We start from the raw sequence: 134,230 nt of genomic DNA on the forward strand, positions 1-134,230 counted from the left end.
ACTCTGGTATGAAAAGAAAAAGTAATCTGTAAAATGAAGCAAAGAGGGTTTACATCATTTGCTGTTCTTGCATTTGAAGCTTGCTAAAAGGCAGTGCAGCCATCTCTGTTGTTCTTGTAAAGATGCATTTTTTCATTTAGTAGCTCAGTCTTGTTTCTACAGCCTCCTGGGATGGAGAGGTCACAGTGCTGTATAAATGAAAGCTGAGTAATTGAGATGGTTTCAATATTTTTTCATTTTACTAGAAAGTTTAATGTTTACTTAATGCCCTGTGAATGCTCAGGAGAATACATTTGTGTTTAAGAATTCAGAACCTACTGAAGGCTTCAAACAACTCCTGGTCACTTGTGGGGTCTCACAGCACTGCTAAGAGTCATTAAAGTGCTCCTGGAGGAGGAACAAAACTATAATTTCTGCTAGAACTAAGACAATGCTAACTCACCTATGAAGTCAGGGTAGAGAATAGTAATGTCAGTGTGAAAGTGATGTCTGCAGATGGGAAATCTTGGGATATATTCTTCCAATGAATAAGTCCAAGAATAATGGCTAGATAGGGCTTGGATTGCCCGACCGTGGGTGTTTAGGAGGTTAATGTTGCACAGTTGTAGGGGAGCAATTATGTTCCTGAGAAAGAAGACATTTCCTAATCCTTGTGATACATGGCTGCCAAAGGCCCCAGAATGTCATTTTAGGCAGTGCACTCAAATAAGGGTTTGTGTGAGAGATTTATGGTGGATGTTGTCCAGCAGCAAAAGGTTATTTTTGACTTGTATAAAACAAATCCTGTGAAAAGCTGATGCTGGTGGGAAGGGACTGACTTGGGCTGCATGTGGTTGCAAGCATGGCCCTGTTGGAGAAACACTGCAGAGGCTGAGGTTGTGTGTTTGAGTAGCAGGCTGGAGGGATGGGTCCTTCGTTGGATACAAGAAGCTTTTGGAAAGAGATGCCAGGGTGGGTTTCCTTGCTGAAGGCCAGAGTCCTCTGATGCCCTTGGTGTTGGCTTGCTTCTTGGCAATGATGGTATTTATAGCAGGTTTTTGGAAGCTCCTAACCAGGGATAATTCAAAGTGCAGAGGAAAGTTGGAGAGCACAAGACAAATGTCCTGCTATTATACACATCAACAAGATCTCTGGGCTCTGTTCCAGCTACAGACTAGTGTGGACATCTAGAAATTAACAAAAGGTACCTTGAACCCACACTGGGAGCAGTGAAAGCACCATCACAGTCTGTGGGGGAATTGGGGCTTGGGACCTCTGCCATGGTCCCAACTCTGAGACCATTCCTGAGTAACAAGTGAGCAGTTTGGTTTGTTTTCCATGGTGGGTCTGACTGTGCGTCACAAGATTAATTTTTCTTAACAGCTTTTTACAACAGTTTGTCTTCCTAGAATAGGTGGAACTTTGGAAAACACTGTCCAAATTTCTTCAGCATGTGAATATTTTGATTTTGAATTAGTTGTTTTTAGGCAGACCCAAAGGGCCACTTGCCTGGGTGGCTCTAGCTCAGCTTGGTTTATTTTTCGTGTACTAATTATTCCTATGAGATTCAGTTTGTGATTTCTGTTCAGCTGTTTAGGTGTCTTGGTTGTGAAGAGAAAGTAACATGTCATTGAAGTAAATTAGGATGTGAAAACTGTATGTCCTGAAGTGTTTGATTACTGCTTGCAGAAGCCTTTGGAAGCAATGTGGTTGTGGCTGGAAGCTGGGCAGTGTGTGCCTGCTGCTGTCCTCAGTACTGCCTCCAGCAGGAGCTTGGGAAGGAACTGGAGGTCCTACAGCAGGAAGGGGCACGGATGGGTCCTCATGTTTCTTCTTCACTCTCTCCTACCCCCCTTGTAAGAAAACAGATCTTTTGTCTGGGAAGCTTGTAAGTCCAGAATGCTCCAACCATTCAAAGATACTGACATCTGCTGTTAAAAAAATCTACCTCTTGTCCCGTGGTGAAGCTGAGGCTGCAGAAAAGTGATGGCAGGAATGGCCAGGGACCAGAGGGAAGTGGTGCAAGGCCTCAGCAGATGGAAAGGAGGCACTGGGTGTAGGCTACACTTGGACCCCTGATCCAACAGGATTTGTTTCTGCAGGAGATGATGGTGGACAGGTGGATGCTTCAGCCTGGGCTGTGTGGTAGGGCTAGAAATTAGCTGTTGAGGAAACCTGGGGAATAAGGTGGCAAAGGGAATGAATGATTAGCAGAGCTGAGTGACAGATGTGCTGTGTTGTTTATTGCTGTGAAACTTTGAGCTTGGTTGTCTTTCTCCACAAACTGTTTCTTGACAGCGGAGTGCCAGGTGGCACCTCCAGCCTGTACTTTGCCAGAGATGGTAAAGCTCTGAGGAGGAGAGGGTGGGGAAGGGGTTCCCAGTGGCTCTGCAAAATGATTAATCTTGTCAGATGACAACCCAAGCAATACCTAGTCCAAAGGATTGGGAGCTGCTTGAATAAATTATGAATCACAAATTATTTATTTGGGAGTTTTCTCTGAAGAGAAGTCTAGATGAGTATAATTTGAGGGGGAGGCACAAGCTGTGCTGGAAGGCACGAAGGACCCACACATCTAGTGAGGAATGATAAAGTGGAATGAATTTCTGTGGGTTTTGAAGGCCAGAAAGGATCACAGCCATGTCTTGTGTGGCTTATCCCACCACTCAGACTTCAATAGCCCTAAAGCATGTCAGAACCTGCCTGATGACCTCTGCATCAAGACCCCATCCAGACCCCCAGGCTGGCCATACTTGCAGCTCTTCTGTGGCTCATCGAGGACTCCTCTAGGTCTTCTGGTGTCTGTTCCACTCTGATGTCTCTCCAGGGATGGGTTTCAAACCTGCAGCTGCCTGGCAATTTCCATGCATTGGATGTCAGCTCAACCCCCCCAGCTCTGCTGGGGTCAGGAGCATCGTGGAGGCTCCCACAAAGCAAGTTCACATTTGCTCAGGTTAGCAGGGCTGTGGTGGGAGCAGATGGCACAAGTGGGGCACATGTTCAGCATTTTGTATTGGAATGAGACGTTCCTCTGAGTCCAACAGTATAGTTATTTAGCTCAAGGGCCTCATCCAGCATCCTAAACAAAGGGGTGCTGTTTTCTTTGGGACGTGATGCCTCAAGAGGACAAGCCCTCCATGCAGGCAATTGCAGGAGCTTGCCCTAATTATCCATTTCTCCCCTTTCCTCTCCCACACACTTCAGCAGTTCCCACTGGGTAAGGAATACCAATTTATTCATAATGACTTCTGCTTGATGTGGCTGTTTCCATGGCCTTTATCATATCTCTGTGCTTCCAGAACATCAGCTCTGTCACACCTGTAATTTATTCTTGCGCTGTAACGTAGCTCTTGGAAAGATGCCCAGGTTTGACTTCAAGCAACAATGAATTCACAAGGTCCCTAGGCAAGTTGCTTCAATAGTAAGTTATCTTTGCTGGCTTAATTTGCTCAGCATCTTTTTTTTCAGCTTGGTATATTTCATTGCATCTCCTTCTGCTAGGTTATGGACTGTGATCAGACACTTCCCAACCTGGTACTTGCAGATGAGGAACCACTTACCTCATAGTCCCATTTTGGATAAACTGAGTAGTCTGAGGTATCTGCTGCCATCATGAAAAGGCAAAATGTACAGAATTTAAATAATTCTTGTCTCACTCTTCTCAAAATCCTGGTGTTTGGGACTGGTAACACATGGAAGTGAATCTCCCTTCCCCTCTGTTTCCTGGCAAAAAATTATCTGAGAGGCACATTACCTGATCAGTTCCTGTTTTACAGTTGCATTGAAGATGCTCTGGAAGTCAGTGAGCCTGTTTAACCTGGTCCTGCTTCCAAGGTTTCTCTTTTAAAAAAGGAAATTTCTTCTCTCTGTGTCTTGTGGGTCAGCCACAACTTAGATGGGAAAAAAATACACATCTGTGGTGGTTTTGCCTTGTTTAAGGAACTTGGCAAGATCCCATTTCCCTGCATGGCAGAGGATGCTGAGTGCAGAAAGTGATTAAATGTTTGTCTAGCAAGCAGCACAGTGTGTTTGGCTGCCTGGAGGAAAAGCAGGCTTGTGGGACTTGAGCTAAGATCATTCATTTTTTGATCCTGAACTAATCTAACTGAAAAAATGAAATACAAAATGAGAGCAATTCTGCAGCCTCTGCAACTCTGTCTGTAATTGGCAAGCCCAGGCAAGAGGCCCTAGGTGTTAAAAGAAGTCCCTGAGGAAAAAACAAACAGAAAGTGCTTTCCTATGTAGGCTCAGAGGGCACCAAGATCTTGAGACAAAGCTGATCCATGGGGCAGGGGCCTGGGCTTGGCTCCTCTGGGGAGGCCACAGGGGAGGCTCCAGTCCCTGAATCCCTCCTGAGCATAACAAGGGGCACAGTGGGTCAGGTGTGCTGCCTCCCTCCTGTGATGAGGACCTTTCTAGATGTTTCCTTTCACTAAAAGGCACCCCTAAGGAGTTTCCCTTCCCTGCTGTGCTCCTTGGTGCCACCTCTCTACTGCCGTGGGGAAATGGGGAAATGTCTTTCTACCTGTGAGCACAGGAAGTGCCGAGGAGCCTCATCAGTATTCCGGGCAGGTCGGCTTCCATGGTTAACTTGTCAGCTTCCTCCTCCTCCCCCATTTATCTCTGGTACTCACCTGCTGCCAGTTTGATCAAAAGAAAAAAACAGGGGGGAGATGAGGAGGTTCTCCTTGCCCAGGAAAAGGGGGTGTGAACCCCCTGGTTGGGAGTCCTGTCAGCAAATACTGTGTGTGAGGATTAAGAGCAGCCCCTGGGCAGGCTGGCTGGCCAGGAAATGCCAGGCCCAGAGGAGAGCCCCGTGCCACTGTGTAGTACCGGTGGTAACCGACGGCACAGGAATAAACATGTGGCTAAATTGCTTGTAAATCTTACCCCGATGATGGTGTCTGTTGGGTTCCAGCTCAAGCCAAGTGCCATCAGCTGAAGTAAGAAAAAAGCAGTAGGATGCTCACTTCCCATGGGGAGCAGCTGATGGTTGTGGGTTGAGCCTTCCTGAAGGTGACTTTCTACCCAGAGGTGGTGACTTTCAAATCTCCTCTCCTCCAGGAGGGACTGCTTTGCGCTGAAGTTGAAGAAAGCATCTCCAGCTTCTGAAATAATGGGAAAGCTTTGGGATCTGTGGAAGAGGCTAAAGGAAGGATAAATGCAGCTACTGCTGCTGCCTCCTGCTAATGCAGTGCCAGCAGTGCTTCAGCTGGTCGCTGAGGAGGAATGATGATGTAGATAGTCGATTCTGACCAAGTGGGATTTATCAGAGTCAGCCTGCTGCCATCCATCAGCAATGGAGAAAAATTATGCTCTGCGCTGGGAGAGGAATTTGCAAACCCTGGTACAAAATGAGTAATAAGGGTAAATCAATTGGAGAAGCATCGTGCTTATTCTGGGAATGGCAGAGTGAGCAGCGCGGCGTTTAGTTCAATTGGCAGTGTTAGGGAAAATGCTGCATTTCCTATGTAGGCATTGAGTGGTATTTCCTTTATTTTTAGAAATAGTCTTGGCTTTTGTGACCATGCTTCATTTTGGTGTTGCAACAGTATTATTGGGAAGAGAAATGGTGGCAGGGATGCCGGGTTTCTTCTGAAGCACTGTCCCCGTGTTTCTCCAGGTCTTGGTGGTAGTTAGGACCCCAAGTCCTGCCCCATGTACCACAGCCTGGCTGGGTCACTCCTGGGCGAGGTCTCTGCATGCAGCCCTGTTGGGAGCCTCCTGTGCACACTTTTGAGCCATCCCCTTGGGGACATGCTCCTCTTACCATGTGAGACTGTCTTTTTTTCTCTCTTCACCTTCAGCACATTTTTTATCCTTGTGGTTCCTGAAAGAAGCCCAGAAGTGTCAGAGCCCTCTAACAGACACCTCCCTGAGGACTGTGCAACTAGCAGGTACTTGTGGGGACTTGGGGAGCTTCTCAAAGCAGGACCACCTCTCCCAGGGCTGTATTACAAGTGCCTTTAGATTGAATTGGAGAAGTCAAGCCTTCTCCTTTGCTTCTCCTGATGCTGCTGTCAGCCCATGGTCTGGTGTAATTTCCCTCTGCCCCTTGGCTTTGGTCTCCAGTGACACAGGAGATTTAAACAGCACAGGGAAGATGCTCTTCCTCTTCCATGCTTGTGGGAGATGATAGATTAAAATAATTGTTGATGTTCCCTCCCCTAACAGAGAACTGTAATTAAATGTCTCTTCCCTTAATGTCTCCTGTGGTAATTTGAGACAACTTATTAAAGGCTCAATGACTGTTGCTGCAGCATTAGTGCTGCCTCCTCGTGCCCAGCACCCCGAGCAAGGTCAGGGGTCTGTTGTGTGAGGTGCTGGGCTAATATGCAGCAAGATGTGACTCTTGTTTTCATGACCCCGTCCTCAGTAGATGTGCTGGGATTTGATAACCCCCAAAGGAGGCTGCTTTTTTTCTGAGGCATTCCTTGAAAAATAGGCATGAGAGGAATACCCTATGTCTCTGTGATCGCTTTAAAAAAGGAAGGGTAAGCTGTTGAAAGTGTCACACCTGCCTTTGCCAGTCCATGCTTGGGCATGTCCATGTGGTAGAGGAGAAGAAAAGTAGCTTTGTTCAGTGAAACAGTGTTGCTCAGTAGGAAATTTCCTACACAAAAATATCTCTAGTAAGGGCAGCAGCACAAGAGATGAAGTATCAACATGAAGCTTCAGCTGTGCAAAGGAAAATGTATTACAGCTCTGAGGAGAAAATGAAAATAAATTACCATGTTTTAACATGCACACTTTGCTAGGTCTTTCACCACCCAGTCAGACTTCCTCTCCTTTCTTCCTTTTTCTTTCAAACTGTTTTTCCTTCAAACTGTTCCATGTGTATGAGTTCAAATGACTGGGCTGGTTTTTTTTAATGTTTACTTCATGCACTTACACTAATTGAAATGCTAGTTATATTGAATGTGTCTAAAAATGCCCTGGCCTCACTGTATCCCAGCAAATGTCACAAGGAAAGGACGTTTAATTATAGCCTGTTTCAGGAAAAAGAAAATAATAAAAATTAAATTAATACTAATATCTCTTTGAAAAATATGATAAATGTTAAAGTAGGTGAGGAAGCATGAACAATCATCTGCAGCAATTGTATCCTGCAAAAACAGGATACTGCATTTGCAAATTCATGGAAAATTAAGAGCCATTAGCATCTCGAGTACTTTGCAGAGGAGATGTAGTAGAAGTTGGAGCTATTGCCCTGCCCTGCTGGCAGTGCCCTGGGTGGCTCACCCCACACTGTGAGATCCAGGTGGTGCCTGCCCTGGGCTTGGCCGGCTGGAGCCTTCCTCCTGATGGAGCCCCTGGTCAGGTAAAAGGTAGGTCAGCTGCCATGGTGTTGTCCTCTGTGGGGAAGCCAGGGCTTGGTGGAGCTGCTGTGAAGATGGTGCTGGGCTGGGCAACTGGGGCAGCATCAGAGGGTCAGCCAGGGATGCAGGAGATCTTAAACCCCTGTGAGAGGTGAGGCTGCAGGTTATGTGTGGCTCTTAGCCCCCTGGGACACAAATTCCACCCTTTTACAAGCGCTGAAGCAATAAAATGTACTGAAACAGCCAACCCAGGATGCCTGTCAGCCTTCAGATGCATTTATACAGGAGCTGATATGTAGTCAAAGTGGGAGGACTTTTACTGCCATTAGCAGATGTTGGTGGCTGCCACTCTACAAACCTGCTCAACTGTAAATCAGCTTGTCTACCTCAGCAGGGTTATTTTTTCTTTCTCTATTTTTTCCTGTGCTCAGAACAGCATCGAATTTTTCTCCATCCCCCTCTCCCTCCTCCATCTTCTCGTGCCTCTGCCAAGACATAAAAATTCCCAGTTTCCAAACACGAATGTCCAGCTTGTAGAAAACCCTGGGGGTTGTGGTGGTGAAATCCTGGCACAGGTTATGTAGAGACATGGTAGATGCCTCATCCCTGGAAATATTCAGGGTCAGGCTGGACAGGGCTCTGAGCAACCTGATCTAGTTGAAGTTGTTCCTGCTCACTGCAGGGGGGTTGGACTAGAGAACCTTTGAAGGGCCCTTCCAACACAAACCGTTTAATGATTCTGGGAATTGATGATACTATACATTAAAAAATATTCCTACCAGCTGAAGAAAGGCATTATCTGCTTGTTTCTGGCTGCAAACTCTTACTGTTCCCAAAACTGCTCTGCAGCTTGGAGAACCAGAGCTGCCATCTCCCCTTTTTCTGGATGAACCTGGTGAAGGGTTTCCTGTTTCTCTTACAAGTCTGATCCCTTCTATTAATCCCTTCAGAGCCATGAGGAGGGTGCAATTGCCCTCCAGCTCCCAGTACATCTGTATGCTGGGCTGGGACTGTAGGCATTGCTTCCCATGAGGTAGATAAGCTGGAGATCCCAGACCGAGCCAAATTGCTTTGGGCTCAGAGGAGTTTTTTCACAATAATTTTTTCCTTCTGAAACACTTAAACTCGTAACACTCAAGCTGTGGTTTGTTATCAGTTGTTTCCATAGTTATTATGCTCGGACTGGCAGATAGACTTTTAGACAGGAGAACACATGGTTACTGGTTTGTAATCTTTAATTATGCTATTTCTGGACTCTAAGAACAATGTTCCAAAATCAATATATATTTTCCCAGCATAAGCAGGCCTATGCCAGCCTTGGCCTGTGAATCTGGCTTCCCTCAGTACTTTCAGAAACATTAGCTTAGGATTGTTGGGGTTTTTTTAAAATTTTTATTCTGTCTCCTTTTCATTTTACTTTAGAGGCATCACTTTCTGCATTGGCTTCATGTGCTACTGGGAATTTGGCTTCTGTTTGGGATTTTCCCCCCTTCTTTAGTTCTGCTTCTCTTTATTTTTCTCTTTCCACAAGCTCCTGTCCTACTGTATGAATTTTCATTCAGTAAAGTAAGAAGAATCCCACCCTGGTTTCAGATGACATTGACCAACTAGCTCATGTGTAAATACGTGTTTTATAAAGTCTCTCTTTTCATCTGATGGAGAAAAATACCCAGTTCTAGGATACAACTCATGTCTTCCAAGCTAGATGTCTAAAGTAGCTGAGATGAACTGCATCCCAGATGTGCCCGTTCTCTTCCCTTAACCCATGAGGGACTCTGGACAGGCAGTGCAGATGCAGGTTTCCATACTGGACATCCTGAAAGCTGGGAGAGATGAACCCAGACCCTGAAGATTAAGAGGTTTTCAGCCCTGGGATAGGAACCTGTGACTTGAAACAAACTGATATTTTGTTTTACTGTGACATCTAGCTTGCCTCTATCTATGACAGGAATTATTTTCCTACTATGATAGCCAAGTTCAGCAATTAGCATTTTCTTTTCAACCCTTTTATTGAAACTCTATCTTCCCACTCACAGAAATGTTCGATTTATAAGACACGTAATACACATTCATGCTGACGTTTCACTTGCTGGATGCCTTGGCTCCTTGAGAAGTCTCCACGAGCTGTTCCCTCCTCATCTTTGTATCAAGGCCGTCTGATCCCTGCAGGGATGGACCTTCGGGGTTTCTTTCAAGTTATGTTTCTGTGTGTCCTTACCATGTTCTTGTAAGTGCAGCAGAGCTGCAGAAGCCTACAAGTACTTCCATACTGGATGGAAAACCTTTTTTACAAATACACTGGGCTTTGAAAATCTTTTATTGGGTTTTGCAATTGTGGCTCTGCATCCCTGGTCCCTGGGGCTAGGATTCTCTTGCTTGGTCCACTGTGGTTTTCCAGCCAGGTTTTGCAGTTGTGATCTAGACCAATGGTGAATCCTTACTGGGCTCTCTTAGCAGGCTCTTTTCCAGCTTTGTCTCTGACAGCCCTGACAACCTAGCCTTAAAGTAGGCATTTCACTAGGCTGTGGGTTTGATGTAAAGCTCCCATCTCAGACCTCAAAAGCTTCTGTCTTTAGATGAAAGTGATATCCCTCCATTTTCTTTTGTAAGACTGCAGTGTTGTTCTATTTCTCTTCTAGTGTTGCCTAATAACCAGCTTTTCCTACTTAGCTGCAGACTATTGAGCAAGACTAATCTTTTTTGACTGTGAAAAATTATATTTGTTTTAGAGCTATGCTTTGCTTGTCTTCCTTTTGAGCATGTCTTCATAAAAAGAAAATCTTGTATGAGCCTTTTTTGATGGTATTTCTGGTGCTAGGCACCTTCCTGTCTCTTATTTTCCAAATTCTCACAGACAAGAGAAGAGTGTTATAATCCATTATGTAATTTCATACCTTGTTTCCCCATTTAATACTCCTGTCAGTTTTACCCACTTGATGTCCTGTGCTCTCAAAGCTCCATGTTGTCAGTGGGTAACTTTGCTATGAAAAAGACAAGAGATTACTCTTTTTTTGAGCACAAGCAGTGATTTAAGCAAGTCCCATTGCCTTGATCTTGCCTAGAGCATCGAGCTTTGCAGCCCTAATACATCAGTGATGCAAATCCTGCCTGCAAATCCAGTCTGACTTTCCTCTGTCTGGTCCCAAGCTGCACCATGGGACTAAGGCAATGCTGTTTGGGAAAGGAGATGAGCCTGTGGCATCCTCATGAGAAGACTGAAAGATTGGTCTAGACTCAAGAACCTCAGACCTGATTCTGCATTTTCAGAACTACAGGCGCACTCTTGTTTTGAAACACCCCCTTCTCAGCAAACCCGTTCTTACCTGGACTACTGAAGCAACACACCTTGCAAGGCTGCTGGATGGTTTACCTCATAGATGATTTCTGTGAGCTGCCCTGATGGGACTACAATGATTCAAGCCTTCAACGGGATCCTCTGCTATGCAGAAACCTGAGATGACACATGAAGCTTTCAGAAACAGGTACAGTGTAATTCCAGAGCCACTAAGGAGCATTTTGTGTACGTGCTGTTCCCCTGCCTGATTGCCCGTCGTGGGTTATGATGCTTTTTCTTCCCCTCCCCTGTTATGTGCAGTGAAAAAACGGATTGTTCTGAGCATTGGAACAGATAGATGCAGCCCTCCTAATCCACAGGAAAGAGATGCTGTAGTATTTATTAGTCTGTAAATAAGGATGCCTGGAGAGGAAAAAACAAGAGGTCTGAAATACAAATATGGAAAACAACCCAATATATATACATATATATATATATATATATACATGTATATACACCTCACAAACTGGCAAAGAGAAGCAAACTGGCGTGTCCACGGTCTGGAAATGGGCTGCTACAGTGAAAGCAAGGGGAGCATTATCACCTAAGCCCTCACAAAAACTGCACATCAACATTTTCTGAGCCGAGCCACTATAAAAAAGGCACCTCTGCATTCCATTTCTTAATTAATTTGTATAAAAGAAAAAAATCCAACCAACCTCAACCCACACATGCCAAGCCCCTGACAAATATCCAGCCAAATCCAGTCTGTGTTGCAGTGGAGACCATTGCTAATTTTTCTGTGGGATGACTTGTTGCCAAACTGTTATCTTGATGCTTTTAACTTGGGCTAGAAATGTCCTGCAGTTCCTTACCCTCTCAGGGGGTGAGGAGGAGCTCTCCCCCCCTTCCATGATTGATTTTTTCACATCCTGGGAAATGGAAGAGAAGGTGGCAGTTAAGGGGAAAACAATAATTCCTTGTGAGGGAGACAAGGTCACAAATGCATCAGTGGCCTCACATTTGTCAGCAACAAATCTGAATTTGTTGTTGGCTGCATGTTGGATTAATGATGAGTCTTGTGCTGCATGAGCAGTGTGGGTGATGTGAGGGGTTCCTGGCCAGGGTTTAGTGAAAGAAATTATTGTGATAAACGGAATACGAAGAGTATCTGTTCACTGTTGTATGGTGAAACACTGGAAATGAAGGGACATCCAACAGGATCACTGTAGTTTTTAGCAAGCACTGGAGGAAGAGCACGTGGTGACTCTGTGAGTAGAGGTGCTGGCTTGGGAGGGAAAAGCTGCAGGTCCAGGCACAGATGTGCAGAGGGGCACATGGATGGATTTTGCATTGAAGCTCAGGCACCCACTGTTTCCAGGTTGTCCTCTGCTTCCAGTTTCTAAATCTAACCTCACCCCAACTGCTTGTGCCCTCAGGGACTGGTGGGGAAAACAGTTGTGGAGGGAAACAGAGGTGCAGAGATTGGGGATCAATCTTGGTGAGGGAGCTGATGCTCCTTCCCTGAGAAAAAGCACAGGTTAGACCAGTGCTGGGGGCTGTAAACATCAGAGGCTGGACTCAGCTGGCTTTGTGGGAACCAAGGGAGGGCTTGTGACTAAGGAGAGAGCAGGAAGAAAACAACAGACAAAGGTAAAGCAGGAATGAAAGGGATAAAAAGAGGAAAGACAGACCAGAGAGCAAGGCAGAAGGAAGATTCTCTCTCCTGCAGTCCCTCTGGTGCAGCTCTTCCCTGGCTGCACGGCCATGCTCTCCAGCTGGGCTCTCCAGCCACAGGTGCCAGGGTAGACAGGGCTGCCAAGGTGCCTTCTCTTGGCAGTGACTCGGCTGCTTGAGCAAACACAGCATTTCAGAGGGGTAAAACAGAAAATGAGAACACCACATGGGTCTGGGGGTTTTTTTGGAGTCAAGTTGCAGGCCCAGCCTGGAGACCTTGGGGCTGGCAGGTGGCTGGCTCCCGGTGAGAGCGTGGTGCTCCAAAGAGCATCTCAGGCCTTGGCAAGCACAGAGCTCCAGGTCTAGCTTAGTACATTGACCCATTGCTCTGAATTTAAGCATCTCAAGTTGCAACCCCCTGGGGCAGATAACCCTCCACTGCTACTAGCAGCAGCACTAGCCAGGGCAGGCAGGAGCCAGCCAGCTGACCAGTGGCATTAATCTCCTTGCAAAGGGAGCCTCTGGGGACCTGTACAAAACAACCCCAGCCAAGAGACTTTCAGCTGTGACTTGAGATGCAGCCAGATGCATCAGCCACTGTTGCTAACTAGAGTGACTCCATGACCTGGATCTTGCATCTGGGAAAGAAAAACCCCTTGTACCAGTACAGGTTGGAGACTGACCTGCTGGAGAGCAGTGCAGGGGAAAAGGACCTGGGGGTCCTGGTGGACAGGAGGATGACCATGAGCCAGCAGTGTGTCCTTGTGGCCAAGAAGTCCAACGGCATCCTGGGGTGCATCAGAAAGGGTGTGATTAGTAGGGCAAGAGAGAGGTACTTCTCCCCCTCTGCTCTGCCCCAGTGAAGCTGCAGCTGGAGTATTGTTCCAAAAGGACAGGGAACTGCCTGAAGAGTCCAGCAAAGAGCCACAAAGATCATTAAAGGACTGAAACATCTCTCTTACGAGGAAAGGCCAAGGGAGCTGGGTCTTTAACTTGGAGAAGAGGAGACTGAGGGATGACCTCATTCATGTTTATAAATATGTAAGGGGTGAGTGTCAGGAGGACAGAGCCAGGCTTTTCTCAGTGATGGCCAATGACAGGACCAGGGGCAATGGGTGCAAGCTGGAGCATAGGAGGTTCCACGTAAATGTGAGGAAACATTTTTTCATTGTGAGGGTGACAGAACATAGGAACAGGCTGCCCAGAGAGGTTATGGAGCCTCCTTCTCTGGAGACATTCAAAACCCACCTGAATGTGCTCCTGTGTGGCTTACTCTAGAGGATCCTGCTCTGGCAGGGGGGTTGGTCTAGACGATCTTTCAAGGTCCCTTCCAGCCCCTGCGATTCTGTGATTTTGTGAGTGGTGCTGCACGGGGAGAGTGATGCATGGTGGTCTGCAGGTCCCCAGCACACCAGGGACAGCCAGAGGCAGCAAGGTCTCCTGTTACCAGCTCCTGGACAGCTTGGCAGTCTGCAGGTAAGTCTCCTGCCAAACCATGATCTACAGCCCATTGCAATGCACGCAGTACAGAGTGCTGCTGGCTGGAGTTGGCCTTCACAGGGAATACAAAAAGGGTATTTTAAAGGAAATTCTCCCCTTGTTCATCCAGCACATCCTTTGGGTACAGAGAATGAATGTACCTATAGAATAGGTAGAGTTCTATAGGTACACCTATAGCAGGTGAAGTGAAGGAGTGGGGGACAGGGTCTCTGACTTGTTTTGTAAGAACATGACATCAGTTTTACACAGTAAGACAATTCTGTGCAAACAGCAAGTGCTGCATCTGCAGTGACACATCATCAGGTACTCTTTGCTTATTTGGGTTCTGCAAACATTGCCTGCAGTGGAAGAGAATAAAGACAGTAGGTAGGAAAGGAAAATTGGATTATTTTTATCTGGGAGCCTGAAATGCATAGGAGAGATACTGGATTTCTCTCCACCCCCTTGTATCCATACACAATTTTATCTAAGCCACCATTTCCTTTCATGCATCTGTAGAGTATTTGTAACTTCTGGAGTTCCCTTTCCCTCTGCATGTGTAACACAAATCTTAAATGATTTTAAGCAAGATGGCCTGTTAGTGAAATGATAAAGCAGTGCTTGAGCTGACTACCTTTCATTTGGGTGTCTTTCACTTCTCAGTTCTGGACCACCAGCCAACTGTGACTTGGGTTCCAGATATGCAGCTAGAGACAGCAAGCTATTGCAGGCAGCTTCCTCTGCCCTCGCGCTGCAGCTCTCAGAGCAGATGGACCCAATAAATGCATTTAATAACTCCACACATTAGGGTGCAGTGATCCAAGGAGGTCTATTCTTCAGGCCAGGCAGGAATCCCTTGCCTGCCATTACTGTCTGCAACCCTGGAAGTGATTGTGCAGGATTTTAACCGGGACGGCTGTGTTGCTGCGCTGTGTGCGATCTCGGATAACTCACAAGGAGGAATCAATCCCAGTAGCCTAATTCGTAGGCATGGTTAACTGAGGCTGTGAAAGTTCCCTTGGTTTTGAAGCTACTGTGCTGTGAGCTTGTAGAGGGAAGTTTCAATTCTCCCTGTCTAACCAGGCAATGCTGGGTTTTGTTCATTCTGAGGCTGGGGGATGATTTTGTTTTCTTTAATACAAGCTTTATCTCCTTGATTTTGAGAAATAGTAACTGGAAATAAAAAATGATCGTAGCAAAAGGTGGCAGACCTTTTATTCCTCTGAGATTTGGGTAGTGCTGGAATTGGTGAAGGACAGAGGTGCCATGAAAGTCAAGGGCAGAGGGCTCTTGCAATGGCAGGGGCAAGCTCAAGGTGTCACAGAGTGGCTTGAGTGGGAGGAGGTGGTAAAGGAGGGCTGTGACATTACCTAAGAGTCACTGCATGATATTTGGAAAGCAAAGGGTGTACCTGGCTCCCAGGCCAAAGAGGAGGCAGGTAGAGCTGCCTGAGGACAGAAAAACAGCCATCCTACTCCCCTATTTTTGATGGAGGGGAACAAAGCATGTGCTGAAGCCTTGCAGGCTGGAAGGCAGCATCTTATATTTAAGACCAGAAGTAACTTCATTAGAACCGTTATATTTAGCCTGTCCTGTAAAGACTCTTATTTCTATGGAATACTACATGGAAACTGTTACTATGTACAACACACTAGAAAAATGTGGTTTCTATCCCACAGAGCTCACAACCTGCCTCTGCAAACTAACTTTGCTGACAAAGGTTAAATGGCAAAAGGTAGAATATTTGAATCTGTGAATTATGAAGCACAAGGATGGTGAAAGGGGAGGAGCAGGTCTAGCTGGGAGGCCGACCTTCCTGTGCTGATGTGGTCACACTTCTGAGGTGGTGAAGGCTCCCATGGGCACCAAGGAGCAAAGCTGGACCAGGGCCCCTGCAGAGGATGGTAATTTTACTCAGAAAAGAAGGAGACCTGGAGAAAAGGTGAAGGTGACCAGCTCTGCCCAAGCTTTGATGACATTTTCAGATGTGGACTGAGACTAAATCCCAGCCTGCCTGGATATTAGCAGCTGTCAAACATGGGAACAGGTTGCCCAGAGAGGATATAGCATCTCCATGCCTGGAGATATACAAAGCCTGACTGACCAGTCTACTCAGCTAACCCTGTTCTGGGTGGACAGATGGTCTCCAGAGGTCCCTGCCAGCCCCAGCCACCCTGATCTCACAAATCACCCAGTCCCTTTGTTCCTCTTTCTCCCTCCTCCTGCTTGGAGACACAACTAGGGTGTTGTAACCCTGCAGTAAAGCTTGAGGGGAGTGTCCTGAGCCCCTGAAACACCAAGGAGAGTGACAACAGGCTGGCCCAGGGTGTGCTGGGCCGTCAGAGGGTTAACAATTGTGAGAAGCTTATGCCTTTGAAACTGGCACTGAAACTCATCTCTCACGGTCTCTGCTCCCCGGAGAAGGTGTGCAGCTGCCACTTCCCCTCACACCCCAGCCCTGCACCCTGGGGATGCCCCACAGCCCCCTCCCAGCTGCCTGGCCTCCACCCAAACCTCAGGCCCTGTCTCCCCAAAGGTAGTCTGAAAGTGTTAGAAGGGCCCATGGGATGAGCTTCAGGCTGGGGCAGAGCCAGCCCTCAGTGACCTGTCCCACAGGCTCTGTGCATCCTTGAGTTAGTGGAGGCACTGAAGCATCCCTCCATCCAAAACCCCATACTCTGGGGTAGAGGGAAGAACCTGATGAAGGGAGGACCCTCCGGACTCTTCCCACCCTGGGGAAAGGAGTTTGCTGGGAGAAACCACAAGCCCTTTAGAGATCTTTTGCAGGGAGGACACTGGGGAAGTCCATGTTCTGGACTGAAGTAGCTGCTTTCCACCCACTGGTGCTTTGGGACCGTGATGTGACTCCAGGCTTTGTGCAGAAAGCAAGGGCTGGAAGACCACCTTTGGTGAGGGCTTGGCAGGTGCTGCTGCGTATCACACCTCGACAGGGAGAGGGCTCTGGGTGGCTTGCTTTTAAAAAGCAAGCAAGCATCACCTGGACAAATGCCAGACAGCTGTGAGTCAAAGCAGCTCCCCAGTCTGCTCACTGGAGGAAGGCTGGGCAGGCTGGCAGCCTTCCTCACTTCCCATGGGAGCTGTGTCTGGTTCCCAGCAGCCTCTGTGTAGCAGGGATGCAGGCTGCTCTTGTGTCTCTGATGGGGGGGGCTTTTGGGAAGCCTTCAGCCTTGATGGGGTCAAGGAGGGAGATGTGTGACTCCCAGACTGGTTTCTGGGAACAGGGGTCCATGCTTTGGTGAGGTAAATATTGTTCCAATTGCTCGACCAAGGCAGGAGCAGGCTGAAGGAGGCATTGCTGCTGCTTTGGCAGCACATCACTGCTCAGTCCAGGCAGTGAGAGGGGAGAAGCCATTCAAGGTGTCAAATGATAGCAAGGAGCTAAGAAAAACTGCAGGGAAATTATTAACCTCGGCTATAAATACTCTGTTAAATTGCTGTAAACTGCAAGCAGTCAGAGCTTAAGACGCTGCAAACAAGCGGTCATTTGTTCAACTACCAAGCAGGGCTCCTAAGCCACGATTAACATGAAAATGCTCCACCTCAAGAAGCCAGAGTTGCATCCTATCGTTTTTCTATTCAGAGCAATATTACAAGGCAGGAATGTGTCTCAGCAGCTTTTTAACATTTTCTATAATAAAAGCAGGTGTTTTCAGGTTGTGTTAGAAAGAGCAGCTGCCTGGTTGTGTTGTGCCCAGCAGAATGTGAGTACTGGGGAGGGAATTGCCTCTGCTAGCAGCATACCTACAGAGGAGGTGGTTTCAGAGCTTACTAGCTGAAAGGAAGAGACCTGAACAATTGATTGCACTTTGTTTTCCATCTGGGCCACCATGGTACTCGGCCCCTGATGAAAAGTGAGCCAGAGGAGGAAAGCCAGGCTCAGAGAGGCTCAGGGCTTTGTTCATTGTGTAAGTGGAGCTGTGCACATGGCAGAGCAGCAGCACATTAAGCTGTCCCTGCCGATATGCGCAACCAGCAGCGCGAGATGCCAGGGATTTCTCAGCTGGTAACCTCAAATCTGGATGACTGATTTTGTTACCCCTCTCAAAAATCCTGTCTTTTTTTCAAGTCTCCCCTAAAATCAATCAAGTTTGGTCGTTGGTACATGGAACATGCTACAGACCAGTACAATTCTCTGCTTGCTTTAGCTTACTACCTTGAGATTTCTATTTCCCTGCTGTAGGCTGTGGTCACCTACCTAGTAATTAGAAGGTGGATCTTCAAAGCATGGACATTAAACAGAAGCCTCCTCAGATTCTGTTTCTTACTGTATGTTTATCCAGTCTACAACTAGATTTGCACAATGAGTAGGATGCCTGCTTGGCACATTTTGTACCGAGAAGCACCTTTTCTGAGTGGAACCTTCTTCAATTGATTTCCAGCAAGTATCCGAATGCACCCAGATTTGAGGAGGTCTTGATTTATGCCTGTTGACACTCGGTTAGCTGGCAGCTCCAGGCTTTGTGTGGAGAAGCATCTCATCCTGAAAATGATTGTTTTAATTTCATTCTCACAGTAAAGGTAGAGGATATAAGAAACAGAAGTCTTAATGGCTCACAATAAAATATGGAATAGCAACTACCCACTACATTTGTTATTGTCTCTTTCTTCTGTAAATCAATATAATTGAATTTCTCCTAACTTCTCCAGTATTGTATGCAGCCATGTGTAATCACAGGGGACATTGCACAAAGATGAATAAGCACAACGCAATTTCAAAGGAGCAAAGCACCCAGTAGCCTCTCTGTGAGATTTATTCTGCATCACAGTCACATTCTCCTGAGCTGGCCTGGCTCTGTTCTGGAGGAAGACTTCTTTCCCTGCAGGAGCTGGAACTTTCTGCGATGTGTAGAAGTAGCATGTGGACTTACCACTGCCAGGACTGTCCCAGTCTCAGGAGTGGACAAAACCCTCTGCTGAAGAGCCTTTTCAGTGTCAGTGAATTGATTCCCAATGGAAGTCTGTCTCTGCCTCAGTTTCCCCACCTGTGGGACTTCATCAGCTACCTGGCTTCTCACCTGACTTTATTAATATCTTATTCTTTGCCCAGGATTATTGATTTTTTCTTGTGGTTGGTTGGTTGTTGTTTTGTCTTGTTTTGTTTTTAACTGAGAAAAAACAGGTGCTAAGGTTCCTGCTACGCAGCTGGAACATCTACCTGCCCCTTTCCCCCTGCCCTCTCCCCAGGGCATGGCCTGTGTGACAACACCCACAGTGCTTCCCCTCCCTGCCTGCCAGGGAGCTTTCCAGAAGGGTGGCTGCTATCCCGTTTTACAGAGGGGGAAACGGAGGCACAGGGCTAGGCATCTTGTGTGGGATCACCTGGAGGAAAAGGTGGTGCTGGAAGTAGAGACTGTGTTTCCTGAGCTCGCACCTCTGTCACTTGCCACTCTGTCACTTGCCACTTGGGTGCCTTTTATCCCCGTTAGTGCTGGCTGGAGGCAGGAGAGGTGCAGAGTATCCTGGGGAGCATGGCTTCTCCAGGCTGCTGGAAGCCCTTGGGGCAGGACCAGGCTGCCTTCTCAAGAAGCCAGGCTTTGTGCTCCATCGCATGCCTTTGTAATTGCTTAAAAGCTCCTGAGGGACCACAGGGGAAAAAGCAAATAGCATCTTGCATGCTGGGAATTCCCCAAACGGGGTCCAAAGCTATGAGCTAAAATCCTCGCCCTTCGCTTTCCTTGCTGTCTGCCCAGCAAGGCTGCTGGTCCTCGCCGGCTCCTGGCCCCAAAGGCAGCCAGCTCATCTCTTCCTGTCAGGACAGTGCACATTGCCCTTTGTAGCAGGACAACAGCAGCTAGAGACTGAACCAGCTTTCGATCCTGAGCTGGTCTTTGCTGAGGCGCAGGGCAAATCCGTCTGGATTTGGAGCATTGGCTCTGGAGCGCTGTAAACCGTTCAGACCAGCCCTGATGCAGAGCCCGTAGCTGAGCTTCATCTTTAATCACAGCCATGGCAGCAACGGGACCTTTGCACTTGGCAAGCCTGGCTGGGGCCTTCAGGGACCTGCCCTGGCTGCGGGGTCGGGCTCTCAGGGCAGCCAAGGTCGCTGGGCTGCAGGAGAGGCAGCTGCTCCAGCAGGGATGGGGCAGTCACAGCTCAAGCTTTGCAGAGCATCGGCAGAGAAGCCAGCCCTGCGTTGTATGGGGCTGCAGTCACTCTAGCTCTTTGCAGAGGGGTTAACCACAGTCCCAGAGTATCTGGAGGCAGGCGACACTGTTTCCTCCAGATATCGCTGCGTACTGAAATGGGCACAGGCTCTGGCTGGAATGGATTACAGCCAGCATCCGTGAAGAGGTTTTCCCAGGGATCCAATCCCCAGCCAGTGCAGAAGGGCTTTACTCACTCTGCATACATACCTGGGTTGAGGGCATGGACTCTTCTGGCTCACTGCAAAGCAGCCTGGTAAGCTTATCAGTCATTAACCTCCTCCCTCATCACCAAGAAACCCCCTAAAAATCCCAAACCACCATAAAAATGTGTTGGCAGAAGAGGAGCGAGTCATGCAGTGGTATTTGGAAAACACAATCTTGTTTTCAAAATAGATTAATGATGGGTTTGGTGCCGGGGAGTCTGCCCTCCCCAGCCCCCCCTTAGAAAAGCATTACAGGCAGGTCTGCAGTCCAGCAGTAGAACTTCCTAAAAAATAAATAAAAGACTGACTAATAATAACAGAGCCACCACTATTACTACTAATAGCGCTCTTCTGGCTGGCAGTGCTTGCGCTTTTACGAGACCTCTCTGAATGAGAGGAGCTGGGGACAGGGAGGTCACCAGCCCAATTAACCAGGCTCCACCCTGGCAGGGGCAGGGGCATTGCCTGATGGAAACTTAATGGCGAGGTTAAATGGCTGCCCCACCAGATCCTAATGCAGTCTGCACTGCCCCGAGTGGGAGCTCGTTTGACATTTTCCCTTGCGCCTTACTGGAGTTTGGGCTCTGGTCTTGCCCTGCAGAGCTGCACTGGCTGCAGGTATGATGAGATGCAAGAGGTGCTTGTGAGAATCATATCAGAAAAAGCCCCTTGGATATGTCCCCAGCAGCCCTTCCCCTAAGAGTTGTACTTGGGGTAAGGGGAGCAGAGGAGATGATGGGGACATTTATCTGGCAGAAATTCACGTTGAGAGGTAACTAGTGCATGCACCCAGAGCACTTTGCCTGGGTATAGCCCAGTTTAATTATCCTGGTAAAACCCCACCAGCACAGATCCAGCCCCTTCCCAAAACATTCCTGGCTGCCCCAGCAATGTTTTATTCTGCAGCACAGCCCGAGCACAGGCGCTGCTTGGGGGGACTGAGGCGGTGTCTTGCTGTGACGGATTTAGCGGCGGTTCTCAGGGACGCAGGGCAGAGCAGGGCTGTGGCAGCAGCCCGGGGCTGGGGGATTGCAGTCACATGCTGCTACTGCAGGGATGGAGGAGAATTAGTAAAATTTGCTGCAGGATTCCCACACCCTTGCAGCACAGACTGGCACTGCATCCCGGGGGCCTCTGATTCAGCTCTTTCTCCCCTTGGTCTTGACTGCCAGCACTACAGTTTTATCAGATACTGTGGACTATAAGGTGATTTTCCTAAAAGCTGCAATTCGGAGCAATTTCCCCCCCACCCAATGCTATTTTTTAATGAAATCAATACACATTGTTTGTAAGCTATAAGCTTTCAAGCTAGGAATTGTATCAACATTATTCAAAGCCTTTTCATTTTGCTGTGCTTGTCAACTTACATGTTGATTATGGTATTTTGCCAAAATAGCATCAACTTGTTAATCCATAGGAAGATATTTAGGTATATTAACAAGAAAGATTGGAGTCTGTCATCAGGATTTACCTGCATCTCAGCAGAGATGTTGTTGCATATACTTTGTTTTTCCTATCTGTTGCTTGCATGCGTGTGTGGCGACGGCACAGCCTCCTTCCAGGCACAGTCAGACTGCACCATGCGCTGTTTGCTGAAATGAAAGCCAAGGTGTGAGCCTGCAGAGTTGTGTTCTGCCTGTGCCAAGTTTCCCTGTGCTCTGCTGTGCCAAAGCATCGCGATCAAAGCTGTAACCTGTCAGCATCCCCTCGCCCAGGGAAGCCCACCTGGGTCACTGCAGCAAGGCTGGGCTACGACAGCTGCTAAGAGCTCTCCCAGCTTCTCCTTTCTGAGCTCGTTTTGAAACTGTAATTTTGCAGTTGCCTTAGCACAGAGATGGGTATTGAACTTCTCTCCTTTTTTTCATAGGCAGAAGGTGGGAGGGTAAATGAGCTTTGGTTAATAGCTCTATTGATGAGACAGTCCCAACTCACCCATGAAGTTCACTGCTCGTTAAGGCGAACAGGCTGCAGCTACACAATCAGCAGTGCCCCACAGAGCAAGCAGCAGCACTGCAGCTCTCATCACCCACACCAACTATCTTTTTTGCGCAAGGATCATTCCAACCGTTTGCCTTTGAAGCAGAAGCTTTGTTGTTAGCAAGGAAATCTGAGGAGATGCTGTCAGGTTACGGGCTCAATGAGGTGATGAGTGACTGGGTGAGTGGATTGACTTGCAGCATATGGTCTGCATCTCCCACAGGTCCTTTGGGCTTGTTTACATGAGCCATTTTGGCTTCATCCACATGAGGAGATAGCAGTACATCCTTTCTCTTCCTGGGCAGACCCAAAACTGTGTAAGTGGTGGTGGGAGAAAGTGGGGCTGGAGAAAGGGGACAGACGAGACAGAAGCTATTAGAGATAAAACGGCCCATGTTTCTGTTTTGCCAGCTTCATTGTGGTGGTTGGAGCAGTGGCTTTTTACCCTTCTCTTGCCAAAAAATAACTGCACTGGCAAATCTCCCAGTGCTGATGCAGTTGTATCACTTGAAAAGGACTTTGCTGGCATCAGTTGCTCTCTCTCAAGAGCCAGTCTGAGGTATTCCAGCTGAAGGACGTTGCACTAAGCTGCATTTCTCTAAGGGTGTTTGCTGGGAGAAGTGACCTGTAGCTGGGGAAGGTGGAGATGCTCAGAAAGGAAAACATATCCTTTAAAAAACATGAATCCACCACGTGCTAATTTATATGTATTTCTGTTACCAGAACTCCTCTGCCTGCTTTTTGAACCCTTGCAGTTACCATGAGCCAGGCAAGTGCGAGCAGGAAAGAAGGAGTAATTTTATTTTCATGAGAATGCCTATGCCACAGTGACCAAGGGAGGAGCTCCAGGAGGTCCTGTGGTGGTGGTTTGAAGCTTGATTGCCTCTATCTGACCCCCCAGCCTCTGCTGGACATTACTGCTTGTGTAACAGTGAATGGGAGTCCCTGTCTTGGTTGTGAACTGTCCCACTGGCAGCAGTGGGCCAGCAGGGAAAAAACAGAGGTGGTTACATGCCCATGTCGAGGTGTCCCATTTGAGGTACGTGACACACACGTTTTGCTGTGCTGTGCTCTTGTTCAGTACACAGGAAAAGTTTCCCCAATAAGAAAGTTCCAGTGGCACATGTCCTTCTGCTGTCCTGCCTTCTGTTCCCACAGAGGGCCAGGGAGCTGCAGGAGCAGATCTGTGATCTGAGCTAAATGATGACTATATGAGTGAGATTGTGTGCTCTTATTATCACTCTGTCCTCCTCTGATTTTGAACTTGTTTGACCAAATTAGACAAAATTTTAGGGACCCCATAAGTATCAAGCTCCTTCAGTTCCATGAATGCATAGACCTGTTACCAGGCCTAGGACAGGAAAGGGGCAGCAACTCATATTTCCTTGGTATCTGGGAAGAATCCAGCCTCACCTTTAAGGTTTGTAGACCTCTTTGTTTGTAGAAAACAAAACTTTATTTTGCTGTGCACAGTATTACTTGTTTCTTTGATGGATTGCAATTGTCTGTTTTACTGTATGAAGATCCTAAGTAGGCTCCATGATGCCAAGACTCAGGGTTTGTTTAAAGCCTGAAGCCAGGACAGCCTCTCTGACGTCCATGTTGGCTCTTGTCCTTGCACGGCACATTGGGAGGTGAGGGAATAGCAGAGCAGCTGCTCTTCAGATGTCCCCTCTGGACAAGTCTTTCCAGAGAGTCCTTGCAGTACTCCAAAGATGCTAACCAGGGCTGATGACCTGCAACATGAACACTCAGGTGGCACAGACCAAGATGTCCCTGGCGTTCATCAGGGTCGGTTTGGTTGCCTATGCCAAAGTTTCAGAGAGACCCGTGCCTGATCTTGGACTTGTTTGTGCCAGCTTCTGTGGTAGGTAAGTCTGTTGGACAGAAAGGTAACAACATTGTGGATATATCTAGGGAAGGATCCAAATGAAGTTGAATTTGGATGATAACAGGTTGATAGAGAAGGAGGTGATGACAGACTGTAATTGTGGGAGCTTAAGACATGGGTTCATGCCAAGGTACTGATACCTCAGGATTGTTCTCAAAGCCTGAGTTTACATGCTGCCTCTACAAACCAGCATCTGCACTGGCACAGTTTTGCTGGTGCTGATGGTGCTCAGCAGGTATTTCAGGGCTGTGATACTGGACCGAGGCAGAGCAGAGCAGAGTCTCATGCAGACACGTGTACTTCTGGCACCCAGTGGACGTGCCTCTGAGGCTTACAGGGCTGGCACCAGTGTTGCAGGATCATCTGGTTGCTGAATCACAGAGACGGGATTGGAAGGGACTTTTGAAATTTGTCTCAGTGATACCAACAGCTCTATCAGCAGTAGAATAGGATGGATCATCCTTTCTTCATGGCCAAGTGATCACAGGATGTTCTGAGGCCCTGTGTTACCGGTTTTATGAAAAAAACCCTGTGCCAAACTCACAGAATCACACAGAGCCAGAGCATCACCATGGTTGGAAAAGACCTTCAAGATCATCATGTCCAACCATCAACCTAATACTGACAAGTTCTTAACTAAACCATATCCCAACTCTTAAATCCTCCAGGGATGGTGACTCCACCACTGCCCTGGACAGCCTGTTCCAATGCCTGATAACACTTTCAGTGAAGAAATTCTTCCTAACATCCAACCTCAACCTTCCCTGGAGCAACTTGAGGCAATTATCTCTTGTCCTATGACTTGTAACTTCAATGAACAGACTGATCCCCACCTCTTTACAACATCCTTTAAGGTAGTTGCAGAAAGGGGTAAGATTTCCCCTCAGCCTCCTTTTCTCTAGGCTAAACAACCTGAGCTCCCTCAGCCACTCCTCCTAAAACGTGCTCCAAACCCTTTATCAGATTTGTTGCTCTTCTTTGGACACTCTCTAGTAGCTCAGTGACCTTTCTGTAGTGGGGGGCCCAAAACTGCACACAGTACTCGAGGTGCAGCCTCACCAGTGCCAAGTACTGGGGTAAGACCACCTCCCTGGTCCTGCTGGTCACACTATTCCTTATACAGGCCAGGATGTCATTGGCCCCCTTGGCCACCTGATCATACTGCTGGCTCATGTTCAGCCAGCTGTCAGTCAAAACCCCCAGGTCTCTCTCTGCTGGGCAGCTCTCCAGCTGCTCCTCCCCAAGCCTGTAGTGCTGCTGGGGCTTGTTGTGCATGAAGTGCAGGATGTGACATCTGGCCTTATTGAAACTCATGCCATTGGCTGTGGCCCATTGATCAAGCCTGTCTAGATACCTCTGTAGAGCCTCCCTAGCCTCAGGCAGATCAACACTTCCACCCAGCTTAGTGTCATCTGCAAATTTACTCAGGGTGCACTCAATCCCCTCATCTAGATCACTGATAAAGATGTCAATTGTTAATGTTGTTAACTCTCTGGACTGAGCTCTCTACAGACTTCAGATACTATTTCTGATCTCGTTCAGTCATCAATGTGTAGCACCAAGGAAGTGCTTCTGCTTGGAGCAAAGCCTGATCACCATGAGCTGGAATGGTCCAGAGCATGTGTGTGCTACATGGGTGGAGTGTAACCATATGTACCTGAGCACGCTTCTGCAGGCTCGGAAGATCCAACTCATTTTTCTCCTTGCTACAGGATACAGACAAAGGAGAGAGGGGCCAAGTCCACACCCTCTGGATCGTGGAGAAACTTCTTGGCAGATGAGCAGTGGAGGAGGCACTCATATGGAAGTACCATCTCTGAGCTCTGGGCAACAGAGCGAAGGGGAGGGAGAAGTGGGGAGCTCTTCCCCTGTGGTCTCAGGGAACCAAACACAAGGACTCTCCCTGAGTATGCTGGTGTGGGCAGTCCCCTGGGCATGGGCTTGTACCCTGCCCCAGGGCTTCATCCGGGCAAAAAGGCCTTATTCCTTTTTAGATGCTGAAATTAAAAAACAAAACCCCTAAAAACGAAAGGTCTTTTTTTTTAATACAGGAACTTTAAAGTACGGGAAAAATCCTCCGTTCAAAAAGACAAATCCAGACACAAGCCCCAGAGTGGGAGTTACAGTAGCAACTATTTTCCTTTAGCAACCTGCCTGGCAGAATTCACTTTGCTGCAGTGTAACATCACAGCACACAGTACATTGGCACAAATGACGTATTTAGGTGGAAATATAACTTGTAGTTTGAATATATTTTAAATTCATCCTTTGTTTTCATGCCAGGGGTTTTCTCATATATAAAAAATATATTATGTATGTATACATATGTGTGTGTGTATATATGTATAATGCTTTCCTTAACAGAAGTAGAAAAAAACCTCAGCTAGATGGTAGAGGGAGGTGTATGTACCTTCACTAAATTAGAAAAGCCCATTACATAGAGATAAAGGACATTCTCCCAGAGCAAACTATCAGACTTTGCTAATGCTGAAAGGATGCTACCAACTTCAGCAGCACACTACTTTTACGCCAAGTAATTAAAATGTCTCAATTTTTCTAGTATGTTCCCCAGGTAAATCTGAGGAAATGCTCTGTATAATCAGTTTTTTTACTCTCATGTAAAATTAGCTTTTTTGTTTCCCTTCTAGTTCTGGGTGGCTCTTCTGTAGAGTTAGAAGGAAGTTCAAGAAGAAACTGCAATGATTTACCCAGAAAAGCATTCAGTAGAGAAAAAAAAAAAAGGTGAGATGTAGTATGTGAAATTGTCTGTATTTTCTACCACTTTTCCAACATCAGGCTGAAAATGTCATATGAAATTCACTAACATCTTAAAAGGAAAAATACCCCACAACTCGAAGATTTTATTGTCTTTGTTCAGACTCTGGTCACAGAACTGAGTGTTTGCACCACTCATGCTAATAATTTTCCCTGACACAAAACCCACACAGAACAATGTTGGCAGTTTTTTCGTCTCTGGCCTTTTGTGGTGAGCATTGTGTTTGCCTCTGCAGCACATTTTTCCATTTGTTTTCATGTACTTTCATAACTCCTTCAAAATAAAAACTTTTGAAGGATAACTTAGAACAAAGCCCTACTTAATTTAACAGTATTTTTCATATTGCAAGTAATATGCACAGCTCATCTACTGATGCTGTCCTGTGGCTTGAAAGGTGTTTGTTGTATTATCTCACATAGATAATTCCGTAGGCACTGGTGAACATCGCTTTGAAACAGTCAATAAAATAAGGTGAAAACCTAATTTATCTTTGTTTTCACACATTTTGGAATGCTGATAGAAAACTCAAGTAGCAACGCCAAGTATTGTATATGTGAATTTTACCCTAAAGAGTCATCTCTGCCCAGCTCCACGGAGCCCCTAGAAGCGGTTATGAGACAGATGTTTTTCTCATTCATTAGATGGCACCAGCTGGCATGAATCTCCATGCAGAAAAATGTCGGGATTGATGTAGATATGAGAGTACTTTGTGGTCGGGACTCTGACCTTACACCTGATGTTGTTGTTCATGTGCACTGCAGGGCTGCAGAGCAAACCCTCAGGGTGTGAGCTGAAAAAATGTCACAAAGCCAACGGGCACAACAGCACATAGCTGTTAGCCACCAGGAGAAGGCTGAATTCCTGGTCCCACTGAAGTCGGGAGGAGTTTTCTCATCCACTTCAGTGTGTTTCACTCTGACTGTCTGGTTCTTTGGCCCCAAAACACACCTTTTTTATCTCTTGAGCAATAAGAGAGTTCCTGCAGCTGTCGGTAGTAATAAGTCTCTTCAAGTCAGTCGCTGGGAAGCAACTTCAGTCATTGTACACACAAAGCCAGCGTAGTGCGGGGATGTCAAAAAGCGACTGTGGCCGGCACCTGCAGACAGGCTGAAAAAGTCAGTTCTCATTGACTTTGGAGCAGCAGTTCTGTATTGACTTCCAAAGAGCTTTCCCTGCATGAGAACCGTGCAGTTTAGCCTGGAAAATGCTAGAGCCAGCTAAAAGGAAAGTGCAATTTTAGCTGCTGATTATAGATGAGTGTCTGTAGGGATCCCCCTTCTTTCCCTCTCCAGCTCAGAGGAGTTGCTGGGACTGGAAAGCAACCAGCACATGGAGTGGGACACGAGCTTCAACTTCCAGTATCTTTTCAAGGTGGCCAGTTGTAACACTTCATAAAGAGGTGCCACAAGATGTGGGGCTTTTAATATTTTTTTTAAAAGGTGAACTTTATTTTCCTTGGAACAGCTGAGTGTGGCAGCTTTTTAAGGAAATTAAGCCCAGAATTTTTTTCTGCATTTTTGAATGATAACTAAACTAGTGTTGCTGGCAGCAAGAGGGCTGCTACTGAGTCAGAGGACAGCAAAGGTTCCTGTGCTTGCCAGCAAAACTCCCCTGGGCTCAGTCTGGCTTGGTAAGAAGAGTTCCAAATGGTCCCATGTACTCCTCTGTGTGTGTATGTATGAGTATATATGTATTATCAGGTGTGTATATATACTTACATGTAGACAGAAGTTTTTAAAAATGTAAAACTAAAGTCAAGAAAATAAGCCACCTATCAGATATCAAAGGGCTCATTACAAATATTCTTGATTTTAAAATATCAATATGATTTAAAAAATGTTTTCTGTGAGGTCAAGATTCAGAAGTAGCCTGTTAATTTGTTAGGAGGATGGATGGGCTGGAGGGGAGGTGAAGTTATTAGAAGTATCAACAACAGGCATTGCAGCAAGCAGCTAGAGAATGGATTGAATTTTATGCTCGGTTCATGGTTTGCTGGAGGGTTTTCACTGGTGCTGTGATGAAAACCTGCCTCACTGCCCATATTTTCCATGTGGGCCTGAAAAAGCTTTATCAGTGTTTCTTGTCAATAGGGATGAATTCTGGTCTGAGCACAGGGAATTTTTTCTAGCACATGATGTAGTAGGGAAGAGAAGGTTAGTTTATTAGCTTTGTGAACTTTGGCCCTTTTACATGTAGTAATTAAAGTTGTTTGATGGTAGTTTGAGGATAGTATTAGGATCATTTGTCAGTCAGACTTCCAGTTAATTAACCAGTCAACCCGCTCACATTGGAAGGGGCTTGTGGATGATTATGAGTCACCCACTTGGGTAACTGATATTTGTTTATTTTTAGGCAGACTACGAGGCACCCAGACGTTACGGCAATGGGTTCCAGATCAGTACTTTAAATATATGAAATATACTGGTGATTTGGACCTTGCAGATGAGAGAAGTGTCTGCTTGCTCACAACCTCTCCCTTTGTAGATGATGAGGTCAGGCTCATCACATGAAGACAAATTCCTTATCCTAAGTATAGTTAAGGCTCATTCCTGAAATATACAGAAAGCATTATTTTGGGATAGATCTGTATGTGCTCTTGCAGCCCTTGGTTGGCCCTATATTCCTAAGTGAAAAAGTTGGTCTTCTGTTCACAAGAATATAAATAAGTATGGTGCTACATTAATAACTTCAAAATTTGTTTTTTGCCTTTGTCCTTTACTCTTGAAATGTGTGCTGCTGGGTCCACAAAAGCATGAGAGATTGGCAAATCCAGGCGCAGAAAGTGCAGTGGGCTTTTGGAACAGAGGTGAGGCTCTTTGGGACTGTTGAAACAAGTTTCCTGTCTTCACAGGTGATCACACTATATAATCCCTTTAATTAAAAGATTTAGCTCCATTTCATACTGAATTAAACTGTTGCCCTTTGCCACCCCAGAGCCACACTTCTCGCTGCCACCTTAAACACATTCGTGGCCAACTCAGGCCCACTTGTTCTTGCACCAGTGCTTATTTTGCTTCATTAGCTTTTGGTACAGGGCATGTTCCAATTTGTTTTGTCAGGAGAAGGAGGAAAACTTTCCTTGTCCACGTTTCTATATGGGAAATTTGGAAACATAAGGAGGTCTTTGCCTAACTGGGAGTCTTCCAGGGGCCAATGCCTCCTCCTCAAATGGAGTAAGGACTTTCCCTAATTTCATCTTCCTTTCCTCAAGTTTTGCCTTCTTCATCCTTTCCCCTTCCACATGTTTCTCCCACTGTCTCGTTTTGTTTCCTTTGGCATGTGGCACATGCATTCTCTGTCACTTCCATCCCCATTTTGTTCCCTTTCCTCCCTGCCATTGTTTTGACACCCAGACTGACTCCTTCACCCGCAGTGCTTTGGGCTCCCCTTCGGGCTCAGGTCGGGCTCCCCCTCCTCCTGGCCAGGCATTGCTCCATCAAGGGCCAGGCACAGCTTCACAGTGGTGGCTGAGGTCTTCTTATGCTGGCAGCTCAGGCCAGTGCCCAGCCTTCAGCAGGGGAGAAATGTCACCCATCATGGCTCTTCTCCTCCATTTCAGTGAAAGCTTGGTGCTGGGGGCCTTGGCTCACCCTACTTTGTTTATCTCTTTGGGTCTTCCCTGGTGTTGTCATGGTGTGTCTCCCATGGGTGGCCTCAAGCCTCAAGGAGGGACCAGCAACCATGTGGCTCTCCAGCTCAGCCAGGAACCTTTGCTGTAGGTGGGCAATGAGGGGCATCTGGGAGGGGGGCTGAGAGACAAACCGCCACTGGCCCTGGGTATGACACCCACCTGTCTTCTACCCGTGGAAGGGCAACAGTGGAGATGAAGGTGACACAGTTTCCATTGCTTGTTATTTGCTTTTGGTTTTGGGGAAAGTGTGGGGTAGGGGGACATAAAGGTCACTGATTCCCCTGCAGAAGTGACTTTGGGCCATGGAGGGTGACAAGGAGACAGCCATGGTGAAATGCAATCCTGGTGATTTGCTTGTATTGCTGGATGCCTTGAGTCCCACACGTTTACCTGTGAATGTGAGATAAGGAGCATTACTAAAACTGTGTAAATAATCATTTGCCCATTCTTACTCTAAGGCCCGATACACTGGAAAAAAAATATTCTGGGAACAAGGTATCCTTCTGGAAAAGTGTCATTTTTGTAAGAATTGCATTAAGCAAAGAGTTGACTTAATTTAGAATTCCCCTTTTGTGGATTTATGTCTTAATATTGTTATTTTAACTTTTTTTTTTTTTTAATAGTGTACTTTGTATAAGCATTCACTTCATTTGCAATGGCTTTATTTCATTATTACAAAGCTGATCTCTGTATTTCTTGGTATTTGTTTTAGCATGGTAATTACACTGGGGCAGTCTTCCCTTCGGTTTCCAGACAGAAACCCCTACGTTTTCATTTCCCTGAAATGGGATCTTTGAAGATTTTTCCTTGAAATAGTTTTGCTGTATATATTTTGTGTTGGGTCACTTCTGCAATGAAATTTAATGAGCTTTCCTTGTAATAGTTTCCAGTGCAATAGTACTGCAGCATGAGTCCTGTGATTTTGGTACATGCAGTGAGGAGAGTAGATTTTCACATGAACTCTTTCTATGATGTAGTTGCTATAAGATTTGGGACACAATTTTTGGCAATTAGAGTGAAATTACATGGGAAGCCTTTGTGCATGAGTTCAGACCCTGAGACACCTTCTTGCAGCAGTTTTATCCCAGTTGTTGGTGTTGGGGGGAATTACATTAAGCAGGTTTAATACTGGATGATTGGAAGAGGATTTTCCACAAGCTATGGAGGCCTGGCAGCAGCAGAGCCAGTTTGTCCTCATCCCTTCTGGCTCTTGGCTCCAGCCAACGGCACAGATCTTATGCTATTGCAAACACGCAATTAAATCACCACTGTATTTAATAAACAACTTAAAAATATCAGATGTAGCAAAACAAACATGGAGATGACAGAATCAGTTTTGTTTTTAGAGATGGCAGAGAACGGAACGTCCTTTTCTTGGAAACACTACACGTCCAGGAGGAAAGCTGCTCCTTTCTTGCAATGTGTCTCAGCTTCTCCAGACATTGTTTTCAAAGTCTCAGGTGATTTGGTAGAGTTAGGTTAATGGTTGGAAGAGTTAGGCTGTAGTTGGGCTCAATGATCTTAAAGGTCTGTTCCAACCAGAATTATTCTGTTATGTGTGTAACTATGGCCCGTGGAAACCAATGTGCCAACATTTGCAGCAGCATGGGCTCCCCAGCTCTCCCAGGATGTTTGTTTTATCTGCCACACAAATAAAAACCACTCCTGGAATTCTTGCATACGAGGGCTAAAAAGATTTGGTTAGAACATGGGAAATAAGACATTTGGGTATAGAAAAAGAAGTGCTTTTACTGACTTAGAAGCAGCTGTTCCTTTTGAAAAGCAGTGGCAAAAATCTTGCCTGTGCTTTGTCTTAAAATCTGTTACTTTAAGCTGATGACCAAGAAGTCAGTAGCTTCCATGCTTTCTGCTTCAACAGCTGCAGCTAAGGCCTGGGTTTGCCTGGCTGATGTGTGAGGAAGGAAGACCAGCCTCCACTTCAGGTCTCAGGCTGTGTTGTTGTTTGAGTAGTTTGAAAACATACTCATGACCTCTTAGTTAATAAAGGAATGGATCAAACCTCACCTCAACATCCTGAACATCTCAAATACAGCACAGTATTAAATCATTTTTCCAAAGTAACCTTCCAACATCAAGCTGCAGATGAGTCCTTTATGTCAGTGTCCTAAAATACCTGAAGTTCTCAGAGAGTTGCCCGATTGTTGTTCGCTTTGAGTTGGCACTCATTTCTGAGCAGTCTTGGAGGCTTTCGTGCTGATTGCCCTGTTGCTCACATTTCATGCTTATCTACTGGGCCTTGAAGAGCTACCATGGGGCTGTCTGTCCCCATTTGTTGGTGTGCTGGTAGAAATGCTGGTGCCGGGTGAGAATCTCGCAGATGAGATCCTCAGGGTTCATTTGGCATACAGCATGGATGCAGTAACTCTGGAAAGCTGCCTTCATTTGCATGGGTGCTGTACCCCAGTGGGTGTTTCAACAGCAGAGAATTTACAGGATGCCTCACTGTATTTCTTGTTGCTCCTTATTCTTTCTACATCTGTGTCTAGCAGCTTTCTTTGGGGTACAGATTTTCTCTGCTGGAGTCATCCTCCAGGAAAGCTTTACAGTCCTCTCACCCTGGCTTAGCAATTAAATGTCTTGTAGTCTGGGAGGGTCCCGAGGTCTGCAAGATAGAGCTGATCCTCCTGAGTGGACTAGAAAACCAGATGGATTAGATGACCTCTCAAGGCACCTTCAATCCCTTTCTTCTGTCATCACACTCCTCAAAGAGATCCTGGTAATGGGACTAAGGGCTGCATGAGGGGTTAGAAGCAGAGACTTGAAATGGGTATTTCCAAGGAAGGACAAGAAATGACCCTGAGGACTAAAATAGACTGGTGTTCTTCCGTGTTTGTAGTTAAACTCCCACTTGTCATCTCTCTGGGCTTGGGGAGAATCTAGAGAGACTAGTACAATTCAGCCTCTAGATTTAATCTACATACATTAATTTTCATTAATTAATATTTAATTCTTGGGCTCTATACATTAAAAAAACCTATTAAGATTAGGTTCTAGTTCAGTAATGATTTCGTTTTCTCAAGGACTACTGCTTTTATTCTTGGGCCAGTGTGCAAAAAGCACTGGCTACCTATGTTCCTCAGCTGTAAGAGCCTTTTATCTCCTGAAGTTTCTATTGAAGCAACCCCTGGGTCATTAAAAAAAACTGGCTGTCCAAAAGTAAAAGTGAAGACCAGACTTATTCAGCTTCTGAAAGTTTAGAGGAAGTGGGGGCAAATATCTGTTTAGCTCTGTTTCAGTTTTGTTGGCATGAAGTTCAGATGTCTAAGCTGTCTTGGAGTTTAAAATGTCAGTCCTTCAGGTGACTTCATGCAGGTGGGTCCCTGTGTGGTGCAGAAAGCCTGTCCTTTCTTTTCTCCTGTTCCTTCTGCCCCACCACACCCAGCAGCACCCTCAGCTGTCAGCTCCTTCACCTGCGTCCTGGGCTCAGGTCTGAAAAGGATCCTCCTGCCAACCCAGGGAGGTGTTTTTATCCTCCTTCCTTCACAGGGAAGTAAAGAGAGCAGCAGCAAGAGAACAATGAAAACCAAATCTTTTCATTAGGGCCTGGGCAAATAGTTGACTCTCTGGTGTCTCCAAACAATTTTTGTTTAATAAAATGCAGCTGAGGAGGCTTTCTCAGGTGACTCTCTTTATTTCACTCTGTACTTCAAGGTCACTATTTTAACAACTTATTTTTTCCTCACATTTTTACTTTCACAGTAAGTATTTCTGCTGGTATGGCCAAGGTGGGACTGGTCCCATTCAAATGCAGGGAGAGGAATTGACAGCTGGGACCTTCAGCCTGTCACAGTGAGGCAGAATGAACAAAATGCCACAAATATACACATGAGGCACAGGTGGTGGGAGTTTCCTCAGGTGGTGCTGCTGCACCCACCGTGCAGAGAGAGCACAAGGGCAGCAAAGGGCAGGTCTGTACATGAGGAAGGGGAAAACCACAATATTGAATATCTCTCTATAGCTAAAACATAACCCAAAGAAGTACCTTGGCTTTTGAAATTAAAATTCACTGGATACCTGAAATTTGTGTGTGTGTGGAGGCACTCCAGCCCTAAAGCCAACAGTGTGATGCTAAGACTGTGCCCCTGGATGTCCCCAGAGGGACAGCAGGTGACAGGATCCAACCCACCTCCAAGGCATCGGAAGCCTCGAGCTCTTGCAAATCAAGGTAAGTAAACCCTGTCGCTCTGGAATGTCTCTCCCATCCCCCTTATGCTGGGCCAAGGCTCTGCAGCAGTGCAGCCACAACAGCAGCAGCCCCATGGCTCAGTCCCTCTCCAGGGGCTGGGAGAGATGGGGCTGGTTTCTGTCCTGAATTACTGCCTGGAGCCCTGTGCTGGGAGCAGCACTGCAGAGGGGCTGCTGCTGCCATGCTGGCAGAGGGAGGGTCTGCCTGCCCACTCTCTGGCCATGGCAGCTGCCAGCAGCAGCCTGTTTACTTCCCCAGGGCCCTGGAAACCCTCCCCTGGCATTTCTGGGATAGACGTTTGCCAATGCACTGCACTCAGTGCTCATCCCTCCACTCATGGGGAAGAATGAGGGCTGGGGATGGCCTCAGAGCAATAACTCCACAGGCTCCCTGCCCAAGCCCCTGTGAAAGAATGGAAGCAGGATAAATGTGGTGTTTACTCCTCTCCCAGCACTGGCCATGGGGGCTCTGCTGCAGCCCAGCCTGGCACAAGGAGAGCTTGTCCTACAGGAGGTGACCACTCTCTGGGAGCTTGCATGCTGCAGTGGATTAGAGTGTGACGGCTGAATCAGCTTCCCAGCAGGGCTGTGCCCACCCTCCCTGGCTTCCCTACACCGGGGACAGGAGCTGAGGACACAGAGGAGCTCCTGAACTGCAGCAGTTGTGACAATCCGTTACATGACATTAAAGCAGGACTGATTTCAGTTTAATAAAGCAGGGTGAAAATGTGGAAATCAACACCTTTAAGGTATTTGGGGTTACACAGGCGTGAACTCAGTCCCTCACACAAGAGTTTTTTGAAAAATACAAGTAATGAAAGTATTAAAAATACATGGAATTGATTGGAGCAAAAGACCTATTGTCACAGGCTCAGGGTTTTGTTAAATTCGTGTGGCAAATTAGAAGGTCATTATTAAAGGATAAAATGATGAGTGACTGGGGTTTCTGCTAATTTGAGGTCTGCAGTGGGCACTAGGTGAGGAGAACAGATCTCTGGGGATACTGTTACTATTAATGCTGCCTTGTCCAGGCTGTTCTCAAATTCCAGAAATCACTAAATTACCAAGATAGGTGTCTTCTATTTAATCTCAGAAAAATTGTGTAGCCAGGGAAAGTGAAATAAAGGATCAGGTTGAAATCTTCATTTCCACCCGGCTGGGCTTCTACATCTTATTTTCTTTCTTCCCTCTCCTTGTTTCCTCTTCTCTCCTCTGTCTGCTTGTGCCCTGATTTCAAAGTCTGGATTAGGCAGCTAAGATTGTCTATTTATTAGAGTACTGGGAGGGTGCCCAGGAAGGCTGAGCAGTGCCCTGAACTGCTGAATGCTGGTGCAAATAATCCCAGAGGAAATTATATGAGCGTGTGCTGTGCCCTTTCTTTCATGAGAGATGGAGAAGTATCAGCACCACAACAGCTGCTCTGTTTTCTCTCTCCACGTCTCTTCCCTCTCATTCTCCCTTTGTGTGCTCTTGATTTTTTTTTCCTCTGGTGGAAAAAAAGAAAATAACATCTGCTCTGGCCCATTTAAAATAACCTTTTCACTTTTTTTTTGCAAAAAATGGACAGTTGTTGTCACCTCTAGTAACATACAAGTGCCAGCCAAGGAGTGGCTTTCCCTGATAGCAGGTCATTCTGTAAGCAGGAAAAATAATGAAGCCTGTTTTCTGCAAATCCATGTTCTTGTCACATAAAGGACAGTATTGACTTTTAAGTTAACTGTACTCAGATGTGCTGTTATCTCTGCATAAAGCATAAATAATATCATGCTTTGCACCTTCCATGTTCTTCAGCCTCTCTGCCTCTCCTCAGCTGCTCTGCTGCATTTAGCTGGCTGGCTTTCCTCCTCCTTTCCATCTTGCTTGTACACTGCAGCTGCCATGTCCTTCTGCTGCTGCAGGTTCCTCTTGAGATCGTCTTGTCATTTTCTCCTCCTTTTTAACCCATCACTTTCCCTGATGTGACTGTTCTTCTCTTCGCAGGACCATATGAGCTGCCTTGTACCTGTAAATAAGGGAAGGGCTGTGGCCAAGCAGTAACAACTCCCAGTACCCTGAGGAGCACCAGGGGAAGCAGGGCAATGCCTGACCCCACTCCTCCACAACCAGTGCTCAATCAAGGTCTCTCCCATCCCCATTAACCACCACAGGACCTCCAGAATGAGCCATGCTCCAGAGATGGGGCCATCATTGGTCCTCCACTATTGACCATTTATCCACTGTCCATAGTCCAGGAAGGGAATCTTTTTCCTGCTGCCTGCTGTTGCACTACAGGGACTACAGCTCTTTCACACAGCTCTAGACAGCACAGGGTTCATCCCAGCTCTTGGTCTGGGGATGGCACAGTAGCTGTAATGTCGGTACTAGGGCCTGTGTGGCACAGCAATCACAGGTGGAAGAACTAAGTTACAGCTACTCCTCCCTGGCACTCAATCAGCCCTTTGCACTGTGCAGTGCACTTCCTCAGTGGCTGCTATCTCCCATTATACATTTTTAATTGATTAATTTTTCATCCTTATCCTAAGGTTGCACGTTCATGGCAGTAATTGTCAGCACCCCGTGCTCATTTCATGCAAAGCTATATTTAGACATTTCCCAGATGACATACCCCTAATGTCCAATATCCTTTTACAGCTCATGTTAAGTCAGACTTCAGACCTTTAGACTAGGATTTGGTTGGTCCTCGCCCAGACCATAAACCATGCTGCTCAGGAGAAGCTTGTCAGTCCCACTGGTGTGGCTGCAGTTACACAGCTACACGAGGTTTGAGATCAACTTGGGAAGGTCCAAACCACATTCTCTGCTTCCTGGCCACTGTTTTTTATAAATCGTGTAAGAATTGAATGAAGTCTGAAGAACTTTAGTTTCTGTATTAAATTCTGTTGAGACTGGCTGGGAGAGAAGTTGGGGGGAGGAATCAGCATTGCCCAGAGCTGATCTCATAAGCCTTATTTCTATAGAAAATTGGGATAAAAGATAATGGGAAAGGGAATAAGGAGTGTTAAAAATAACACCGTTACTTGGTCCTTTGCATATCCAATGCTTTTAATATATCCTCTCTTTTCCAATACATCAAGGATGATACACAGGGCTGAGATGCTCTGTCTGAAGCCTTGGACTTCTTTTACCAAGTTGAAGTTGAGTTAGCACCTCTGAGCCTCTGGAGTTGTCTCTTGCATCAGAAACAACACAGCTTGTTATCATCCTTGAACTCTGCTCCTGTCAGTCGTTGTGCTAGGTGATGCTAAGTGACACGTGGACGAAAACAGGATCTCTTCCAGAATATGTGAAAAGGTAGATTTGACATAAGATCAAATCAATAAGAGGAAGATGGATGAGCATTCATTACCTATATTTATTGAGGAGACTGTTTTAAGAGAAGGGAAAGTTTACCTTAGGACATTTGTTCCCCTCCCTTTTGTGGTACAGCTGCTTGTCAGTCAGCTCTTTGGCTGCCACAGTTGAAAGCGTGTGTTTCAAGGTGAACTGTTGCTTATTTCAGTTTGCCTTAAAATGTTGCTTGGCAAACCGAGGTAGTTCAGGAGATGATGGATGAGCAATGAGAGAAGCACGCAGCAGGGACAGGCTGGACAGCTGGGATGACTTCAGCCACAGTCAAGAGCTGATCCTATCACTTAAAGGGCAGGACTGGGTTGAAAAGAAAAGGGATGCTAAGGGAGAAAGGATGAATAAGGGAGAGAGAGAGACAGTTTCAAAGGCTGGGAGACAGGCTGTGATACAGTAGTCACCATAGTGATGATGAGGGAGGGAGGCAGGGGACAGGGCAAAAACAAAGTCAGTCAATAGTAAAAACATTCAAGGTTCAAAAGACAGCCTGCTGGCTTTGTGCATGTCTGGGGGGTCCTGAAAACGGGGCAGGCATCAGCTGCCTTCTCCATGCCTTTCTGCTGCTATTGGTTTTAGTTTGCTAAAGGTATATTTAAAGTTATTATTGGACTATCACATAACAGTGACAGCACCGTTCTAGCTAAAGGATGTTCTGTTTTGATACAAGTGACTCTCGGCTAAGCTTGACTAACTTTGTGGGAAGATTGATATGGAAAAAAATTCCCTCTGGCCTCCTTCCTGTCTTTCACTAGTGCCTTTTAATTGTTAGTGCATTTGTTCGCTGTGAAGGGAGGATTGCCCTACTGATGGGGTAATCAGAACACAGATACACATCAGCCACAGCAGGATCTGCAGAACTGTGGAAGACCACTTGGTCCCAAACTACAATGAGGACAGTAGAATGACAATGTGAACCACAAAACCCACGATGCTGAAATGCCAGTTATTGAAAACAGTCCAAAGGAGGCACTGAAAAGAGGAGACATCCTTGCATATACATTATCACTTTAGAAGGGGCTGCAGCAACTTAAGATGTGATTGTTCCTGCAGCTGCTTGAGTTCATCACGTCTCTGCCCGAGGTTACCATTGCCACAGCAGTTCACCTGACCAGTTTAGTTCTTGCACTGAAGCAGATCACTAATGAACAGTTTTCATCCCAGGAGTTGCAGCTGGAGGACAAGGAGCTAATTCCTTACACTGACACATTTACATATGCAAGAGGCCATTTGACCAAGGCTTTATGTCCACCCCTTCCCGTGGCATAGACGTCTTACTGCACACCACCAGGCAGTGCCTTTCTCCTTTCAACATTCAAATTGGTGCTAGATGTCTGAAGCTTTGTCTTATTGTGTTAGTGTTTGTTGTTGTTTGTTTCTGAGTCAGCTGCTGGAGATGACACAAGAGGCAGGGGCTGGAGCACTTGACAAAGAGATCTGTTCACCTCCTGCCTATCAGCAGAGCATCCAGGCATAGCTGGAACTATGCTGGAAGAGAAGACCCTGCAGACCTTTTGAAGCTTTTCTCTGATGCATTAAATAATTAGAGATTCTTGAGGAAGGAGAAATGAGAAGGATAACTCTGTTCCAGATATTTTAGCACGTATCTCTGAGTCTCAGCATCCCAGGCCATCCCTAATAATTAAGCTAGTCATGCCTAGTCTTGTTGTGTCTTTGTTCCCTCAAAACTTTATTCCAGACAGCTGGGTTTCTTTGAATTGTGGGAAAAGAGACCTATGAGCTTAAGAGATAAAAATCAGTCCTAGTCCAGTTATTACTGGAATACACCAAGGACATAAAAATTCAACACTGGTATATTGTGATATTGCTATCACTTTGCAGGCTTCAGGATTTGCTGTATTTACTCAGACCCTTTTATTTGCAAGTGTGTTTCTTCATGCTTTGTGGAAAAATAATCTGTGGGATGTTTTCTTTCCTCAGAAAGTAGGTGAATTTGGTATTTTGAAACCTATTTTCCTTGACCTTCTTTGATGAGGAAAGGCCTTTGACCATGACATGAGAAGTTTAGGGATTTTGTGACTTTTGCCTAATGTTTTAAGGGTGTAAAGTGGACTGAGTCTCTGGATTTACTTCACATTCAATAAATATCCTCACCAGATTGCTCCTTCCATTTCATTTGGATTGTAAAACCAAGTCTTGTCTTGCAGGAAAGAGAGTGTCAAGCCTAACTATCCTGCTTCCTTTGATCACTTAAGGGTGGGTGCAAGGAAGATGAAGACAGGCTTTTCTCAGTGGTTCCCAGTGTCAGAATGAGAGGCAATGGGTAGAAGTTGGAACATATTTAAATATGAGGAAAAACTTCACGGTGGGGGTGACAGAGCACTGGAACAGGCTGCCCAGGGAGGTTGCGGAGCCTCCATCTCTGGAGATATTCAAAACCCACCTGGATGCAGTCCTGAGTAACATACCATAGGTTATCCTACTTCAGTGGGAGAGCTGGACTAGATGATCTCTAGAGGTCCCTTCCAACTCTAGCAATTCTGTGATTCTGTGATTCTTAAGCAGACTGGAGCACACATTGAAGTTATTAACTCTTGGACCCTGCAGTTCTAGGCAATTTTCAGGTTTCCTGGGCCCTCCTGTATGTACTTATAAGTATGCACATTCTGTGAAGTGCACTGTGTGGTGGACTCCTGAAATTGTGAACCAGAATCACAGACCAACATAATGACTCTTATTTCTGCATGTATTTTTATGGCATTTCAAGATTTCGTGTTATATGGCCCCTGTGGTGTTCAAGCACCATCAAGAGCTAAGATCATACCATGGCAGTCTTCAATAACCTGCCTTTGGGGTTCTTCTGTCCAAGGTTTCACAGTGGTACCCTGGTGTGGGGCACAGGGCTAGAGGTGAGAGGGAGAGAAAGGGAAAGGGGAATTGTACAAGCAGTAGAGAGGAGAAACAGAAATTAACGTGATTAAAAGATGGCTTGTCCTTGGTGTGAAGGCATTGACAGTGTAGAAAGAGAACAGTAGTTAGATGGAAAATCCAGACATAGAGGTTACATTGAGGCCATCAGAGAGAATGTGATGAGAACCCTGAGCAATGGAGAGTGAAGTTAAAATGGGAAAAGCCTGAGAAACAGAAATGAAGGGGGCCTACAGAAAAGCTGGGGAGGGACTTTTTACAAGGGATTGTAGTGAAAGGACAAGGGGTAATAGATTAAAACTGGAAGAGGGGAGATTTAGGTTAGACATTAGGAAGAAATACTTCAGTGTGAGGGTGGTGAGACACTGGAACAGATTGTCCAGGGAAGTTGTGGATGCCCCATCCTTGGAAGTGTTCAAGGCCAGGTTGGATGGGGCTCTGAGCAACGTGATCTAGTGGGAGGTGTCCCTGCCCATGCAGGGGGGTTGGAACTAGATGATCTTTAAGGTGTCTTCCAACCCAAAACATTTTATGATTCTATGCAGACAGGTCCATTTTAGGGGAATGCCCATAAATCTGTGTGATAACCCCCATCAGTGCATGGAAAGGCATTCAGGCTGCTCAGCCTCCCTCTTCTGCTGTCAATAAACAGCAGTGAGGCTGTGATGGCAGAAGAGGTGCTCTCTCCTCCAGAGTACAAGGCTTTGTGGCACCATGAGCAGATAGTCCATTAGGTCAAGCGGTAGAAGTCTGTGAAGTGGATCTAGAGAGTCTCCTTTCTGAGCATAAGAATATGAATTATTCTAGATGATACATTAAAAAAAGACTTTTTGCTCTCCTTTTCCTCAGCCCAAATGAGAAATCTATGTGTACAAATGACATGTAGAAGTAACAATAAGGTTGAAGTTCATGTGATTCAGAAATTCAGTTGACTCAGAAAAAATAGACAGAATAAAGACTGCACGATGATGCAGTCCTTAGTGGGATACTATTCTTTGCAGAGGACTTGAGTTTTTTCAGTACACAAGATGGAACCCCTGGTAATTTTGTTTTATCTGCAGTATTTAATGTGTGGTCCCCTACATATTTTATTATGTGTTATTCAGGCTTGTTTTAAAAGCCATCTGTTTCTTCCTAAGCAAGGATGCCATATATTTCTTTTTCTCTGGCACATCCTTCTTTTCTGTCCTTTGAATCCCATCTGTATAACTCTTTTAGCCAGTAAAAAGGATTTTAAAAGAGAGTTTGAGGGATGGGTGCTCTTGGCTTTGGAGGTTTTGAGAGTTAACATGGAAAACCTTGACTCCTCTTTTTGTCAGTGATATGATAGTGCAAGCCCTAAAATTTTCTCTAGTGCTCATCACTGCTGTCCTTGAGGGGTTCATAAACCCTCAATACATCTTCACATCAACCTGGCAAGGGTTTCATTTAGCTCAGTTGTTTTGGGGAAAAGTTATGTAGGGTTTTAGAAATACATTTAATTATCCATCTTACAACTTTGATTATAGGATGCATCTGTCCAAGAAGAGATCTTGCCAGCAGTGTGCTCGTAGCATTCTGGATAACACCCTCTGATCAGAAGACTGCAAGTATCACTCCTGGATTATTTTTCTTTTGCAGGCCACATGCTTTTCCTTTCTTATTCAAGGTATTGGAAGCACAGCATGGTAAACTCTCTTTGCAATCCTTGATTCCTTACCAGCCAAGTGTGCAAATACCCCATTTTCACCTACTTTTTAGAGGACTTGGTTTGTGTAGCTCCAAATACCTCTTTAAAGTGAAATAAAGTTCTGTAAAGATGGAGTCTCTCTTGCTGCACACTTAACATCTAAAGCCCAACAGAGTGATCTGTTACTTGGAGAGGCAGTGGATCCGGTGGAAAAAACGTGATCTCATCACTAAAGGCTTCAGAATTAATATTCATAAGCAGAGCAGAAAGGGTATTAGTCAAACTGAAGTTGCATACACAGGCTTAAATGTAGTACTTCCTCCATTATCCCATCACATTGTTCTAACTAGATTTCAATATAAATGCTGGAACTAGAAATGAAATGACCAGTACTCTTAGCAGAACTGATATTGATTCACTGCAAAATACATTAGTTGTGACCAATAAAGTCAGATTATTTCACTGGACTTACTTTGGGTTTACTCTAGTGTAACCCAGAATAGACTGTGTTTTAGAAGGTATGGAAAAAAGTTACACTTTAAATAAATAAATCTCCCCTATTTCAATTTTTATTAGCTTCTGTTTCTCTTGTGCCTTTCCATTTTTATATTTGTCATATATTGGAGCTTGGCTGGGTGAAAGCTTTAGTCTTCATTGTGTTACAGAGTTTTTATAAAGAGAAGATGATGTTTTTAAAAGAGCCAGGACAATACATGTAATTGTTTCTAGTGAACTTACTCTTGGCTCAATTTAGCCTTTAGAGTGACAAATAATTTTATCCAAGAGCATAGTGAATCTATATGGTATTGCCAAATTGAATAGTTTAAAAATTACGAGCCAGATCTTTAAAAAAATATTATGACATGGACTTCTAATTACGATGTTTAAGAGCGAACATATGTTCAACACATTTAGCTTAGGGTTCTGATTCCTGAGCCTTTGCAGTGTGCTCAGGTTATATTTTAAAGCTTTCTATCTACAACCATGAAAGTAAGAAAATTACTGCCTTTTTGTTTAGGTGAAACAAAAATGAGAGTTTCTCACACAATCACATTGCTCCAAGAGCTGGTACTTTGAGGAAAAATCCTCAAATATCAAAACCAGATGATAAAAATAGTGAGAATTGGCAATTTGTACGTCCTCAAAGGTGTCCAAGTTTTAGATATGCCCTTCTTACAAAAAAAAAGAACTTCCTGAAGTATATAAAAGATGCAAAGCTATACTTCAGTGATGATACCATTAGAAATAATTTCTCCTTTTCCAGGAAAGATGCAGATTGTCACCTTCTCTCTACAACTGCAGAAATGGGAGGCCCAGCTAAAGAAAAAAAAGTTCTGGTCTCAGCTGAGTTGGCAGTCTGTCACCACAGTATGGATTGGGAGTAACTCCAGGAAAGTTAGTGCAAATACCACAGCTTTCCACTTTGGATCCAAGATCAGAATGTTTCCTGATTCCTCAGAGAAACTGGAGGAGGGAGGGATACTGGGTTTTTGTTTTATGACTGTGTGTTATGTTCAACAGCCCAGGAGAGGTTTGGGGGCTCCTTCTGCTCTGGATTATGTTGGTTTAATTCTGCAGTGATTACTCAAGGACAAATTAGCATACCTCAGATAAGACTGAGGCCAAAGAAGAATTTAGCTTTTTGCAAATTTTAGTTCAGTACAAAAATAGCGTTAGGTTTTGTGCATTTGAACTCACCTCTGTCTGCAACAGGGGAGCATTTAAATCAGGACATGGAAGCAATTTTTTTAATGGCTAGAGCAGACACTGAAGACTGAACTAAGGAAAGGGGTACAGGATCACATATGAGCTCTTACCTCTCTGTGATATGAATCTAGGAAGAATAAAAAGTGAAGAACCCAGGAACTGCTGTGGTGTGACCCAGTTAATGGTGAAGTTCCATTGTCCCATCTCCCTAGGGATCCCAAGAATTCAGCTATTGCACTTGAGGCTGGACATGGCAGCCCCCTCTCCACAAACCCAGCAACATTTGTCTGCTATTATGAAAGTGAGAGGGTTGCACTCAGAACATTCTGGGCTGGCTTTGGCTACATCTGCTAAAATTACAGGAGGGCCTGGGTCTGCATGCAGTTTGACAACAGGTTCTCTTCTATTATTATCAGTTTTCATGAACAATTTATTTTAATTTATTTTATTTTATTTTATTTTATTTTATTTTATTTTATTTTATTTTAGTGCATTTACATGCACATCTCTATTTGCTTTGCAGAGTCCTTGTTTTCCACACTGGCAGCAGACTACCACCTGTGTCCTGTAAGCTGACCAGATGATCTCTCCATACATCTGCTGCTGCTCCAAGTGTCCTTTACAGAGTTGCAGCCTGAGCAGCTCTCCAGAGTTTTTGTCATGCGGGCAGAAGTGTTGCCACTCTTTTGTCCATTTTTCAGCAGGAAGAGGCCTGTGACTGATACACCATCCCATGGATACAGCAGGTGACCACTGCCAACAGCAGAAGCTCCCTCATTTCTTGTGTAAAACTTCAAGCTAGTTTGGCCAGACACACTCCTTTCCAATCCTCTGAAGGGTCCAAAGGAATTTTTCTAATACTTCTAGCTCAGACCTTTGCAGGGTCTGAGCTAGTATTCCACCATTTCTACAACAGGTCTTTCAGCCCCTGGAGGAGCAGGAGGGCCTTTTTCTATGGTTGGCATGGCTTGTGTGTGGGTTGGTGCCAAGATAACTTGTCTGTTATCCCTCCAGTATCAAAACAGCAGCCTCTACAGCATAATAGTTGAAGATGATATCCGATAGTTGAAGACCCATTGCCCAACAGGTCTGTTTGGCTTTCTCTTGCTGCTTGGACCTTGCTGTGGGTCTGCACCTGCAGTTTGAATAATCCTGCATGATTAATTGACTCAAAGTAGTTACCTTACCAGGGTAGGTCTCCTCCAAATGCCACACCTGAAAGATCCACAACTTGTTATAGCTATCTGGCAGCTGAATGGCATTGGCCTTCTTCAGACTTTGTCTGAGGCCTCCTCCTTCCTCATCCCTGCACTAACAGTTCTGCCACCCTACATCTCTCAGGTTCATTGGAAGCCAACTCTCCTTTTTCCTTCTCAGTTTTTCTCCCCAGTCTATGTGCTCCTGCATCATTACTCCTTCACGTTAATCATTGGAGCTGGGTTCTTTCTAGCACTCTTTAATTACTGTCTAGCTTACATATAACCCCTCATACTGCAATCATAGAGATAGTAAAGATTATGCAAATGCTGATTAGGATGTAACGTGGCTTGCAGAGCATTCATCTTAACTGGTGAGATGGGAGAAGAAAGGAAGTTGGATTCTTACAGGCTAGACTGACAGCATTTAGATTTTATTTTTTTAACTTGAAAACTGAACATCTTTGATACAGATACTAAGCAAGGAAAATACCTGAATAGACTCAGGCTTCCCTGAAGATACATTTAAATTAGATACCTGCTCTTGGGTCTCGCCTGTGCAACACATGGGTGTTGTTGAAACAGTCCGTTGTTTACATTGCAAGACAGCCACTCTCATCCTGATACCACTTGGAGCACTTTCTGTCACTTTCTCCACATGCACAGGGCAGAAACCTCCCCAGACCTTGTGATAAAAAATTATAGGCGAAAGGGTAATTATCCTAAATAGCAGCCAGTGAGCATTCTGATCTTCTGTCCACTCCTAATGCTGAAGACTCAAGTGGATAAGTAGAATCCAGCTAAGAGATAACTTCAGACGAAGAGCTGGGTAATTTTTATCTTTTTTTTGAGTTACCACATTATCATGAGGAAAGATGAATGGGACTTGGGAAACAGTGAATCTGAATTACCATTTACTGTGCAAGGTGAGAAAATTGCTAAGAATAGTGGGAAAAAAATGTTGCATAACAAGAGGCAGACCAACAAGGAACAACAAGCTTTATGGTAAAAAACAGAGAGAGAGAAGGACATGATACTGTCATAGAAGGGGGCACATGTCTTGGATCTAGCACTCGTGGATCTAATAGAGGGCTGGTTAAGACAGAGGCTGGCAGGCAATTGTTAATGCTATGGAGAAAGGCACAAAACTCTGTAAGAACTAGGTCTAGAATGGCACATCCTTCAGCAGCACAACAGTATTTCTGTCATAAATGCAGGGCAAGATCCATGCAATTTAATGAAGGGAATCAGGGGCAGCTTCACTGCGATCAGCTATAGCTCCCAAGGGAACAGTGGTGACAAGGGAAGTGCTGTTTTCCTCTAGGCTTCTAGAACAACGGTTCCTCAGCTGATGATGGCTCCTGACTGGATTCTTTCCAGGAATCTGCTGGCATTACCACGTAGCAAACACAGAGGTTCCATCTTGCGGTCATCTCTCGGGTAATGAAGCCAGGTAGGTCTGCCTGGGTCAGGCTCTGTGTGAAGTCAGGACAGTGTATTTCAGGGTTTGGAAAAACATCTTTGCAGACAGCTTACTTATAAAAAAAGAACACCCAGAGGCTCAAACACCCTTCAAAAATGCTCTGAAAACTCACTTTAGAATTTGCTAGAGTAGTGTCAATAAAAGGGGGAAAGAAAGCCTCTCAGTGGGAGCTACTGGAAAGAGATCTGTTCTGATGGCACTGGAGGCTAAGGCACACAGCTGAGCTGGAAGCCAGGAAAAGTGATGAGACTCAATGACCACCTCCCAGTCACCTCAAATGCTCAAATTGTTCCCAAGCCTGATTCACACAGGTTGATTTGTGTTCCCATGACTACATGCAGAAATGGTGAAAGTAAAAATAGTTACATCACCCTGAAGAAGCAGCTACTATTGATTATTGTTAAGAGCCAATAACAATTTCTAAAATAATTAACAATTCTCAGCATTGAAAGTATTCTTGTCTAGTCTTTCTGCCAATATTAGGTGAGGCTTTTTCTTCTTAAAAGCTGAGATGCTGAGATTCTTGATGGAGAAAGGATCCTGAGGATTTTTCAGGGGTAGATGTATCATTCAGAAAATGAGGGCACCTGGCAAGATCAATACAGCTGTTACATTCATGTCAGCCATTTACTTTGCCAGGTATTCAACAAAATCCTTGGGATTGTTAATTACACTCTAGTATAATAACTGATATTTTATGTCTGGGGAAAACTTCTGGCCCAAATCCTTGCTCCTGATAAAGCTGCTTTGAGCTGCTCAAAAGGCACAAAGCAGCCTTTAAGATGCTTGTATTGGTTATATTCAGACTCAGCTGTCTCAGGGAAATCTCCATATGGTAGAGAGCTGGTCTTGCTGAGTCTGCACTCTTCCCATCACGGCTCTGATTTTGGAGCCATACTGAGAGACAGACGTCCAGCTGAAGCCTGGCTGTGCTCTAGTAATCCCCTGCTGTGGAACTGTGTCATCCCTCTTTTTCCAGGTACAGCTTAGAGTTCACATGAACCACTTTTCCAGGCCTCTTTGGAAATCACTGACATGCACTCAAAAACTCCATTTGACTCCACAGTTAATTTGGCACAGGCACAATGGCAGCCTTGATGGCAGGGCAGCCTGGGGACCTCAATGGATTTTTGATAGTCTCAACAAGAGAGTAAGTAGGCCCTAGGATTATTGAGATGCATTTGTGATATGCCATACTAATATTTGTCAGTTGTGAAGCAGGTCTATAAACTGGCTTGGGAATTACAATCAGCTTGGAAGAAAGGAAAAATGTCACACAGCATACTCATAAAGGCATATATAACTAACTTCTGGAAGACTTGGGGAATGTGTCACCTCAAATGCTTGTCATTTAGACAGCCATCACTTTCTAGGAATTTCAAGCAGAAAAACACCACTTGGGCAGGGGAATTATTTTTATTTTCTTTAAGCAAGCAGGCTATCACATTAGACATTATTGCTCAGTAGCAGTTGAAATAAACCTCAGGGAATCTTTATCTCATGCAGAGGAAGCAGGAGATGAATGTGTATTCCCATGACACAGTTCCTCTTGTGCTGTGCTTCAGCAATAAAAAGGAATATCAATTTAATAATTTTATTATTCTGTTAATAAGCACCTTCAATCCAAAGCACAGGACGAGGAAGCTGCAAGTCAAGAAGCTGCCTCAGTGCCAGAAATGCAGAAACTGGGTCTTGCTAAGGCCAGCTCAGACCCACAATAGGTATCGATCAGGAACGAAACAGAACCACCTTCTGCAGAAACGGTGGAGAGGGCATGCGCAGCGCACAGGGATCACAGAGCTCAGCATTAGCATTATGTACAGAAGCAATGCCAAACTGCACCTGAAACAGCAGGGCTACTAGGGATGCACTGTATCATTACCAATTACAATAGTTCAGCTCAATGACGGTTAATTGCAATAAGCCAATTCAACCCAGAAACAATTGTTTGCTGCTCTCTTCCTCCCTCTCTCTCAGGTTTACTTTCAGCATTAAAAATAACCTGTTGATGCCGCTTATGGGAAGATAGGACTGGAAATGATTCCTCTCTAAAACAACACGAAGGCTGTTTCGTTTAGGAGGTCTCATAGAACACCTTTCCTGCAGCCCCCATTGATTGAGGTTATAAAAATGCTTTTCAGTATCAGGTAATCAACTTAAGAGCTGCAGTAAAAGACCGAAACTCCCAAGCACAGTATCACAGAAGACTATAACCAGTACCTCTGCAACAAGCTATTTACCAAATAAATCTACCAGAAGATTTTGAGAAAGTGGCAAGGGGAAAAAAAGGTAAAACAGTCCTTTGCCAGGCTCACCTGAGGGAAAAGGTTTCGTTTTGACCCAAATCTGGCAATCAATTCAACTGTATGACTGTGAACAAGATGCACCACAAACCACCTGATGATTTAATGTGATCAGTGTCCTTTCTACATCCTGTCTCTGACTGGTTTCCAGTGCTTCAGAGGCAATTGAAAAAACCCTCACAAGCCAAATGCAGATGGGGTAGAGGACCAGAAGCCCTGAAGCTTGGGAGTGGTTGAAATACACTGCCAAAGGTCAGCGGCTCAGTCCCCTTTAAATCCCCCTTAGAGACAGTGAAGTATTGTGCCCTGGTTTAAAATAATTTACATGCTTGTGCCTAGAGTACTATTTGTTCACTCCTGGAATGGTTAGAAAGCTTTCTAGTCTAAAAGTCTTTAAGACCAATTTGTAACCATACATTCTCATGCTAGTATAATTCGGTAATTAAAATAGTTTTCCTTCCTAGATATTTACTGTTCTAATGTATTTACAGTGAATCATCATGCTGTTTTGGCTTTGTTTGGCTAGCTAAGGCAGCCAAACTTGCTTCCTTGCAGCTCCCATTCAATACTACAGATACTCTGCTCCCTGCCACCCCAGTATTCCTCTTTGGCACCTGTGGTGACTTGAGTCAACCTTTTCTGATCATAAGTCACCAGAACTGGACATAATTTTCCAAACAAGGTTCTTTAGCTGTGCAGTGAAAAGCCATATTAATACTTCCCTATCTCTACTAAAAATACCCCCCTTTTTGCACCATAGATTCTCGTAAGCCTTTTCCACAGCTATTCCCACTGGCAGCTCAGAGTAATTTTCTCATGGAGGAATTCACCCGCACAGGAAGGTCAGATGAGGAGTCCTAAGGCTACCAGCATCACCACCTTTCTCTTTTCACTGGTGAGTGTTTTAGGCACAGGGTATGACTCCTGACCTTGAACAAATCCTTGCTATGACAACTTTCCTTTGCCAGCTTCTTTTAAATATATCTGGGTAAAAAATATTCTTTGGGTTCTGCAGTCCTGTCAGCCTCAGGAATTTCCTCTGTTTCTCTAAGTTTGGTGTTCTGTGATGCCAAGCAAAGATGTCTCTTGCAGTTTAACATAAACTGGATTAGTTGGTGATTGCTCAGTTCAAGATTAGTTTCAATACTACGGCTTTCTACAAGGTCCTTGCCACCTATTAATACTAAGCCTAGAACAGGATCCTCTTTCATGGACTCACTCCCTGTTTGCTTGAGGAACTGAGTTTCTGCAACACTCGAGAACATTGAAGCCCTATCATTTCCCAGTGGTATTTTCCCGTCTGTATCAGAGCAATTATAGTTTCCCATAATAACATGGTATTCTCTGTTCTATATCTTCCCCATAGTTTTTGGAGATAACTATTCCTGTCCAAGCTTGTTATAGATCACCACCTCAGTGGGTTTCCTTTTTAATTCTTTGCTCTCATGTTATTTTCCAATGTAATGACCTATTGTGTTATTTCTTCAAACCACTTTAAAATACAGTTACTCCATGGCCTTCACCGTTATTGCTGTTACCAACAGCCACCCCTCCAACAACTATATTCTATGCACTACTGCCAAGCAGAGGTGTGCAGCACATAGCAGCAGCATCGAGACACAGCGTTCCAGGCCCCAGTGAAAACATTGCTTATAACAGGAAATTCCAAACCAGTTAAAGGCAAGACATCGGTGACACATCTCGCCATACTAATTTTATTAGAAATCTTTAAAGTCTTGGAGTCGTGATATTAGCATAGGTGTTGGAACTACAGGCACTGACTTTTAAAAATTTTTTATTTTTTTTTTTTTCCTAGGGCAGAAGAGGACACACACACAACAGCAAAAAGAGCTGGAAAGAAGGAAATTGCAAGGTTGTCTGTCGTAGAAACTTATTTGCAGCCCCGCTGCTGGAGAAATCCAGGCTTGGTGCACGCCAATCCAGAGCTAAGCAATCTTGAGTAAGTGATGGGAATATTTAAGACCTCGGTCTCAGATGGTCTTTCTGATAGCAGGTTCACGGCATCGCTTCAAAAGGCGCAGTTTTCTTGACAGGGATGAGGGGGGTGGGGGGAAGAAAGGAAAGCAGAGAAGCGGGATGAGGAAAAAACCAGCACACAAGGCGGGAATTAGCAGAGCCAGCCAAGCTTCATATTTTAAGGGGCTTGTGAGGACACATCTGGAGCTGGAGACGTTTGGTTTTGCAGGGCAGGTTGGCGTGGGCGGTACAGAGATCCGAGGGATGAGGACGGACGCGGGTCAGGATGGATTTCGGGACGCGCGGAGATGCTGTAAGCGGCAACTATGACGCAAAGCCTGTCCGCTCAGGATCACGCATCCAACTGTTCCTCCCTAGCGATCCCTCGATAAACAACGTCTAAAAAGGACGGTGACCTCATTCCAGTGAAATTAGCCAAACACCACACATTTCTCCGTGTTCAGCTCCACGCATTCCTCAGAGCTTCCAGCTCTCCCGGCTCCCTGACCTACCAGCCCCACCGCTTCACCCGCAGCTCTAAAGCCCCCCTGGGCGGCAACTCCTCCAACCCACCCCAGCCCCGGGCTGATCCCCCCGGCTCCGGCTGAGACCCCCCGAAGCTCTCTGAGCCCCTCCCGCGCCACAGCCGGGATCTGCCCTGATCAGGACACCCCGCGATAAGCGCAGCCCGATTCAGTCATTTATTGAACCTGGCCGACCAAAGCGGCAGGTTCTATCGGGGGCCAGCGTCCCCCCTTCCCCCGCAGCACGGCCGCCCCCCGCAGCTCCGCAGCCCGGGAGGGAACACCCCGGCCGGTGACTCGGGGTTGCCCCCACGCCGGCCGCTCCCGCCGGCTCTGGCCCCTCCGAGGCGATTTGCCTCCCCGGGGGGTGAGCGGCTCCGGCGCCCTGCTCTTTTCCAGACTCTTCTCCCCCTCCCCTCCCTCCTCCCGCGGTTTTTCGTCCCTCTCCTTTTCCTCAGCGGCATTTTTGTTGGTTTTTAAATAAAAGCTATTGTTCTGTTTTAAACAGAGGCCATTGTTGTGCGAGACGACCCTTCGAGCGGGGTTGCTCGCACCTCCTTCGGGGCGGAGAGGGAAAAGCAAGCGGCTCCCAGCCCCTCTCTCCCGACTCCCCGCGCCCTGCCGCCCTCCCCAGCGCCCTTCCCCTCCTCGGCGCTCCCGCCCTTCCCTCCGTGCCCCAAAGGCCGGGCGCGGCAGCAACGCCCGCCCCCAGGCCGAGCCCCCGCTGCGGCGGGACCAGCCTCGGCGCGGCTCCCCCAGCACCATCCCCCGCCCCGAGCGGGACGCGCCGTTCCCCCACAGCCCACCCCGCGGCCCCCGCTCGGTCTGCAGCCGTGCCAGCAGGCGGGACGGGCTCTGCCTGCCGGGCGGGCGAGGAACGCGGGGCCCCTTCCCCCCGGCTTGTGCCCGGGGCTGGTGGCGGGAGGCGGGGGGGGCGGGTAACGGCGGCATCAGGTGCAGCCCGGGGGCCGGGCCTGCCTGGCCACCCTGCCCCGGCGGCCGCCTGCGCGCTGAGCGTCTTGGCCGGTCCCGCCCCTCGGTGTGTGTGAGGAGGAGCCGTGAGAGCAGCGGGCTTCGCCGGGGATTTCCAGCCTGAGCGGGCGGGAGAGGAAGTGTGGGGCGGGGGGAGACGGCGCAGAACAGCAGGGACTTTCCGTCGGGCTGGCGGTCGCCTTTGCCGGGCTCCAGCTGCCTCCCGCCGCCCCGCTCCCCTCGCACGCTCGCAGGTAGGGCGGCCGCGGGGCTCGGCGTGCCCCGGGCAGCGGCGGGGGGGGAGGGGGAGCGGGAGCAGCACTTCGCTGCCGCCGTGGCGGCGGCTCCGGCTCAGGGCTCCGGCACCGGCCGGGCTCGTCTGCCCGCAGACGGGCTGCCGAGGCACAGGGAAGGGGCTGGGCAGGCGGCCAGAGCCTGGGGGGGCGAGGAGGTGCTGCCGCGGAGCCGGCGGGGGGCGAGGCGGCTGCTCGGCGCTGATACCAGGCATCTGCTAGCAGGCGGGGGCCGAGCGCGCTTCGCCCGCAGCCTGTTGCCGGGACCTCGGCGGCGGCTGGTGCCCGGGGATAGATCAGCCTTCGGTGGGGGCTGCGTGGACTCCGCTTGCCCAGACGCTCTCACCCTCCAAGGGCTTTGCAGGTGCTCCCTTTTCACTTATTTCTGCCTCTCTCTACGCCCCCCCACCCCCCTCCTCTCCGTCCCCTCGCACGTTCTCCCCCCTCTGCCCCGGCGTGTGTGTGTGTGTGTGTGTGCGTGCCGGGGAGGGATGGGGAGGCCGGCAGGAGCGGAGCCGTGCGGCGGCAGCGCTTGCGGCGTTGGATGTGTCGTTTGAATGCAGAAGCCTCGCTCCGCTGCTGGCTCCCTCCGTATGCAGCGCGGGGGGCGGGCCGACGGCCTTTAAAGGGGCACTGCCGGCAGCCGCCGCGCCGGTGCCGAGCGCCGGGCCCCCCGCAGCTCCCCGCCCGCCCAGCCTGCCCTGCCTGCCCTGCTGCTGCGGCGGCGGCTCCGGCTCCCCGGCCATGGGGACCGCGGCGGTGGCCGCCGGGGAGAATCCTTCGCCGTCGGTGCGGAGCTGCCCCTGGTCGGTGCGGAAGGAGTTATATTTTCATCGAGTCTGTCTGCCTAGCACGGCCCTGCGCTAGGAGCCCGTCTGCCTGGCGTGAGCTGAGAGAAAAGTGTTTTTTGTTTCCACGCCATTCATTTTGTGCGCTGTTTCGCAGCGTTCTCGTTTTAGTGCGTTTAGAGTCGTTACCGCGCTGTAGGTTAGAGAAAATACCGAGTGTTTAAAAGTTTATACTGAGTCATTCCTCTGCAGATGAACCTATGACTGACTCATAATCTGAGAACCGCAGTGGCTTGTAAAATAGGAAGGTAAGGCATTTACGTCTCGATTTATGTGTATTTTCAAGTGTGGAAGATCTGAATTGTCTGCGGAAAATCAAGAGAAATGGTGTTAGTGCGAAGAGGCAGAATGTAATGTTTTGCTGATCTGAGCTTGTGTGTAAGACGAAGGGCTGTGTGCACCTCTGTGTGGATCTTTACCAGGCACTAGGACGTTTTTCATGTTTTTCTGTTTCTGTGGTAGTAAAATGTGGGAAGTTCCAATGGCACAATTTTAAATTTGCTGTTTCCTTGGGTTGGTGACTTCTCTAGCTCGTCAAGGTCTGACTGAGCCTGTGTATTGTAATTAATGCAGTTTTTATTTCTTCAGTAGAACTGGGTGTTTTTCCTTGCAGGTTTTGTCCCATACAGTGCATGTTAGCATTATAACCTGAACTTGCATTCATAGACCAAAAAGGAGGTTAGTGTTTGATATGAAGATGTGCTAGTGGTATTTAGCTTAGAAAATGTAATCAGTATACTTAGAAATAGCTGGTAAAAATCCATATTTAAAACAGCTACTGATTTGCATAGAAGCCTGCATTTAAAGGCTATGCTGATTGATAGGGTTGGAATCAAAGAGTTCATAACATACACCATATGTTATCCTTTAAAATGAGCCATTTGGCCGAAAGTGTCTATAAATGGATTAATATAGATGTAAATGTGATTTATTGTGATTAGGGAGAGGTGTTTTTTTGTTTGTTTTAAGACGAGAAATACTTAACATTTGAACTGCATCAGAGATTTTTATGGCTGGACTGGGAAACCCCTTGTCATAAAGCTTGATAACGGAAACGTTGATGTATCATGAGTTTGGGCATTGCAAGCAGACAGCACTGTGAGGCTATAGAAGTTGCTTTGTTCCAGTGTGAAAATAGTAGGTGTTTTACTGAAATACAGCTTGATAAGAAGCTTTCAATAATAGCTGCACCTAGAATATAGAAACGTAAAGTGCATTCAGTCGCACAGCAAATTAATTCTGGGTGCTAATTAACTCAGTTTTCATCCTTTCCTGAAGTCCTTCTGCAATTAAGTTTCATGATACCAATTTTGAGAAGCTATTCTTGTATGGATTCAGAGAATTTGATCATCATGTCAGCATATTTACTGTTCCTTGGAAGACTGGAAGATGGCAGAGGTTAGCATCAATCACAACACATTCTTAATTCTAGGTCCATGCTAATACACCTTGCCTTCTAAATAATTTCAAGATACTGTGTTGTTGTAGTTCTTTTTACTGTTCTTGTCCATGATGGAGAGTTTTAAGTGAGAGAAGAGGAACATGTATTTTCAATACTGAAGGCCAGTTGTTCTATTAGTAGATATAGCAATGCTGAAAATAAGAAAAGCCAGATACCTTGATTTCTAACTTCTCTGGTTAAAACTCTGGAACATAAATACATCGATAAGTAGATGATCATAGTTCTGCTGATGAAGAGCCAGTTTAAAAATAGCAATGACTTAAATCTTCTCCAGTATCCTAAACTGACTTTGTATTAAAAAATATTGCAAGAATAACCTGTTTTGATCTCTGATATCTTAGATGATGCAAGAACTAGTTTGCATTAGTTTTTTTATTATAATAGTGTTTCTTAATTGAAGGTGCTGAATCTTAATGATGTCTGAAGACTGCTCATTACATGTTGGTTTCAGATGTCTGTGCTCTTCTGCACAGTTCCTTTAAAGAATTGCCAAGACTTCTTTTTTTTTTTTTTCATGCCTGTGGGTGGGTACTTTCTGAATGTGATGCTTGTATTTGAAACCTCCTGGCATTTTTGGCATATGGCTCAGGAACACCAAAAGTGGTGTGAGAGAGTAAAATTGGAGATTTCAAGATGCGGTATGGGGAAAGAAAAAAGCCAAAGGAGGGAGATTTGTGTGGTTTTTCTGCAACAGAATAATGGTGTGATTGTCACACGGGAGATAGTGTTCTAGTCACTCTACGTTTTACCTTTTTCATCCGTGGTGATGAAGTGGTGATATGGAAACTACAGCAATGAAGGGCTTGCAAAGATAATATAACTGGTCTCCCAACTGCCTGCTGGAAGCCCAGACCCTCATAAATGGATAGTTTAAAGTCAGTATATGTTTGTTTTGAGAAATAGCAAACACTTCAGTTTTTTATGCCTTTTTTTTTTTTTTTAGGTAGGAACAGAAAGAACTAGAGAATTGGGAGGAAAGGGGGGCAACTTAATATGAAGATCAATAGGTATCTGCAAAGTAGGAAGGGCTATTCTCTTCTAATGGCAAATAGGAGAAAAGGAAATAAAGACAGAAAAAGCCCCTAGAAAATCAGTATGGAAACTATACTGTAGAAAGATCTTAAAACTTAGGAAGAAAATAAGGAAAAATATTATTTGGTATTGGGAATTGTTTTATATGTATATAACTATACATAGAGAGAGTCTTTGAGGGTGTTTTTTGTTTTCTTCCTGGAGATCTTTTTTGTTTGAGCACGGACAGAAAAATATTGTTGCCACTGTGACTTCAATTGATACTGACTGTTGGTTTTGTAACTAGTTTAACAGGGTGAGTGTCTCTAAAATTATATACAACAACTGTAGGTCACTAATCCTCTCCGCCCCCAAAAAATGTTAAGCCTTTGATTTCCATGCTGCTGTTGTTCCCTGCTGCTTTACTCTGCAGGTGTAAAGTGTGATTTTAGTATAATTCCAAGTTCTGCAGTTCATCTAGTCAAGGGAAATGAAGTCTCGACATGTTTGTGGATGCAGAAGTTCAGTATTGGTTATGTGTGATGGCTGCCATCCCTGGCTCCCTCCTTGTGCTGAAAATTGGGATGTTGTATGCTTTGACATAATTTTTTTTTTTTTACATGAATGAATTTTTGCAAATTGCAGGCATTAGAACTTCAATGGGCATAGCAGGAACTCTTTAAGTCAGAATATTTCATAGTTCCAATGCTACTTTATATAGTTTCATAAAATGAACATTTATGAAATAGATTTCTCTGATGTATAGGGGAAACATTCTGTAGATTGTTTAGAATTATAAAACTTGCTGATAATTCTCTAGCATAATTTAAATACTCTGAAGTTAATAGATCCTTGCACATGGAATTTACGTAGAGAATGCTTCAGTCAAAAATATTAGGGAAAGATGAAAACTTATGAAACTTCTATTTTACCTGCTTTAAAGATGACTGTGTCGAAGCTCATAATTAGAAACGTTTAATTTTTGGAGTAACACTGAACTTTTGTCTGATTTTTGTGATTCCTGCATTAATACAAAAGTCATCTTTTTGTAAATAAAGTAAGATATGCCCATTCAAAACAAGCTCAAAAGGCCATGACTCTTTACAGCTTTCTTAGGCATCCAGCAAAAAGAGTTACTTTGATTTGGTCTGTCTCAAAGTGTGTTGCAGATGCCACTGTGAGATAAGAAGTGCCTTCCTGGCTGCCACTTCATTCCTTCAAACTTTGACATCTATCAAGAAAGACAAGATGGTCCATTGAACATAACCAGTTTAACATCTAGGGGACCTGGAGGCTGTTGGGTTTTTTTTGTTTTGTTTTTCATTCCTGTAGATGCAGGTACTGGAAGTCATTCAGCTAGGACTGATCCAACAAGGGGCTTTGATGTTGCAGTGCTGAGTGATGTGACATCATGCTCAAGTCCCAGGAGCAGAAGGGGGATTCCAGTCCAAGTTTCCTACTTCCCTGGGGAGTGTTCTCATCATCAAGCCACAGGCCACTTAAGAGTAGTGTCACTTCCTCCTCTTGAAACTCTTCTGCTATGCCAGGAATCATCAAAAGTCTGTGTCCCTGAGAAACAGAGCAGGAGGAGGCATGATGTCTCAGACAAGTGGTTAGGACAGTTGCCAGGATGGAGAAAGACATGAGAGTCTGCTGATGCTTCTTCCACTGCTGTTTTGTTTATTGTTTTCTGGTGCATTTGAAATTGATGTTGAGATGCTTGCTGAGGCCATCACCCTTGTTGAGACAGATGTTTCCTTAAGCATAGATGATGGGCTGGAGAAGAGTTCTGATACGTGGGTGCTGCTACAGTTAGGTGGTAGCTGACTAAGAATTCTGAGAATAACTTTGATACAGCTAGTGGCTTATGTGAGTCTGGCTCCATACACAGATGATTTTCCTGATCTCCAATAAAATAGGAATAGTGGTGCTTTCCCACCATCTGAGGACATAAAAATCATGAGGTGCTGAGACCCAGCAGGGCAGTTCAAGCTTCATCTGTTGATAAATTAAATGAATTGTAAGTGCTGTGTTGAGACATCCTGCCCTGCCTCCTCTGCAGTGCTGTACCACTCTGCACCATCAGCCTCGTGGGACAGGAAACAGTATTTGCTTCATGCTCTTCCCGTGTTGCACACAGCTAACATGCAGTGCTGTGTGAAGCTCAGTCTACATGACAGAGTTTGTTGGTGGTCTCTGTTCTTGTACTTGTTCCCAACTTTATGCTTTGGATGTTCTAGAAAAGTAACAGGTTTTTCTTACCTGTGAAATGTGCCTAAAATAACTTCAGAACAGCTCGGAAACCAATGTGAATGGATTGTGTTTTGTATGCTCATCCATATACTCGAGAGAGATAGATAATTAGAACAATTATTAGAGGTTTTTATAAAGGGGGTGTTGTGTACTGTACCTGTTTGACTGTGCCCTCTCTCTGTCTTTTCACAGAGAGGAACCTTTTGAGAATAGGCTTCCTTGAGTGTTGTGGCTTCTGTTTATTTAATGACTTGCAGATGCAAGTCAATTTTACATAGGAAGTGTAGCTTTATAATTTTAATTTAACTTGTTTCAGTCTCCTTTAAACCATCCCAAGTGACTCCTCTTCCTGTGTTTTATACCCTGCAGCTGTTAACGGAACACTCTTGTCTATGCTGTGCTTCTCTTCCATCTTAAGTTGTTTGGCCAAACAATAGAAATGCTTTTAATTTCTCAAGCTGGTTCTTCTGATTATTGGAAGTGGGTTATTGTGAACTGTTTTTGGTCAGATCTTTTGTAATTGTAAGTTATTAAGGGATGGCATTTATTCCAAGGTGGTTTCATCCTTGCACTTGAGCATTTTGCTCCTGCCCTTAACTTCCATTTACATCACTTTTCCCTTGAAATACTCTTTTTCCATGCTTGTACTTACTTTCATGCTTCTGGCTAGTACTTTTTTTCTGCAAATCCACTTTTGTTTGACCTCTCTGTAGCCACCTGCTTCTTTGCTTCCCTACTCACCCCACCTCCCACTCCAGGTGAGTTAACAGGTTCCTCTGTTCCAGGTCACTAAAGACAGTCCACAGTGTACCTGACTATTGTCTGAAGTACATGTGTTTAAATCTACACTTGCTCTCTTCATTACATCCTTTTCACTGTCCTCTTTCCTATTCAGCACAACATCCATTGACAGAGGAGCATTGTGCTTTTGACTGGGAATGTTTTTATTGTTATGACTGTTGTGGTTGAACCTGATTACCAGTTAGTTCTACATTCAATAGGTGCCAAAGGTAAAGTGCTTGTGGTTGTAAAATGACACATTCTCAAAATGCTACCATTTGGCTGACAGTTTGAATAGAAGGCAGTTGGATACCTAAATAAATGAAAGCTTCTGGTTTGTGTATGTGTATCTCTTAGCACTTTGGGAACCCTTTGATGCAGTGGTATTTTCATTGCCTTCCAAAACTCAACATTTTGGGGAAGGTGGGGAAAAGGATTAGAGTTAGCATCGTTGGAAGTTAGTATTATGTAGTACTACTTGAAGTAAGTGGTATGTTCTCTGTTTTCCATCAGAAGTTGAATCATGTTTCTATCTACAGAGCCTGAGCATGCTGTATTTCAGATTAGTAAATATGTCTTACTGCTTACCCATGGCATCGATACGTAATGGAAATACCAGTGGATCCTGTGTTGTAGTTCTGCTTGTAGATACAGCTGTTGTATTGCTTACACTGTTTGCAGGGTGGGTTGTTTTTTTTGTGTGTCTGGGTTATGACAAGGTATTTTGACACTTTTTTCGAGCATATGCTGAAGAATGCTCTTGGCAGTCTCTAGGAAGATTTAACAAGTTTATTGCTATTTGTGTTGAACTTGATCAGCTATTTTTTTAAATACCTAGGCCCATAAATTTCCTTTATTCCTCTTTCATTCTTACAAATTCCTGAAAACTTTGCTTTCATTTTGAAAATGATTATTTAGACACACAACTTTCAGTATTTTGGCCAGTAAGGTTTTGAGGGAGTTTTGGAGGATTTTACTCTGTTTGTTGTTTGTGTGTGGATTTTTGATGGGATTTTTTTGTTTGATTGATTTTTGTTGAGTTTTTAATAGAGATTTAGGACAAGCAAAGAAATATCTACCCACTGCATTCTGAGTATTTTTGCTGAAAATAGATGAGGAAGAAATGTAGAATTCTCCTGCTTGTGTAAATAAAGGTGTCAGTATGATGATAACATTTCACAGAATTATTTGCTAAGACTTCTTTTTTTTTTTTTTAAATGATCTCTCAGTGTATTAGTTGACTGTTCTGAATTAGGGCAGATAGACTTTGAAAGTCCTTTGAACTATACATAAAAAGCTGTTATTCTAGAACAAGAGGGTCCATATGCTGAGTTAAATGGAAAAATTCAAAGAAGCTGAACCTTTACTTGCAATTTCTGGTTTATATAAAGAACAAGGAGAACAAAATGCAGTGAGGAAAAAAATGGTACTTCTTATAGATCCATTTCATACATGACAGAAGTTGTGTTTGTTTGCATGAGAAAATGTTAATGAGATCAATAGTGGAAGTTGCTAGCAGCCATCATGCTACATTCTTTATTGTTGCTTATGATAATTTGCTATCAATCTCCCATTGTAGCTGAGGTACAACCTGAGGTGTTGGAATGCTTAACTGCATCTTACAGGTGTAGTTAGTGACTTCTGTTGCTATGGTTAAGGTCCAGGTTTGTCAATATTTCTTACACTTCAGAGGTACTGACATCTCTGTTTTGTTTGCAGAGGGAATGTTTAAACAGGCTTAAGGTAGCTGTAGTTTTAAACTGGCATTGTTTCTTCACAGTTACTGTTAAAAAAAACCCAAAATAATGCATTTCTGCCTAAAATCTTATATTCTGGTTAAACAAACCTACTGTTGTACTTAATAAATCTGTATGGGAGTGTAACGTCTGTGGGGAGAAGAGGACTGTCTGATTGTTGTCTATGGAGAAATTATTTGGCTTCTGTTGTGGTTAATCAGTTTTTATAGAGTATTAAATAGGCTATGTGTTAAAGTATCAGATGTTAACACCTCCAAAATGAAATGTTTGACATGTTAAAGGAGGAGAAGAATTGCTGAGCTCTCCATTAGATGGTGCTGCTGGGATTGAAATATTTATATATCTAATGGAAGCAGGTTACTGCCTACAGCTGTTTTCATGGCTGTATTTTTTTCTTTTTTAATTGTAAAAGGTCTTTTCTTTATTAAAATATTTTCCAAAATCAGGAATACTTGCTAATATAGGGATTGTTGGTTTTTTTCTTCAGTTTAAAATGGATAGATGCGATACTAAATAGGCTTTCTCCATGAGAAGGAGGTATGGAAGAAATAAATAATACACTTTTTGCATGGGTGATTTAGATTTTAGCATCTGCCTCTGCTGTAGCTCTCATCTGTTGACTCTGTCTTATATTCATGACCTACTGTCACATAGACGGGGATACTGCTGTATTAACAAAATTTGGTGTCAAGAAATGGCTTGATTTAAAAATCCAGAAATTCATTAGACTGACCATTATAGCAATAACACCCTTATGAATCTAGTATCTGAGTTCCTGTCTTCTTGTTAACCCCTGTCAATGAGCATTTCTTTTTAAAGAGCAGTGTTTTATCTTAATGATAGTATTATTTTGCCTGAGCCCTGACTGACTAGTGATTTTAGAATAACTTAAGGGAACAAAGATGAAGCCTACACACAGAGGCACCAAATACCGTATCAAAAGTTGTAGATGATCCCAGGTGGTCTGAAGATGTTGCTCCAAATGTTTGCAATCTTCCATGTGGCCAAACTCTTTAGCTGCCAGTCCTGTAGTTGGCTTTCTAACTTTGGCCAGGCTAAGTGTGATTGCCATGGGCTGTTAGTTCCCCAAAATCTAGCAGGTTGAAGTAATAGAGAGAAGATTCTCTTTAATCTCAATCATCCATTTTGGAAAAACTTAGTAGGAAAAGTTATCAGTTATGTGGTGACTGGAAAAATGGACAAGGTGTTGTGTGAGAGAACTTGGCAGTTAGTGTTTAAACAGTTTGCTAATAATAATATTCAGCTTTCTAATAATAAGCCGTAAAGGACCAATTAAAAGATAGTGGTAATGATGTCATCCAGCCATATGACTTCACATCAAATATGAACTTGCTGTTCCTCAGTTATGTGATCAGCTTGCTGAGTGAGGCCAAAGCCAAAGGTCGAAATGGATCAGACAGAATTGTGCTTGGTCACTTTGAATGGAAAGTCTTGATTCCTACATTGCAATAGGGTAGTGTATAGACAGAAGGGTGACAGTATTTTGGGCTCTACTAATAGATACTTAAATCTTGCTTCTTGCCTCCTACCTTGACATTGAGCTGGTTAGGAGACTACCTTTGTGTTTACAGGCTAAGACTTGGCAATTAACAGGATTTATCATTGTATTTTGCTGTGCTTAGATTCCTGATTGAAGAATAGCTATGGACAAAATGGCATCAACAGCATGTCCCACAGGAATGTTGATCAGAGAGGGCATAATAAGGACAGCCAGGGAAGAAATGACAATGTATTGTTGTGCATTAAGGATGTGTGTGTTAATTTTTTTGGTGATGGTAACAAGAGGATGTCTAGGGAGTGATAAGAGCAGTATTGTGATAGCCCCACCAAAAATGAATGTGGTACTGAAACTTATTTCTGTTTTAAAAAAAAATACTAAATAAAAAAATAATTGAGCATGAGATTTGGCCTAAGTGAAGGATTGTATCTTTTGAGAAAGCTACATAGGAAAGCTCTTGATAGTAAATATGGATGCTTGTTTTGATCCAGTGTTGACCAAGAGAGGAAGTAGCTTGGTTTTTTGTTTGTTTGGGTTGTTTTTTTGTTTGTTTGTTTTTTTACTACCACAGGCATAGTAGATACCAAGGAAGACGTGGGATTGCCATATAAAGATGTACAAATATCTTAATGACTGTAGTTAGTCACCAGAGTTTAAGCATCAGAGCCTATGCCTGAGTATTGCATACAATAAGTAAAGTAGAAACAAGAGCATTTTGAGAATGTTTTAATAACACACGTTTCTCTATTCCCTGTTAGAGCTTCCTGAGCCCATACAATAACTGCTTTTGGATCTTTGTTCTTCTCACTTCTACTCATTTTCCTGTAAATAAAGATGTTTTTAAGAAACCTTTAATGTCTTCAAAAGTGACTTTAGTGATACCATTTCCTTATGCCCTCTGATGGAACCACCATATGTATCCACATGTTCACTGCACGAGTAAAGAGGCGAGTGTGTAATGGCTGTAAATTAGTACAGAGGAGTTCAGCTTCCATTGTTCTAAGCTAATGTAAGATGTTAATCTGTTTTCAATAAGTAGGATGAGACTAAGTGTTGACTGGATCATTATTTCTGCAGATACTCAAAGTGGTCAGTCCTTTTTGTGACTGTACTGCAGCTTTGCTATGACTGTGGCAAACTAGTGAAATAGTCGAAACTAACTCACTTTGGAAAACCAGGCAGGATGAGGATTGATGTCTGGCTGATGAGGATATTGTTAACTGATAAAACTGACTTACAACCAACGAAGCAGAAGTGCATAGGGGAAATAGATCTTGGAACATTACAAATTTTAAATCAGTTCTACTGTTGCCTGCAGTTTGCCTAAATATAGTTGTTTCTGGTGGTTTTCTAAATACAGAAGACTTCAGGGTTGTCTCCAGTCCGTACTCAGACTTGTGGATAAGTTGGACTAGAGGTACAAAGTCTGGGAAGTCATTGTGTCAGTAGAGAACTCTTAAGTGTTCTTAAGCAGTGATACAGGGGCCTTTATCTTATTATGTCCACAAGCAAAGGAATGAAGTATCCATTACAGAAAAAAGGAGTCCTTCAGGTGTTGTTCTGTCTACCTTCATCCTCTCCTTTTTTTCCGTTAAACAGAGGACTAGATCAGAGTCTGGACTATAGACTAGAACACAACAGTTTGTGGCTGCTGCAAGGATTTCTTTTTTAAATTCATCCTTTGGTCTAGTTTTTTGTCTTTGTTTTGGTGTGTGTGTTTTTTTTTTCCTCCGTTTTTTCTAGACTTGCATTATGCTTTTTGTGTTCTGTATTACTGTACTGCAGTCCTTCCCTGAACCACATGGAGATACAATATTAGACAAGAACTACTGGAGCCGCTATAACATTATATTCCTTTCTGAATTGAGGAAATTTCTTTCATGGTGTGACCTTAGCTTACGGCAGTACCTCCAAGTGTTCTGATCTCTAGGGTCATCTTGCAAAACAGAAGATTAAACTTGCTCCATCATGATTTCCAGATGTCTAATGCTCTAGTAAAAGCTGAGCTTACCCTTGTGATTTGAAGTGCAGCAACTGCCTTAGGTGGAAGACCTAAGGCAGACCACAAAACCAGTATTGTTCTGGCTGTGGTTTTTTGATAAGGCTTGCAGGGTGTGCAGCCTGCCAGTTCATGGAGGATGAGGAGTGGTATTCAATATGTGGATAAAGATGAAGAAGTCCGTGTAAGTATAGTGCTGTCAAGTCTGACAGGAAAAGTCTAGTTGGTGGTGAGTGTTTAGCTGTCCTGGGGAACTTAAAAAGCTGTGCTACTGTCTTCTTTCTTAGTAAACTGATGGACACCAGTGGGTCCTCAAGATGGTTCCCAGAGATTACTTAGGTCATTTGGGCTTCTAAGCTATTTTTTTTAAATTTTAAATTTGTTCAGAATTTTCTCCCTGGCTGCTTTGTGCACTGTTAGGAGAGTTGTATTACACTGTCATGGGAACAGAATTGTATTTCTTATTACTAGAACAAATGTGGTTTCAAATTCCAACTTACGGAAAAGTGTGTAACTAAAAAATGGACTCAATCTCAAGTATCATTAAAATATTTTATTAGGAGCAACTGAAGTATAAGTTATAATCTGAACAATCTGTATTTGTAAATTAATTAGATTTTTAGCAGAATAAGGGGAGTCATATTTGAGCAGTGAAATGTTTTGAATTTACTCTAACTTTATTTTTGAGCTGCCTGTTTGTAAATACAATCTTTAAGCTGTTACCAGCCCTCTGAAAACGGAGGTGAAGTTCTTTCAGAGTGGTATCATAGTATCATTCTGGCTGGAAAAGACCTTCAAGATTGTCAAGTCCAACCACTACCCTAACTCTGCCATGACCACCACTAAACCCTGTCCCCTGGCTCCACATCTGTCTTTTTTAGATACCTCCAGGGATGATGGCTCAACCACATCCTTGGACAGCCTGGATCACCAAGTCCAACTCCTGCCCCAGAACAGGACAACCCCAAAGTTCACACCATGTCCCTGAGGGTGTTGTCCAAATGCTTCTTGAATACTGTCAGATTCAGTGCCATTACTGCTTCTCTGGGAATCCTATTCCAGTGCTTCACCACCCAGTGCTCTTGCATTCAAGCTACTTCACTCTGTTGGAGTAAACTGGATTTTATACTATAGTTGTATTGCAGAATATTTTCATTGACTAAAGAAGGAAGGAACACCTCTTAGTTTGTTACTGAATGTAAGGATTCTTGGCTCTCTTTATAGCTTTTATTATACAGTAAAGTGAAAATGGAAGAATAAAGATGGTATCATGCTTTCTTGTAAAACCATTCCAGCTCTTTCACTAGTGCTAATTTTTTACAAGATAAAGCTGGTAGCTTAGACTACTTCAGTTCTCAGTATCACAGTTCAGAAGTGGTGACGATGTGCTAGCCAATACCATTTGCTGATACTGTTAAAACTACCTGTGTTTTCAGCGTTCATGTTTCCTTCTTTTTGTATCAGAGTGTAAATCTTTCCTGTGCTGAATAGGTTGAAGTACAGTAGCTAGTAAAATTAGACCTGTGTTGTGAAATGGAGCATGCATCTCAGTTTCTTTTCTTGGTTTTGGTTTAGCTTAGCAGAGGTATCTTTACATCTGCAGTTTCTGGAAATTTAAGAACACTGTGAACCTCTGGCCAGTAAAAATTTTCCCATTATGTAAAACATTCTTGCAGATTAGCTTGACTTGCTAAGTGGTGGCAGTGACTTCCTCCATGAAGTAAGCGGACTTTTGCAATGAATTTTCTAGTGAACTAATAAATCTCAGCACAGCTTTTTGTTTGTATATATTTTGGTATGGTTTCATGCAGCCTTAACTTATTATTTCTTCTTTCTGCCTTCAGGCTCATGAGAATTGTTTCTGTATATTAATAGGAGATGCTTGAAACAGACTTTGTTTCCCAGCAGGAAAGTTTGAGTGCTTAGGCTTTAAGTGAATCAAGACCAGCTCTCAGCAGTGGGAGGCAATATATTAATCCATTGGAAGCACAGGCTGCAGTCTTCTGTGTCACTGTGATTTGTGTACAATTTTTTTTAAAATGTAAACAGGTAGGCAGCAGTAATTCTGCTCTGTATATATTTTTGTAATATGTACATTTAGAAACCTCATGATAGTTGTGTGAGTTGGGGTTTTTTGTTGGGTTTTTCTCTTTTTGGTAGAAGCAGTATTTGTATCATTGCATGAAACTGTAAAGTACCTTCTCCTTTGTGTTTTCACATCTTGTAAGTTGATGGTATTAATTTTATAAATAATCTTCAGTGCTTTGACTTCCTTTAGTTATGAATGAGGATGATACCTCAAAAGTCAAACAGGTCTCATTCTTATTTATGTAAGTAAACCCTCTTACAGACTTGGTCTTTCTTGTTTTGTGTCTTCCACACAATCAGAATGGATTATTTAGCAAGTTCTTCTGCACTTTCTGCCTGATGGAATTAAGTTGCCTGATAGTATATGAAGGCTTGTTTATTTAAACGTTTTATCAATCTGTTGTATTTGCAGGGAAGGTAAGCAAATTACTATCTCCATCTGAGGGAAAGATTTTTTTTATCTCAAATAGCTTAAAAATATGATTAGAACTCATAAGTCGTAGCCAGCTTCCTCAGTCAGCCACAGCTTAATTTGGGAAACTCTGTTACACCTTTTGTTGTAAGAGGAGAAAACATCCTCAGTCTTTTAGAACAGGACATTAAATGTGTTTGAGGTTGTGCCTTCCTTCCTTGTTCCACTCTGCTTTTTCTGGAGTTTGAAAGAAATTATGCTGTTACAAAAAAGGTTAGTTGCCCTCTTTGCCTTCAGTTTAAGCTGTAAATTAGGAATGATTAAAAAGTGAAACAGGCTCCTTTCAACTCCTTGACATGAATGTAGGAAATTCCTCAGTCCATCAGGTGAGCAGCAGGGGTTGTGTCTTTGGAGAGTAGGTGATGTTTTGGGACTACTTTGTGGCTTGTTCCTGAAAGCAAGGGCAGCTTTGTAAAGGTGGAAGGTAGAAACAGGCTTTTTCAAAATTCTGCGTGGAAAAGGAGTAAAAATAAGCTTTTTGCTACAATAACACTAGACAATATATTAAGCACTATAACTAAGAACTTCTTGTGAGTAATTATGTGAATTAATGCTGCTGTTTATACACAGAATTTTATGTTCTTGTCACAGTTCTTTTTGTATGTTCATGTGACAGTATAACAAGTCCTTCCTAAGTTGTGATCTAGATATAGCGCCTGAAGGGTGCAGGAGGAGGAAGTAGTCGTCTTGAATGATCAGATACTGCTTTGGCCTTTTCTCTTTCTGCCCTCTCACCAAGAATACATGGGGCCTTGCGCAACATGTGAAGCAGAAGTGCTATGTTTCTGCAAGATATTCTTCCTTGGCTCCATCTTGTAACTTAGTGCTAGGTGTTTTTTATTCCTGAGAGATGCTGCATGCATCCTTGTTAGTGTGTGAATCCCAGCTAGAGAGCAGCTAGGCTGCATGTGGCTGTCTTCAAGTGATTCTCTGTGTCCTGAAGCAAAACAGGTTAAAAAGTGTAATTAAAGTGCTAGTTTTAGACTAACTGTAGAAACTAAAAAATATGTAAAAATCTTATTTTACCATTTATGTTCTGTGTTTTAGGGGAAAGTGATATTTATGGTCTTCTTTTCCCCAACTTTACCAAGATATAATTAAGTTTTTGTGTTACTTGTTTCTGGTTGTAAGGTAAGATCAATTGAGATCAGAAAAATGTACAGAAGTGCTCTAAGTCATGCAGAAAGTCTCTGGTAGCTCTTCTGACTGTCTCTTTTAAAGCCCATTTTCAAATCCATTATCATATTTTTAAAATTGGTTTGTCGTGTTTGGTCTACAAACCAGAGAAGAGATTTGAAACTTAAGATGACCCTTTAGTGCTAAATAAAGTATTATTAGTAAAGACAAGCATAAAATGAGCTGAAAATTTGTTTGGGAGCCTAAACTGAGTATGTCTTGTGTGTTACAGAAATTTCAGTTTTAACTAAACCATGTTAGGGAAGAGAAAAAATTTGTAATGCTGCTGTTTTAGTGCATGGAAGCTCAGGAGCCCCTTTGAAAAGTAAGCAAAGGACTTGTGCAAAGCTGTTAGAAATTAATCTTTCTCCCATTTGTGAGTGGGGGACTGGGTAGGAGAAGTGTATCTGAGGGTCTGTACCTATGTTGCCTGTTATGTTTTCTTCAAAATACCAACATAAATCTTGTTGAAATGCACCACTAAAACCAACCAGCCTTTTCACTGCTGTGAGCCAAAGCCAAAAAGGATGCATCCTCCTCTAAACTCTTCCATTTTCTTTCTTCCCCATGGAACATGCTCTGAGTACTGGCTACTGCCACCCCTCCTGGGGGGCTTCGGCTGAAGAGATGCTACAGAGAGCCTGGAGCTTCCTATGTCATTGTCAGCACGCGTTCAGCCCTGTGAGGGGCTCCAGTGATGCCAAACCAGAGAAGACTGGACTGAGTCCTCCCCCAAGGAGGCCGTGGATCACAAGGAATAATAGGTTGCTGATGTTAGGCAGCTGGGCTGCTGTGGACTGAAAGATCTGGCCTTGAGCCTGGCTCTGCAGGATGCAGAGGGAAGAAGGGGTGGAAAGCAGTGATGAGCCTATTGTTGCAAATGAGCCAACAACTGACTGATTGACACTGAGCGCTCATTGTTGCTCCCTTTGCTCCTCTTTGCTCTTAAATGCAGCTGTGGAGAACGAACAAGGGAGGGCGGGAGGGGAGGAAAAAAGCAAAGCCAAGTATAAATTAGATTTCCAGCATCCAAAGAGGCAATGGGCATAAATTTAAAAACCCATACAATTCCATCTGAACTGAAGAACATTTTTTTGGAAGTGTTTGAGCACCGTTACAGGAAACAGGCTTCCCAGACAGGCTGTAGCATCGCTCTCTGTGGAGCTACTCAATAGGCCATGGGATGCCAGTCTGGGCAGCTGGCTCTAGCTGACCCTGCTTGAGCAGGGCGATTTGACTAAATGATCTCAAGATGTCTCTTCCAACCTTAAATGTTCCGTGAAAGTTTCTTTAATATTCAGGTGTATTCTTGAAGTGCTGTTGTGGAACACTTGGGAAATAATTACAAATGCCCCTGCTGGGCATTTGTCTCATAAATGCAGCTGCTGTGTAATCATGGCTGTTTTAATTGTATAGGGAAAGCTTCCAAGTGTTAAAATAGTTAATTGACTAAACTCCTTGATTTAAGCAGCAAAAGCAAAAAAAAATCCCAGCAGCAGCACCCACCCAAAAACTCCATAAAAACTGCAGACCACTCCAAACCTTAAGACTTTTTTTTGTTTGTTTTTTTAATCCCTTAAAATATTAGTGACTATGAAAATAAAAAGTAGCTTAAATACAACTTACAAACAGAGAAATCACTAAATAAAAGAAACAATTTAAAAATTAGAAAAATAAATTCCCCCAATTTCCTTTAGTTTTGCCACAAAGTAAAATAAAAAATTATCCTGTGAAAAATGAAGGCAAAGAAATGCGGGAACATGAGAAGAGGAACTGCAGAGAGAATCCTAGAGATCTCAACCAACAATGTAGCTTTTTCCTTTAAATTGACATCTGATAAGACATGAGATGATTTCAACAAACTTTACTGCAATTGTGTTTATTCTCCTGGCTCTTTCAGCCCTCCCCTGTCCATTTTGTCTAGCCCTCAGAAAGACTGCAGTGCAGGGAATTACTAGGAGAGAAAATCAGGCTATAGTGGCTTCTCTTGCTGCGTTGTCTGCATTTTGGAGCAGGAGGTGATGGACAGCTGCCTTCAGGTTCTGAAGTCATGGATCTGACTGCTTGCAAAACGAGGTCGTGGATAAGGTTTCATTAAGTGTCCCCAGAGTGTGCATGGCATTAAGTTCATTGATGCAATGGTTTGTCTTTTCTTTGATGTGAAATACTCACAGTTTCTGCTTAATACTTTGCTTTTAATCCTCTGTGCTCAGTGGAGAATAAGGTAAGGTACTTTTTGTTGCCTAACATAAAGGGTAATAGAAATAATTTCTGCATGTTGTAGCATGCAACAATAACTGCATCCTACTGAAAGTAAAAGTTTGATTACTTGTTTTATTACTTGTAACACATTGAAATTCATTGTAATAAATTCCCTGAATTGTCTAGTTTATTAAAGTTGGCAATCAGTTATTTGTACTTCATGTGTATTAAAATATCTTTTGAGTCAGTTTTCACTTAGATTATCCAATGTAATAAAGAATTATTTTCTAGAACAGTTTTCTGGGAATGTTCCTCTTTTGATGTTAATCTTATGAGTTAAAAACTCAATCCTTTCAATGTCTTATCCATGTCTTTGGATGTTCTTTTTAATGGCAGAATTTTAAGGGTATAGCACTGTCATAATGCTGCTTTTCAGCTGTGAACTGCACTCATTCCGATAGAATGAAACTTTGGAGGTGCCTGAATTCTTTGTGGATTGGAAGAGGTTGGTTGGTGTGTTGGGAGAGAAAGGAGAGGCTGGAAGCATGAAACTCCCTGCACTAAGTTAAGCTTTTTAGCAAAGAATATGGACAGTGACCGAGGCAATTGTAATTGGTGTCTGAACTCAGGATGGAGGCATAAAAAAGATTGAAAACTTAAATTTCTTGCTGAGTTACTATATAAGTGTTTAGTACAGAGACTTGTACTTTACTCATGACATTTGTAAGAATGATGGGCTAATTTGCAATTGATAACGCCGTTTTGGTGAGGAAAGTGTTGTACGGTTGCAGATCTCCTTTTTGTATGAGTAAGAGTTAATTCCTGTAGTTTTCTGTAAATCTCAGTGCTGGGCTATTTTTCCAGCTACTGTGTTTCTAGAATGAGCCAGATCTGTCTTTCTTGGCCAGTGTGTTTCTTTTGTCAGATTCTGTGACTTCTCGTTAGCTTGTTACTTAATATGATTTTGATCCAAAATAGCATGGCTGCTACTTTGTTAGTAGCAGTAGTCTTTCCACCTTCTCAGGACCAAGTTGCATTACAGAATATGACAAAGATCAAAACATCAGAAAGCCTAAAGAAAGGCTCATTTATAGCTGCGGAAGTTTGTGGCATTTCTCCTGACTGGGTTATGGTGGTTTCGTGTTACAGATTCACTTGCTTTATATATGATAACAGGAATGAGAGCCCAGCACTGTTAGTGGCAGGTATGCAGTTCTGTGAATGAACTTCCATAACTAGCTCTGGGTAACTGCTGAGGCGGATCCATCTTTGCAACATTCTGTTCAGGATCACAGCTGGGAACAGGCTACCAAGGTGGACCTTTGGGGCTGGTCTGCTTAGTGTCATCTGGGAATATCATGGCTTTGGCACTGTGGGATAGCTGCTCAGATTTGTTAGAGTTCACTGGCACTGTTGGACTCTGTGGTAGGTGGATGCAAATTTCATTGACAAGAGCTGAGAAACTGAAGTTCTTGCAAAAGTGTGGTTTGACTGTAATCAGCATTCAGGAATGATAGAGATTGGTGGACATTTGTATTAATTATGATTTCGGACTCTCTTCCTCTTTTTCTCTGTGCTTGTAAAAATTTCAGGATCAGACAGGCTTCCTGAAATTGGGTTGCTTTCTTCTGATGATCTTGTGTGAATACTGTCATAGGTTTTCATACATATCATATGGGTATGGTGTTTCCAAATGAAAATTAACAGACTGTTACCAAGAAAATGACACTGCTCTGAAGATTTTGTACAGTTTGTAATGGCACATGATGTGTCTGGATGGAGCAGTTTGTATGTGCATGAAGGCAGGAAAAATAAGCGGTGGTTTTTACTTTGTGCGTGTCCTTCTATTATCTTGTTTTGTTGAGAGTCCTTTGTAAACAGTAGTGGAGGAGAGGAAAACAAAGGGTAAGAATCATATATTGGTAAATTACCTATATTGTTCTTTGTTATATTAAAAATCTGATAAAAAATAATATTAGTTTAATACTTCCTCAGTTTCATTAAAGTAACTTTACAGATGCTGAGAAGCCCGTTTTTGAATGGAGGTAACATCAATTTGTTTAGGGTAAATAAGAAAGAAACAGAGGAGACTATAGCAAAGCTCCCCTTAGTGACAAGAATAAAGAGAACCCTAACAGAGCATTGAGGAAGCCCATTCTCCTTCCTCCTCAAATTGCTGATCAAATGAAATTCAAATAAAACAAAAGAAATGTAAGCAAGCAAAAAGTCTTCCAAATTTGGGGAAGGGGAAGGGTATTTGTCTGAAGACAAGAAGTATACAGATTGAATCAAGAAAACTCTTGCACAGACTCTGGAAATCAAGAGCTTTTTTAGACTAACAGTTCTGATGACTTCTGAAGCGGCTCTAACTCCTTCATATGCTGCAAGTATCTCCTTTTGCATCCCTACTGCAACAATGGTACTCAAATCAAGAGCTGGGACATTCGGCTTGAAAGAAAACAGAGAGGTAAAATTGAACCTGCTACTGCTGTTACCAACATGGACCGTTCTTTCACTTTAGGAGTTGTACTACTAGGATTTGTACTGTAACTGTACACATACAGTGCCCCCATAAAGAACAGTATCATAACCCCTAAGACCACTAGGCTGGTAATTATACGGTTGATTATGGGTACAGTTCTGTTGATAAACCATGAAACAATCACAAGAGCAGCTACAAAGAGCAGTATGCCCTTGGCTGTATACCACATGTACAGTTGCATGTTGGGCAAAAGGTCCAGTAGATTCATTGCAGAAAGTGTCTGTTCAGTTTTAAACCCATCATGAAATTCAGCAGAGCTGTTGCCCATTGCTATCTGAGGGATTCCTCCCATCAGAGATGGAATTTTGAACACTCCCAATTAATGAAAATGTATAATCTGGGCTTAAAATCGAACCCCACGTTGGGCGCAAATAAATTGTTGTCACGGTTTGAGTTGGGTTTGACAACAATGCTCTCGATCCCCTCCCACCCAGGTAGGGAAGGAGAGAGAGAAAAAGAGAGAGACTTGGCTGGATTTAAGACTAAACTACCCAGCTTTAGTTAAACACTAATGATACAAGAAAATATATACAATCGTATACAAATATGTTCAGATATGTGCAAAAGCCTCTTGCCTCGTCCCACCCCCAGCAACTCCCACAGCATCTGGGAACAGTCCTGAAAAATCCTGGACTGCTACTGAAGAAAGCAGAGAGTGATGAGGGTCAAAAGAGCTTGAGCCTGGGGGTCAGTGGTGATGGATGGACAGAGCCCTCCCCGGATGCCGGCCATAGATGGAAGAGAAGGGAGGAAGAAGAAGGAAGGAAGTTGTCTTCTGTGATCTCTGAGCTTACGTAGATATATGGAATAGAATATCTCTGGCCAATTTTGCTGTCTGTCTAATTCAGCCTCCTATGGAGGCATTATAGATCTCCCTGTAGTGTCTGAGCTGGCAGAGTAAAGATGTGACCTTGAAGACCCAGCAGTTAGAAAACATTCCTCTCTTATCAGCCTTAGTTAGAACACACTGTGACTAGTTAAAAGAAAGCTTGCTGAAGAAAAAAAAAAATCAGTAAAAGGAAAATTAGCTTCATCCTGGCTTAAACCAGGACAATATTACTGTTCTCTTCAGCTGTCTGTCAAGGAGAATTGTTATGTGAGGAGTATATAGTTTCCAGACGGATATGGAGTTTACCTGGTAGCAGATGGCAAGTAAAGAAGTTAGAAGTGAGTGAGTAATGCGGACAAGAACTATTAAGGATTTCCACCTTTGTGCTGTTCTGACAGCAGCTGTGGTACTGATGAGGTATTTAAATGGAAGAGGGTCTTGTAACCTGTTCTTAAGGTGAACCTGTTCTAAAGAGTAGATGCTAAGAAAATACATATATCTTATGGAATCGTGTTACTGTTAGTTTGGAGACTCACCTTTTATCTTCTGCCTGTAGCTCTACTTGCATGTTGCTTGAAACTGTATTCACATTTATGTCAAATTCTTCAGTTCCACTACCACTACTTTGTGTTGCTGTGATATGGTAAAATTCTTTCTTGATGCTTTTGTTTCGAATATAACTTTTTGGCTCTGGGAAAAATCTCAGTTTTGTCAAGCATGAAAATTCAAATAGTGTTGGATAAATTTTGAAGGAGAGAGATTTATTTGGAATTACAGATCAACGTAGTTTCTCTCATAGGTTTCTTCTGTCTTTTTTTTTTTTTCGTGTGTATGGCTGAACTGATCTGTACTCAGACTTCATGAACTTGCTAGTTAATGGTTAGGGGACAGATTGCTACTACACTTGTTAAGGAGTTTGTGATTTAATTCTTTTCTCCTTCTAAAACATGGATATTTGTGTAGAGGAGCGCATTTTTCCTGAGCAGTCTTCTTACTGCATTGAAATAGGGGGATAGCTCTTATCTGGAGTATTTTTCTACTTACCTGCCATATCGGACTTCAATGGAAATCTCCCTTTTGGCTTTGTTTTTCATTCAGCATCTAGTCATAGTATTTCCTCCTTACATTGAAAATGTAAGACAACTTTTTGTGAGTTTGAGCATTTATTTTGATTATTTTTGTCTGAATTTCCATGTTCAGTACTTTGTTTCCATTGCACTGCTGTTAGGATGGAAGATAGATGCCAGGAATACATATTGCAAAATCCTGTGTTACTGATTCTTATGCTGTGCTTCAAGTTAAAACTTGGATGTGGTAATGGAGGGCTTGGTTGAAAATACTGATCAAAACTCAGCAGATGAGGTAAAAGGGGGATACGTAAAGGGTAACATGAGTACGAAACATTTGTATTAATAGATAAGAGCTATTACTTGCATATTATATTCAACTTAGGCTACTTAAAAAAAAAAATCTGGAGATGATTTTAAAAAAAATTTGGTGATGACATATCATCCAAGATTTAAAATTTTCATGTGGGAAGAGAAAGAAAATTGTGATGGTCCTCATTCAGCTGAATTTAAGATGCTGTAGATTTGCCTTAATTACACCTGTTGTTGGTCCTCTGTCCTCTGTAAGAGCACTAATGAAATCCATTACTTCAGTGAGACACTGAAGCTGTTTGGATTAATAACAAAATATAACCTTGTTCCAAAATGGGATAACCTTCACTTATTTGCAGACTGCTATGCTGCTGATAATTGTGATTAGTGAATCTCTGGTGCAGTCAATACTCGGGAGAATAAATTACTAAAATTCATATAAAGAAAAAAATAAAGTGTGAGTTTACATATATCTAGTTTAATTATTTCCCCCTCCCCCCCCGAATAATTGTCTTGAAAAGTAGAAGATTAAAAAACCCAAAAAAACAAAGGAAAAAACCTTTTTTGACCCTGTGTGATTAACCTACAGGACTCACTGATCTGAGATAACACTAGGTATTTTCTGCTGTAGGCCTCAAAATAATTGCTTCTGGGGTCAGCAGAGGTATAGAGGAAACAGGAATCATGCTTAAAAAAAGGTAGCTCTCAAAGCATCTGGTTTCCCTCCCCACCCTTTTTTTTTTTTCTTCCAAGTTGCTAGAAAACTTTCAGCTATGTCTATTGAGAGCAAATATTCCTAGGCTGGAACAAATGGTGACAGAATGTCTGTGCTGTAGACTGAACCCATCACTAGTGTGTTCTAGAGGCTGGAAAAGAATCCCAGGACCTGGATTGTGCTTGACTTCACAGATGTATGTGACAGAATTTTTTATCTGTTTTGGGACTATGTTGTAGGAAGTGCATTTGTGTATGTTCTTAATTTGATTCAAATTGACACTTTTTTGGGATCTCCTAAAGACAGCAATACAAGAGCTTCCAGAACTATGTGGAAGTTAGAAGAAATGATTCTTCACAGCAGCACTTATGATGTGAAGGTGGTAGTTCTTCTTCATATATATAGAGAAGGGTACCTTGACCTCTCTAGCTGTTTTGTCTATAATACTATACCTAATGTTTTCAGATGCTGAAATTGCTTCACATAGATCATAAAACATTGGGCTGCAGCTTAGTTGAAAAGTATTATGAAAAAAAAAACAAACAACTCTTATGAGACTAAGAAGGGCAGGGGGGTCATTCTTTTCATCCAGACTTCTAGGAGGATTTAGACTAGAATAGTCTGAAAATAATAATTCCCCTTGAAGTAGAACACTTCAGGCCAGGGGTGCTATAAAAGTAAGCAATACTGTGGTTATTTTACAGTTTAGGGGAAAACAAAGCCGTAAAGTCTTAAAATCATGTAGCCATTCTGTGGGATTGTTGAAAAAAAATTCCAAGCTACTGCTGTAGTATTGGAAGCTTCATTGCCTAGATACGTTATTTGCAAGAAGTGGGGAATAAGCAGTGTCTGCCCTCTGAATAGTCATTAGTGGTGCAATATCCTTAAACTCTAATCTTAGGATCAGGCCCCTCGCTCTAACACTGAGTGTCCTATGCATACTTTTAAATCTGGCTCCAATTAGAAGTTATCCTTTGCATTCTGCATTTCTAGACTGCCTACATAGATCTTTATTATGCAAGCAAATAGTCTTTATCAGCATAAGTTCTCCAAGGAATTTCTATGTATTCTCATTTAGTTTCTAGCGCAACACCTGGAGGCTTTCAGGTTTGAACTTTCCAAAGTAAAAGTGCATGATTAAATGTTTGTTTGTCATTAATACATTAAACAAAATCTATCTATTCAGTATTTATTTGGTACAGGTGAACATGATTTCACTAATGTTAACTAGAGGAGCCCTCTGACTTTAACCATGCAAAAAGAGTTTTCAACTAAAACTGTCAACTTTATATTCCAAATCTGAAGACAGAAGTCTTTCCAAGGCCTTGTGGGAGGTATGGAAAGCACCAGTTTTTAACAGATCTCACAAGCAGCAGCAGTACTGTACAATTTTACCATAAGCTTCTTTGAAAGGTTGCTATCTCTTGTGTTAAACTTTTTTTTCCTGTGTAACAATGATAACATTTGCTTTGCTGTACTGATGTGAAATTTAGTCAGAAAAAATTGTAAAGTAGTCTTAGGATCTTTACATGAAGTATGTTGTAGAAGGACAGCATGCTCATCCAGTTTTGTTAATTCTCAAGATCAGTGCAAGAGAGAAACATTCAAAGGGACCTGTTTGGCTTTTTTTGTCCGTAGTAGTATCCTGTCTGATAAGATGCTGTAGAGATGGCTTGTTCTCAAGATGTCAACAGTATCTATTGATCTCAAACCTTCAGAATAACAGTAGTGGGAAAAAGTAATTCTTCCTTTCCTGTTTTTATAGTATGCAGTGGTCAACTGGATAAAATGGAAGAGAGGGAAGTGTTTTATGTGGGTGAGTCAGCTTCCATAGGAGACAGATTTTTTTTCTTGAGCTTTGGATGTAGGCTTAGAAAACTTAACTTTGGCTAAAGTGGAAAGAATTTCTTGTGGAAGTGAGATACTGTGATCTTAGTTTTCTGGAATAGCCATTTCTAGTTCCACAGTACATAATTTCAACAGGTATTACCTCTGCTTAGATTTCAAGGCTGGATTCATCAAGAGTCAGCACAAATGCATTCTGCCAAAAAACTGGCAATGCAGAAAGTTAAGTATTTGTCATGCAAATGTCAGCAGAGTAGACTGTGATCTGAAGAATATGTTGCTGTTCTGCTAGACTTTTGAAATGTCATTAGATTTGAAACTGAGACTCTTCGGTTAACAGAATGGAAAATAATAGCATCCATTTATGAGTCTCAGTTTAAAAAGAAAAAGACAATTGACAAATTTAAGACAGCAAGACGACTTTTATTCCTGTTTGGTGATTTCAGAGATGAACAGGCTTGTGGTGCCTTAAGCTGATACAACTGAAAAGCAAGTTGTTTCTGATAAATGATGCAGCAGTTCTTTCTTGAAGGCACAGTTTTGGGGGAAAAAGGGACTTGTTTAGGTGGGTTGGGAATGAGATGTCTTTTTCTGGGATTGTATACTTTGGCCAAAATGATTTGGACATGCCATCTACCTTATCCCCTATTGATCCTTGTCAGGATTTGTTGTGGGTGGTCAAGTTTACTGTTTCCTGATCATTGCAGAAATAAGTGGGAAACACAGTGAAAGACTTCTCTGCTGTGCAAGAGAGGTAAAGGAAGTGGACAAAATCTGGACTGATGGAAATAGCTTTCCATAAAAACATGGTATTCAGAATGCAAATATAAACTGGTTTTGCTAGTTCTTTCTTCAAAGCATATGAAAACAATTTTGTAAAAGGAAACTACCTTTAACTTGAAATATTATGATTGTCATGGCATTTCCCAGAATATTTGGTCTGAATATTTTTTCTGATGTGGTGGATTAGAAGTTTCCCTTTGTGAAAAGAGCCAGAAGTTACAAAAACAAACAAACAAACAAAAAAACCCAGTGTTGATCCACTTCCTCCACATGGAACTGGCATATGTGTCTCAATCATGGACTTCCCTGAACACTAGAGGAAGAGGTTGAAATGCACTTTGTCCTTAGATAATCTGATAGTCTTTTGATCTTTCCTGTTCTTTAAATGCTTCTACTAAAAACCTCCTATAGAAATAGGGATCACAGCTGGGGGTTAATTTTATAGGTGAAATGCAATAACCTTGTGTGTTTTCTCTTTTCTCTCCTGTATCCATGAATGAGAATCCAAACTGGAATTCAAAATGCAGAAGAAAGTACACAGGGCAAGCTTGGACAGCTTGTCTCTTATCTGTTGTATTGTGACCCAGGCTTTCAAAGCTTAAGAGGTCTTTTGATTTCTAAAAGAGGCTTTTGATTTCTTGCACTTCAAATGACTGTACTGTGTTTTGGTAGCCCACTGAGATTACAAAGTAATTATTGAGAGCTGTAGACAGCAAGTGTAAGTCAAAATAGGAACACTTTGTTATTGCTACTGCCTGAGGCTGAACCTTAGAGACATTTTGCCAGCCCGTATGTCATGATTCAAAAGAATGCTGTTAATGTTCAGAAAAATAATAATTGAACATAGTGTTGTGTAAAAATCAGTGTTCCTAAATTTCACTGAGTTACTTTTCTGTTTTTGTTTGGGTTTTTTTTAGTGGTTAATGTTTAATCCCTTTTAAAGTTTTTCCTCTCATCAATGCAGTATATGTTAGGCTGAAAGTTATTTCTATTCAACATATTATTAAAAGTATAAGTCCCTGGGCTCTTGGATACTCCAAAATAAATTAATACTACATTATCATTTAAAATATTTCTATTCTTATCTCTTGATACTGATGTAATTACTTTGCACATCTATCCAATGCTTTCTTTTCTGTTTAGAATCCAAAAATTTATTACACACAGGAGGAAGTATATATTATAACTGTTCCCATGAAAGTGTAGCTCAGCAGGCTTGCTAAATCAAGTTCCATGTACTGGGATACCAGTTTGTTTAATTCTGCAAGACACTTCACATGAATGTGTAGACTCTTCATTGAAAGAAATAAAGCCAGGCAAAGTGTTTAAGAGAATAAAACAGTGTAAAACTTAATTTACCATTGATTTTCTGCAGTTTAGTCATCTTGTAAAGTAGAACATGGGAAATACACTACCTTTGTGATTCATGTGATGTGCATGGTGGTTGTTTCACAAGAATATCAAAATACGATATTTGGTTATACTTCTTATTTTCTAGTTCAGATAGCAAAATAAAGAATAGCATGTCCCATCCAAGCAAAAATACTTCTGCTTTTTGTTCAATAATTTTTACAGAATACAGGTCTTAAGTATTATGGTGTAATCTGGCTCAGTTACTTAAGAACATAGCAGTTTGTATTGGAACAGGCCTTTTTTCTACTTCAGAATATCACACCGTCATTGCTATAATAAAAACTCTTCACAGAGGAGCGTTAAGGACTGGAGCAGGTTGCCTGGAGGGGTTGCAGTATCTTCATTTTTGCAGTTTATTAAAATTCAGCCTCGGACAACCTGTTCTGACTATGAGGTTGGCCTTGCTCTGAGCAGAAGGTTGTCCTAGATAAACTCCAGAGATGCCTTCTAACCTCAGTGCGTCTGTGATACTGCACTAATAAGTGATTGTGAAGAGCTCATGGATGACAGAAGCTTCTTGTGCAGAGAATACTCTGTGTCTTCTGACTTGTTTTCAGATGCTTCTGTCCTATTTGCTTATATCCAAGTAGTGGTTTATCCTACTGATCTTCATCTGTTCAACTCTGTGTATGATCTCAAGGTCTCCTTTACAGTTGGTTTGCATTAGTTTACACAAAGAAGATGGATGCTTATGGAGCTACCGGGTGAAGTTTAAAGTAGGTAAAATACATTATTTATTTTAACACAAGGAAAACCAAGTTTTAAATATCAATGCTTTTATATTTGTATAGGAATTAGACTTAGTATTTGAATGTTTTGCATAAAAGAGGTTAAGGAATGATCTCATCTTTTCACTGTGTAAAGTGTAAAGCATTGTTGACCAGCAGCCTTTCCCTGTCCTCCCCTATCCTCTTCAGAATTTCCACTTGAAGTACTAGAAATACCTTGGCAGTGGGTGATTGATCCTTTATATATTGTAAAGAAACCATCAACATGCTTCAGGCATGACAAGTGCACGAAGGAAAACCCAAATCAGTAGTGTTCCCACACAAACAAAAGTAGGGAAAATGCAAAATTGATGGATGGTCCTCTGCTTCAAACCTGCCACTCCAGTGCTACTTCAGTCATTGCCTAGATATTTTTTGGGTCATATTTAAATTTTATTTAGCTGTTGTTCTTCTGTTTCCCTGTCCAGACTCAACAGTGGGTTTACCAGAATGCCAGGCTGAGGGGTGGCTGAATGAGAGAACAGCCCCTGCAGCAAGACACCCTCATGCTTAAAAGCTCTAGAGTCACGGTTCCCATGGCAGTCTCCCTGCTTAGCTTTATTTTTTTTTGACATGGGTGCATTGAATAATACATTGCCACCAATATATTGCTTTCAGCTTGCATTATTGTTTTAACAATAATGTTTTAACAGTCATCAAGGTATAGCCTGCATATATGTTAGGTATTATTTAGTCACACAGAAGCAGAAGCACAGCTGAGTCAGAAGACTTGTCTAAAACACAGTGAAAGAAAGATGTACATTCTTTTCAGTAAGTATGTGCTAGGAATTTATTAGAAGCTATAAAATGCTGAAATACAAGACAAGGGAAAAGTTCAGATGGTTTTAAATAATTGAATTTTAAGATACAGATTTCTGTGTGGTAACTTGAAGCAGTGATTCTTGGCGATGGAAAAGCACATGGGCTGGGAAGACTGAAGAGCTAGAAATACCACAGAAGTTACCTTATTTGGCTCTCTGAGCGTATGCTGTAAAGTACAGAAGAAAATCCTTTGAAGAATGAAACTGGTGAACTCTGGTTTCCTACCAATCTGTGTGTTACATCCCTTTTTTACCCCTAGTTCCCCAATTGAGGACAATTAAAATGAATTGAGGACAATTAAAATAAAATTAAAAAAATACCTCCTGCTCACACTTTGCCATTGTGATATTGGAGGGTAAGACCATGGAGTTTGCCTGAACAAGAGGGAGCAGGTGGTCTTGGCTGGTTTGGATGTACTTCTGTACTGATAGACCATGCAGATGGGGTGATGATTGAGGTTGCACTTTTACAGCCTCTTGCCTGCTAGGACACAGCAGTAAGTTTCTCTTTCTATTCCCCACATAGCTCCTAATTTTCCTGAAACCTTTGTCAAGTTGGTTCCCATGTGTTTTTGAAAGGCTGGGTGAAGAGACAGCACAATCACAAGCCCTATCTTATTAAAAGCTAGACTAAAAAAAACCATACCCTGTGCTACCAAAGAAATTACCTAGTTAGGATGAGACAAGTTTGTGTAGTTTTACACTTTTTAGATAAAAACAAACTTTTTTGAAGAGGAAAGCTTGAATCATCTAATGGGTCATTTTTCTACTGTCATCTTTATCTCCCTGTCCAAATTCAAGTTTCTCTTTCAGACCTTAATTCAGATAGTGTGCGTGCAGTGCTGTTTTAGTAACTTCTGTCCTTGGTGCAAATTGTAATTTGATCAAAAAGCTTTTCTGTCCAAAGTAGTAACCAAATTAAGTTGTATAGAAACATAGAATGGTTTGGGTCCTTGGAGATCATCTAGTTCCAACAACCCCTGCACGGGCAGAGACACCTCTCACTAGACCAGGTTGCTCAACCTGTCCTCGAATACTTCCAGGGATGAGGCATCCACAGCTTCCCTGGGCAACCTGTTCCAGTGTCTCACCACCCTCACAGGACATAATTTATTCCTAATGTCTAGCCTAAATCTACTCTCTTCCAGTTTCAAGCCATTACTTCTTGTGCTATCACTACACGCTCTTGTCCCTCCTCAACTTTCAGGTCTCCCTGCTGTAGGGTCTCCTGCAGCCTTCTCTTTTCCAGGCTGAACAACCCTAGCTCTCTCAGCCTGTCTTCACAGGAGGGGTGTTCCAGCCCTCTCATCATCTTCATGGCCCTCCTCTGGACTCACTCCAACAGCTCTATGTCCTTCCTGTGTTGGGGGCTCCAGAACTGAACACAGTACTCCAGGAGGGGTCTCACAAGAGCTGAGCAGAGAGGGAGAATCGCCTCTCTTGACCTGCTTCTTTTGATGCAGCCCAGGACACTGTTGGCTTTCTGGGCTGCAGGTGTGTATCACTGGCTCAGGTTGAGCTTCTCATCAACCAACATCCCCAAGTCCTTCTTCTCAGGACTGCTCTCAGTCAGTTCTCTGCCCAGCCTGTGTTTGTGCTGACCCTGACCTGGGTGCCAGACCTTGCACTTAGCCTTATTGAGCTTCGTGAGGCTGGCATGGGCCCACCTCTAAAGCCTGCCAGGGTCCTTCTGGATGACCTCCCTTCCCTCCAACTTGTCAACCACACCACACAGCTTGGTGTTGTCAGCAAGTTTGCTTCCTTGCAAACTTGTGTCTTCTGTTACCCTCCGGTAGTGTAACAAAAACACTTATTTCAAATAACTTACTGACATTTTAAATTTTAAAACTTTGGCAAAGCTTATTTGCTTTGTATTGTCAATATATCGGAACTGTCTTCATGCAGAGCTTACTCTGTGCTAAGTCCCATACTTTCTTTTGCCATCAGTTTTTGGGGGATCTTTTAGATTACATGATACTTAATTTTTTCCCCTGTTTTTTAATGCAAATTTAGAATTTTTATGGACACTTTATTGTATTTCTGTGTTGCAAATTGGTTTCATTCCCAAAGGGCAAATAAAAATATATGTAGTATAATACAGAACACTAATGCAGGATGTTTGTCCTCTCTGGTGAGAACAAGTGTCCTTGCTTGAACAAGCAAAGAGCAAAGTGCTTGTTGCTTGGGAACTCCCGTGCTTTCGAATTCTTGGAACGTCTTTGTCGGTAAATTCGCTTTTGCTTCCAGTTTCTAACCCTCTGTACTGATTTTAGTATGAGTTAAAGTTACCGCAATTTGTTGTTATTTAACTACAGTATGTGCAGCCTGAAGTATTAACTGAGATCCAGCCTTGGATACTTGAGTACCACTTGTGTAACAAGAGTAGTGACAAAAACGGTGCTCAATGAGACGTGATGGACTGTAGCAAGTTGTGTCACCCATCTGGTGACCACAACAGTCTCTGCAGAAGTGTGAACATAAGCACATGCTAGCAGCAGCAGAGGTGGTGGAAATAATGTAATCAACACTGGACAGAACCGACGGCAGTGACTGTGCCTCTTTTTGTCTGCTTATCTGCGCAGAAAGGTGATTGTCCAAGATGTAATGGTTTTAAGAGATCGAAAAGTAATATTCTTCTACTGTGGTGATTTTTCCCAGGGATAAGAAACTGGAGCTTAAGAAACAACTGGTGGTGAATTAGAAGTTAAGATTTAGCTTGCTGAACTGAGAACTAGAGTGTTGGCAGCTTGCCATGCCTTTAGGAATTGGAGGCCCCCACCAGAACTAGCCTGTCTTGCCTATACTAGCCACTTCCTCTCCCTGCCCTCTAGGAGTGTGTTCTCTTCACTGCTCTAGTGTCTTCCTGAGGTGTAACTTCAAAACTGCTTCTCGTTGGCAGTTTAAAACATGATTACAGGGACATAATCAGAGTCCTACTGTTTAAGGTTCCTGAAAAGGAAAACATGACATTGCAGATGACACTCTGTAGTGGTATGTAAAACATAATAGAAAGCTGTTTGCAAAAGGGTGGCAGTTGAAATGTTTGTATTATCTGCACTTGTGTTCACCACTAATCCCATATGCAGGTGTACGAGGGTATAACTTGTGCATGAGGACATAGGTCTGTGCATACAGTTTTTTGACTTGTGTATGCTGTTTGATAGACATCATGTCTCCCCACCCTCTTTTTAAATGCAGCTCTTTCATGATAAGAAAAGAGGTTTTGGTATTCCTTTAAGCTCCATTCTCTGTTGCATTTTATTGCAGTACTTCATGAATGGCTTCCTGGTTTTGCTGCACAGGAAAATTCTCACTGTTCAGAGTATTGTGGAAGAGAATTGGTCACTAATCTGGCTACTCTGCTGCTGTGCTGGTTTAGCTTTTATGATCTGACACAACTCTTCATAAGAGGCACACGAATCTGACAGTTAGGTGTATTGCATAGTAAATGTTATTTGTCAGTATGCTTTCTGGTTGTTTTCTGTGACAAGATATCCAATATGTCAGCTCCAAAAGTGTAGTCCTCTGGAGCCTTGTGCAGTTTGTTTTGGTATTAAACCTCTTGCCAGCTGACAGTCTGGCCCCTGAGCGGTTTCATATCTCTATGAAACTCTCACCTGTTGTCAATTTGACATTCAGTACTCTTTCTCAGTAAATCTTGACTATTCTCCTTCTCACCACTGCCTGTCTCTCTGTGACTAATTATTTGGTTTCTATGAAGAAATCATGCTATTGGAAGACCTCACATCTGTAATAATCTTTGGCTTCTTTTTGTTTGGAAGAAACATAATAGGGAAACACAGATGTTGAGTAGTTCAGGAGCTTTGTGGTCTCTTGACCAGTTCTCCTGTCACCGTCTCTCTTAGTGCCTTTTTTCCTGAATTTCTTCAGTGGGTCAGAATCAGGTTATGCCTTGTTTTATTCTAGCATTTTAAGGAAAAGCACGTTCCCTGTGTTCTTACCAGTCAACATGCTTGAAGTCGGCTTTTGACTTCAAGAGTTGACAGAATGGTAGAGGTCTTGAATATGAAAATTAAAAAAAAGTAGTTGTATAGGTAAAGAGGTATTAGTATCTATCTACAAATGATAAATCTGAGAACTGAAAACCTTTACAGAATTCCTGAATGACAGGCTCCAAATGGAGCTTTTCCGTGGTCACACACAAGGAGCAAATCCATAGATAGCTAAGTAGTTTAACTAGTCTGGATCTTTATGGGGTTGCATTTTTTCCCTGTCTTGCCTAGTCTTTCTCTTTTACTACTGCAACAAAGTGCCAGGTCCTAAGCTGATGACTGGCTTCCCCTCTGTCCAGCCTCAATGTTCAGCAATGGAAATCGTGTCTTTGGCAATCTCTAAAGCTAGACTGCTCTTGTCATCTGCTTTCCGTTGTCACTCACGGTACTTCCCTTAATTTCCTTGTCTCTCAGACTCTTGTTCTTAGCATCACATCTCATGTCTTCTGTGCTGGTTACAATCTCTTGAGTTGCCTCTTCACTGTCATTATCTTATTTGTTTGGGTTTTTTTAAGCTTGCTGCTGAACCTGTGGATCAGGCTTTGTTTGCTTCTCTGGACTGAAAAAATCTGAATTTCCCAGTTAATGAGAACTGCAAGTTACTTTCTAGCACTGATTTTTTTCCTGCTTTTTTCAGATGTTGTTATGCCAAGGCATTAGACTCTGCAGTCTTTGAAGAGCAGACAAGAAACAGGCAGACATTAATTCAAAATATGGACCAGAATATATATTTCCCTTTCAGTTACTGTAGCAACTGGTTTGTTTGGGTTGTGTGCTTATACTTGATGGTTTTGAATAAGATCCAATAATTGGATCTATGTCCTCAGTTATTAGGATGGTTTCTGTGTGCTCTCTCTGTATCTTCGTGAAGCTACAGAGAGGTTTTCCTCTGGGTCAGGGGGGCAGCAAAGTGTGGGTAAGTTTTTCAACATGACAAAGTAATATGCTCGGCTGATGCAGGATGAGTGGTGGACATTGGCTACATGGACTTCTCCAAGGCTCTTGATACCGTTCCCCACAGTCTTGTTCTGGAGAAACGGACTCATTACAGCCTTGACGAGTGGTCTGTGCAGTGGATGGGGAACTGGCTGATAGACAGTACCCAGAGGGTGATAGTAAATAGTTCCTTCTCAAGTAGGCAACTGGTCACAGATGGGATCCCCAGGGATCAATATTGGGCCCAATGATGTTTATCATCTTCATAAGTGACCTGGATGTTGGGATCAAGAGTACCCTGATGAAGTTTGCTGACAACATCAAGATGAGTGGAGAGGCTGACACTCCAGAACGGAAAGCCATCCTTCAGGATGACCTGGACAGACTGGAGGAGTGGGCTAGCAGGAACCTTATGAAGTTCAACAGGGAGAAGTATAAGGTCTTGCACCTGAGAACACATAACCCAGGAGTGCAGTTCAGACTGGGATCCACCTGGCTGGAGAGCAGCCCTGTGGATAACAGGCTCACGATGAGTGAGCAGTGTGCTGCAGCAGCAAAGAAAGCCAACAGGATGCTGGACTGCATCAACAAGGGCATCACCAGCAGAGATAAAGAAGTCATCATCCTGCTCTACTTGGTGCTTGTCATACCACACCTGGAGTATTGCCTTCTGTTTTGGTCCCTGCTCTACAAAAAGGATGTGATCAGGCTGGAGAGGGTCCAGAGAAGGGCCACAAGAATGATCAGAGGACTGAAGGACCTACTAGATGAGGAGAGGCTGACAAAGCTGCGTTTGTTCAGCCTTGAGAAATGAAGGCTTAGGGGAGACTTCATTGCCATGTTCCAGCAGTTAAAGGGTGGCTACCAAGAAGATAGAGACTCCCTATTTACAAGGAGTCGCATCGAAAAGACAAGGGGTAATGGACACAAGTTGCTCTTAGGGAGACTCTGATTGGACACAAGAGGTAAATGTTTCACCCTGAGGGCAGTCAAATAGTCTCCCAAGGGAAGTGGTAGATTCCCCCACACTGGAGAGTTTTAGGTCTCAGCTTGACAGGGCGCTGAGCCATCTCATATAAACTATAGTAGTACCTACAGAGGTTGGACCAGATGATCCTTGAGATCTCTTCCAGCCTGGCATTCTATGATTCCCTTGCTCAGCTGATGTGACATGAAATGGTACCAGAGATGAGTTGCAATGACTTTGTCTTTTTGATTCTAGAAATAAAAATTGGCATCAGAAATGAAATTAATTTCCTTTTCTATTTACTCTCCATGGAGAATTCTCTACCAAAAGTAGAGATGCAGAAACTATCTACAAGAAAACATGTTTTTTTTTACTAGTTCTTGTTTTGGGCTTAGCAAGGGAAGACAAGATCACAAAAATCATGTACTAGAAGGTTTGCATGTTTGGGATATGAGACATTTAACTCCCTTTATGGTATTGATGGGCAATTAAAATTGAGAAATGAAATGGGCCTCATTTCTTCATTCTGCTTCTTAAAGTTGAATTGTAACTGTAGGGGTTGAGGCAACTGTAGAGGTGTGGAATAGGTTTATATTTCAAGTGCCAGTTAACTTGGAGGGAGAATAGAAGTATGCCTTTCTCTAGTAAATAGCCAGGCATTTCTCATATGTAAATAGGTGTTTTATCCTCCAGCTGTCCTTTCTCCTTCATATGTTGAGGTTTTTAAGATCACTTGCACTTGTTTGACTACAAGATAAGCAAGGAAATTATGGAAAACATGTTTTACCTGGATATTCTTCCTCTGTTGCTCTGCCAATGCTTTGCATGCTGACCTAGAGGAATCATAATCCAAGATAATAGGTACTGTAATTCAGTCTTCAACTGCATTATTTTCTCAGCTGCCTGTCAGTTTTGCTTAGTCCTGGTGAATTAATCAAGTGGCCATGCTAAGTAGGCCTTGATCTTCTGTCAATTCTGACTTGTATCACTGTTGTTCTCATATGGGGTTGTATGATGAAAAGATTGGAAAGTATTTAATAACTAAAAACCTGTTGTTTTGTTCTAAAGCAGACTTGAATTGTCATGTCTTACATCTTGCTAGTGCATGGTACAGACTGGAAAAGGGGATGGTGGAGCTATGTAGATTCCAGGCCTGTGTAGGACCCTGATGGTAGGCAGTTATGTAGTTATGTTCACGTGATGTGTGGACATGCATTTGTTACAAGCACTTTTTGTTTTTATGTAGGCTCTCGAGGATGCTGTATTGGTTTTATTTAAATGGTAAAAGAAGTCTTCATTTCTCAGAAATTGTCTCATCTTTGCTTCACAGAAACTGTCTTAGAGCATGGACACCAGTAAGAAGCCAGACCCCCCTTTATCTGTAGAAATGGTACAACAAAGGGCCAATCCTGATCGCAGTCCTTCAGCATCGATTTATGTTCCAGAGCAAGGTGGCTACAAAGAGAAATTTGTAAATGCCGTGGAAGATAAGTACAAATGTGAAAAATGTCACCTCATCTTATGCAATCCGAAACAGACTGAATGTGGACACAGATTCTGTGAGACCTGCATGAATGCCTTGCTAAGGTATGTTTTTTGTTGTGATAGAACATGTTGATACTTTTAGATCTTGTGAACTGCTGAAAATAGTATGGGCCCCACTGTAGTTTTAGGAATACATTAAGCCAGTGGCCTGGCTCCAAGCTTCCTTCTGCTTGTTGCTTGCTTGCATATTTATTATCCATATGCTGGTGCAAACATTTGTGTTCTGCTCTGAGTCAGGATGAGACAGCTAAACTTTACATCAGTATTGTTTGAATAGTTGTTAAAGTGGTTTAATCCCATGTAGTGATGTGTTAGGCAAGAATTTCGTTGCTAGTAGAGCCTAGACTGAGTAGCTATTTTACGTGACTGGTAAGATGGGCTACATTTTGGTGTAAAATACACTCAGTAAATCATGGCTGTGTAAGGAAGGGAGCCTGCTGAGGCTCCTTGGAGTGGTAATACCTAACCTAGCTGTGCACCCAGCCTCTCAGTTGAGTTGTGGGACCCCTGGATAAATGTAGCTGCTTGTGGATCTTCCTTTCCCTGTAACCCTCCTAGCTGTGTCCTGAGGCTTTGTTTTGTGGATTCCAGTAGGGTCAGGAAGGCTGGCTTCTCTGTTACTGAGATGTTTGAGCTGGAGTGCAAAGTCTGTGAGTGAGTGTTACAGACATAAAGTCAATGCTGAGACATGCTGTCTTTCCCAGTTTAGGTAAGAATTAGAAGTGCAATCATTCAAGGAGTATCTAGCTCTTAAAGTATCTGTGGATCACTGGAAGTATATTTTTGTTGCCTCTTAACTTTGCTACCGACTGTATTCAGCAGTGTGATTTCAAAATTTGGTCTCATGTTTGGAGACCATTCTGTAAGCTTTGATCTCCTGTGGTAAATAAGCAATCAGTACTTCATTTACTGATGGGAAAGGAAAGGTACAGAAGAGATTGAGCTTACTGGATGCTGTGCAGTGGACTACTGACAAAGAGAGGGTTTGACTTTGGAAGATCCAGGTGATCTGTTTATCTTTTGTGACCATTCTGACTCTAGGTATTAGTATATATTTCACTTGGAAATACTGTAATCTCAGGTAGATACAAATTGAGACTACATACATCATCTCAAAAGAGATTTATTTTGTTTGATGATGAAGAGTAACCTCTGTACTGGACAGATACAAGGGTCCATAGCTCACTAACACACTGCTGTAGGTTTTGTGCTACATCATGTCAAATTTAAAATGCCAACAAAAATATGCCGTAACTTTTCTTCCAATACACATTTTCAGGTGAGGTGTAGTTCTTATTTAAGAAATGCAGTTATTCCTTTCTGAATATATGCTTTTGGAAGACTCTTATATAGTTAATAACAATGACTGCAGAAAATCAAACACTGTCCTTGGATGTGTGCAGATGGACACAGAAGATCCTTAACAATCTAAACAGTAATAATTCTGACATTGCTGGGCAATTTTCCTTCCCTGCTGTGAGAAATACACGTCTATTCCAGTGCAGCTAGAATATGTGTAATTTTACCTTTCTGACTTTCCAACCAGTCTGTTATTGAAAAAGACACACAGGTAAGACCATCTACCACACTGCTCTTTTGTTAGAGTTATTTCATCATGTTTAAGTACTTGTTGCAGACAAATCCTTTATTAAAATTAAATTTACAGCTTTTTCTCTTGAGAAATAAAAACTGTCATAAAATGAAGTAAAATATTTTACCATGGTTTCTGTGTTTGGCACAAAAATGTTTCATTCAGAGTTGATGTGCTGCTGCTGTTCGTACCCACTGATTATGTGCTTACAAGTTCTGTTCCAGGGTTATTTGAGGACAAAGAATTGGGAGCCAGTGTAGATAACACATAAAGATGTCTGCTCAGTATGTAGTAGTATTTTAAAACAGCAAGTGGAACGCCTGAGTGAATTCAGTAAAAGGCAGCATCACAGTGTATTAAACACTACATGCCCTCAAGTAGATTAGTTTCCTTTTTTTTTTTCCTAACTTTGAAAAAATATTACAGATATTGAAGCTGCCAGGTAGTTAAGGTACTCAGAAATAGGGGACACAGAATGATCAGTGCAAGGAGCAGAAGCCAGCGAGACGATGTGAAATGACCGTATTGATTATATAAGATAAACAAACTTACTCAGCCTTCCACATTGATTTGCACTGCTGCTCCCAGCCATAACTTACATAGCCTGTCAGTGAGTTGCTTTATGAAAGACTAATGCTTATCATCCATAGATTTTGGTGCTTTACAAGGCACATCAGTATGGCTATCCTCATTTTAGGTAGAGAAAAGGAGCTAAAAGTGAATAAAGGGATTTACACTATGACATCTAGCAAGTCAGGGTCAGAAACAGCTGTAGGATCACAGACTTCCTATGCTCATATTCAGTTTCTGACCACAGTCTGCCCTGCTCCTTAGCCTACCTGATGTCTCAGTGATCATAAGTTTGGTAATTAGCTTATTAAAACAGCTATAGGATAGTAGTTCAGATAAAGGATGGAGCAAGATTCCGTAGCAGTTTCTAGAGCTAGAACAGACTTGAAAGCAATGGATATTTACACTAAAAGGTTGTATAATCAACTGTCAAAGAAAGTAAAATTCAATTAGGTGGTGTTTGAAAAAGGACTGGGTAATCAAAGAGACAGTATTTTGCCTGTTTGCACAGATAGATTGAGAAGTGATGAGAATTGTGGATCAGGCACACGCTATAAAATAGGGAATGAATTTTGCCACCTTGAAGAGAGCCCTTGTGCAGTGGGTTGGAGGCATATACTGTCCACTAAAAACTCAGTGTTGAGTTTTATGAAATAACATATCATCTCATTACAATGAACTGTATTCACTTTCAATGTTTTTAAAATGTTGAATGATCCTAACAAAGTGCCTCATAAACAGAAATGTTTGTACTACAAACATTCAGATGAGTTAAAATAGTATTTCTGTTTTCTCTCCAGTTCTTCTAGTCCAAAATGTACAGCGTGTCAAGAAAGCATAGTAAAAGATAAGGTATTGTTAACGTTGTTTCTTATTCAAGAATATTTGTGTGGTGTGCTAATGTGTGTTATTGGTGTGTAGGAATTATTTCATAAGTCTAATAAGCTACCTGAATAAGATGGTTTTGTAATAAAACCTAATCCATGCATTTTATATAGGAAGACAGCTCATTTTTACTGTTAACTACATGGTAGAAAACAACATGTCATCTTCATCCCTAATAGTCCACCCAGGTGTCAGAGCTTGTTTTCGTAGTTAGGAGCTGCAGCAACACATTGCAGTTGTCTTCCTGTCAACTGGGAGGGTGATAAGAAATGCTACATCTCCTGTAGACAGAGATGTGACAGAGGCAGACAAACCTTGCTTCTGATTTGGAAAGCTCTGATTCCAGACCAGCGTCTACTGTTTCACAAATCTGTTTTTAGTGTCTTGTGCTTTGAACCATGCTGGAAGCAGAACAATGTGAAGTTACAGTAACTGCAACAGAATCAGAGTCGTCTTATATGCATAAGTTTTTCACTGATACCCTGTTTACTGTTTTTTCACAGCAGAACTTTGTGTTACCTTTGAAGGGTTGAGAGTAGGGAAAATTATTTTCCCTTCCCTGTATAGTACATGCTTTATGCAGGTTTTATGTTAGATTTTTTTAGAAGGGTCTAATAAGTTATTTGTGTTACAAGTGTTCACTGCCTAAATAAATACTTCTAATAGTTAACATTTTCAAAAAAAGGTTAGTGTGTACATTAATCTCTGCTTGTCTTAACACAAGATGGTTCTCTGAACAGTGCTCAGCGTATTTCAGTTTTGACATGGATGGGCTCTGCAGGACCTCAAACCAATAATTATGGTGCCTACTTTGTTCTTTTAACTCTGACTTTCTAGCTCCTAAGATACATACCTGTGTACATTTGTTCTGAAACTTCAAATATCTTTAAAATAAGAGGAAAATATGAAGGGCAGTGTATATGAAATATTTGTTAATCTAACTGAAAACTCGTGATTTTCATGAAACTGGAACTCTCTCTCTTTCCATAGAATGTCCAAAGTCACTAAAGAGTTTTTAGACAGTCTTGACCAAACTGTTTAAAAATTGCCTTTTTATGTTACCTTCAGTTGGCAAAACTACACCTAGTAACATTGTGAATTACTTTGGACAAAATACCACAGTGCTGGAAATTGATTATTCAGATGAGATTTGTTGATTCAATAAACTTCACATTATGCCTCTGAAAAGTAAACAGAAATCATTGACCTGTGTCAGATGAGACTGGATGAGAATAGTTGCCTTGTTTCCTTAATCACTGGTACTGAGGAGAGATCCATAGTCACTGTGGATCTGATAATTCTTTTATGTTTTTTTAAGTGTTAGCATGCAGAACAGTTCTGTAATTACAGTAACCCTGCAGTGTATGCAGTAACACAGATCTGTCAGAAAAGTAGTCATAGGTTGGGCTTGGTGGTTCTTTGGTACTTCTTGATGGTCATGAAAGCAATTGCAAAATAACTGGAGGTTTTGATCCCTTTGCTTTAGACTTCAAAACAGTAGTAATGATCTTCAGTCCCTTTTCCCAGTTCCTGCCCTTAGCATTGCAGCTTGTTGAGAGTGCAGTTGTGTTGTCTGTATCTTCTATGGGGTATCTCCCATAAAAGGTGAAAAGTCCCTGAGCTCTATTTCTAGCTTTGTGCAGTTCTGTTTTAGATAAATAGTGCTGGAAAGGCTTATAAAAATTAAAATGGAGAGATAGTCAAAGCCTGCAAATCTGTGAAATAATAAACCTCCTCCAGTCTGTGACCTTAGAAAACATCTTAAATTATGTATTACCAATGAAGTGCAAGTGTTCCAATTAACCAGTCTAGTCATTGTGGGACTGCTTTCCATGAATTCCTTCCTCTCTGAACCACTGTGCAGTGGCTTTTTTTTTGTCTTATGGTATTGTGCTTAATAAACCAGCTTCCAAACAGTGTAGGAAGTTCTAACTTACACAAGCCTATTATTGGCAAGCAAATAGGGAGAAAAATAGTCCTTTCTTGTACGTTTCTGTATATTTAAAGTGAAACAGTAGTAGAGTATCTGTCCGAATACTCCCTTTCACTGAGCTGCTTCATAATGGAGGAATTTGTGATGTGCACATTCAAGAAAAAATGGTAGAATTTTATTCCTGGCACATAAAGTTAAGTTAAGTGAAACTGCTGTAGGCAGATTGCATGGCTTCTACTTTATTTGAACTTGCATATTTTTTAGTGGTTTTAAGTTTCTAAAAAGAAGGGATTTTTAATTTTTTTCAGGTATTTAAAGATAATTGTTGCAGGAGAGAACTACTTGCCCTTCAAATATACTGCAGAAATGAAAATAAGGGCTGTAAAGAGCAACTGTCTTTGGGTCAATTACTGGTAAGTAATCTAACATAGATGTAAGGATGAGAAGAAATCTTGCAAAGTAAAACCCCAGTCCGTTTCTTGACTTGCTGATGGTAGTGTTTATTCTGATGTTTAAATGTCGGAATAGAGTGAAACTGTTTTGAAACTCAGCTTTTCACTGAGCTGTAAGAAACTGTAATCAAAAATCATGTGACTGTGTGACACTGAAGCTCAGAAATGTAAATGGATTAAGCAGATGAGAACAAGGAGGGAGGTCTAATACTGGGAAAAATCTTAATGTCTGCTTTACAAATGTGATAAATTTTAATTCCTTTTTGGTGTGTTTTTAGTTTAATTTACCATTCTTAATTCTCTTATGTAAGTGGTGGTTTATACGTGGAGTTAAACCTTTGGCATCTCCAGACTTGTACAAAATAACTTGTAGCCTTGTTTCATGAAGGCATAACATAGCAATAACATAGTAATTTAATGGTCAGAAGGGATGGCAACACAGCAGTCTGCAGTGAGATGTGTAAGTACTTAAACTTGCTTTGAATGAGCAAGCTCAGGTACTTAAACAACTTAAAGCAGCACCAGTGTTTATGTGCAATAATGTATCTTGAAAAAGAATGCTTACCTTCTCTTTTGCTTAAATACACTGTGTGGAATTTTGGACTGTGGTAGAACACTTTTGCTATAAAAGTGGTTTGTGTATATTAAATACTGTGAAATCTAAGTAAATGGAGTGTAAAGTTAGAACTGTATTCCTGAGTAGATTTGTTATTTTTTGCACTATGTCGTGAAGAGCAAAGACTAACTTTGCTCATTTTGGTTCTGAAGTTATTCAGAAAGGATAGAAGACATGCTCAAAACTCTGTTAGCTTGACTGTTTTTGGGTTTTTTTTAATCTTTCAGATGCATTTGAAAACTGATTGTCAGTTTGAAGAACTCTCGTGTCCTCATGCTGATTGCAAAGAAAAAATACTGAGAAAAGACTTGCCAGACCATGTAGAGAAGACCTGTAAATACCGGGAGACAACCTGTAAATACTGTAAAAGCCAAGTCCCAATGATTATGTTGCAGGTGCAGTATTTTCTTGTGTATAGAACAAGATTCCATATGTTAATGTGGAATAACTCACTTGTGCTTCTTTGTAGATGTTGGTAGAGCCTTGGCCTCTCAGCCAAAATCAGTAGGAAAGAAACAGAAGAGAAAAAATGGGCTGATTTTAAAAGCACTTTTTTTTTTTTTTTTTTTTCCCCCCTCCCTGCAAAAATACCAGACTGTGGCTGGGAAACATTTTCTTTTTCCTGATTTTCAGATACTACATTTTTAAAAAGTTCTTACCCACTGCATAATATCAATACTAAATTAACTTTTGCTATGCTTTTTTATTTTGCTTACATTGATACAATAATTGCAACTAGCAGATAACAAATGTTGTGCAGGAAAAGCGTAAGCGTAACAGTTAACTGGAGAAATAGCATCTTTCTATAGAACCGTACTTGGGTACTGCAGGATCTCTTATGAGAGGAAAGGAGGAAGCTATGTCAAAACAAATTGTCTTTGCTGAAGCAGCAATAGTACATGACAGGCCTAGGCAGGGGAACTGCTCGACTTGGGATACTTGTAGGTTTTCTGATAAGCAGCATGTTGTGAGTTAGAAGTACAGAGAAGAAGCTGAGAAGGTCACACTTACTTTACACGTGGAATTGTAACTTGACTGTATTTTGTTATTTTGCCTTGAACTGTATTGTGCTGAATCTTTCTTGCTGTATTTTCTTGGATTTTTGGACCTTCTTAGCATAGTAAGAGTGATGAGAATTTCGTTTTCATTTGTGTTCTTGTGTGTTGTTTAAGTGAAGTCTCACCATGATAAGAAGCATTCTTTTCTCAGAGATGTCATTATACAAAGGCATAGGTAGAATCTCACCAAGTTGTGATTTAGATTTGTCTGAGCATAGGCATGCAAGAGCTGGTACTTCAATAATTGTGCATTACTTTGCACAAGGTGGCTGAGATGTGAAAACACACAGAAAAAATGAGTTTACACTCTCTTCATTCTGGCACATTGTGATACAGAGATGAAACCTCTGTTAGATTATGGATGTTGTTTTCCCAGAATTTTCTTTAGGCTGGGAAATCCCTGAGTATTAAACATGTCTTGTTGTACAAACTCGATTTGCATATTTAAGGAGCATGCTCACAGGTTCCTTCTAGACAGTTTGTTTTTATAGGAGCAATGTAGTTACATTTTTGGGAGTGCAAAATCATCTTTATGTTTTGAGGAGTATAGAACTCTTTTTGTCTTTTACCAGATACTGAAGAATTTCACATTTATGAGATCTTTGAACCTGGTGACTTCCAAGTTACTCAGAGGCTGAGACAAGTTTTAGTCTATTAGATTTTTAATTCACAGTGAAACCTATTTTAGAAAAAAAGAATGACATATAACTGAAGAACAGAAAAGTGGTGGAGTTCTGTGTTGCTTTAAGAGAGAACAGAACCAGTTTATCCAGAGAGCTAAAGAAATTCATGAAAATGTGATTTTATATTGAGATGTCACTGTTTTGATTGTATTCAACTTAGTACCACTATTCATCTGCCCTTAAAACTTCTAAACAAATCTGCATTTGTAAACCAGAACATGTCCAAGCAGTGTTACATGGTCCCATGTTATCTTATCATTGGCTTACAGGTTTCAGTACCTAGAAAAAGGACAGTTTTGCTTCCATGCTGCTTTAAGGGTGCAGAAGGCTCCACAATTATAAGATTAGCAATTGGCTGGTATTACTATTTTTTTTTCCTAGATTTTTAAAAGTGCAGTGTTTATAGAAATGGAGATGCTTTTATTTTTTGTGGCCTGATAAAATGTTATTTCGTTGTACTTTGGTAATGAGGATCAGCAGCTTGATGAGACTGTGCTTTTGAATGAAAGGCTCCTTTTGACTTCTCATTTGAGTCTTGTCACCCGGAGCTCGAGTTCATCTCTAGATTCTGTAGCCTAAAATTTTCTCTCATGTAATAATGACTGAAGCAGGCCTCAGTGACTTGAACTGAAAATGGAGACAGAGGGAGCGTACCGAGAAAAAAAGGTATGCAAATGGAAACAAAAATAACTTTACCGGAGTCCGTATGGTTCATGTCTTCGTACAATCCTGTGACCCATGGGGTAGGAAATCCCCGTTGTTGGAGGCAGACTCTTAAATTAAGAGGTTTGTAGGGCAGTAGGCTCCCAAAAGTGTGTGAGGTCTCTCTTCAACCCCATTATAGGTGTATTCAGAATGGGGAGAGGGGCCAGGTACCCTTGTTGAGTCTGAGCAGAGATGGTCCCATGGGCCATCACATGTCAGAATAGTACTGCTGTCCCCCTGACAGAGGTTACTTTGGGGTTAGCCTTGCTCCTGGTTGGGTATCCATGTCCTAGTGGGGAGGGACTGCAGCTCACTCTTCACCCCCACACTTCGGGAGACTGTCTCAGCTCTCTGGCTAAGGATCACCTAAGGCTTCCTTGCTTTCTGTCACTGTGACTGTCACTGTCTACATGTGCCTACACCAAGAGAACTGGTGTGATACCTGCTGATCTGTTTTTAAAAGCAAGGAGGTATACATTTTCAAATATCTGCAGATTTATGACAGAGTTCTGAACCAAGGCCTTTCACATCTCAGAGCCTGGGTCTCCTTTAGGTCTTGGTTTTATTTTGAAAAAGTAGACATCATTCCTGAGCAAAAAGGGCAGTTACTCCTTTTGTTATTCCTTTTCTAACAGGCTTAAAAAGCTAGAACTTTGTTTCCTTTGCTTTTCTTAAGTACCAGAAATTAAACAGTTTGTTTCAAGTTGAATGGGACATGTCACTTGACACAAAATGAATATTTTTTTTTTTCCTCCAGGTTTTTCATTCTGTTGAGGAAAAGCTGGGAAAAAAATGTAAATTCAATTAGCTTGGGCCTGATTTTCTTCCCTCCCTATGGGAATGTGGTTTGAGAGCTATACTGAACTATCCATCATCATCTAGGTTCATCATAGAATCATAGAATCTTAGGGGTTGGAAGGGACCTCGAAAGATCATCTAGTCCAACCCCCCCTGCTAGAGCAGGCCACAATGCCTGCCCAGCATCATGATAACATTTCAACATCTCTTTCAATGTTAGGTTTATAACAGTGAGACTGGTATCAGATTTTAGGGAATCAAAACTAGAAAAGATTTGGAAGGGGAATATCTGTACATAGAAAAAAGAGGTTCTCTGAGAGTGATGTAGATTTCTGAAGAGCTTCTCCCAGCACTATATACCCTTACTAAAAAGGACATCTACAGTGGTTTTGATCTCTCTTAAAGATACCCGTTTTTTTGAGTAATTCATGGGGAAGAAAACTCTACTTTTATTGTCTTTTCATTGCTCTAAGTAAAAACAATAAAATAGGGAGGAAATAGATTTACTCTGCATGGGAAAATACAAGAAAACGCTTACTCTTTTTCTCCAGAGTGTCAACACATCTATTGAAAGCATAAACTGATGATGAGCAGTTGCAATTCTGTAACTCAGGACAATTGGCATAAATTGAAAAATACTTTGTGTGGGTTTTTTAAAATTATTGTAGGATGCTTTTCTTTGCTGGTAAGTCCTCTCTGTAATTTCAGAGTCAAGAGTTGATTTGTGGTTTGTTTGCTTTTTCCTCTGTAGAAACATGAAGATACAGACTGCCCGTGTGTCATGGTTTCATGTCCTCATAAATGTAGTGTTAAAACACTCATGAGGAGCGAGGTAAGAAGTCATGCCCAGTGTTGTGCTGAAAAATTAAATAGGTGTGTTTTTTGTTGTTTTTTTTTTTTTTTTGTAAGATCTCGCAAGAATTTTGCCAGAAGCCATTTCCTTATTAAAATGTGAGATCTAAGGAAAAGCTTTTCTACCACACAGTTAAGTGTGATAACACTCAAATATTTTTAATGATTTTTTGGAAAACTATTTCAAAAGAAGTAATTTCTTAATTTTGTGTCATTATTACACTTGGCTTGCCCAAGATTAGTGCATGTCTTCCCTGCTTTCATTTCTACTAGCTCTACTCCTGACCCTCCCCTATTTGAAGCAGTTGTTGAGCACAACAGAGCAGCTTCTTGCAGTAGTTAGCTTATATGAAAATAAAAATTAAGATTTAGTGCATGAGAGTTAGTGAAGACTAGAAAAATCATATAAATGTATAGAATCATTCAATGGAAGAATGTAAATTATTATTAAATCTGTTAAATTTGGGACAAAATAATAACTGATGCTGAAAGAATTAGTGTAAGATACAGGGTAGTATAGGTAGAACATTCCAACAGCCAGGTGCAACAATGAATTAAAAAGTTCTCTTAATGTATAGAAGCTTGCTTTAATATATAGCCTATATCTTAAAAAAATAAAACTGCTTGTTTGAATAGATCCACGTTCTTGTACATTAGAAGATACAAGTAGCATCTGTCAAAGTCGATGTGCGTTATTTTTCTAAAAATAGAACTACCTCACCAAAGATGGGGAAGAGCTTATTAAAGTCTTCAGCACTCTATAAAGCCTCACTTAAGGAAAGTTAAGTTTCTGATCTGAGGATAAGCTTTTCTCTTTTCACTGATACTTACTTCCTGAGTTGGATTTATAGTATTTTTCAGTTGCACTTATAAATTATTAATCATGTCACAGTGCACAAGGCACATAACTCACCTGCCAAACACAGGGGCAGTCTTTTCCCCCAGGATTATGAAATTTTAAATATATTATAGATACTGTACCTATTAAAAGAAACAGAGCTGCTAAGGAAAGAGAAAATATGTATATGAGCCAGTTCTATCAGTGCTTACTTCTGAGTCTGGATCCTGGTTCTGGAGCACTTCGGTGTACTCTTAAATCTTGACTTCAGCAGTTACTTTCAGAGGAGGTCTATCTGAGTGCTAATAAGAATTGACCCATTAAAGCTTGGGTCGTTACACATATACTCAGAATTGGGTTCTGAAACCATTGGTAGAAACAGAACTTCAAACAGTCATCTTGCCCTGCATCATCTGTTGCTGTATGTTGCTTAATTTTTTTCGGATACTGTGAAAATGTATATATTACTCAGCTGCATGGTTAGGGTCAATGACTCCAATGCAGAAAATGGGAAAATGCCTGCCTAACAGTTTGAGAAAATTCTGTAGTGTACAACAAGTGAATGTAGAACAAAAGGCAATTTTTCATGTTTAATTCATAACTCTTTGGCAGACTTCTAGTTTTGAGAAGTTGAAAGCGTGGCATTCTTGCAAAGCCTGTTGTACCACGTGTCTCTTTCTTATTTGGTCTTGGGTTTTTTTTGGTTTTGTTTTTTTTTCTGAACCACATGTCTTTTGAAACTATACTGTGAATTTCTGCAGATAGTGTGTAGAACATAATAGGTGTATATCAGAGATGAGTGACTGCTTACATCTCGTTATCAGATTTTAAAGACTGTTCTGCCTGTTCCAGAGTGACACGTTCCAAACAGAACTGGTTCACCACTTCCTTCCATGGAGGTGGATGAGCTGAGTCATGTGGGGCTTATGGTGGGGGAATTTCAAATGAGATTTTGGAACACAAAAGAGTGATGCCGGCTGAGGAGCTGGACTCTAGCTCCTGTCTGCTTCGTGGGAAATACAAACTGCAGATCTTGTTTTTGAAGAGAGTGTTTGTTGCACTACCCTTTCTTGTAGGCAGTTTGCGTCCAGCTGCTGCCCTTTGTGCTGCAGTGGCTGCTGTCTATATATATATATATATATCTATCTATCTATCTGTATATATGCCTCTGTGAATTGGTTTATTTTTTAAATGAAAAGTGGTCTGTGCACATAATAATCCAGGATATTGGAATAAATCTCAATCTGAAAAATGCAGGCATTTTACTAATCAGTTTTGATCCTCTGTACTGCATTTTTTTAAAGTTACTTAACTGTACCTATTCTAGAACTCTTTGTCTGTTTCATGCAGTACTTGTTTAGTCTTTTTTGTGTGATTTAACTGTTAACTTTAGGCATGGAGAATTGCATGTTATGTTTTGAAAAATTGGTTCCTCATGGAATTAGGGTTAGAGAAAATGTACTTTACTACAGTGAAACTGATCTTAAGACTTGACCAATTAAAAAAAATCACTTGATTAGCAAAGACTAGTCTTTCATGAAAAATTAAATCCTATAAATAATTGTATAGTGTGTTGTTTTCGTTTGCCTTTTTTTTTTTTTTTTTCAATTGGGTTGCCTATTGAAATAGTCTTTAGTAGAAGTTTCACTGTATATTAAATGTATCACACTGTATACTGTATTGGCATGTGCGTGTGGTTTACATATGTGTATATATAGTATTTGCACTGTAGGTCAGACTGGAGAAAAGATAGACCCGTGTATTGTATGTTCTGCAAACAGCACACAATACAAACCTGATAACCTGTGCCCTTTTATGTTTTGAGCATTATCATGCAAACGTCTTTTGCCAAAACTCACATTTTTTTCCTATTGCAGTTGAATGCACATTTGTCAGAATGTATTAATGCCCCAAGTACCTGTAGTTTTAAGCGTTATGGCTGCACTTTTCAGGTCAGTATCTAACAATTGTACTTCCCAATTGATGAAAGTCTGCAAATAGAACCTAACTCTTTGACATGAAAGTTCTGGACTTCTCTAGTCTTGGTTAAGAAAAAGCCATCCAGTTGCACCAAGTGATTATGCAGCAGATGTTTGGTTTTGCAATTTAAAAATAAACAACATAGAAAGCCCACACATTCCTGCAGTGGTTTAGGAGTTCACTTCCTAGGTACATTGTGTTGAAATAGGAAGATGATATATTTGAAGAACTTTTTAATTTAGAGTAAGAGGAAAGTCAGTTTTGTCCTTCAATAAAATAGGCTAGTAACTTTAGTTATTACTATGAAAGTGTTTATTTACTTGAGCTAAGTATGTTTATATTTTCTCTTGTTTGTGTGTCTTAATATTTTAATGAAGGTTTAACATAGGTTAGCACACTTAAAACATGTACTTTTATGTGCATTCATATGTCTGTGCACATAGGTATATAGCATGAAATTTATTTTTTTAAAAGGTTTTAGATTTTAATCCTGGCAATCCCTGCAATATTTAAAAAAAAATCAACAAAGCCAGCCCTACGAGTTTAGTTTCAGCAGTATTATTCCAGTCCCTTCCAATATTCTGCTTCCCTTATCATGTATCTTGGGGAATTTGAATGCTTATATAATGAAGAGGTTAGTCAGGAAATGTCAGAAACTGCTGACAGGAAAAAACTGAGTTTATCAGATGGTGTGATGGATTTGTTAGGCCATGATAACTTAAAGAGACAAAAGCTGTAAGCAGCAACACTTCTCAATAAACTGCTTGCTGCAGGTATTTCCAGGTTCTCAAGTAATGAGCATTCATCATTTTAAGTGTTAACAGTAATGCTCTTGGTGGCAGAACTGATCAATGCTGTAACCCTGCCCACTGTTATGTCGTATGTATTGCCATTCATTTTATGTATGTATATGTGTGCATATATGTACATATATCCACATATATATTTTTAGTATTTTATATAGAGTACATACCTTGAGGATCATTGAAACCCCTTCAGTTGCTTTGCAGCATGCCTACCTTCAAAGCTAAAATATCTGCATTGCAAAACATCTACTGAGGTAGGTGTAATGCAACCCAATACAAATAAAGGAAGTAATATGGTCTACATCTTATGTACTCTGTATATTATCTATGTGTGTTCTGTAAACTTCTTATATAGTGGTTATTTGTAGCAGCATTTATAGGTTGTGCAGAGGCAGCACATCTGAATATCACAGCAATCATGGTATCATCTTAGATGACAAACCAGGCATTGTGATATCTATCAAAGTAGTTTATAAAGCTGGCAGCTTCCAGTGATGATAAATTTTATCTTAAATATTTGTCTTTAATACTCAACTGAGGGGATACTTAATGCTTATGAAGCTGTTCATGAAATACAACATAAATTTTAAATTACAGTTCGGGGAATTGGACATTTTAGGTTTTGTGTGACTCAAGAGTTTTATTGTGCTTTATTTAGTGTAAAGCTACACAGAAGACTCTAAAATACAATTCATTTTGTAAAACTTGTTAATCTTTATTGTCTCTGACGTATCAAATACACTGGATGGAGATACATGGCAGTTGTGTAAAACACTTGCTATATTAAATGTATTCCTAACTTTTGTAAATTCCTAAGTAGATTTCCCTTCTCTCTACAGTTCTGCAACATGCATCCGTGAACCAAAATATGTAGTGTTGGTTCGATGTCTTGATATACTCTTTCTTTGTAGGTTTAAAAGAAGTGAAATTGGCTAAAATGTATAAATTCTTTGTTGTCACAGGGAACAAACCAACAAATTAAAGCACATGAAGCCAGCTCAGCAGTGCAGCATGTTAACTTATTGAAAGAGTGGAGCAATGCTCTAGAAAATAAGGTATATCTTCTACTCACTTTTAATTTTCATTGATTTGTTTAAATCATCTAAAAGTACTGGAAGAAGCGCTTTTTTCTGTTTAGCAGCTGTTCCAACAGTACAGCTAAAGCACTAGTAGGCTCCAAAAGCAGTTAAACCATTTAGCATATCTGACACTTTTGTTATAATAATACGCTGTGACAAACTTGGCTTCACAACTCCATATACGATTTTCCTCATTGGTAGCTTAATTAAAACTCTCTTCACACAGATAAACAGTCCACTATTTAATATCCTCTTTGAGCTGCCTTCTTACCAGAGGGGGGTTCAGAAAGCTGTGGCAGTGCTATGAGCTGTATTTTTACTACTTCAGTATTTTTTCAGAGATAACATTATTAGAAATACCATGCAATAAACAGGTTATTAATTTTCTTTATTTTTGTTCTTGCTCTCCAAAATTAATGACCTGCAAAGGTTAATTAAGTTAAACTTATTGTAGCTCATGGGCATGGTGATTTCTGCTTCAGTGCTAGAGCAGAATGAGGTTCATGTTGCAGTGCTTCCCTGGGGCACCTGGTTTTAGAAAGTTTGGGATTTGGGAGAGCTACAAATCATATCAGCATCAGCTATGATCTTGTGAATCATGTGAATTATTTAAGCATCTGTTGTCCAAATAAAATATAAGGCTTTGGTTTAAAATTGTAAAACGTTCAGAATAAAAACCTGTTTTTTTAAATCTTTTGAAAAAGATTACATAGCTATTAAAATAATGCTTCTGCTTTTTTGGGGGAAAAACCCCCCAGAATTACTAAACTATTCTAGAAATGCAGGCAGAAGAGTCAGAAGCCCCTTCAGATTTTTCTAGAGTGAGTTAAATAAGAGTAACAATTTCAGTGTAAGCTCAGTGGCAGTTAAGGTATGAGTGGCTTGTCACTTCTGTCGTCTCCCAGCACAGTGTTAGCTGCAGTTTAGCAAACTGGGTCAAGAAAGCATATTCCTTTCTTGGCCTGTGTGCTAGAGCTGTGTAGAAGCTGTATGTTTTTGGATTTAACAGATACAAATTCATACCCTTAGTTCTTTTTCATTAGTCTCTTTATAACTATACAGTGTATTTTAAATCATGGGAAAAAACCACGTTCCCTGTGACTTCCAGAATAGATCATGTTCTGCCTTTTGTCAGTGTCCTGAGAGGTGCTTTGTCATTTAAAAAACGCCCAGCAGTTCTGTGCTTGTCTCTTACAGAGCTAAGAGAATATACACTTTACTACTCTCTTACATGCAATTTTTGTTTTAACTTTCATTTAGGACATAACTGCTTATCACTGTTTGTCCATCTTTTTTCTTTTTTTCTTTTTCTTTTCACTTCCTGCTTTGTTAACTTCTTCCTATTCATAATAAAGAATTGAATCACTGGAAATCCCAAGACCGTGCCAAGTTACCAGAATAGCTAACCACATATCATATGTCAGTGACTTTATTCTAGAGAAGGGTAACAGAATGATTTGCAACTTCATTGTTGCTTTCTTCTTTTGAGAAAAAAAATGAGTCGATGCACTGAAGGACAACAGTGCAGGGTTAGCTGATGAACATCCCAAAAATCTTGGCCCTGCTGTTTTCAGTGGAAGTCTTGGTTTCTATGTAGGGTCAAGATTTCATTTGGTGTACTCAATGCGATACGTATGGAGGGGAAAGGTGAAGTTGCCTTCTTCCAGTCACCACATTTCTTTAACAGTGCTTGTGGAGTGTGCAAATGGCAAATCTTCAGAGCTGCAAAGCTTGTGCCAAGTGAGGAGTGTGGTATTGGAATGGTGCTGTTGGCAAAGCATAGTAAGAGAAAGATATAAAATCTTGAATCAAAACTGTGGGGTGAATTAAAATTTGGTGTTTTGTTCATTCAGTGATGGGACAGGCTTGCAGACTGAGTTCCCACAGGTTTTATGATGTTGGAAATAATGACTTGAACATCATTTTGTGGCTTAGTCACATTCTTAAAGAAATCTGGTATAAAGTAATTTTTCTATTATGTTTCTTAAATATGGGACCTGCCTTTTAATCCAGTTCTTTGTGGCATTTCTTCCATCCTTTTTTAGTAAGCAATAGCTTAGTTTGAAAAACTGCTGAATAAGATAACGATATTTCAAATATGACAAGGACGTAAAAGAAGCTGATTGATGCAGTTTGTCAAAAGATGCTGTGTTTCTTTTACACTCTTTTTAAACTCAAGTTCCAAAGACTTACACCAGTGCAATTAGGAGACTCTATTTAGTGTTAAAGATTTCTTATTCACAAGTTATCACCAAAGTACAATTACTGACTTAGCAATGACAGTTCTGTGATTAATGGCTGCAGGATATAATTATCTTTTTCTTGTGTTCTGAAGAACTGTGTGGAAAATCTCAGTACAAGATAGGCCCACGTCTTTAACTTGTACAAAAATGGAAATGTAATGCTAGTGACACAGAGTGTAACTACCTTGTGATTGGGAGGCCTGGGGAGGAAACAATGAGAAAAGGGGAATGTGAAGATCACAATTAACTAAAGAACTCTGATTCATTGAGGAAAAGGAGGATACGAAAAAATTCAAGTGGCTACTCAGCAGATCTGAAGTATGTGGGAGGCAGGGGTACTAGCTGAAGTTAAAACTTGTTCTTTAAAATTTTCTCTGGCACGTAGGCATGGATTCATGCAGCTTTGAGATTGTTTCTCTCTCTGCACTGGCAAAATTAGCTTTGTCTCATTTCTGTTGAGCCTCTTCTGTCAGTTTTTCCATATATAAAATGTATCTGTGTATATGCATACATGCTGTAATATATTAAAAAGTAGATATGCACCTTTATTATGGTATGGCTATAATTTTGGGCCCCTGTCTGATGAACCTGCTGAATGCCTGTGGGTTTTGGCAATCTGTTGTCTAATTCAGTCTGGTATGGAGAATGAAGTAATTTAGCTTTTTTAAGAGGGTAGCTTCTTGAGTCTAGGAATGTAGTGTCTGATTAGAGGGTAGTTAGGGTGGTGGAATCCTACATGGTACCCACATCAGGGGTAAAAATGGTTTGACCTGAAGCTAGTGTCTATATTGGGAGTGGTGGTGTTGATTTTTTCTTTTGTGGGAACATGAAGTGTCCAAGCAGTTGTTCTTAATCTGGAACCTTTATCAAGTTTTTCTTGGGTCTAAAATGGTGCTGCTTCTTATCCATATTGAGATACATCTGTGGAACTAGTCAGGGCATGTCCAAATGTCATTTTGTGTCAAGTGTTTGTTTTCTACGTTTTTGCCATTGAACAATCTTGCCTGGGAAAAACTGAGATTTAAAAAAACAAAACAACAAACAACCCACCACCACAAAGCAACCTCCTTCCTCAAACCACATTAATGATCAGAGCACGAAATAGTGTGACAGAGAATATTTAGTGTATTACTTTCATCCCCAAAAGATAATATATTATGATCTTCTAACAAGGCTCATGTTTTAAAATCAGAATGAGTCACTAATTTCATAAAATGTCAATACAGAGAGAGAATATAATCTGCAGTCTGTAGCTCTTTTAGTCTTTTCTACTAGTAGGCACCATTGGATTTTCCTTCAAATGCATGGATCCCTTCTGTATTCACTCATTTCAGGAGTTTTCATCGCCATCGCATTCTGTGAAGCCAAGCCAGTCCCATGCAGGTTATATTTTTCCTTGAATTTGCTACAGATCAGGGTAGATCGGAGTATGTGGGGAAATTACTGTTTCCCTTTCCTGACTATCTTTTCTCTGGTATCCCTTCTGCGCAGGGTTCGAGTTCTTAACACTGATCTAGAGCTAAATAGATTGTTTCTTCCAAACTCTAAGCCACTCTAACCAAGTTTCTTCCAACCCCAAGACAGTTAGTGGAAATCAGGAAGCCAAGCCATTAAATAACAGAACAATTAAAAGATTATGCTTGAAACAAGTCCTTTTGCTGTTTGTGTTCTGCACTTTCATTAGCCAAAGTTGTACCAATACCACACTGTGGAAGTGCAAAATTAGCTATCAGAAGGTTGGGAGCTGTTTATTTATTTGCAAGACATTGAGAGAGGCTTTACTAGGATCCTCATCCCGTTCATGTGTGTATGACAGTTTAAAACTAACAAAGTTACAGGTATTTTTAATAAGTTTTGGCAGGAGTAATTGTAGAATTTTTTCCAGGTTGCCTTGCTCCAGAATGAAAGTTTGGAAAAGAACAAGAGTATACAAACTTTACATAATCAGATTTGTAGCTTTGAAATAGAAATTGAAAGACAGAAGGAAATGCTGCGGAATAATGAATCTAAAATACTTCATTTACAGGTAAGAAATTTGGACTCTCCCCATTAAAGCAGAAATGGTAGTAGCTTCTGTTCTTGTGAAGTGAGGTGTTCTAATTAATAAGGGGGGGAGAGAGTTTACCTTATGATAAACCTATTCTGTTCTTGTTTTGTTTTTTTTTCTGGTCACTAGCTGGTTTCTTGTGTTTGTTGGAGTGAGATACTTCACTAAAACTCAACAGTTACATAGCCTGTGTTAAAACAAAACCCCTGTTTAAAAAAGGAAAAGACTGAAAATGAAATTACAAATATTGTCTGAAAAATAACCATAACTATTTTTTCTTACCTGCAAAAAAATAACTGCTTGAGGAACTATTGTCACACTGAGGAGAAGATTAGCACCTTAAAACTGTCATATGTATAATATATTTTTATTTTCTACTTGCTGGTATTTTAAAAAATACTAATAATGAGTGAAATCAGTCTGCTGTGGAATTAATCCGAACACAATACAATGCATTTGAATACACTTTAAAAAACCATGTTTCTGTTGTCCTTCTTAGGAAAATGTATCTAATTGTTGCTTTGCAAATAGGTCTGAGTTTCTTACTCTGTGGTCTGAATCACTTGGCCACAAGCCAGGGTCAAACTAGAAATCCTCTGGATGTTCTTGCATGGTGCTTACCCCAAGCTGAAGTTCTTTGCTTTGCATTCAGAGCTGACTTGGAATGTGGATGCTGGGAATTTGTGTTAGCTTGTGTGACACTAGCCACAATTAGGTAGACTTCAGGGGGTGTTTAGCAAGCTACTGTGAAGATCTTGTTTGCTCATTATTTTACCATACTGCTAGAATATCAGATGCCTGCTGTAATATCCAGCTTAAAGAAATGTAAATAAAAATCTTTTTTACTTATATTCACTTCACATATTAAACTGGAAATGTTGAAACTCAAGCAGGATAGAGTGTGGCTGAAATTCAAGGGGTAGCACATTCAAGAGCTCAGAGTCTTGAAACCTTCCATGTTGGTTTGTAAGAAAACCTTCAAGGGGGTTGGAACTAGATGGTCTTCAAGGCCCTTTCCAACACAAACCATTCTGTGATTCTGAGGTTCTTTCAAGTTTGGAAACAGCAACACTTCTCCTTATAGCACTTATTTCTTCCCATGTTCTGCCCATGTAGTAAGCAGTTTAGCCTGCCTTAGTCATTGTTACTGGGTCTGATGGTAGTCTGGGATGTGGCTGCATGCTTACAGTACTGTATTTTGACACTGGGAAGCTAATCCTTGTACATATTGCTATTGCTGATTTAATCTACCAGGAGGTAAGTTAATGTGTAAGCCTGGGCTTTAAAACATGCTGTCTCAATAACCAGTGATGAACGAGGAAATGGAAAAAACATAGAGCAGAGTTTTTCATTATTGTCTTGACGACAGATTGTGATATCTTTGATTTCTTCAAGCTGTAAGAGTGTTAGCAAAGCAGTTTTCAAATTGTTTATGTTAAGAAAAAAAAGCCCCAAACAAATATGGTTGGCATATTCCAACAGATGGCTTTTAGTTGATAGTAAGTCCTGGAGAAGATGTGTTTTGCTCTTCCCTTCCTGCCTGTACTACTTCTCACCAGCTATTTTAGTGTAGTTACTTTAAGCCAAACTGTGTTTGGCTATTTCAGCCTGATTACTTCCACTTACTGAAACTTTTTGGTTCCATCTGGTTGTTAATGGCATCCTGGAAACACACCTCAGTTTGGTTTTCTCTGGTTTGCCTCCTCCTGTTATCTAGTAGGCGTTGAAGGAATTAGTTGCCTGTTGTCAGCCGTTCTTTTTCTGGGTTGCATTGAGCAGCCATGGCTATAAAAGAGCCACAGATATTTCCAGTGTAGAACTAGCCAATTCAGGTCTGGACAAGCATTAATTCCTTAGTCACCCAAGTCTTACGCGTGCTAGTAATTCATAGTACAATTTCAGTTTTGGTTCTCATGTAACCTTCTTTGGCTTGGGAACACCTCTTTCACAACTGGCATCATCTGCACTGCAAAGTATTTAACACACCTCATGAAAATACGTCAAAGGTGTCTGGGCACTGGCAGGAGCCTCAGCCTGGAGATGTTTTGATGCAGAGTAATGTTCTGTATACTGGTCTCTAGGTAAGGTGTTTTTACCAAGAGAGTATGTGATACTTTTTCAACTGTCTTGTGGAAAGGAACTGTCACACCCAGTATCCAGTCTTTCTTATTAGTATATGGAAGCATATCAGTAAGCAAGTCTTAAACTGCGTTTGGACATGACATGCTTACATGCAAAAGAAGCAATGACCTTATGAATATCAAATTACTTGATTGGTTATGCATTCCTTCAAAGGAGGAGGGTGTATGATTTGTTTTCCCAGTCACGTAGCACCTTTGGTTCCTTTTCTAGTGTGTTCTTTAGCTTTCCGGTTTTGCTCTGTCAGTTGCTGTGAAGAGTCCGTTCTGAGCATCTGAAAGAGAGAGAACTGCAAGTGTAACTTTCTTCAGTTCCTCACGACATTTTCTAAAATCTTTAGTAATAGTAGTGCTAGAATTCTGGAAATTGTTTATTAGAAACAAAACCTAAATTAACATCAAGAAGAACCCTCAGTGCTTTGCCAGATATATAACTCTGGATTAGTGATCTGGAGAGTTCGGTTGCTGGAATAAAGAGTGCATGCAGAAAATTGATACCTACTTGAAAATTTATGAGTACTGTGTGAGACATCTGTGTGCTTTCTAATGGAATAATTAGAGAGCAAGAGAAATTCTCCACTGATGCATTACATTCAGATTTAGTACATCAGTACCTCCCAGCATGAGGGAGATTCATTCACTATAGGGTAAAAAGGTAGAGGTCCCACTGCTTTATAAAAATAGAACACAGGTCTGTTTCTGATTGTACCTCTTGAATTCTCATGAAGTGTTACAGGAACAAAAATACTTTATGTTTGTAGATGTGTAGTTGAAGCAGCTAAAAACCAGAATTGGTTTTGCGTGTACAAAGGTGGAACGTTGCACACAGGATGATGGAGAAAATTGCCCCTAGTAACAACTTTTAGTAAACTTCTCCCGAAAGAATAACTTACAATTCTTCTGCGTCTTCACCACTTTCCCAATTAATTTAAAACTGTATTTATTAATTTTGTTGATACTTTGTTAGTGCCAAGAGGTCCCAATTGAAAATCAGAGCATCTCTGAGTGAGGCACTGTGCAAACCCACAACCATGTTATTGTTCTTGCCTTGGAGTGTTCAAGTTTTATGTGAGCAAAGGAAAAGATCAAACTTGGGCACACCTCGAGTTTACTTTTGCATGTTCACTCTGACCTAATGGTCAAATTTTGTGGCTCTCCTTTTACAGCATTCATTGAGGCCATTCCATGGTGTGTGTCCATTTTATATGTATAGCTACCAGCCCTGCCCTATTTTATTTTCTGATTGCCATCAGTCCAAGTGAGAGGGTGTGACTGTGTTGGTAGCTGATGATGAGTACATCCAGGCAAGTTGCTTAATCTATTTATTATTGGGACCATGCCTCTGCATTTATGATTGAGTACACAGCTTTCCTTCACAAAGTTGTAATTTTGCAAGTGAGATGCATAAGCTTCTTTAAAACACCAACATAGAAATAAATAGTTAATCCTGAAATGTGTTAGACTACTCAGGGGTTTTGAGACACAGTAAAATAAAACATTCCTAGAACATGATTTTGCTACCTCTTTTATCAAATTGACAACCTTCAATTAATCATTACAGACTTTCAGTATGGCTGAAACTACATGATTAAAAGCAAATGTCTAAAAGGGGAAATGAAGGTTGTGTGAGGCAGAAGGGTTTTCCCCATCAGTGGGGAACATTGAATCTACATGGCTAACCAGAAGGCAAATGCAAAATAAGTTTATTTTCTTGTTTTGAACTCAACTAAAACTTTTTTTTAAGAAGTGAAAAATCATCTTTATACGTATAGTTGGCATTATGATAATAAATTATGAAGTTAGATTTGGAATTTTAACTGTAGGTGGTAGCAAAAGTAGTTTCTTGTCTCAAATATTTGTGTTATCATTTGAAATTCACAACTGATTATGGGGTTCTGGCTAAAATTCCTGCTAGTCCAAATTAGCTGTGATAACGTAAAGTGCTGTGTATTTCTTGCATCAGATTTGAGGTAGACTGGGAAGCATGTTCTCCTTTGTAATAAACTGAGTTGCTTGCAACCAGCCTTTCTATGTACTTCTTTTTGTTGAGTTTCATATTTCATGCCTTTCCAAAATCAACTGTTGTTGTTTTTTTTTTTCTTCTTTCTTTTTTTCTTAAAAAGACTCAACCAGTAAGGATATGGCTCACTCAATTTAGGAAGTAAGGGTGGGAATTTTAGAAGTGCTTATAAGGGGTCAGAACTGATCATTTTGCTTATACTCTTGGGGGTTTCCACTGTGGTTATGGGCATACAACAACTTAGGCCTTGAAAACTGGTTTCTGTGAGCTTGGAGCTTGCTAATGCTGCTGCAGCTGCTCATGTACCTACTCCTGCTTCATGCGTGCAAGAGCAGAGATGTTTTTCTGCAGGGGTAAGTTATTTTGCTATTACCCAATGATAAATGTACATGAGCAGCCACTTGATTCACACCATGGTAAGTTGTTGTTGTGCTCATACTTTGTTGCTTAAGTACTCTGACGTGAGACCTAACAAATACTAGCCCATAATATCCATACAGACTTCAGAATGTTCTCGCATTGAAAGGATTTAAAAAAAATTTTAGACAAGACCACACTAACAATTCCTTTTAAAAAAATAATTGTTTTGATAATTCAGGTAGTGCTCTAATATTAATACCTATGCAGCACTAAAGATTGTTATCAATGTTTTATAAATACTGGGGCTATTCCTCTACGTTTTCAAGGTTTGTGTTACTAAAATATTTTACATAAGTGAAACTTGTTTATACTGGACATGCAACTTACTGATATATAATCTGTGTTTAATTTGCATAAATTTGTCTTTTTTTGTTATTTTAACTTATGACTTACTGTTTTATAAAGCGAGTGATAGACAGCCAAGCAGAGAAACTGAAAGAACTGGACAAAGAAATCCGCCCCTTCCGACAGAACTGGGAGGAGGCTGACAGCATGAAGAGCAGTGTCGAATCCCTCCAGAACAGAGTGACTGAGCTGGAAAGTGTTGATAAAACAGCAGGGCAAGGAGCTCGAAATACAAGTAAGTGGAAGCACAATGGACTGAAGTGCTTGGCAGTGCTTCCAAGAGAAAAATGTGATTTCACTCCCATTGTGATTTTTATGTGGAAGCATCAATAATGGTGATTCTTCTGTTTTTTTAATAGGAAACTGCATAATGCCTTTGTTGATGATGCAGCATTCCTTCCATGCTGTTTCCTAGGCTTCATTCTTGTCTTGTATTTTGTGTTCTTGACCCGTGTCTTGATTACACTGTTAGTTCATTATAAATAGTTTCTCAACAGACCTCTGACGGCTAGTAGCTTTCAGCAGCTTCTTGGTATACTTTTGTTATATTGACACATCTTCTTTTAACATCTCCCCAATGAATGGATCAACGTTATGGTTACCTGTCCTGGTATCTGTTACTAAGGTATATTTGATCTAAAGGAAACCGAGATCTGCTTGAGAATAAAGGTTTTGTTGCGCTTCCTGCATAAAGATAAAACTGAAGTTTAGATAGCATAGATCATATGTAAGTGTTTAAATTACTGGGACAAAGCACTTAATGTTTAGATCTGTATAAAACCAACCTGCCTTGTGAATTCATCTGCTTCTCAGTATTGTATGTTGGCCAATTCTGCCAGCATGCAAAGATAAAGAGTAATGTTTTCATGAGAGGGAAAGGGGGACGTTAAAGACAGTTCTCCCTCCAAACTGAATTAGTGACCATAAAATGCAGAGCTAAACTTGAATTTTTTGTTCTTTTATGATGAACTTGAGAGAAATTAACAATATTTTAAGTGTTCAGCAGTGCTTCTGAATTTACAGAGGGATGATTTAGGATGTGTGACCACTTTCAAGGTCTTTAGTGGCAATCTACAGATAATGCTGCCAAGTCTCCTCTCAAAAAATGGAAGCCTCTGTAGTTAGATTGCTTAGTGACCAGACAAAATTTATGTTAGAAGATATGAATATTTGACTTTTACTGCATGTGTGATTAACACTCATGTTTGTAGAAATCCCAGTCAACCTCGATAGTAGCTGGCAAACTATTGTCTGTGGAAATTGTGTCTCTGGTGACCAAATGCTCTTTGATTCCTGGGAGAAAGATTATATTTTTTCTTCATGTACAACAGCAGCATTGGTGAATTATTTTTAAAGTCTTTAGGAAGATAAACACTTTTCTCACCCTTGTCCTTTCTGTTTTCTGACAGGCCTGCTAGAGACACAGCTGAGCAGACATGACCAGATGCTGAGTGTTCATGATATTCGGCTGGCTGACATGGACCTCCGATTCCAAGTTCTAGAAACTGCCAGTTACAACGGAGTATTAATTTGGAAAATTCGAGATTATAAACGTCGGAAGCAAGAGGCAGTCATGGGGAAGACTCTGTCCTTGTACAGCCAACCCTTTTATACTGGATACTTCGGCTACAAGATGTGTGCCAGAGTTTACCTTAACGGAGATGGCATGGGAAAGGGGACGCACTTGTCGCTGTTTTTTGTCATCATGCGCGGAGAATACGACGCGTTGCTTCCTTGGCCCTTCAAACAGAAAGTGACTCTCATGCTGATGGATCAGGGACCCTCTCGACGCCACTTAGGAGATGCTTTCAAGCCAGATCCCAACAGCAGCAGTTTCAAGAAGCCAACTGGAGAAATGAACATTGCATCTGGCTGCCCAGTCTTTGTGGCTCAAACTGTTCTAGAGAATGGAACGTATATTAAAGATGATACTATTTTTATTAAAGTCATAGTGGATACATCGGATCTACCAGACCCCTGACATACAACGGGGGAGGCAGATTAAACAGAAGACAACTCCTTTTGGGGGTTTTACATCAGTTTGTCTTCAATCAGAGGTCCTAAAGCTCACAGAACCACCTTGTGGAACAGATGGAAGAGTTTGAAGGCATAACTGCATAGGGTCCAATTGCGAAAGTAGCAACACATTAAGAAATCATACCATGGTATATTTTTTAATAGAACTAGCAACACTCAAGCTCTGAAGAATCACTTATCCCTCGTGAGGATAATGATTATTTTCAGAGAGGATTTTTTTTTTAACTTATTAATGATCTAGTCAATTGGAGGTGAAAAGACATATACAGTTTGTGCTGAATAAATTACTGACTCTTATTTCTTTAAGCTAGAATACAAAAAAAAACCACACGTGGGCTAGCTGGAACTTGTCAGCATGTTAAAAGAAGAAATGATGAAGTAATGTTGCAATTATGATATTATTTGAAAAACTGAGGTGCAATCTTGTCTGAAATATAGTATATTGTCTTTTTAAGGCCTCATCTGGTCTCTGTTTTAATAATTACTTTGTCAGAAGATCTTGGAAAAGTATCCATGTCTTCTCAAAAGTACCTGAATCAAAACCATATTTTTATTTAAAGTTATATTGTTACAGAAAACATTTTATTTTAAAACTGTTGATAGACTGATATTTCTTGGAAGAAAAATAGAAGATATCAAACACTGGTTATCACTTGTGATAGGAAAAAAAACTATTCAATTCTGTTATTTCTCTTTAGAAATGTAAACCTACAATATATGTCGTAGTTAATGACACTATTTCAAAATTAAGGAAAAATCACTCATGGATGCTGTGCATCATTATCAGATTTATAATTGTTTTCACCCTAAAATAGGGCATTTGTTGAACTTTGGAGTTCTAGACGGAATCCTGTACATTTTTTAAAGTTCTGCCCCATGCTTTCCAATCAAGCTATATATGTTGCACATTATGCTGTCAGCAGTATATAGTATTTTCAGTATTGGGGAGGAGGATTAGTGCTGAAAAAAAGCCTGTATGTTTGTTGTGTACTAGCAGCCATTGCTTCTTAAGGACAAATCAGCAATGTCTTAATACAGTGATGGTGGCTTGCATGCATACATGTGCCTTACATGTGCTGTGCTGCTTATAAACCATAGCTTTTTATTCAGATTAATTCTGATATCTGAAATGGTAGTTTAATTGGACTTCAGGCATAATGTTTAGCCTTGTCTTCAGAGCCCTTAGGTACCCTGTCATGTACAAAATAGAAGCCAAAGCCCATTTCTTTGGCTTCTGGAGCTTCTATGACTTGGCCATGGTGAAATCCATCCTATTCAGGTGCCAAAACGTTATGCTCAGTGCTCCTATGGAGCTTGGGACTAGACAGTCTCCATGGCCACTGTGAAGGCAGGTGACATTTTTCCTCTAATGCCTGTGGTTGTAAGGTGGCATCACTTGAAATGGACCCATCTGAGAACCCCATCTGTGGGGCTGTGAATGTATATGCTCATGACAGCTTTTCATAGCAGACAAGCATCCTAACGGGGAATGCACAGGCTTCTTTCCTTTAACAGCCTGAACCACCGTGGAAAGCAATTGCTAACCCTGAAACGTGCTGATTGCAGCCTGCTGTGTTCATCTGCTTCTATTTAATAGCCTGTGACAAGCAAATCTAGAGACAGCCTGACTGTGGTGCTCTTTAAAGTCCAAGAACCGCCTCAGCAGAGCGGACTTGCACCACTGTGTTTTTAGCCTTCATGGGCTTGAAGGAAGACGTTGCATCTCAGCCTTTGATGTCAGGTTGTATCAGTTTCCTGCTTTTTGAGGCATAGTCACAATTTCTGTCTAAGGTGCAGTTGAATTCATGCCTTTGTATTTCAGCTTGTCTTTGCCATTGTCTTTTTTGGCTGTGCCTTCACACACAGTGCCTGCAAGAAATATTTATGAATATACAATGCATGCTAAGTGGTCTTCATGGGTTTTCCAGGCACCTGCTAGAATACTGCCTGCTGCTGACAGTCGCAACAGTCAGCAGCAATTTGTCTTCCTTTTCTTGCCTTCCATTGTCCAGGTACTGTACTCCCTCTATGGTACATAGCTGTCACCAGGTGCAAACTCAACTATGGGGGCATGTGCTAGCATTTAAATTCTAGCACGGAAGGAGGACGTTCTGCACAAGAGATAAATATCTATAGATATAGCCCCATCTATATCTCTAGATATCATTATATGGCACTTGCAGTTTTATGCAGGCTGCACAAGCAAACCCATCACTTACGCTTTAGGGCGAAGGTTCGCTCGACTTGTGTCGTTTTAATAATTGTGAATGTAGGCAGCTGAGCTTTTGTGTTTGTGCATCACAGAATTTTACTGAAAACAGGATTCCCAAGTGGAAATGTCCAAAGGACTCTCCTCCCATTGCTAATGCATGTCTTGTAAACTTAAATGAAACCATTTGGCCATCTCAAAACAGTTTCTATCCTGTTTCGATCTGGGACTCGGAGGAGATTTTTAGTAATCAGGGCCCAGCATATTCTGCAGATTTTTAACTACAGTTTCCAGCTCCTGTGACAGAATTGCGCTTCTAAATCCAGGCTCTTTAAAAGAGGAGGAAAAAAAGTGTTTCCAGCCTTTGTCATTGAAAGAGGACTTTGAAACATGCGAAAAGTATAAACTAATAGGGAAGTCTTCCTGAGTCTGCACACAGCCTAAACCAGTAGCTTTAAGAGATCTGAATATCTCCTCTTAGGGGGATATTGACTCAGAAACTTCACAGAGAAGTTTAAATATGAACACTCCTAACTATAATGCCGATCACTGTAGCAGAAACATCAGTCACTGTTGTATTTCACAGATCTCTATGCTGCTTTCCACATCTCCCAAGTGCCAAAAGCACCAGCTGCCAGAATCTTCAGCTTCACTTGGGCAGCTTTTATAATTCAGTAACGTGCTATCGATATAAAAATATTTTTGCATATATGCTTTTTATCACAGTTAATAAAAATGGAGGCCTACTGCACTTATTTTTTAAAACTACATGAAGCTGCCAGAGAATTTCCAGTTTGCCAACCCTGCGTACTGTGAAATCCAGGATCCTGCTACACAAACGTAAACACCGCCTGCTGTGGAATACCTGAAGCCTTGACTGTAACACTCCTTTCTCCGCAGAACTCACGGGCCATCTCTGTAGAGTTCTTACTGTGTACATAGAAATCGGTTTCCTCTGCTTTCCGGCAAGGAGTATGTAGCATTTTGTGAAAACAAGGCCACTGTATATTCTCTAAATTGAAAAGAAGAGATACCTGGTGCTTTACTCAACACTTTATTTAACCTTGTCTCTCACTGAAATGCCCTTTATCCTTTTTTTCCTATGTGTTCCTGACCCAGATATCCAAAGTTTTCTAGGGATTGTCTGTTTAAAGTGATGCATGTGGCAACGCTCTGCCCCCACGTATACTCTTGAGTCCTGGCTAACTCCTGTGGTGTGCCATTATTGCAAGGGGGTGCCAGAGTATTTGCATGACTTTGAACAGTTTTTCTTCAATAGAACCTCTTTTTCCTTTGCTTAGTAATTCTTAGCAGTGCACAACTGAAGTCTCTTGCTGGTATTCTTTCATTAATGATGACACTCCAAGTTAGGTACAAGCCTCTTCTGTTTCCAGCTTTCTCTAGGGAGATCCCAGTGTGTGACAAATCTGGATGTTGCCCTTTTTGTACGCTCTTCAGCACAGGGTGAGTGCATCTGTTAAGGAGAAAGTCTTGAATTCTAAACAGGATGAAACTATTTGGGTGTTTAAAGACGAATCTGCGATGATGATGTGTGGCCACATCTGCATTACTTCTCTGATCTGATTAAAGGGGTCTTGTTTCAGTTACTGTCTACATGGTACACCTTCAACTACAATATGTAATATTGATTTCAGCCTCGTACTGTAAATGTTGTTCTTCACAAAGAGAATGTGCAATAGGAAAAGAGGAGGATGGGTGTCACAGTTTTGATGGGGGAAAAAAATAATGTTGTGGGTAACATGCTAGCTTGCTTATAAATATGAAATACAGTTTACTTCCTTTTCCTGTGGGTTTTCCTACTCAGAAAAGGAAAGCTGAAGATAAGTGCCCATTTCTGTGCCTGGTGAATTTCTCAAATGCAAAGGTAATAGAGATTTGTCTTGTAATTTAAGTGTCGAACCCATGAATGTTTGTGATTGTGTTGCTCACAGTTCTTGGCTTGCCACAATTATGGCTTGTTGAGATGGAGTTTAAAAGCTGCCACCTGTTTGTGTTTGTATTCCATCACGTGGGGTAGGCATTTCACCAACAATGCAGGGTTTCTGTTGTTTTGTTTCATTTTTAAAACACTGGTGCTGTTTGGTCCCAGACAGAGAAGTGTGTAGGGAGTGACAAGAAAAGTTGCCTGCACCACAGAAGAGTGAATAATGTGACTGCAGTATTGATGCCTTGATATGATTTTAACTATGCAAATACACAAATAGGTGAAGGGGAAAAATTCTTGGGTTGCATACCTAATCTCTTAGTTTTTGCTCTGTAAATTACTCCTATGTGTGTAGGTACATACATATACACACAGACATGCATGCACATATATATGCAAAATCTTTTCTTTACGTAGAAGTGATGAAACAAAACCCTTTCCTCCAAGTTATACTTGATCATTTGGTGCAAATATAACTTGCTGCTGCTAAGAGAGGATCTTGGCTATGGGCAAACTTTGGATTCGCATCTTCCATGTTTGAAGACCTGTATATAGCAGTTTGTTTAACCTTTCTGAAAACCTTGGAAAGTCATCTAGGACACGTCCTTCCTTATACTCTGCTAATTTGGAGATTTCTGTATTATAAGCAAACAGAGTGATGGGCAACTTGTTAATTGCAAATTGTTTCCTTGAATTTTGGAACAAAATATAATAAAAAGCAACTGGACCTCTTCCTGGAATTCCTGTCCTGTTCAGTCAATACCTCTATATTCTGGTTGACGTAGAAATCATAGCTACTGCAATAAAAATGATCATTTGGGCAATTTAGTTTGTCTAAGAATAGTTTTTAGTGCTATGTACAGCATAGGAAGCACTTTGCATCTGCAAACATGATGTTCTTATGGCAAGTGCTGTTTGTCTTCTCTGGAAAAAGGGAATCAAGGATGAGATGTGAAGCGACTGGCCCGGAGGCATGAAAGGAATCTCTAGGAGCCGGAACTGAATGAGAGGTTCCAGTTCCCTAGTGTTACCTTCAAATCACTAGGTTTTACTCTTTTAATATATTTGTCCCTTAAGGGAACTGAAAATCAAGTTTATAGACCTTAATGACCCACATCAGGACAGTAAGGGCTAGAATTAAACATACAAACTGTCATGATTTGGGGTTGTTAGTGAACAGTAGCCCAGACATTGCTCACTCCCTGGCAGTGCTCTCCACAGCTTGCAGAGTGGAAGGCCAGCACAACGTGTCAGTGTGAATAACAGCAGCAAATGTGTGTCCTGCTCTGTTTGTTCAGAATCACGCAACAAAACAAGTCTCATTTGATGCTCCTCTTCACTGAGGAGGGAGAATACCATTTTAAAGTGAAGTGGGTTCATCTTTGTTCTCCCAGCCTGTAGTGTGACTAACCATTTATTTCTTGTGGGGCTTTCTCCCTTTTTCTTTAAACCAAAATATGGAGGGCTTAATTGTTCTTTCCTATCTCTTAATCCAGGCCTTTGCTGAGAAGCACCAGATAGGAAGGTTGTGGAAAACTTTGAATTGCTGATTCAGGGACATTCTCTTAAGATACCGAAGAGTAGAGAGATACAACACATAAGGGATCTGATTATTCCTGTTTCTCTTCTAATTTATGGTCAAGACTGCAGCTTCTGTCTTCCATTTCATTATCTTAGTGTAGATACTAGGCTGTGTTTGTTCAGTTTGTTTCCCTCCAAGTTAGGATTAGTTCCTTAGGTTCAAGTAAGTTCTGAATTTCACAGAGAAGCACCTGAACCAAAATCCTGGATCCAAACATCCCAGACTTGATGTGGAATTCAAATCTGGATCCCAACTCTGTGGCTTACTAACCTACCCATTTAGGGAAGGGTTTGTTGTCTCTACGTGGTGTTTGTGTTTTTGGTCCTTTGGAACTAAGCTTTTAATTTGGTTGCCAGTTCTGCAAGGACTTTTTAACTTCTTAGCAATGCCGGTGTTCACACGCTCCATTGCTGGCAGTGTGATGCGTAGTGATAAAATTTGACTCTGTCTAAGGGTTACTGAGATAAACCAGCATTATCATTTATAAAGGTCATTTTCGTGCATAGTGTTCTGAGCTTTGGATTTGAATATAGCTCACACCTGAAAGGACACATCTTCCAACTATGACCTGCATCACTGGCAGAGAGTTGTATAATCTGTACTTGTGGAATGGGAAGGTACAAGCTTCCACCGTTGCTGATGCATCATGTGATCCATCTGTTTGTTTTTTCTTATAGTTGTTGTTTGATTTATATTTATTTCTTTTTCAGTTTTATAGAAAACAAACAAGCAAAACAACAGGGGAAGTTCAGGATTTTTTCTACAAGGTATAAAACTCCAATGATTTAGTGGTGACTAGAGAGCTGTGAAAAAAACCCTCCATTAGGGGACGATGGGCTAAACGTAGGTCCCTTTCTCTTTAACAAGTAGGATAACCTTTAAGACTCATGGAACAACATAATAATTGGTAAAACTAAAGCTGACATTTGTTTCCAAGAAATTCTGTAAGAAATATCTATGGAAAAAACATCAGTGATTGAGAATAATGTACAAATTAATGTGTTTGAAACTTGTGTATCCATTTCTTTAAACTCGTATAACTCTTCAGTGAACGGTACACTTGTGTTCAGTTTTATGATGAAAAACAAAGACCAAAGAAGGCCAGCCTCATTTGATTGTGTATATTCTGCCTGTCTTAATTATCAATAGCTGTAAGGATGCAGTGCAAGTGATCTGGTAACCAGTGGTTCTTGTCCTTTTCTTTTAGGGGGAAAAACAACTTAAAAATGTATAATTTATTGCTCAGCAATAACCATGTTGTTAAAATAATAATAATAAAAAAAGGAATTAGCAACATGTCTTAATTTCCCAATAGCATTATTATATGTTGTATTTCAGTTTACTGTATATTGTGTTTTTGTATTTATTTGTGTTTGGAGGTCTTGCTACGTCTTTTTATTGTTTAAATGCTAATAAACAAGGACAGTGTGTAAGAGTGTAGAATGCCAAACTCTGAAATGCTAAACTGTGTTATTAAAGGAAAAATAAATCTAAGTAGGAAATCATATTTTTTAAAAAAACCTGGCGTGTTGAATTTGAATGGCTTGCAGATGGCCAAGCTGCATCCTTGTCTCCTCTCTGAAACCACTGTGCTTTGGCTGTTCAGGATTTTGTGCTTAAACACCTGATAGACCTTTATCGTGGCATTTCCCTTCCTCTTCACAGGAAACTTGCCAGAATTTTGGTCAGAGTCCTATTTTCCATGCAGTAACTCTGCTAGAATAAATTAGGTGCTGGTGTTCATCCTACTGTCTGTGTCAAGAGTCCTTGAGCAAATGGAGCAGAAGTAATTGAAAGCTTTTTGTGCGTTTGTGGTACACTGCTTTCCCAAAGAGGGGTGGGAAAGGAGAGACACTGGCTTGAATGGCTGAAAATTGAGGTGTGTTTTTTTTTTTTTCTTCTTCAGTATCATTAGTGACTCTCTGTTTCTGGACTCAGAAGAGCATTTCAGGTGTGTGTTTGAAACCATGGGAAAGCAGCATGCAGTTTTGAAATGAGTGAAGCACTAATATTTCCACCATGTTTCAGCTTCAGCCTAGTGGTGAGAACCCTCATCCCCAGTGCTGGTGTACGGTGCATGTCCCTTCTACCGAGCACTATGCTGATCTGTCTGTCTTGTTTCTTCTTCCACTCCTTTCTTGCTGAAATTCCCATTTCCTCTCCTTCGTATCCCTGCAGGGGTGGTGCTGGTTCAGCAATGCAGGAATGTCTTCCCTGCGCTCGGAGCCAAGACCGCAGTGTCTTGGCAAAAGCCACTGCCGGCACCCAAATGCGAGTGTGACCTGGCCAGCTGATGTTTGTGTTTGCAGCAGGTAGTCTGAAAGTGCTGGGGGGCTCTGTGCCTCTTCCTGGTAAAATGGAGATACTGCCAGAGAAAAGACAAATGCAGGAAGGTGGGCATGCTGAGAGAGAAGGGTGGCTAAGAGATGCCGTCCTTGCCATGCGCAGGGTGTGCTGAGGTGCATGTTCCCTTCTGCTGCTGAGAGCAGACACTGGTGAGTGACTGGATGCTGTGGCATCCCCTGCCCTGCTAGTCACACTTTCCACTTGTACTCCCACAGCCAGTACTCGAGGCTGTGCCACCCAAAGCTCTTCACATCTCACTGTGGTGGATGAAAAGACTGAATGTCCGTGGGCTACCTTCAAGTACAGCCCTTTTCAGGAAGAGCAGCTCTTATTATCCCCAGAGCTCCTTTTCCTTCCAAATTTTTTTGCTTGGTGCTGCTCAGATGTGACACTTCAGTTATTTCAGTGCAGCAGGGTAGGTGGAGAGGAAACAAATGGCTTTAAATGTGAAGGCAAACACTGATTTTCTCCTTACCTTCCTACTCCTCCTCCCTCAGCAATGAATCGGAATTGAAATGATACATGATGCTGTTCCTGGCAAGAGTGAGTCTTTGTAGAAAGTTTCTTCTTTGTGACAGATCACGGAAGGCAGCTGACAGCTTGATAATGTGCTTTTTCCTGGTAGGTGATAACGTTACTTAGGGTGATGGGAGCCGAGTGCCAGCTCTGGGAGGGCAGAGCAGCCAGGAAAGTGGGATGAGGAGTTCCCCTGGTCTACAGAGGGTGCTGTGCAGACACCTACATTGCTGGAGCCTGGACTTGCTGCTGGGGCCACCTCTTGCAAGAATTGCAGGGGTATTTTTATATTTTTTGGACTTTTCCCAGTGTTTTAAGCCTTGGGTTTGCTTGCTGTCTGGTAAGAAGCATTTTCAAAACCTCTGACATCTTGCTCCTGCAGATAGACCTGCTCTCTGGGATAGCCTGCTTTGGTGAAACCAAGTCTTGGTATTGTTTGAGGAAAAGAGAAGTATCTGGTAGTCAAAACAAGTGGCAACAGAGGTGATTTCCCCTGTCCTTCCCCAAAGCTGGTGTTCCGTGAGTCAGTTGTGTGGTTCCTTCTTGCAGGGCTGTGTTGAGCCCTGGAGTCTGTCACTGCCAAGTAATGCGTCTGGCTTGTTGTTGTTTGGCCAAAAGAAGTGATGACCCCAGTGTCTTCCCCTGCTTCCCTTGGTGAACGTGGCACCCAGGGAAAGTGAGCCCACCCAGCTCCTTGCTCCTTCAGGGTGACCTCTGACAGTGGTGAACGTTGGACACTGATGTCTGCTCTCGTGTCCTGTAGGCTCCCAAGAGCTGGGAATGGCCTGAGCCAGGAGCTGAATTCCCACCAGCTGGGCTGGCAAACACAGAAGAGACCCTGGGGCCTGACTTCCACCCCACAGGCTGCAAATTGGGTTAAGCAGTGTTTGGCCACAGCTTGGCACAGCAATGCTGGTTGCAGCTGCTGGAAATGTGTGTTTTGACACCATTGCTGTGCTGATAAGAGGCAGGAGTTGTTTGCAGACATTGATGCAGACGCTGGATGGATGCTTTGTGCCAACACAGAAGCTCCTGAGAAGGAGATTATTTGGATCTGCCCTGGCTGGTAGAAATGGCATCTGTCTTGGCACACCCTGTGCCATCAGCCAGCATGAACACAGAGGTGTGAGCCTGTCCCCAGTCACTGCCCTGTTAGCAGGTGTCCTGGGGCTAGACAGTGAAGGCTGCAAGTGGCTCTCAGCTCTCTGAGGATAAAAAGAAATCTTACTCTAGTGCAGGGGCTTGATAAAGGGGGCTGGTTAGTGTCCAGCAGGCTGTGGACTCAGGACTTGAGAAGAACTGGTTGCTCTGTAGCTGCTTCTTGGAGCCATCCCCAGCAGAAAGCCTGTGTTCTCCTGCTTTGGACCACGAGAAACAAAGCCAGTTGGAACATGGCTTCCAGATAGCTCTGAGATCAAATGCAGTTCCCTCGGGTGACTTCTCCTGCCTCGCTGCTCATAGTGGAGCTGGATCAGGTGGGCTGGTTGGAGGGCTGCCAGGAGCATGTGTGTGTTGGGGGCCAGCGCTCCCCTCAGGGGCTGGTGCTCTCAGCCACCGCCACTTCATGCTCAGCACTGATCCCTTTCCAGCTGCAAAGTGCTGGGGCTGAGCGCTCGCAATGGAGAAGTAAGTCCCCTGTGTTGCAGGCTGCAACAGTTTCAAGCAGCGAACAGAGATGCACTTGTCCAACAGGGAAATTCAGAGAGGTGCTGGGTGTCCCTGAAGGGCTTTAGGGGTGGCTTTGCTGAGTGGCTAAGGGAAACCCCCTCTGTGGTGGCCATGTCCTTGCCCTCCCCAGCCAGCACTGGGGGAGCAGGTGGGGTGTGGAAGGGTGGGCTGGTGGCAAGGAGTGAAATGTGCTGGTGTCCACATTAGGGCAGATGCTTTCATTTCTGGGGACTGAGTTTTGCTTCCTTTCATCTTTGTTTCTTTCTCCCTGTAGCCACCTGATGCAAACCTCGCTCCCGTGCAGCCTCTGTTGTGCCTGCCAGGCCCTGAGGTGCAACAGCACCTTGGGGTGGTGGGAGCTGCAAAAGCTGGGTTGGAGAGAAGTGTGTTCTGGCCCAAGGGAGAGACCCACAGCAAGGGCTGGATTATTCTGGCCCATACTCCCAGAAGGAACCCTGCAGTAAGCAGCTGTCCCCAGTAACACAGGTTTTCCTGGGATCTCCGTAATTGCCCTGTGCTGTCCTACCTGAAAGCTGGACTAACAGGAGCAGGGACAGTCCCCCAGTGGGGAGAATTTCAGAGGCCCTTTGATGAATGCAGGGCAGATGGGGTGTTTTAGACCTCTGTCTGCTTGTCAGATGAATCCTGGCTCACTTCAAATCGAAGTATCCATTTTGGTGAGACTGGAGCTGCTGAAATGAGCAGTGCCCAAAAGCAGTGGCTGCAGGCTACAAAAAATAAAAATAAGGGTATGGAGCACCCCCTGAAACACCAGGTTTCCAGGGCTGTGGCATTGCTCTCTGCCCTCTTGCCCACCCTGGCTGTGCTGTGGGGTGCTGAGGCTGTGGACAAGTATGCACCCTGCCCTCTGCGCACCGCAGTCCTCTCTTCAAGCTGTTACTGAGTAGCTGAGTATCCCTCTTTTACTTATTTATTTATTTTCCCCTTTCTATTGAAATACAGGACATCTCACTGCAGTCAACATTCATTCTGAGAGTGCCTCAGGAGAGATTTGTGAGTGGTAATGAGAGTGTGGGAGCCTTTCACCTCAAGGACATCTCTCAGCATCCAGCTTCCTGCCCAGAAAGTGCTGACTGTGTTTTGGCTGATGTCTAGGCTGGGAGCTGCTGCTCAGGAGCTTTTTCTCTTGGCAATTGACAGGCCACGTTTGTGATACTAGTGAGGAGAGAAATCCAGCAGGGCCACATCTGTCTTCCTCCACAGGGCACAGTGCATCACCCGGGGCTCTGCTGGGGCATCCTGGGGCAGGACCCCTGCTGCTCTTCTCACTCCTGTGTTTGCAGTACAGGTGGGAAATGGCACCAAGTGGGTTATGGTTTTGGGAGACAGAATATTTCCAGAGAGTGATGGATCCCTGGTCTCTGCTCCCTCCCCACATGTGCCTGGTTGGAAGTTGTGAAGTGGTGGGAGCATGAAATGTGGGATGAGGTGGGTGGTGGATGCACTCCCAAATTCTCATTGGTGTCAGGTCACACCTGCTTGTGGTTTGTGATTCCTCCACTGATGCCCCTTCCAAGTATTTTTCCAGTCTCCTCCTGGGCTCCTGTAAACTCCTGTATCTGCAAAGCCTCTGTCTTCACCTTGCTTGTACCAGCATCAGCTGAAAGGTCACTTCTGGAGGGGTGAGGAGCTCCCCAGCTCTCCCCACAGTATGAAGCTCTGTCACTGTCCTCTTCCCAGACTGTCATTGCTCTCCTGTCCTTTTCTGCTCCTGTCTCACCCATGTAAAGACATGGTGTGAGAAACATTTGTCACACCAATCAATAGGCCCAAACAGATCCTTCAGCGAAGCACAGTTTATTTACACCCTTGCAAGAACGGGTGACCAAAACAAGTAGGCACACCTGATAGTAAACTGAGTAACTGTTTATATTTCCTATTCCCAACGCAAAGTTCCCTCCCCTGTTTCCCCACTGGCTGGGTAGTCCAGGTTTTACAGCCTATCCAACACTTCTAATTATCCTATAAGTATCCTGCCCCTGCTTACACATTACATTCTAGGAATTTACTTTTTACCTTTTAGGTTTAATTCTGACCTTTCTTGCCCCCTTGGCTGTCTTCCCAATCACCAGAACGATTTATACCATCTGGTGCCATCCTGTCCCAGGGAGTAACATAGGAGTGACTTTGTTCTGTCTTTATCATGGTCTTTGCCATGTTCAGATATTTCAGCTCCCCCAGATGGAGCCCAATTAAGTCCCTCAGTTTCTTGGACCATAACTCACCTCAGTGTCCTTGGAATGCCAAGATATCTCTCTTCTCTCTTCAGTCACCATAAAGTTTTTTTTCACCAAGGCAGAAACAAACTATTCCTAACACTAGGGTGCGAAAACAACACTACATTTCTAACACTAAGATGCAAAAACAACACCACATTTCATTTCTAACAATGGGCCTGGACCTGCACACAGCATTGCTCCGTGCTGGGGCAGAGAACAGGGATGGTGGGTTCCTTCCTCCTCCTCCAGCTGCCCCCTTCCTCCCTGGCAGCCTCAGCAGAGGCAGCACGGGGCTGTGCTGTGGCACACGCCAGGTAATGAGCAAATCAGCTGGTGGCCAAAGTGCAATTACACAGCGTAGCTAGGAGCTGCTTTCTTCTAAGAGAGCTAATTGGAAATACATTGAGCCCATTGCTATTAATTACGAAGTAGCCAGCATTCTGCAGGGGGAGGGAGGTGTGGGTTGTGCACACAGGGTGCTGGCACTTGCCACCCTCTAGCAGGACCTGGGCTGGTATGAATGCTGAGGTCTGCTGAGCAGAGCTGGGGGACTACTGCTCTCACCTCCCCATCTCTTTGCACAGTGGTTGTCCCGGGCTTCCCACAGGTGTCAAGGAAGTGGGAAGCTTGGGGAAGGAGCTGGGAGCAAACCAGCTTCTGGGAATGAGGAAGGCTCTGGTTCGTGCTGAGGGAAACCTGTCTCCTGGTTTACTCCCTTCTCCCTGCAGCCTCCTCCAGGCTGAGCACATCACGTGTCCCCAGGTCGAAGGTCCAGCCAGGCAGGGGCTGTGGAGGTGAGGGCTGGCAGCCCGCTGCAAAATGAAGAGCCTGTTCATCTTCCTCGGTGTGCTGCAGCTCCTGGGTGAGTATGTCCAGGCCTGATCACCGTGGTGAGCAGGGATGGCCCCTGGATGACTTACCCATTTCAGGTGTGCTTCTGGCAGTCCTATCATGGAGCAGAGCTGCAGGCGGTGTCACGTAAGGCATTCCCCTAACGTGAATGGGAGAAGGCATTTCCAACCGGACAGAGGGAAGGCAGGGCAGTGAGGCTGGGGTTACCGTGTGGTTCCTGCTCCTCCGCAGCTTGGGTTTTCCTGCTCTTACTGGAAGCCAGCAGCTCTGCACTGCAGGACACACTCTGTTGAATATGCATGTCGCTTTGATGTTCAAGGACTGCTCTTCCCTGGAGACAATTCTGATTAAATAGCAGGCTGATATTTCCAAGGCTGTGGAGGGTGCAGGGATGCACTACTGGTGCAGCTGCATGGGGGAAAAGCCTTTGCACGAGGAGGTTTACCTGTGTGGCCCCCCCAGCCGGAGGAGATGGCGCTGCAGCCGGGTGGTGGCACAGAGCCATCCCTGCAAGGTGCTGTGGCATGAGCTCGCTGGACACAGCCCCTCACAGCTGTGGGGACATGAGGCCTGTGTGCAATGGGGCTGGCTGAACCTTTCTGCTGGAGCTTTCACCTTTCTGTGCCGTGGCTTCTTGGGATGGGAGAGATGCAAGTCCACCACAGTAAGGACAGAACAACTTGCAGTTGCCATCTGGGGGGCTTTTTGCTTTCTGAAGCTCTTTTCAGCTCCAAGTCAGCAAGGTGTTTGTGCCCACAACACTGCAGGCAGCTGCTGGGGTTGTGTTCTTACGGCTGTTACAGTCTTTCTCCTTCAGTGAGTTTTAAAATGGATATGGGGCAGGGCAGGGTGTTTGGTCTGCCTGAGGGCTCCTTCAGGCAGCAGAAAGTGGTGGCTGCAGCCCAAGGCCAGGGGAACTCCTCTGCATCTTGCACCCAGGCTCCAGCCCCTCTTCCTACATTAGGGCTTGCATTCTGGTTTAAAATACATGGTTTCATCTTTGCCCAGATACAGCTATGTACAGCAAATGGTCTCAGTAGAGCCCCTGGCAGAGTCAGTGCAAATTACACTCCGAGGTGATTGTTGTGTGCTGACAAAAGCTCTGCAGAGCCTATTCAGCACAACCAACCACATCCTTCCCCACCATTTGGACTAGCGGGACCCAGGCTTTCTGCAGTGCATCTCCCTCCACCATCTGGAGTCATTCACCCCCCCTCTTCCTCCTCAGGCTGGGCTTGGAGCTCCCTGCATCCCCTCCTTAGCCCCCTCTCCACCCAACCTCCAGCAGCCAAGTCCCACTCTACTGCCTGGTCCCTTCCACCACTGGCTTTCTATTTATTTTGTAGTTAACATGTTTTGTAGTTTTGGGGGGTTTCCCCTAAAGAAAAGATGATCCATATTTAGAGCAAAGGTGTTGTTTTTTTTTTTCCTCTTTTCTGTCTCATAACTCACTTGCCCAAAGCCATTTAATTCAGGCTCCTGGAGACTGCATTTCCTAGCCGAGCCTAGGCAATGTCAGGCTGGGAGGTGTGTAGTTGGGCTGTGCTTGTGCAAACAGAGCAGGTCAGAGGGCAAACCCATCTCTGCCATAACCCGTCCCTGACCAGTGGGCTGGTCCCCACATCACTGCTGTCCCGGCAACCCCTATGGGGAAGGTTTCTATTTCCCAACTTGCCAGTGGCTCAGGCTGCAGGACACTGTTGAATCCTCCATCTCCAGCCCCAAACAGATGAAACCAGCCCATATTTTGTGCTGTATGTCTCCTAGGAAATGTCCTTTCTCCTCTTCCCTCTCCCTGTGATCCTGCCAGCTCTGTGTGCCCACTCCATACCTACAGTAAACACCAAGGGTTGAGGGGTCTCTGTGCTTTTGATTAGTTCAAGTGGCAACAAAAGCCACCACAAGGAATGCTTAGGTGCCTGGTGTATGTTGTTCTTGCCCATTGCCTGCAGGACTTTCCTGCCTTCTCTCTGCCTGCCAAGTTTTTGTCCCTTACTCCTATTCCTACTCAGGTGGGTAAAAACCATCACCCAGCCAAAAAAAATCTCCTGTGCAGAGGAGGGCTGTGACTGCTCAACTGGGCACACATGGGTTGCTCTTGGGTAGAAAATTGCCAAATCTAACCTGCAAAGGCCAAGCCATCCCATAGCACATCCCAGAGAGTGCTCCCAGTGCCTCTTGCAGACTGGGTGACACTGGTTTCCCTGCTCCTCCCAGCTGCTGCCACCGCCGTGTACAAGCAGTGGATTCCCAACACCAATTTTGAAACCGCCTCCAACTGGGATAAAGGCAGAGTCCCCTGTGCCAACGACGTGGTTCATTTTGAGAAGAACAAGGTATTGGACATTTATATTTTATTTTTTACTTTATTTTTTGCAAGATGCCATCAGGCAATGAGAAAGCCCTTTAGCTGCCAGGGGAAAACGCGCTTTTATTTTGTGCTGTTCTTACAGGTGATCTCAGTCTTTGTCGGGACCCCCCACGTACTGTCAGACATGGTAAGGCAGCGTGTGGTGGTGCTGGGGGGACAGGTGAGGGCAGGGCTGGAGCTGGACGCTGCCAGCCCAGTGACACATCCCCTCTCCCTGTCTCCAGGGTCTTGGACACTTTGCTCCGTGGTCCAGCCAGACTGAAGTTACTTGGGCTGGGTCGGGCGATAAGAGTCACAGAAGCCTGGGTCTCTCTGTACCATGGAGCCATAAAGCCCTTTTTTGGGATTATTACTTTTTTTTTTTCTTTTTCTTTTTTGTCATTAGGGGATGTGAGGGAGAGCACCCCAAAAGCCCCTTTCATTTGGAAAAAAACAATTTTTCTGCCCCAGAGGTAGGATAAAACCCCCTCCATGGGATGAGACCTTAGCTGTAGTTTGCTGAGTTGGCACCAACCCGTGGCATTGCCAACACAGAGTCAACTCTACCTTCAGGCAGAGGTTAAGTGAAGTTGACATCAAAATATCTTGAAATGAAAACAAGCCGTTCTGGGAAATCCCAAGATGTTGCTCTAGAAATTTTCTTTGAAGGGCCCTTCAGTTTTATATTTTTCTGCAGCATTATTAGCCTGGCTGTGTTAGGATGGGCATGACACCCTACTGAAACGCATGTGTTGAGTGGGATAGGATGGGGATGGGTCTTGCAGGAGTTTCTGAGCAACCCAGTGTCTCCCCCTGAAGAGGAGCCCTGCCTGGAGGAGGCTGACAGGCAAGACAGGGTACCCATCCCTATGGTTTGGAGGGTCAAACAGGGTCTGAAAAGGAAAAGCAAACCCACTGCCCACTGCCCCAACACACTGGTGTGGGACTGGTTGCTGGTGAGCCCATCCCAGCATGGGGACAGCATGGAGTGGGCTGGATCTCATTTGCAAAACCTCCACCCCTGGACAGGATGAGCTCAGTTTTAGGGTGGATCTGCTCTTTTATCGGTCATTAAATTTGAACAAGCCCTTGAAATTTATGTGATGTAATTTGTTCGGGCTGTCTAGGCCACTAATAGTTTTGTTGCTTTAATAACGCCACGTGCCACATTTAATCCTTCTATACATATTTGAAGGAGTTACTTTATTTATATGGCATTTTAAATATGAATTTTTAAAGGAAAGAATGTACTGGAGAAATACGTACAAATATAATGTAATAAATGATGTGGAATTTACACAGAGAAGAAAAGAGCAAAATACCACTCCAGTGGATTCCATTTACTTACAGATGAATGTATAATATTTCTAAAGTCCTTTCACCAGGGGCTTGCAAAATGTGTAATTGCAAAGCAGCGTTGCTTATTACGGTGGGAGCCTCTTGCAGGCAGGCTAAAGAGCTGAGCTGGAGAAGCCCCATGGCTGGCTGAAGGAGAGGGAGGTGCAGCACAACCTTTGCACAGCTAGTGACATCCATGGTTGCACAGCGTTGTATGCTGGCTGCTTGGGTGGACATTTCCCATCATGGCTGAGTGACAGGGTTGGAGTGCTGGGGAGGCCCCCAACTCCTGCAGATCAAAGGATCCAGATGTCCTTGCAGGAACCCCCAGGGACCCTCTGCTGCCCTGGGATTTCTCTGGAATCCCACTGCTGGGGAGTGGCTGTGCCGTCTCCAGGGTTACAATGAGTATTATAGTTCCCACCACTGGCAGGAGGGTGGGGGGGACCAAGGAATGAGTAAATCATGGCAGCAGCACCAGCTGTGAGAGTGCATCACTGTTCCCCTCCAGCCAGGGGCTCGCCCAGCTGCTGCACTTGACTTGTACCACCTGTGAGCAACCAAGCTCTTACCAGGCTATAACCTGAACCACAGCTCAATGCTTTCCTTCCTAGTATCACTGCCACAACAATCTGCAATGAACTGTCTCAGCAAGTTTCCTAGCGTGGTGGTTAATATTTCTTTTTAATGTCAGCTCAGCCACCTCCCTCCTGGGCGCTGCTGTGCTCTGTTGTCACCAGATGATAAGGAGGCTGCCAAGATTAGGGTTTAAAAAGAAATGAAGAGCAGCACCTGAGCCTGTCTGCCACTTGTGGGGATGGCATGAAATTTGGCAACTGGCAGGTTAGGAAATGAATTGGTCGTGAGGCTTTTTGCGGGGAGGCTGGGCTGCACCTGCTCAGCTGCCGGCCGTGCTGCGCTGGAGCATTAATCACTTAAATCAGCAGGAATACATTAAGCTTTGGAGTCGCCATGGAGATGCTATACAGCCTTTGGCCAGGAAAAAAAAGGAGAGTGTTGCTTGCTGTAGTAGCACAGGAGGAAATTCATGGCTGGGGAAGGGGCTGGGCTCTCGCTGGCTTTCATGAGGACGGTGCCTGCTGTGGCGGGTGCAGAGGGGATGCTCGGTGCTGGTGTCCCACTGAAGGAGGGGCAGCATGAGACCTCCTATCCCTACTCCACAACTGAGTGGAGCTAGACCTGGGGTGCCAGGGTGGGTCCTCATGAACCACTGTCATCCCCATCAGACATTTATATTAAAACACTTCGGTACGTTGAGCTCTCCAGCTCATGTGGGCATCAGGTGAGTGCCAGAAGCTGCTTTCTCAGGAGGAGATCAGGGCTGTTGGGGCACACAGCCCACCTCCCCACTCTGAAGAAACCCATTTGTTGCAGAGCTCAGTGGTTATTTGGTCTGAAGTTTTGAGGGAGTCTCTAATGCAGCCACACACTAAATCTAAATCCAGCTTAAGCGTAAGTGACTGAAGCACAACCATTGTGATTAGACTGGATTTTCTATGGTATTTAGCTGCCTAAAGATGCAGATCAGTATTTAGCCAGCTTTCAGAGGCACCTGGGAGTAAATCCCCCAAAAAGATGGAGGTGTTCAGAGTGATGGTGCCTGATGTGGCTGCTTCAGGGCAAGATGGACTTTGGCTTAGCTTCCCTCCATGCTGGTGGAGATGGGCGTTTGGACCCCCTGGCTGTGGCTGCACTTTGAAAGGGAGCTAGGCCAGGGCACAGGTGTGGCTGTGAGCCCAGAGTTTGTCCCAGTAACATCAGCCCTGTTGCAGCTTGTGCCCGAGCCAGCCAGCACCTCAGTGTGGGCCAGGGGTGGATGAAGCCACTTGCTATTTTTGGGTTGGCAGGAGTCAGGTTTAGCCACGTGGGCAGAGCAGCCTTGTTCAGACCCCGTGGTGACAGGGTCAGGGCATGGGCCGGGGTTATTCAGCAGCGCCAATGTCACCTTCCCAGCTCTGCCCCATCATCAAGCCCTACCACAGTGAAAGCAGCTGCCCATACCTCGTCCCTG

At 42.6% G+C, this 134,230-nt stretch overlaps 2 protein-coding genes and 1 long non-coding RNA gene across 7 annotated transcripts in view; all 3 read left to right on the forward strand.

Annotated features, from left to right (window-relative positions):
* Positions 1-49,901: 49,901 nt before the first annotated feature.
* LOC127385640 (uncharacterized) lies at positions 49,902-51,972 on the forward strand. Its single transcript, XR_007889716.1, has 3 exons — positions 49,902-50,063; positions 50,985-51,128; positions 51,375-51,972. It is a non-coding gene; the product is annotated as an uncharacterized LOC127385640 (long non-coding RNA).
* Positions 51,973-52,800: 828 nt separating this feature from the next.
* Positions 52,801-120,039, forward strand: TRAF3 (TNF receptor associated factor 3). 5 transcript variants are annotated; one of them, XM_051622422.1, is made up of 13 exons: positions 54,011-54,030; positions 66,469-66,612; positions 72,566-72,712; positions 88,842-89,098; positions 92,018-92,069; positions 94,344-94,448; positions 95,331-95,498; positions 99,099-99,179; positions 101,915-101,989; positions 103,786-103,878; positions 108,031-108,171; positions 113,176-113,350; positions 114,525-120,039. In XM_051622422.1, exons 4-13 carry the CDS (start codon positions 88,857-88,859, stop codon positions 115,094-115,096), a joined length of 1,704 nt encoding a protein of 567 aa, XP_051478382.1. In that variant the 5' UTR covers positions 54,011-54,030; positions 66,469-66,612; positions 72,566-72,712; positions 88,842-88,856; the 3' UTR covers positions 115,097-120,039. The 5 variants fall into 5 exon arrangements, with proteins under 5 accessions (XP_051478383.1, XP_051478379.1, XP_051478381.1 ...); XM_051622419.1 differs by lacking the exons at positions 66,469-66,612; positions 72,566-72,712 and adding an exon at positions 52,804-52,895 and having other exon boundaries at positions 53,975-54,030; XM_051622421.1 differs by lacking the exons at positions 66,469-66,612; positions 72,566-72,712 and adding an exon at positions 53,221-53,298 and having other exon boundaries at positions 53,975-54,030.
* Positions 120,040-128,477: 8,438 nt separating this feature from the next.
* AMN (amnion associated transmembrane protein) overlaps positions 128,478-134,230 on the forward strand; it is a 21,435-nt gene continuing 15,682 nt past the window's right edge. The window contains exons 1-3 of the mRNA XM_051622425.1: positions 128,478-128,520; positions 130,728-130,846; positions 130,964-131,008. Of these exons, the coding sequence (XP_051478385.1) occupies positions 128,478-128,520; positions 130,728-130,846; positions 130,964-131,008 (207 nt within the window). The remainder of the gene's footprint in view (positions 128,521-130,727; positions 130,847-130,963; positions 131,009-134,230) is intronic.

The sequence above is a fragment of the Apus apus genome, chromosome 5 (assembly GCF_020740795.1).
Source record: "Apus apus isolate bApuApu2 chromosome 5, bApuApu2.pri.cur, whole genome shotgun sequence".
Classification (NCBI taxonomy): Eukaryota; Metazoa; Chordata; class Aves; order Apodiformes; family Apodidae; genus Apus; species Apus apus.

Excerpts from the sequence above, each read along its gene's own strand:
- TRAF3 (XM_051622423.1), top strand. The coding sequence starts at position 88,857 with ATGGACACCAGTAAGAAGCCAGACCCCCCTTTATCTGTAGAAATGGTA. Across the intron at positions 92,070-94,343 it reads AAAGCATAGTAAAAGATAAG|GTATTTAAAGATAATTGTTG; the intron begins GTATTGTTAACG and ends AATTTTTTTCAG. Across the intron at positions 103,879-108,030 it reads GCAATGCTCTAGAAAATAAG|GTTGCCTTGCTCCAGAATGA; the intron begins GTATATCTTCTA and ends AATTTTTTCCAG.